The 144,179-nt window shown below is 31.3% G+C and overlaps 2 protein-coding genes across 2 annotated transcripts; one reads left to right on the top strand and one right to left on the bottom strand.

The window, feature by feature from the left end:
- Positions 1–38,049: 38,049 nt before the first annotated feature.
- On the bottom strand, positions 38,050–136,815 carry LOC115883339. The gene is made up of 4 exons (XM_030901692.1): positions 136,754–136,815; positions 124,382–124,617; positions 110,734–110,867; positions 38,050–38,717 (listed from the first exon to the last, which is right to left on the bottom strand). The coding sequence occupies exons 1-4, from the start codon at positions 136,813–136,815 to the stop codon at positions 38,364–38,366; spliced, it is 786 nt and encodes a 261-aa protein (XP_030757552.1). The 3' UTR covers positions 38,050–38,363.
- A 1,063-nt stretch (positions 136,816–137,878) lies between these two features.
- On the top strand, positions 137,879–138,406 carry LOC115883338. Its single transcript, XM_030901691.1, has one exon. The coding sequence runs from the start codon at positions 137,879–137,881 to the stop codon at positions 138,404–138,406; it is 528 nt and encodes a 175-aa protein (XP_030757551.1).
- The last annotated feature ends 5,773 nt before the right edge of the window (positions 138,407–144,179 follow it).

Genomic DNA, 144,179 nt, shown 5'->3' with positions numbered 1-144,179 from the left:
GTTAACCCAAATAAAAACTACTTATCAGAAGTTAGGTTTACAGATATACAAATTTGTCTAACGAGCAAAAAAATGCTTAACGTTTCTGAAAGTTTATCTCTTTCCGTCGTCGGAAGCAAAAAATTTCAAAGAATAAAAAAAAACTATTTAAAATATTTAAATTCAACTATTCGAGAACACTTTAGTTTTTAAAACAGATACGTCTACAAAAACCGTTGACGTTCTGTAAAAATGACATTATATCAACTTCAAAATTAATAATTACTATACCTGATAACAATTACTTAATAAGGTAAAACCAAAAAGCCCCAAACTATTTTATGATTATTTTTAATTTTTACGTATGTTATGTTTATTTATGTTATGTTCTTTAAAATCAAAGAAGCGATTGCCATACATTACTAACATCTACAGATGCATGAGCAATACATTTATTTTTAATAGATTATCTTAAAAAAGCCTCTTTTATTTTTCTTTTAGAGGGTATCGCTTTTTTCATTATAATTTTGGCGTTATTAAAATTTATTCTGTGCCCCGTGTCCCATGAATGTTGATAAATCTTAGATTTGTGAAAATCTCCCTTTCTTAAATAATCTTTATGTTCTTTAATTCGAACATTTAAGGGTCTAGATGTTTCACCAATGTAAAATTTATCACATTCACATGGTATTTTGTATATTACATATTTTGTTTGTTATTCTGTATTTATTGGTTTAGTATATGATAAAATGGATCTAAGTGTATTTTGTGTTTTGAAAGATGTTCGTATGTTATATTGTTTTCCTATCCTTCTTATTTTTTCCGAAACGCCTCGTATATATGGAATTGTAAGTTGTATATATTGTGTATTGTTATCATTGTGTCTATGATTTGGGGTTTGTATTTGTTTTTTTTTTTGTAATGATAGAAGAGAGAAGAATCCGCCACATAGTAGGTATAGACATTTTTTACGTTTTATATTGTCAATCACGTCGCAAAAATTAATACTGTTGTGACGTTTGAAAAAAAAATATTTTTATTGAATTCTATTTCTATATTATTGTTCACTCTGAGTAGGAGTTCGAGCCTTTCCTCTAGATTTACGACGATGATCACGTACGGTAAAAAAATATTCTATTTCATCGCGATTTAATAAAGCCTAAAATATTGGCTTTATTTATCTCTCTATCAAAATAAATTATTTACACGTTCGTTGATATACGACACAAATTGATACGGATAGTTGTTGAAGGCGCACGAGAAATTGCCAACGCTTTTCTTTTCGAACAGATGCGGAACATGTGTTTCCAGTAATAGAATACGATGTAATTTTTATAAGTAATTTTTCCGTAGAGTGCTTATTCCTTTGCTTACTTTATACAGGGTTTTAATTTATTCAAGTACTTTATTTTTCACAGTTCCATGCATCAATTGATACATTTGAACTTGATTTGAAAGGGTATAGCCGGATTAATATGGGAAACCTGCCCCCGCGGCTTTTTTAACTCGCACTCAAGGGATCGATTTGGTGTCGAATCAAAATAATTCACCTAAATTTTTAGCTCTTTAATTTAAACGGTTTTCGAGATTTTCTCAATCAATTTTATTTTTATTTTTATAGTAAAATTCAAAATTAATTAATGATGATTTTTTTTCTAACTCTTAGAAGTCTAAGACATGAAAATATGATCATGATTCTGATGAAATGAAATAATATGATCATGATTCTTAAGCAAAAAGCCGATTTTTAGCGGATGAAAGAAAATTAAAATCTTCATTTTTTTAACCTTCGTGAAATATGTCACTCACTATAAATCGTCAGAAAATGTCTTTTATACTCCTTTACACTCAGGTATTTTTTAGAATTTTTTGAAGTGGTCGAACAATATGAAAAAAATGAAAAACTATTTTTTTAAACATTCTGTTTAACTAACTTATATTTTTGTTTAGTTTAAAAAAGTGAGCAAAAATTTATTTTTATTAAAAATACAGCCTTATAGCAAAATAAACATAAAGATTATTATAAAAAAATCAGTCCGAGAAGATTTTAGAAAAAAATGAGTTTTTAATTTTTTTCATATTGTTCCACCACTTCAAAAAATTCTAAAAAATTCCTGAGTGTAAAGAAGTATAAAAGACATTTCCTGACGATTTATAGTGAGTGACATATTTGACGAAGGTTAAAAAAATGAAGATTTTAATTTCCTTTCCTCCCCTAAAAATCGGCTTTTCGCTTAAGAATCATGATCATATTATTTTTTCAATTTTCTTCAAGGCTTCTAAGAACTAGAAAAAAATCATCATTAATTAATTTTGAATTGTACTACTAACTGTTTTAGAAGAGCTAAACGGCACCAAATCGATCCGCTGAGTGCGAGTCAAAAAAGTCGTGGGGCATATTTCCCATATTAATCCGGCTATACCCTTTGCGGTTTTGTTAGTCTTTTTGAGCTTATTTTATGTTATGATCTATTCTACAATACTTATTGGTTTTGTTTATAGGCACTAAGTCTAGAAGGATATTGTGTCAGAACTTGAATTAACAGTGATATTATTGCCAATTAGACAAAAAGATTGAAAATAGTTGTGCAGCGTGCCATCGCAGTTGAAAATCGAGAGAACTTTTCACCAGTTATTAACTATACAGTAAAGCTTCATTCAGAACCTCGTAACTCGTGGAATAAATTAGTGGTTTCAATTAGCATAGAAGTATGTTCCTTTAATTTCAATGTAAGCATTCAGAACGTCAAAATTAGCGGTAGACATTTTCAATTAGTAGAAAAAGTTTTCAAACTTTTCACTTTTCCACTAATTATACTTCTCATTTTCCGAGAAATGTCACTTTGGCCTTTGATTATCTTCCGTTAAGAGAAATTAATTAATAAAGACTTTTTGATTTGATTTGAAATTGTGGTCAGAAATCAAAAGTTGATTGTTTTAACAAGTTAAATATTAGGTTTTCTCTATTGATACAACGCAACTACATAGGATATTCTATTAATTTTAATTGTTTTTTTTTAAATATTGTGAGTGATCGTAAATCAAAAAGTATTGCCGCGACTTTTTAAACGGTTAGAAAAAATTATGTAAAAAGGATGTTAAAAAAATAAAAATAAAACCGCAGCGTACAGCTGCTCTTCGTCTGGTGAACAATAGGTGTAGGTTCATTTAATTATTTTTGCATATTGTTGGGCACCACTTAATTTAAGCCAAGTTAAGGTGATATTTAAAAAATTAAGAAAATTACCACAGGCTAAAGATGTTCAGTAATAATATATCTCAAATTAAAACAGCAAAATTTAATAAAAAACTATGTACATTTATGAATAATTAAATAACTCCAGTTTGAAAAGTGAATAAAAAAAGGTTATTAAAAAAATACAATAAATTAATGTTATCTTGATATATCGAAACTTAAATTAAATATTACTAAATATAAATTACTAAACGTAATCGTTTGTTTAAGTTTCATTCAAAAGGTTTCAATATAAAGTAAGTTTCAGTAGAAAGTTAAAAAAAGGCAAAAAGATTCTAAAGCAAAACGTAAATGAGTACTTAGCTTTTGCTCTGAAGCTGTAGTCAATCAGTGTTGATTTCGTATCGCACTTGGGCCCATATATATATATATATATATATATATATATATATATATATATATATATATATATATATATATATATATATAACTGCTGCTATCTATATATATACATATAATACCTTTAAATTGGTAAGGGACACACTCGCAGGGCTATTCTCCGCCACAAACGATGTACAAAAAAACTTTTCTGGGAAGGTGAAAACCACCCTGGGTTGAAATGGAAGTGTCGAAAAATCTCAATAAAACGTTAAAATTCTGCCAGAGATTATCTTTTGAAGACAAAAAATTAACACACACCAAACTGTGCTCGAAATAAGGAAAGTTCAGGAAAGTTATTAATAACAATTAAAGAATAATTCTAACGATTAAAATAAATGGCAACCCTGCGCCACCACATCGAACGGCATTCACGGTACTACCAAAATTGCAGCGGTACAAATTAGGGATGGGTATTATTTGCTTAAATTCTGCTAGAGATGTAGCGTAAAAATAAGAAATTATTTTAGGCTGCTACAGTATAAAGTGTAATTGAAACCACTAATTTATTTCAGTAATTGCAAGGTTCTGAATGAAGCTTTAAGGTTACGTGGAGCCAGCCAATCAATTATGAAATTCACTTAGAAGTAAGTAATTGACATTTTTTTCTTGCATTTTTGCATTTATTTACTTCTTGTGAAAAGTAATTAAGATACGTGAATTTGATTTAGGTGTTTCAGAACAAAATTGCTTAAGGTTTTACGAGGTATAATTTATCCCGTTGTAAGAAGAAGAAAAATACAAAGAACAAAGGAAAAAAATTGTGTGCGCAATATATGCGCATATTTGACATGCAACTTCTTACTAACAGCTATAAAATTGGAGGATTTGAAGGATACGTTTGAAAAAAGTGACATTTATTGCTGTTTTAATATAAATGTTATTTTCAATTTATTTCTGTAATCTGTATATTTTTCTGTTTCCTCAATAGCCTGCAAATTTTGTGGAATACCACCCAAAATACACACTTTTATGCAAATGCCTAATAATGTTAACGCTTAAATTTGTTTAAGAAGAAACAATTTTTTGAACCTAACCAACAATTTGTATTTATAGTTTGAAATTTATAGGTTTGAAATAAATATGACGATGTCCTCCAATAAAAATGCGAGTTGCTTAACTTTAATAATTCTAATTCTGAGTTAGAAAATGAGCTAAATGTTTTACCTAGACCGTTATTCAGAAGTTACAAACCTATCGATAAAAATATGTATGAAAATTTACTTCCTAGCACACAACCAGAGGATATTGGTACCAAGGTACAGTATCAAGTTTATTATAATGCTTTTCTTAGCTTTAAATCAAATTATTTTTTGGTGTTTGCGCGATCCTTACCACTTTTTTCTCGCTGGCTTGTGCGTCATAGCACGGTCAAGGTCATGTCGTGTAAAGGCCATGGTGTGTCAAGGCCTTGAACTTTTACTCCCATCGCGCGTAATAAGTTTCGCTTCAAAAATATTTAAAATATCAACTATTCAAGAACTACAATTTTTGTTATTTCTAAACATTAAACATTAAACATATCTTCTTGCAGTATCAGCTCACCGAAATCAAATTGAATAAAATGTTAAATCATATTTACCGAATCACAATTTGAACAAACCGATTCTGTAAATAATAGTGGCACATGGAGCGTTCTAACGGATTGTTTTTGTTCGGTTTAGAGAGTTGTTTTATGAAGTTGCAATTTGTTTCGAACCATTGTGGACGGAGCATTGTCGTTTACTGCGAACACAATGGCCGTTTTCCAATTATAAATAACGTAAATAGCCCAAATATAGCCGGTATATTTATTAATGCATTATTGATCGCGAAACGATTTAAGTACCTTTTGCAAAATTTACAGTTTAATCTAAAATAAACTCGTTACCTTACAGAGACACAAAACAATATATTTAGAATTTATATATAAATTACTGAATATATTGTAGATTGTCAACAGGTGGACTACATAAATTACAGCATGGTACCCACGAGGAATTAAGAGACCTAGAAGAAGACCAAACCTGAGATGGGACCATGATATTAGGAAATTAGCATTTAGGAATTTAGCATAGATAACTTGGGCCCGCATAGGCAACAATAGACGACAATGGACTCAACTACAAAGAGTATGTAAGGGATGTATATGTAGTTATCTATAGAAGAAAACATTCGACTAATGTGTACTACCAGTCATGGACCTATGCATGCGAAACCTGGACACTTAAAACGAACATTAGAAGGAAACTGCAAGTCGCACAACGCTAAATGGAACAACAGCATGGAACCTACAAGGAATTAAGGGACCTAGAGGAAGACCAAACCTGAGGTGGAACCATGATATTAGGAAATTAGCAGATATAACTTGGGCCCGCATAGCCAACAGTAGACCAAACCCAACCTAACCTAACCCAACTACAAAGAAAGTATGTAAAGGTAATATGTAGTTAACGAAAGAAGAAAATATTCAACCAATGTGTACTACCCGTCATGATCTATGCATGCGAAACCTGGACACTTAAAACGGACATTATAAGGAAACTGCAGGTCGCAAAATGCTCAATGGAACGAAATATGCTGGAAATAGCGAAGAAAAACCGTAATAGAATAGAGTGGATACGTCGAAATATCCCTGGGAATCAAATTCCTCAATTGGTAATGAGCAGGACACCTGGCAAAAAGGACGCACACGAAATTACAGCATGGTACCCACGAGGAATTAAGGGACCTAAAGGAAGACCAAATATGACGTGGGACCATGACATTAGGAAATCAGCAGAGATAACTTGGGCCTGCATAGCCAACAATAGACAACAATGGGTCCAACTACAAAGAGAGTATCTTAATATGTGACGGAGGCTACAACATAATTGGAAATGGTTGAATAAGCTATGTATACTGGAAATGGTTGAATAACATGATGAGGACGATGATGATTATTGTAGTTTGTATGGGATGGGGGAAGTTAACATCAGCGAACTTATTTGTGTTCCCGTTTCCCCTTTCTTGATACAGTCCCCATCATAGAGCTTCCCATTCTACAATTAGAGGGCTTTGACAGAAGCCGGTATCTGAGACAGTTTCACAGAGGTTAGTTCTCCATCTCCGATATCAGTCGTACCGAACTTCATGGCACGAATGGTTGTCGTCTCGACGCATTCAGTAATTAGGTGTTCTGGTGTTTTGCCATATTTTCCACATAATCTCACATAATCTGCATTTGCCGTTGTTTCTGAGCTTCAATTTACTGAGGAATTCGAAGATTGTTCTTACTTCAATCTTCTTCTTCTTATTCTAGTGCAGATCGATTCTTCTAGTGCAGCTAAGATATTTTCTTCCTACCGATACCCCTCCGGCCTTCGATCTTGCCTTCGATCAACAAATGCAAGAATTGATATTTGGGGTTTCGCATTATGTGCCCCAGGTATGCGGTTTTTTTCTTTTTAATCAATTCAAATAATTCACTCTCTTTGTCAACGCGTCTGAGAACTTCCTCATTTGTCACTCTAGCCGTCCAAGGTATCTTCAGGATTCTGCGATATAGCCACATCTCAAAAGCCTCCAATTTGTTGATGGCAGCTGCTTTCAATGTCCAACCTTCCATACCATAAAGGAGCACCGACCACACATAAGACTTTACGAATCTTAATCTAAGGCTAAGGTCAAAATCAGAACAGACAAGTACTTTTCGAAACCTCAAGAATGCCTCCCGAGCCTGCTCGATGCGACATTTAATTTCCTTGTCTGATGTCCAATCTTCGGAGAGCCAGATGCCCAAGTACTTAAATTTATCTACTCTTTCTATAGGCCTTGAGTTAAATGTTAGGATGGAGTTTATAAACACATCTGGGTTTCGGGATATAGTCATAAATTTCGTTTTCTTGATGTTGATATTTAAACCCATTGTTTTGCTCTGTTCTCCTACCTTGTTGTAGATCCAGTTGTTGTAGGTCGTGTATATTGTCTGCAATTAAGACCCTATCGTCGGCATAGCGGATATTATTATTATTATTTTTTTATTATTTTTATTTTTTATTCTGCTTCTTGAAGTGGCATGAGGATAGTATGCTTGCTTTTTGTAACTCAATATAGAGATTGTGCTGAAGTTTTAATTCCTTTAGTGATTGAAGCAGTTTTGTGGGGATTATCCCAGTTGAGGATAATAAAATTGGGACGGTGTATACATGTTTTTGTTTCCAAATACGTTTAATTTCAGAGGAGAGATCAACATATTTTTGAATTTTTGTGCTGTGTGATGATGAAAGGTTTTTTCTACCTTGTAGGTTGATATCAATAAGGTAAGTAATTTGTTCTTTTTTGAAGGTAAGTATTATATCCGGCCTATTGTGTGGTATTGTTTTGTCCGTTATGATACTTTTGTGTATTATTATTACAATCGACTTACTTCAATCAATCTTACTTTAATCTTTGATTTTTCTTGGTCATAAATTCTGAGAAATTTCTTCGAGTGCCTTAAACCGTTGAAGGATTTCCTTTCCTTGTTACGGATAGAGTCGTCCAGGGGCTTGAGTTCCGCTTTAATTTGGTTTTCATTTGGGAAGCAGAACGGTTCTGATCTAGTCAATGGAGTGTTCATTGGTTGATATCATTGGTGTTTATGAAGATATCGTATCTCTAATCTAATCTAAGTGTTAATAAAATTAAATTCACTCCAGGTTTTAATCAGTTATATGAAAAAAAAACAGGTGGTCACGGTATAAATAAACTAAAACCAAAACACTTGCAGATTTTTAACAGCTACATCTATTTAATATTTATTGCTGAGTGCATATTGTTGTATATAAAAATGTAAATTAATATAATCCAACTTTGTACTTGGTAAAATAGCCGCGAAATAACCTAATTCGTAATTATTTGCGAATTAGAACGGAATAAATAACATGAAAATACGGGCCGAGCACATAAGCACCAGCCCATAAATATACAAAAAGATGAAAGATGGCCTTTGTTGCGAGAATAAGCATTTGTTCGCACAAAATAACTGTCCATTTGCGCGACGAGATAAAAAGCAGCGCAAATATAAACAGTTGTCGTGTTGTGTATCGGCGACCCAAAAACAAACTTAATAGAATAACAATTGAAAATGGAGAGATTTATGAAGGAAAACGTCCAGATTTATAGGTTCCTTTCCATTTGCTCCACGGTGTGGAGAGTTTAGAAAAAGGAATGGGTACATGTGCTGTTCTAGCTTGTAAGTTTAACCGGAATCTTTCAATTTATTCATATATCCTGTTGTTGCTTAAGTTCAGTATTAAAAGGCATTATATTTTATTTACAACTTGAGTTTCTTTATGCTACAGTATGTCCCCGGATTGTCTTTACAAGAGGAAAAGGCTTTTTTATTATTGCCATTTTGAGAAAAATCCATTTTTCCAGTGGAGGTGTTTTATCTTTAGGATTACCTAATAGTTGCTGTAATTTATTATTAGCACTATACACAAGTTTATAACTGACATTCTCGAATATTCTTTTTATACCACGGGATAACTCTCTATCAAACGGTATTGAAATATATTTCAAAGTATCTTTCTCCTCTTGGAAAAGTTAAATTTGCAGAAATCGCAAACTTATACCTATGTTTTCTGATTATTTTATCAACTAATGAAGGAGAGTATACATTACACTCAGCTATATTTCTAATGTAATTTCTTCTTTTTTTTTGGCTATTTTTTGTTGGTAAGTGGAAAACTAAGTAGTCTACGAAGTAAAGAATTTAAACTAGCCATCTTATGTTCAATACTATGATAAAATTCAGTAGGAATATATCTATGCGTAGTGGTATTTTAACATTAACATTTTTAACATTGAAAAGTTTCTGTTATCCTATATAAGGGAGCCCAAATCGAATTAAAATGCTACATTTGCCACACCATGACGTCATATATACAAGGGTATAGGAAATCTCGGCGCAACGGCGGCAGTCGGCCAGCACGCGCAAAAACCATTACATCGCTAATTGTTTATTGATATATCTTTAATAGTTTAAAAGCAAAAAATATGGGGTTTGCTTTGATACCTTGTCAAGACATAAGCGAAACTTTTAAATTGTTTCTTTTTTTCATTTAGGCCTTCGTTTTTCGTTAAATGAAAGTTATATTAAAAAAATCTATTTTTAAACCAAATTTTCGCATGATTGAAATGATTATTCATGTTTAAAGTTTTTTTTGGTCATAAGCGCTAATGGAAATGTTTTTTTGTAAATAATTATAAAAAATTACTCCCTACGAAGACTTCAAAAAATAAGTATTTGTTTTCTCTATACGGTGGTATTAATATATCGATTTTTGATGATAGTGCCCTTTTACCCGGTCTAATTTTGTACTACTTTCGGAATAAGGGTCCCCATATCATGTACTGTACATCCATCCCTGAAAAATTCAGCTTGTGACACCGAAGTGAGAGGTAACGTCAAAATAAGCTTTAATCTACCTACATCATAGGTAGGTGTAGGTACTCTAGGTATATTTTACCTAGACAGTAGCTGAACTAGCTGACAGTAGTAATTAATTTGTTATCCGATAAGTAGTTGTCATTATATAAGTTTAATCATCTTATACCTCCTATAACGGTAGGTTTTGGATTTTTCCTGATTGGTTTGTTAAACAGAAATATACTGGGCATATAAATGTCTGTTACAGGTTAATTCGTTAAAGAAATATGTTACACACATATTATTTTAATAATAATAGTATAATAGTAATGGCTATATTATGTTATAACACATGCATATGCATTGAATGTACTTATTTTAACCAATGCATTGTTTTGTTTTTTTAATCTCACAAATAAGAAATGTTTTATAGTTTTTATTATTATGTCTACTATCGGGTATTTGGTTGTGATAAATGTGTTTTATACAGAGCGATCTGCAAGGAAATACGTACGTGCTCGTAGTAAAGTGTAATGTCCAAAAACAATTAAAAACAATAGTTAATATGTGTTATTGTGTTGTCCAGTTTAACAAATTTTAACTCTGTAAGAATCTACGTTCAAGAGGCTTGAAAAAGACATATACTGTCGAAACGTCGTCACAAAATAAAAAAAATAATGAACAAAATCTAGAAACATCTTTGCAACCCCAACGTCGCGAGAAAAAGCTAGTAATTTATTAAATTATTTTATTTAACTCATTAATTTTCATTGAAAAGGAATTTTTGTAATTCGCCACTATATTAGTTAAAAACTAAGAAACTCATATCAAATTTAAATTTTGCGATTTTGACTTATACTTTTTACAAAATCTGAACACATTTTAAAAGAAAAAAAGTTTTTGATAATATTTGTGTAGATTGACTACAAGTTGTATAACATAAATTTCTACTACCGGTCTACCTAGTGGTTTGCAGCATCGCCTTGTTGTGCAAACGTGGGCCTGTTAATCTGTGACGTGACGCACAACAGCCAAAAAAAACAGAAGCGTGGCTAAGAATTTAGTAATTTAAAAAAAGTCTTTTAGATACAGTAGTAGGTATTAAAAAGTTTTGTGTTTAAATGGGGTTTGCCTTTAACAGTTAAAAAATTCAAATCATGTTAACCTGATGTTTTGTATGTTATTCTGTTTTTTTCGAGGTTTTTTTGTTTGCCTGTTTTACGGATAGGTGCGATCGCATAATTATTATTGATAATGTGTTATTTAATGTTAACACTACTACTTTTTCAGTGAATCTTTAAATCTGTTGTTTTTTGTTAAGTTCGTTATTTAAACATATGTATGTAATACACTCATATTAACACTAATCATATTTTTACGTTTTTATTCATCATTTTCAATGCCCCCCGGTTGCATCTTTGTAAAGGACTGTGAATTTTTTCTATAGTTATCTAATTCCAGGTAGATTTTGGTATTTCCAATAACTAATAACTAATGAAAAATTGGAATCGCTAAGCACATTAATAAAGTTAAAAAATAAATTCACTGCAGGTATTAGTCATTTATTTATTGCTGAGTGCACATTGTTGTATTTAAATATGTAACATAATATAAATTATTATAATCCAACTTTATAATTGGTAAAATAGCCACAAAATAATCTAATTCGTAATTATTTGCGAATTAGAACGGAATAAATAACATGAAAATACGGACCACGCACATAAGCACCAGCCCATAAATATAAAAAAAGATGAAAGATGGCCTTTGTTGCGAGAATAAGCATTTGTTTGCACAAAATAACTGTCCATTTGCGCGACGAGATAAAAAGCAGCGCAAATATAAAGAGTTGTCGTGTTGTGTATCGGCGACCCAAGAACAAACTTAATAGAATAACAATTGAAAATGGAGAGATTTATGAAGGAAAACGTCCAGATTTATAGGTTCCTTTCCATTTGCTCCACGGTGTGGAGAGTTTAGAAAAAGGAATGGGTACATGTGGTGTGCTAGCTTGTAAGTTTAACCGGAATCTTTCAATGTATTCATATATTCTGCTGCTGCTTAAGTTCAATATTAAAAGGCATTATTGTGTTTACAACTTGAGTTTCTTTATACACTATCTACAGTATGTCCCCCGATGATCTTTACAAGAGGATTTTTTTTTATAATTGACATTTTGAAAAAAAAATATTTTTGCTTGTTTTAAAATGGTTAATCCGGTTTATATATTTCCAAATTTTCATACCCTTTTAGAGAGAATTAAAGAAAAATATGAAAATATAGTTGGTTTTTTTCTTAGTCTTAAAAAAAATCTTAAAAAATCAAGTCGCTTTCCTATGGTAATATAATTTCGTTTTCATTATTTGATTGATTGTTATTGATAGAATTTTAATCAACGTAATATCTTTTTCTGTTTTAAAAAGTCTAAGAAGCACAAAATTTATTTAGTTCAATGGGCCTGATGAATAAAGAGAAGCAATTGCTTTTTCTATAGAAGTATCTTTGTTGGTTGTTTACAAATTGTATAAGTCTATTTCAAGAAATTTAAGTAAAAGCATTTGCTTAACTTTTATTCATAAGACCCAATGCTATGGAAAGGATTATAATATTTATCAAAAACTGTGATACTTTAACAACAGCAAAAAATATGACTTCAATCAAAATTAATAATAACCAGCTATCAAAGAATGAAATCTAAGTTATATTACCACAGAAAAGCCTTTTGATTTTTAGGACTTAGGAAAAACTTCAGCCATATGCATCTTTTTTTTTATTTTTCTTTAAAACGGTATGGAAATTTGGAAATGTATATTATTTACTTTTTTTATTATTTGGAAATGTATAATATAGTATTTAATATTTAATATTTTAAAACTCTTAAAATTATATCTATTTACTGCTTACTGTTCTGCAATATATGTTCTTTTTGTAATTTTAATGACCTATTTTTTTTGAATTGTATGATTTGTATTGTGTATTTTTGTTGTTTGTATATTTTTTGTGCTTTTGTTTGTTTTGTGAGTGCTTTGTCGATGAAGCTGTTTTGGCTTTTTGCACAATAAAGCGTTGTTCGTTTTGCTGTTGTTGTTGTTTGTATAAACGGGATTAATCATTTTTAAGAATATTGCATTTTATCAAAATGTCAATAATAAAAAAGTCTAATAAAATAAACATAAATAAAAATAACTAAACCCAATCCGGGAACATAATGTAGAGTTCAAAAAAAAAATCGAAAATTGATGCACCTTGATGATACAAACAGGCTGTCAAAAAATTTAGCTACAAATTGCTTATAAGAAATATATTTGGCTATTTTTTTTTTTAATTTTAATTTTCCGACAATTTAGTTCATAGACAAGAAGAAAACCAGAAACAACAAAACAAAAAGGAAAAAAAAACAAGTGTTTCTACTAGGTACCTTATGAATGTTATTATTATTAGTAGTATATTCCGAGTTTTAATGAAAATAGAAAAACAAATTGAAAGAGATAACACAATGAAGAGAGATATTGCAGAAACATGTAGCCAAAGCAGGGTAACAAATTTATATCCATCAAGCATGATATTTAAAATATTAATCAAATTATTTCTAAAAACAATCAATATCAATAATTTATGAAAGTGATGCATTCCTGCCAAAAAATCTTTTATTATATTATTGGCTCTGCAAATGCAATAATATTGAAAATATTTAAAAATAGTTTATACTGGTACATGACATTATACACAAAGTGTCTTGAGAATTTCATGTAGAATTCGAAAACCAAAAAAATATAAAAAATGTCTATACCTATGTGGCGGATTCATCTCTCCAAAAATTTTTATTGTTATAAAACTAGAAAAAAGTATATGGCGTAATACGAATCCTAAATAATGATTGATGGTCGCAGGGGTGAGCAAAAAAGGCTCATAAACAACGGGAATTCTTGAACAGGGTAAATAGAAAATACATGCAGCCTTGTCACATATTCTGCATTTCATTGTTTGAATATGTCCTGTATTTACTCTTATTAAACTCTATCAGCAATTGCGCTTAGAAGTACTTTATAATTACAGTTGGGGTTGAAACCTTTGGTGCTACATAGCAAAATAAAGCATAATAAACCAAAACATCAGAAGATAATCAAGACTAAACTGCATCAAGACTAAACTGCAGTGTAAAGTACTGTTAATATTTTATACGTTATACAAGCTCCTGTGGAATTTAATATACGGATCTAATATTTAATTAGCATACATTTATAAAAAGCTAAAATTACTTACGCCATTACTTACATGAGTGCATGGTTTGATAGTCCTGGAACCTCGATCTTTACGTTTATGAGCAAAATTTTAGTATTTAACTTCACAAATTCAGTTGTCATTTCTTTAAAATATGAAGTTACCAGCAGTGTGATTGCACAAAGTTTGCATCGACAATAAACTAGAAGACGTGCAACAATTTCAGGGTTGTATCATGCCCATGAATAATTTAGGCTCCCGCTAAGCTCGATGCCTCGAGACACGGCCTCCGGCTCAGTGGATTCATAATTTTAAAATTTAATGAACGCTTGTTATATTTTTTGTGGGAAATTGATATTAAAACACGTTCTTGAATGCCTTTGTTTCATCTCGAATCGTTTTCGTATCTTATTAATTATTTAGTCACTTTATTAGGTTATTCCCTTGGTAGTTCGGTTGATAGGACCTTCGAATAGATTTCGCGAATTTATATCCTTGGACTAAAACAAAAAGAACAAAGAAGAAATACAAGATGAGAAGGAATAAATTATACAAGGATATTTTTAGGAAAAACCGTTATATGAAAATGTAGAATATAAAGGATGTCTTTGATAAGGAACTTCAAATTTTAAATTGGAGCTTTTTAGCACATTTATAGTTTATAGTGAGGACTCAAATATTTATATTAAAGTCATTTTTGATAGTGGATATGATATTGCCTGCATCTTCATAAACTAGGTCTCAATATATTGTGCAGTTTTATAGTATTTAATTAACAAACATTCATTAAGCTTACGAATAAGGAGTCAGAATTACTTACATACAAATTACTTACATTACTAGCATGTGTGCATAGTTTCATAGTCCCAAAACCTTTCTACGTTTATGAGCACAGTTTTAATATTTAACTTGACAAAGTGGGTTGTTATATCGTTCCGGTCGAGTCACTTCATATTTCACCGACAGTTTGATTCTAAAAAGTTTGCAACATCGACAATAAACTAGAAGACGTGCAACAATTTCAGGGTTGTATCAAGTCCATGAATAATTTAGAGTCCAGCTCCGCTCGATGCCTCGAGACACGACCTCTTGCTCTAGGGAATCATAATTTTAAAATTTTAATGAACGCTTGTTATATTTTTTGTCGGAAATATATATTAAAACACGTTTTTGAACGCATTTGTTCCATCTCGAACCGTTTTCGTTTCTTATTAATAATTTAGTTACTTTATTAGGTTACTCCCATGGTAGTTCGGCTGATAAGATATTTGAATAGGATTCGTGAATTTATATCCTTCGACTAAAATGAAAAAGAACGAAGAAGAAATGCAAATAGAGAAGGAATAAATATAGACAGACATTTTTAGGAAAAATAGTTTTATGAAGATGTAGAATACAGAGGATGTATTTGTTAAGTAACTTGAATTTTTATATTTGGTGCTTTTTGGTACGTTAATAGTTTATAGTGAGAACTGAAATATTTATTTTAAAGTCATTTTTGGCAGTACAAGAACGTCAAGCGGTTTTAAATAAGCAAGCTACAAGCACGGATATAATATTGCTTGCATCTTATAAATTAAGTCATCTTCATGCAGCCTTATAGTATTTAATTAACAAATATTCATTTTAAGTTCACAAATAAGGAGTCAAAATTGCTTACATTACTAGCATGTGTGCAAGGTTTTATAGTCCCAAAACCTTTCGACGTTTATGAGCAAAGTTTTAATATTTAAAGACAAAGTTGGTTGTCATTTCGTTCCGGTCGAGTCACTTCATATTTCACCTACAGTTTGACTCTAAAAAGTTTGCAACAGCGACAATAAACTAGAAGACGTGCAACAATTTCAGGGTTGTATCAAGTCCATGAATAATTTAGACTCCAGCTCCGCTCGATGCCTTGAGACACGGCCTCACGCGCTGGGGAATCATAATTTTAAAATTTTAATGAAGGCTTGTTACATTTTTTGTCGGAAATTTATATTAAAACACGTTTTCGAACGCCTTTGTTCCATCTCGAACCGTTTTCGTTTCTTATTAATAATTTAGTCACTTTATTAGGTTATTCCCATGGTAGTTCGGCTGATAGGATCTTTGAATAGGATTCGTGAATTTATATCTTTCGACTAAAATGAAAAAGAACAAAGAAAAAATGCAAGTAGAGAACGAATAAATATTCAAGGACATTTTTAGGAAAAATAGTTCTATGAAGATGTAGAATACAGAGGATGTATTTGTTAAGTAACTTGAATTTTTATATTTGATGCTTTTTGGTACGTTAATAGTTTATAGTGAGAACTCAAATATTTATTTTAAAGTCATTTTTGGCAGTACAAGAACGTCAAGCGGTTTTAAATAAGCAAGCTACAAGCACGGATATAATATTGCTTGCATCTTATAAATTAAGTCATCTTCATGCAGCCTTATAGTATTTAATTAACAAATATTCATTTTAAGTTCACAAATAAGGAGTCAAAATTGCTTACATTACTAGCATGTGTGCAAGGTTTATAGTCCCAAAACCTTTCGACGTTTATGAGCAAAGTTTTAATATTTAAAGACAAAGTTGGTTGTCATTTCGTTCCGGTCGAGTCACTTCATATTTCACCGACAGTTTGACTCTAAAAAGTTTGCAACAGCGACAATAAACTAGAAGACGTGCAACAATTTCAGGGTTGTATCAAGTCCATGAATAATTTAGACTCCAGCTCCGCTCGATGCCTTGAGACACGGCCTCACGCGCTGGGGAATCATAATTTTAAAATTTTAATGAAGGCTTGTTACATTTTTTGTCGGAAATTTATATTAAAACACGTTTTCGAACATCTTTGTTCCATCTCGAACCGTTTTCGTTTCTTATTAATAATTTAGTCACTTTATTAGGTTATTCCCATGGTAGTTCGGCTGATAGGATCTTTGAATAGGATTCGTGAATTTATATCTTTCGACTAAAATGAAAAGAACAAAGAAAAATGCAAGTAGAGAACGAATAAATATTCAAGAACATTTTTAGGAAAAATAGTTTTATGAAGATGTAGAATACAGAGGATGTATTTGTTAAGTAACTTGAATTTTTATATTTGATGCTTTTGGTACGTTAATAGTTTATAGTGAGAACTGAAATATTTATTTTAAAGTCATTTTGGCAGTACAAGAACGTCAAGCGGTTTTAAATAAGCAAGCTACAAGCACGGATATAATATTGCTTGCATCTTATAAATTAAGTCATCTTCATGCAGCCTTATAGTATTTAATTAACAAATATTCATTTTAAGTTCACAAATAAGGAGTCAAAATTGCTTACATTACTAGCATGTGTGCAAGGTTTTATAGTCCCAAAACCTTTCGACGTTTATGAGCAAAGTTTTAATATTTAACGACAAAGTTGGTTGTCATTTCGTTCCGGTCGAGTCACTTCATATTTCACCGACAGTTTGACTCTAAAAAGTTTGCAACAGCGACAATAAACTAGAAGACGTGCAACAATTTCAGGGTTGTATCAAGTCCATGAATAATTTAGACTCCAGCTCCGCTCGATGCCTTGAGACACGGCCTCACGCGCTGGGGAATCATAATTTTAAAATTTTAATGAAGGCTTGTTACATTTTTTGTCGGAAATTTATATTAAAACACGTTTTCGAACATCTTTGTTCCATCTCGAACCGTTTTCGTTTCTTATTAATAATTTAGTCACTTTATTAGGTTATTCCCATGGTAGTTCGGCTGATAGGATCTTTGAATAGGATTCGTGAATTTATATCTTTCGACTAAAATGAAAAAGAACAAAGAAAAAATGCAAGTAGAGAACGAATAAATATTCAAGAACATTTTTAGGAAAAATAGTTTTATGAAGATGTAGAATACAGAGGATGTATTTGTTAAGTAACTTGAATTTTTATATTTGATGCTTTTTGGTACGTTAATAGTTTATAGTGAGAACTGAAATATTTATTTTAAAGTCATTTTTGGCAGTACAAGAACGTCAAGCGGTTTTAAATAAGCAAGCTACAAGCACGGATATAATATTGCTTGCATCTTATAAATTAAGTCATCTTCATGCAGCCTTATAGTATTTAATTAACAAATATTCATTTTAAGTTCACAAATAAGGAGTCAAAATTGCTTACATTACTAGCATGTGTGCAAGGTTTCATAGTCCCAAAACCTTTCCACGTTTATGAGCAAAGTTTTAATATTTAACGACAAAGTTGGTTGTCATTTCGTTCCGGTCGAGTCACTTCATATTTCACCGACAGTTTGACTCTAAAAAGTTTGCAACAGCGACAATAAACTAGAAGACGTGCAACAATTTCAGGGTTGTATCAAGTCCATGAATAATTTAGATTCCAGCTCCGCTCGATGCCTTGAGACACGGCCTCACGCGCTGGGGAATCAAAAATTTTAATGAAGGCTTGTTACATTTTTTGTCGGAAATTTATATTAAAACACGTTTTCGAACGCCTTTGTTCCATCTCGAACCGTTTTCGTTTCTTATTAATAATTTAGTCACTTTATTAGGGTTATTCCCATGGTAGTTCGGCTGATAGGATCTTTGAATAGGATTCGTGAATTTATATCTTTCGACTAAAATGAAAAAGAACAAAGAAAAAATGCAAGTAGAGAACGAATAAATATTCAAGGACATTTTTAGGAAAAATAGTTTTATGAAGATGTAGAATACAGAGGATGTATTTGTTAAGTAACTTGAATTTTTATATTTGGTACTTTTTGGTACGTTAATAGTTTATAGTGAGAACTCAAATATTTATTTTAAAGTCATTTTTGGCAGTACAAGAACGTCAAGCGGTTTTAAATAAGCAAGCTACAAACACGGATGTAATATTGCTTGCATCTTTATAAGCTATGTCATCTTTATGCAGCTTTATAGTATTTAATTAACAAATATTCATTTTAAGCTCACAAATAAGGAGTCAAAATTACTTACATTACTAGCATGTGTGTATGGTTTCATAGTCCCGAAACCTCTCAACGTTTATGAGCAAAGTTTTAATATTTAACTTGACAAAATTGGTTGTCATTTTGTTCCGGTCGAGTCACTCCATATTTTACCGACAATTTGACTGTAAAAAGTTTGCAACAGCGACAATAAACTAGAAGACGTGCAACAATTTCAGGGTTGTATCAAGTATGTCTATGAATAATTTAGGCTCCCGCTCCGCTTGATGCCTCGAGACACGGCCTCACGCGCTGGGGAATCATAACTTTAAAATTTTAATGAACCCTTGTAACATTATTTTGTCGGAAATTTATATTAAAACACGTTCTTGAACGCCTTTGTTCCATCTCAAACAAAAAAAAAATCTGTATCTTATTACTAATTTAGTCACTTTATTGGGTTATTCCCATTGTAGTTCGGCTGATAAGATCTTTGAATAGGATTTGTGAATTTATATCCTTCGCCTAAAATGAAAAAGAACGTAGAAGAAATCCAAGTAGAGAAGAAATAAATATACAAGGACATTTTTAGGAAAAATAGATTTATGAAAATGTAGAATATAGACGAGGATTTTGGTAAGAAACTTCAATTTTTAAATTGAAGCTTTTTACCATATTTATAGTTTATAGTGAGCCGAATATTTATTTTAAAGTCATATTTGATATTACAAAAATATCCAGAGATTCTAAATTTGATAACTACGAAAACACACGTAATATTGCTTGCATCTTTATAAACCAGGTCAATATATTGTGCACCTTTAGAGTATTCAATAATTAAACATTTATTTTAAGCTCACACATAAGGAGTCAAAATTACGAAGATTTAGAATACAGAGGATATATTTGTTAAGTAACTTGAATTTTTAAATTTGGTACTTTTTGGCACATTAATAGTTTATAGTGAGAACTCAAGTATTTATTTTAAAGTCATTTTTGGCAGTATAAGAACGTCAAGCGGTTTTAAATAAGTAAGCTACAAACACGGATGTAATATTGCTTGCAACTTTACAAGCTAGGTTATCTTCATGCAGCTTTATAGTATTTAATTAACAAATATTCATTTTAAGCTCACAAATAAGGAGTCAAAATTACTTACATTACTAGCATGTGTGCAAGGTTTCATAGTCCCGAAACCTTTCCTCGTTTATGAGCAAAGTTTTAATATTTAACTTGACAAAGTTGGTTGTCATTTCGTTCCGGTCGAGTCACTTCATATTTTACCGACAGTTTGACTCTAAAAAGAAGCGACAGTAAACTAGAAGACGTGCAACAATTTCAGGGTTGTATCATGAATAATTTAGGCTCCCGCTCCGCTCAATACCTTGAGACACGGCCTCCGGCTCTGGGGAATCATAATTTTAAAATTCTAATGAACGCTTGTTATATTATTTTCTCCGGAAATTTATATTAAAACAGGTTTTTGAAAGCCTTTGTTCCATCTCGAACCGTTTTGTATCTTATTAATAATTTAGTCACTTTATTAGGTTATTCCCATGGTAGTTCGGCTGATAGGATCTTCGAATAAGATTTACCAATTTATATTCTTGCATTAAAAGAAACGGATGAAGAAGAAACGCAGATAGGTAAGCAATAATATATCAATATTTAAAAAAAATAGACTTATGATAATGTTGTATATGTAGGATGTATTTTGTGCTTAGAATATCTAAGAAGTTTCTATAGAGTTTCTATAGTTTTTAAATTTTAGGTTTTTAGGCATAAGTGTCTGACTATGTTAAAGTCATAGTACACGATAGATTGGTTAGAAAATTAATAAACATGAATTCGTAAAAAAATAACCTATATTTGAAAAATAAACGTGTCTCATAATTTATATAATTATATAATTTAATATAATATTATTTGGGGCATCAACTAAGACCGTAAATGGATAGAGGATAATTTATTATTCTCTAAAAAATTAAGAAATACTTAAGTTTTCACACTAAACTAAATATCTGGATATTTTATGAGACTATTAATGGAAAAATTATTCTGTATATATTCAAACATTTCAAGTATACAGTCGTTTTTTCTTGACCTTTTTTGCGGAAGCAGTTCTAACGAGAACTTTATTTCTGCAAACTTACAGCAGCGAGAATCTCGGAAGTACGAAAAGTATCCTCCATTTTGATAAGCGTAGTTTAATCGAGGGAAAATAGCTAACTACTTTTTGAAAAGGTCCGGAGGACAAAAATAAAATCCATGATAATGCTCTTATTATTTTATTTAGAGATTAAATTTTGATTTTCATACTTTTAATAGATAAATAATGTTTAATATTTATTTCTGGAGACTAGTATTATAGAATTATTTAGTATAACACGGTATTTTTTTCATTAAATGAGATGCAATTTTTGGTTACAAAAAATGTAATACCAAATTTATGAAATTGAAAATTGTATAATCTATTTTTAGACAATCTGATTTATATAGTTTTATATTAGTTATTTTGAAAAAAAATATTATATTTTCTAAATAAGCATTACCTATTCAAAATTATTTCGGAAGTGACTCTTCACAATAGAAATCAATATTCTAAGAAGCGTAAAAAATATCCAATTTTTAAATATAGTAATCATAAATATACGTATATATGGTTATTTTCTATCATTTGTTTTACATTTTTGTATTTGAAACTATTAAAAATATGCTAATTACTACTGAAAAGGTACTTTATTAGAGGAAAAGTTTATAAATATTTTATAAAAAGGTCTGGAGGATGAAAATAATACACACAATAATATTCTTAAACATTTTATTTTTAATTTATACATACATCACAATTAGAATTAAATTTTCATTACATCCTTTTATTAATTTTTAAACGATCTCAAAGAAATAGTCAAAAAGTTTTAAATTACGTTTAACATTTAATTGTGCAAGTCAGATTTCTTTTAAATTGTTTATTTATTATATATAATTTTATTATAAAAATATTATGACATAACAAAACCAAAATTATTTATGGATTGTACTTCATAAATTTAAATAATAAATGGTATCTAACTTTATGCTCATACTTTTTAAGTTAAGGAATATATATTTCTTAAATCAGCTTCATAAATAATATTTCTTTTTATCTTTCATATTTTCTTAGCTTCTATTTATTTGTTTAATATAAAATAATTTATAAAATAATTCTAGATCGAAAAAAACAAATAACTGTGTATCATGTTTCCCAGGATTGTGTATACTTGACATAATTCTGAAACACAATATGTTCCAGGACTGACATTGTGGCTTTAAATTTGATTTTATACAATGTTTCGGTCTGATGTATTTTTTATATAGTGACATACTCTATAGAGAGCGTAGCCTACCTCTTGAATGTACTTGTGATTGTGTTATCAGCGTTTCACAAGTACACGGAACTTACAGTTTATATTTGGGAGACAGCTAGAAAAATATACTCAAGGTGGTTTGCCACTGCCTTCCTTGAGGTGGCGGTTTACTGATCGCTCTATTTAGATAAATACATATTTTTATTTAAATAAATAAAGATATGTTACTGACACTTTAGTACGGTGATTAGATCACACTTGATAACGGTCATTGATACTTTGCCGACTGAAAAGTTATGTGCAATTTCAAAATTAAAAAACAATCTCAGCCCAAGACGATAATATAACTTTATTTAGAACAATACATAATTATATAAATCTGCTTATATTATAAAATTTAATTGGTATACGTTTGACTTGCACTTAGTTTTGAGCTAAATTGTCTTTTTTTTGATAAATTTAGTGCTGTACAGAATGTATGTGCAAAAATAATTTTGTAACCAACCTAACTGGCCCAAAGCATTTCATACCATACTTTCTTTACTTTTCTTGGTTTTAATTTGTGTTTATATTTAGTTTTAATGATATTAGTCATTTATTTATACACAGAAATAAACATTCAATTTATTTAGTGCTTTTCTACATGAAGCGGACCTTTCGTTGATTGAACAAGAACCGTAAGTTTATATGAATATTTTTATATGGGCGCGCATGATCCGTCTGTTCAATTTAAAAAAAGTCCTAACACATACCTACTATAGGTTGGCAGTTATACAAAATTCGGAAGTTTTTATTATAGGAGTTACAGATGCCCGACGCACTGTTGCAGCGTCCGTAGGAAAAACTTTGAACCGTCGCGTCGTCGTAGCAACCCCTACTTGCGGCAAGTTTTTGATAGACACCCTTATAGCATCAGGCACAGAACAAAAATAGCTTTAATATTTTACATATATATTATCAAAAAATTTTATGAGTGTAATGTTGTTTCCAAAATTAGTTATTATTATTAATTAAACATAGTGGCGGTAATTTTTTGATAGGCACACTTTTAAAAGTGTATTCTCCTATTTATAAATATACGTAAAAATTAGGTTTTGATTAAACATACGATAACCGTAATAATTATGCAGCAGCCGGATCTGAGAGTATATGTATATATAAAGGATATTAAATTACAGAAGTAAAATACAAAATTCAAAGACTCTTTGAAGCATTGTCGGTACGTAAGCCACCCACGTTGAAACAAAATCCTCAAGATTTCAACTGTATGGTTTTCCCTTAAGAAAAAACTGTCAGAGAATTAGCTTCATTTGAATGACGTAATTCGCCGAATCAATGTATGTAGCTTACCGATTGTATTTATATCAAGCAGTTATATCAAGCAAGTAGCTTACCGATTCTATTTATATCAAGTTATTTTTAGTCTTTTAATTAAATAAATATCATAAAAAATTGCATACAGGTACATTTTATATTATCTCTTAACAATTTGAACTATTTTATGGTTGTAATTTAAAATTATAATGTTTTTGGTCGGAATAATTTTCGAAAATTTAAATTAATTGTAATTCATTCCGTATTTTATATTAGTATGAGCAATTTTCGCGATAAATATTAAATACAGCTGCAACAAATGCATTCCGACCGTGAAATAGACATAATAAACCTTTCCAAATATATTTAATTTTACCATTTTAATACGTACATAGGGTTATTTTATGTTCAATACCGAAATATATAAAATATAACACAGATAAAAATTTGCGAATATCGTTATACCGTATCAATACGAGCCAGTTTTATGTATAAGTGGATTGCTTTTTGAAGTTTAGTTTCATAGACAGGGTGCAGTAGATTAAATTTAGAGAAATGAAAAAATCCAGAGGTGCGGTAATGTAAGCTCGCAATATGAAATTTCACTCTAGTGACCCACTATTCTTATGATATTTTTAGGATGTATAATATAATTTTCCTCGATTTACGAAATTGGCCGACTGATATTTTCATTCCAGCCAATCAAAACCTTTTTCGAAATTTATTCGGAAACTATCATGAACCTGAATGCGGTGTTCGGTCAGACTCGGCAAGAAAGATGTAAAAAGGCCTATAGTGAGAGTAAAATTTAAAAATTACTTTTTTGAATATGAGAAATAATATGTCGATATATCGACATATTATTTCTGTCATTTTAATATATCGATACATATACAGGGTGTCCGAAGCTGAGCGTGCATTAGAAGTTTCTAGAGAACCACAATGTCTAGATCGGAGATTCTTTGCACATCATTGTTTTACAACTAGATCTATCGATTAAAAATATTTTTAATATGGCGGCACTTCCGGAAATACTGGAAGTTGACAGCAACTATATTATTTTAAATGGGTGCCCCCATTTTTTATTATATACTTAAATTCTTTGTTAAATTTTATGAATTTTGATATTAAACACTTTATACCTAACACTGACCGTTTTTGAAAAAAAAAATATTTAAAAGTTTTGAACAAAAAAAACTGCCTGCAAATAAATCGTTTTTAAGTTAATTAAGATTTAATTTGAAAACGCTTTTTTTTTAATTTTATCTAGCTTCCTTTGACATTATGTGTCAAACGGTCAGACAATTTATTATCTCTCAGAAAACGAATGATTTGAATTTCCTATATTATAAATACTGTACGTCTGTCCGTTCTGTAGCTCCGGGGTATCCGTGAGAGGGGAAACGATATTTTCTCGATGTTTTTCGTAAAAAATTAGACGACGCGTTTCATCAATAAAAATTCGACAAATTTGCAAGTAGCCAATAAAGTGAGTGGGAGGAGCGATTTGCGGTGACGCACTCGTCAAATCGACGTATAAAATATATTGCTGTTTATTTAAATGTTTTTTGCCCGCATTCCTTTCATAGACACAGATCCAGCAGATGTACTGTACTGCCTGCGCTCTTAAGAGTTTAAAAAGTGTATTTATAAAAATATATCTCGTATTCTCGCTCTTTAGTGAATCTAATAGTTAATATTAATAATATTCCGTATGATCGAAAAAAAACAGCGCAAAGTTGGCTCGGAAATGATGCTGCTTTTGAACAAAGCGTCACAATATGACATGGCCAGATCTATAGTTTTACATCACTTTACGTTTAAAGTCATAGGCGAGGGGTGTCTCACTTGGGTAAAAAATGTACATGTACTGCCAAAATATGACTTTGCTGCCAAGAGACTGCCACTGACTGCGAAGAAGACTGCCTATGACTGCCATGTAATTATTATAGGTGACTGCCGTAAGACTGCCAATGACTGCCAAGAAAATGTACATGTAATTCCACTAGTGAGACACCCCTCGGTCATAGGCTACTGGTTAAAATCAAGAAAAATATATGCTTTAAAACTAAGTCTTAAATAACTTAAAAACGATTTATTTTAGTTATAGGAATATGTATGGTCAAAAAGTAGAGAAATGAAAAGCCTTTTCACTAGTGAAATAAAAAAAGTGGGTTTCCATTTGAAGAAAAATGATTCACGATAATTTTTTCATCGCTCAATTCTATGACAGCTGGGGCCATTATTATATGACATTCGAACAATTTAATTGTTGAAATAGATAGCCACATCTTTTTTCTCTTTATGGCACAGTGGCTGTGGTAATCACTAAATTTGACGTTTAGGCTATACAAATATTTTTGACAGGCAGTTTTTTTCGTTCAAGACTTTTAAATATTTTTTTTCTCAAAAACGGTCAGTGTTAGGTATAGAGTGTTTAATATCAAAATTCATAAAATTTTACAGAGAATTTAAGTATGTAATAAAAAATGAGGGTACCCATTTAAAATAAGAAAGTTGCTGTCAAGTGCCGCCATATTGAAAATATTTTTAATCGACAGATCTCATTGTGAAACTATGATGTGCAAAAAATCTCAAAGCTAGATGTTGTAGTTCTCTAGAAACTTCTAATGCACGCTCAGCCTGGGACACCTTGTATATATTATATATTATTTTTGGAGAGTTTTCCATATATCATCAATTTTTTTCATAGATTCATTAATATTCCTGGAATATGTACAATCAAAATAAAATGAGCGTAAATTATCTTGGGAATTGTCGATAACTTTCACAATATAATTTTACGTATAAAATATCATTCATCATTAATTTTAAAATACACCGTCTTTTCCCGATATGTATTTATCGACAAACATATACAGTACGATTAAAAAAAAACGGCGGCAGCAACGGCTTTGAAATGAAGATTGCCTTTTTATGTGTTTAACTGGATGACGTTTTTCGGTCATACGGTATTTTTTATGCAAAATATTGATGAGTATATCGATGAATTTTATAAAATATATCGATATTTTCTCACCATCTCTACATTCTTAATTTTATTTACAAATCTATGACTATGATTCAGAGCATAACCAAGGATCTCAATGTCAAAACAAATAAACTAGATTATATTTATAAATAAATTTAGATTGGAAAAGCCGTAAAAATATATAATTGTTTTGGGTCGCGACCGTTTTACGCGATCTGGCGCTGCTATAGCGGTTGCTAAGAACCGCAAACAATAACAGAAATAATTTTCTCTCGCCAAAGTCAGAATCTTCAAAAATTATAAAATCTTTCAAAATTTAAACCGCCCTCATTGAAAAAATACCGGAAAGTGTTTAAAGCGTCTATTCTTAAAGTAATTATTGCTATCTTGTGAGTTTAATTTAAATTTTACTTACTCAAACCCGTGATAATTGTGAAAAAGTGGCATTAAAAACTAAAAAACTGTGTTGTGAACTATGAACTGCAAAAACATCGTGGCATAACGTCGGTTTCCAATGTTTCATAGGTATTTCACATACGTGTCTTTATATAAAATAAAGTTTCTTGTGTATGCAACATACTGTATTTTATCTATAAAATTAAAAGAAAATAATAATAAATTTGAATAAATAATATTTGGCGACATAATTTTTGAAAAAGCCGAACCTATCCGAAATTATCAAAAGGTTTGGGTCGCGACCGTTGCAAGAATAGCGCCAAATAGTGTTAACATTGCCCTTATGGGCACTTTCCAATCTAAACTTGTTTATATTTTTGGCATCTGTAATATGATTGTGGTATGATTATAGACTAAATATTTTTGCGAAGAGAGCCGAATAAGTCTGAGTCATTAGCAAGAAATTTCTTTGGACAGCTGACAGAATCGCACAGCAGTAGTTTTCAAAATTTAAGAATTTTTATTATAAATTAACTTTTTCCCATTTAATTCTTAAAATGTCAAGATATTTTTATCTCAACTTCAAGTCATATCAACAACTTCTTTTTCCATCCCCAAGCCATTCAAAAAAAGTCTTGTTTGTTATCATTCTGACGGATTCTTTTTCTGATGTTTCGCTAAAGTTTTTGTTTTATTGCTTTGTTTAGTATCTTATCCCTGCGATGAGGGTTTCTTAAGCCACTGCTTTATATAAACGACGGACATATTTTATTATAACACTTCGGTAACTTCAATGATCCCAAAATTTCAGTGAAATTAAATATTTTTTAAATATTTTCCGAAGTATAAGATAATTGGCAAATTTTTTGTTATCTTCAATTCATCTAACGTGGATAGGACAAAAAATCCATGTAATAGATGTCATCTACAGAACCAAATCCTTCAATTGGCAACGGGCAAGGAGATACCTGGACACCTGGCAAGGAGTACCCACGAAGAATTAAGGGACCTAGAGGAAGACCAAACCTGAGGTGGGACCATGACATGAGGAAATTAGCTAGGATAACTTGGGCCCGCACAGCCAACAATAGACAACAATGGGCCCAAATAGAAAGAGAGTATTTGGGGGAGCCTACACCATAGTTAGGAATGGTTGAATAAGTTGAAAATGATGATGATTCCAAAATTACAATTGGTAACAAGAAAATAATTTGGATGACAATTTAAGGTATGTTAGTATTTGCCTCGTTTTGCATTGTTACTGTTCAGTTTCAGTTTAAAAATAGATGCAGTTGTTCTTAAATTAGTTAAAATCAACTTGTCCAAAATTGTTTAAATTTGGCACGTGCATTTAACATAGGCAGACTTTTAAAAAACCAATGTACGCCTTCGCTGTAAAATCAACAGGAGGCCAATATTTGGACAGTTCAAAATTTGTATTGGATTTCCTATGTTTACAGCGACGATGGCCACTCATATACAGTCGTTACATGAAGTAAATTGACTTTGCATCGTGTAATCGTTTTTTTTTCGGAACCTAAATAATAAAAAATCCCATATATCGTAAAACTTTTGCCATTAACTCTATAATCTTACTGAATATAACTTACATTTTACCTGTTATCTTTAAAGTGTCGGTAAACAACAATTTGAAATCATTCGAGAGTAACTTAAACACGGCCCGTATCTATTTTCTATTTAAACAGTATTGTAAGCTCTTCGGCTAATATATTATTCATGCAAGTACGTACTTGCCGTCAGAAACTTTTAACGAGCCAACTGGCTTGAATAAACCAGAATAGAGACCTTGCTGTTCGAACGACAGTGAAAAAATATCGCGTCGTGGCGAAATTGACAAGTCTATTTTTGCGACCTCATTAAAAAAGGGTTCTTGGAATAAATTATTGAGATCGGGATTAGAATATACATAATTCAGTAAAAGTTTATGTAAATAACTGGTATTTTACCGGGCGATTTTCCAAAAGTGATACACTCCTATATTTTTTTCAGATAAAAGAAACGACATTTAGTATCTTAGTATATGACATAAATCAGGATGGATTGATGTATTCAATTACTTTCGTTCACTTCCTGTTTCACCGGAAATGACTACAATATTTGAGTTTTAAATGGTACTTTTGATTTTTTTACTTTATTTGATAGAAAATTATATTTTGAATAGAATGACATATCATATGTCAAACTTTTTATATTTTTATTAGCATTTTTTGCATTACATTGTATATTATTGTCATTTTCTATCTGTATTAAAAATTATCTTTCTCTGTCTATAAAAAATTTCTACGTCTATTAAAAAAAATATGGTAGGTACGATTTAAAAATCAGTTGAAGTAATTTCCGGAGAAGCAAGAATCTAATTGAATACGTCAATCAATTCTGATTTATGTTGTATAGGGTGGTGACAATTTCGATGCACAACATTGGCATCTTAGAAACTACGAGAGATACGAATTCGGTTAAATGTGACAAAAGTTGCGTAATTAGAAGTCTGATAAACATCTATGAAGAAAACCCCGGTATCTTGATTAGTTTAGGATTTATGTCAGAAAAATTAAAATAATACGTTTATATTAAATGACAATATCTTCAGGACTATTGTATCCATTGGAACGTAAGTTGGTAGTTTTATATTTTTGACCTCGGCCAATTAAATTCCGTTTTCAGAAAATTTCTAAGCCTTTTAGATTTCGCACAACAACAGTCAAGTTTTTGTTTTCTTATGGCCGACATTTTGAATTTTTATCCTATTAGATAGAGCAAAAAATAATCTATACGGTGGTATCTAATTGTTATTCATTATTATGTAAATTCATTAAAAAAATAGATTTTTTAAAAATTCGCTCAAAAGATGAAGTCTGCCTTGGAAATCTAATTGACACTTTATATGACAGCAAGCTAATTTTTGTTTACTCTATTAAGTGTCAAATCTAGACACAAAAATTTATAGTAGATAGTGTAAAGTGTATTAACAGTCAACAATATGTTTACAAGTGAGGAAACACGAGATATGTATGATGTTTACTTAAAAAATAATAGAAATTCCGATATGGCATGCGCAAGTTATAGAACATAGTATCCTGAAAGGACACGCCTCATCGTACTATTTTCGCAAGGATTTCGAGAAATTTAGCAGTTGCTGCTAGCTTTATAAACACGAGAGTAATATTTTAAAAGGCTTAATCATATTAATGTGCCAGCTCAGACTGAAATTAATCCGGATACTTCTAGCCGTAAAATAAGTCGCGAGTGTTGTATAAGTGATTCTTATGTAGGGAAAATTATCAAAAAAACATAAATATCACAACTTTAAATTAAAATGTGTACCAAATTTACATTTTTTACATGCTGGTGATCAAGAGATTACAATGTTACAATGTTGCGTACAAATATTCTGTGAATGTGTTTTTGACAATAACATTTTAGGTTCTGTATTGACTCTAATATACAATTTTTGTGCGTCAGATTTGACATTTGATAGAATAAACAAAAAAATAACTTGCTGTCATATAAAGTGTCAATTGGATTTCCAAGGCAGACTTGATCTTTGGAGCCAATTTTTTAAAAAAAAATCTATTTTTTAGTGAATTTAGATAATAATGAATAATAACTAGATACCACCGTATAGATTATTTTTTGCTCTATCTAATACAATAAAAATTCAAAATGGTGGCTATAAGAAAGCAAAAACTTGACTGTTGTTTTGCGAAATCTAGAAGGTTTAGAAATTTTCTGAAAACGGTATTTGATTGGTAGAGGTCAAAAATATAAAACTACCAACTTACGTTGCAATAGATACAATAGTTCTGAAGATATTGTCATTTAAAGTAAACGTATTATTTTCATTTTTTTGACATAAATCCGAAACTAACCAGGATACCGGTCCAGGATACGTTTTCTTCATAGGTGTTTGTCAAAGTTCTAATTACGCAACTTTTGTCCCACTTAACCGAATTCGTAACTCTCGTAGTTTCTGAGATGCCAATGTTGAGCATCGAAATTGTCACCACCCTGTATACCAACATACCAAATTTGTTTTTTTTATCTGAAAAAATAAACAAGTTTGAGACTCGGTTTGAGATTACTCGCCTATTTAAAAAAAAATAATTCAGTTTTAAGACACTCTGTATACATAACTGGTTATTGGTTTTAAATTATTATTCACAAACTAAAGAGAGAGAAGTCAGACAAGGAACAGAGATGATAGGTGTTAGATAATAGCTTTGAGACTACCTATAGAGACGCATTGATGTTATTTTGGTTTGTAAAAGTCTTGGTCATTGTGACAAGGACTGTTATTGAAAGGTAAAGTAAATGTTTTCTCATTATTTAACTAGTGCAAACTAAAGCATATAGTTTATTTTCCTGTTGTAATATTCTATTCTAAAGCTTTTTCTTATTTATTTTATTTGAGAATTAAATTATATAACATGCGTATGTACTTAATGGAATCGATTTATGCTGTGAATAATTTCGGTTTAAAAATAATCAAAATACAATCGTTTACTGTCCATTCGTGCCGATGTTTTTGGTCCAGTGTGACAACAGGGACCTTGTTGAGTGTACTAATATTTTTCGACCGTGACTGGGCGAATATAGCAAACAAGTGAGCAATCAAAACTAAAGAATAGATTAACTCATAGTTTAAAAATATTTGCACCAAACCTTCAAACTTCGAGCCTCGAAACCAGAGACCTTAGTACCTGCGGGTGGGGACCTGCTAAACTAACAAAAACTCTTCAGTTTTGAATATAATAAGACTTAGCTGATTGTTTATACCTACTCTGTTTTCTGCTACCAACATTGTCTATTTTACAGTAAAAATAGAAGTGTAATTTTTTTATACACGTATAAAATATCGAGAATGACAATCAAATTTCCCAGGCCACAGTAACGACTCAAAACACATTACTCAATATTCGTATCTCTCAGGGTAATTCTGAATAACAACAAAACTGAACGAAATTGTATTATTAATGTCAATCCATGAACAAAATAAAAACACTAAATCACCACAATACACCAAAACACTTTTACATTTACACTGGACGCGCGTTTCGCTAACCATGTTAGCATCATCAGCAGATGATTATAATCAAGTTTATAATCATCTGCTGGTGATGCTAACATGGTTAGCGAAACGCGCGTCCAGTGTAAAAGTAACAGTGTTTTGGTGTATTGTGGTGATTTAGTGTTTTTATTTTGCTGTGTAACACCAAAGGTTCCAACTCTCAACTGTAATCAATCCATGACAAAATAAAAACAATACAGTGAAGCTTTATCCAAAACTCCTAAATTAGTGGAATAAATTAGTGGTTTCAATTGTACTTTATACTCAAAAATTTACGATCATTCACAATGTCTAAACATACAATTAAAATTAATAGAATATTCTAGCTTGCGGTCATCAGTTTTATCCATAGAGAAAGCTTAATAATTAACTTATAAAACAATACATTTTTTATTTCTAACCATAATTTCTCTTGACGGATAATAATAATCAAAAGTCAAAATGACATTATTCGCAAATTTTGAAGTATAGTTAGTGGCAAAAGATAAAAGTTTGTTAACTTTTTCTACTAATTGAAATTTATTATTACCACTAATTGTTACTCGATGCTCTAAATGAAGCTTTAAATCAAAATTAAAATTTGATTTAAAGCTAGTAAAAAAGTTATTATCTGCCTCTTAACCATATTTATTTATGATTATATATTATTATAAGTAATATAATATCATACGCCTAACATTGTGCCAATGTAACCCCTACAAAAAAGAGTCAAAACCTCTCGTAATAGGCATTCCAATACGCGTTTAGCCGCTCCCTTCAAAACATATATCCACAATAGTGCAGAAAAGGGCCGTTATTTCTGCTATGGGCCATTAAGTTCGTTATACATATCAAAATAGTTTACAATCTACATTTACATAAAATAACTACTTGGAATATTGTAGTCTCGGTATTATTGCCAACAGTAGTTGAAGTATATACATACACGTCTGAGCTATTTACATCGTTTAAAACATCTTCGGGAGTTTAATTTCTGTTAATTTCAATTCAAGTTCATAACAAAAATAGGATAACTATTTTAAAATCTATTTTACAGTAACAAACCTATATCCAGTTCTTACCAAACGTATTTCAAGATATAAATAAACAGCAGATAAAAAAAATCATATTAGAATTTTTGAAAATATTTTATATTGATAGATCAGTGCCCTTATGTAAAAAAAGTTAATTACAAGATAACTAAGATACAAAGGGCATTTTTTAGTAGAGTGTTGTGAAAACCGCAACTTTGTATCTCTACTCTTAAAAAAGAAACCTCATAAAACAGACCAAAATGGACACCCTGTACGATTCTTACGAAAATAAAAATATTGTAAATCCTATTTACTTTCTATTTAATTAACCTGAATAAGAAACTAAAATACACAATTTTCTCGTATATTAAATTTATTTTATACGATGAAAAATTCATTCCAGTGCCAGTGAATGCATCCTCCGACGCATCTTTAGAAAATGAAAGCTACATTTTATCCAATGCAATTCGTATAAATAGTCCTTATAACCTACTCTGTAATTTGGGCGCATACCCAAGTAATAGAATTCTTTTCACCGGATAACGGCACCAGAAAGAAAAGAATAGTGAGAGATTTTTTTTGCTCTTAAAAAAATGTTGTATTTTTCCACTTCATTACCGCCTTTCTCAAAAGAATTTATGATTAGAATTTTCTTTTATTTTTATGGTTGCGGATCTTTCTTCTCTCTTGATTACCGAACGAGCGAATCCTTTTATTTTATCTTTTTATATATAAAAGAAAGAAGAAATATGCTTTTTTTGTATTTTAGGAAAGAAATATTTTGGTCTCACATAACTTGATAGTGTCTGAGACGCATATTCTTATAAACTGGATATAGGTTTATATGCGATGTCATCCATAAGTTCTAGTCAAATAAATAAATCAGTTTTTTCTTGTCCAAATTAGTGTTAAAGCATTTATTTAAAAGAAATACAGGATCTTTTTACAAATATGTGCCATCTCTCATGGGGAGATTCCTCACGTAAAAATAAGATTTATGTCTTATATCAACATAGGTCTGATTTCGCTTTGTTTTGTACAGGATTAAAGCCTTATGTACGTCACTGGTAAATCTGTCGACACTCATTTGATACTAAAATATGTAATACATATTTTACCCTCAAAATATCATTCGAATCTAAAAGAAAATTATAATAAATCGAAAAAAATGAAGACTTTAACACCCTGTAGCTACGAAATAAGGCAGAATCGGGCTCTATGTTCATATAAGAAATAAATCTTATTTTTACGTGAGAAATATCTTTACGAGAGATGGCACATATTTTTTAAAACATTCTATACAGGGTATCCCAGAAATAAGCGCAAATATTTTAACTGATAGTATAGTTCAACCCCAAAAACACGCCTATAAGGTTTTTTTCGCGAAAAAAAAAATTGAAAATTCAAAATTTTTTGAAAAGTTTTTTGAATTTTTTTTTAGTTTTTAGTTAAAAAATATCATTTCTTGATAATATGGCAACATACGTACTAGATTAAATTTACAAGAAAGAAAATCCAGAAAAGATCCAATGGTTCTCAAATTTTAAGCAAAAAATAATTTTTTTTGGAAATTTTCAAAGTAAAATAACTCCGTTATTTGGGACTTTTTTGAAAAACGATAAAGAGAAAATATGTTTCTTTTATCGAGATCTACCACCCAAAATTTTGCACTTATTTCTGGGATACCCTGTATAGTATAGTTGTATGTAATGTAGTATAGTATTCCGTAAATATTTGGGCTCAGTACTTAATGGATGACATCAATGATAAACAATACAAAACTAAAATGCTTTATGATCTAGCCTGCTTTGGATGATAACCATAAATAAACCAAATTTATAGAGAATTGAATTAGATTTTTTAAATGTCAATTATCAGAGCCCGCTTGATCATATAACATTTTTATCATACTTTTACTGTAAAAACATAACATTTGGCACCAATCTAACCATAAAATATCTAACAACAAAATCAACCTCGATAAACTAAAACATTCAGTCTTGTTATACACGTATAAAAAAACAGAAAAATTATACACATTTATCACATATAAAACTTTTGGTCTAAATGTGTTCTAAGTAGGATACCGTGATATGATGTGTTAGTTAATTAACACTTCCTAATTAATAGTAAGTACATATTTTGCGAAAAAACTTGAGAATAATCGAGAGACAGCAAAATGCAGCCGTGCTTTTACCGTGTATAATTGCGTGTTCCGTATTTCATCATAAGCAAAAGGAAGTAGGTATAAAATATGAAAATTAATTTTAAAAAGATGACTTCCGTGTTACGTAGAAAAATATTTCATTTCTGTGTGTATGTTCAACATTATTAAATATGTTTTTATATTTCTCTCCACTACCACTTATTTTGATGTTCTGGATGTTGCATTGATATTAGGGAAACAAGCTTTTACGCTTATTGGGACTACTAATTTCAAGGTTTTAAAAAAGCAATTTATCATATTTTCAAACTTTTTATTTTTTTATAAAAAATATTTTTAACAAAAAAAATTGAAAAATACATTCACCAGCAACAAAAACCGGCCACTAAAAGTTTCACGGCCACTTCCTGTTTCCATATTCCAGGCATCCTGGACTGTTGTTCGAGGTATACCCAGGATATCGGACACATAACGTTGACTTCGGCCATCCTCAATTACGAGCAACATCCGTCACAGATAATGGCATTTTTTAATTTGACAACCGTTGTTGTGAGATTGCAAATGTTCGTCTATGTCGCCTTGATTATTTATAGATTAAACATTCTGCCTGCGAAGCATTTTTCCGAGACGTTCGTTTTAAAACCAAATACAAGCAGAGGTAATGTCTTGATTAAAAAAACAAAATGCTCACAAAAGATGAGGCTACGATGTGATTTGATTTAAGAATAGCTACTGCCACAAAACATCCCTCTTTAGAACTTCGTCTGTCATGTTAAGAAATGAAAGTAAATAATAAAGCGCCTCTCGTGTTTGTTCGCATACTAAAAATTTTAATTAATGCCTGTATATTATATTTTTATATTATTTTTTAAATTTATATTTTTTTAATTGTAAAGTAATATATTACATTTAAATGGAATATATTACATAAAAATTATGTCATTTACAGGATTACAAGCTTGTTTTTATTTTTAAATAAAGCGACTTACAAAATTTCAATATACTATGTATATTTTTAGTAGGTATGAAAAAAGTGAAATATATAATGGACAAACGCTTACTTACATTGCAATAAAACTTCCACTTTTACTTTTGCAATCCAAACGCAATATTTCTATTTCACAAATAAAAATATTCGACAACACTAAAATCACTGAAAGTTCCGCGGCTGACAACGAAAACTGAAAAATATAACGGTACTTTTTGTTTTGCACCTGCGTATCAACATTACGCTTTACCATTCCTTTTTTGTTTTTGAAATAATATAAAATATCTAATTATAATTTGTAAATTTTAATATTTTAAGATGATTTTAACTATTTCCGACAATAACTTTTTGTTATCAAGATGATATTTTAGAGGGCAAACGGCAACTGACATATACATATGTCATAAATTTGAATTTTAAATACGTATGTAATATAATTTAAATTTATATAATGCAACTTTATATTAAGAAAATATTTATACATTTACAAAACACAACACAGTCTAATAATATAGTTTGAAAACAATGAATATTGAATTAAAATTAAAAAAGTTAAGCGCGACCCCTTGTGTCAAAATTAGATTACTAAATTTTCGCAATTTTTAGCCATTTGATGACCGGTGGCGCCTCTAGTGTTTGTTCGGGCGGTTGGTCTTTTACTCCCGTTTATGGTTATTAAAGAAAAAGTTCTAAAGGGGGATGTTTTGTGGCTACTACAGCTGCTGCACCCTACAAGGTGTTACAAAGTTCGGGCAAAAAACTTCGTCTTATTGTTGTGCCCTGTATATGCTCAAAATAAATTCGGAATAGAAAATTCTGGCGGAGCATCCGTTAAGAAGGAATTAATTCACAATTTAAAAAAAAAATCATCAAAATCTAATGAGCGATTCGCGAGAAATCCAACTTTGAAATTGGGACTAGTTTTTAGTGGCCGTTTTTTTTTGCCAGTGTGTTTATAAACGGAATTAACCATTTTAAGGTGCGTATTCATTATCCGAACGAACGAACGAATGAAAGTGCGGTATATGTAGACGGGGACCGAACGTATGCGGCCGTTCGTTCGTTCGTTCGCTCGACCATCCGTTTCGAGTAGGTACATCAAAGGCGTTCGCGTCCGGACTTCTCGTGCGGTTCTATCGTACGGTCCCCGTCAATACCACTAGCGAACATTCGTTCGTTCATTCGTTCGGATAATGAATACGCACCTTTAGAAAGAGCTAAAACTTTTATCGAGAATGCGTTTTTATATCAAACCGTTTCTCCTCTTATAAACGGTCAGTCTTAAATAAGTGCAGATATTTTTAGTGATGATATATTTCGACCCCAGGAATACGTCTATGATTTTTTTTGCAAAATTTTTTTTAAAATTCTCAATTTTCTTTTAAATTTTCCTGTATATTTTAGAAAACTTTTTAGAACTGCCTGTTTACCGCACATTTTTTCCCGGTATAATTTTTTTTCTTAATCTCTGATATTTCCTTGGTTACGGCACTAAAAAGGACGAAAAAAAAAAAAAAATCGGTGGCTCTCAATTTTTTTTACATAAATGTATATTTTTTTTTAATTTTCAAACTTGAATAATTGGGTTATTTTTTACTTATTTGAAAAACGGCATAGAGAAAATTTGTTGCTTTTATCGAGATCTACCAGCCCTGAAAATATTTGCACTTTTCCAAGACTCACCCTGTATAGACGATCCGGTGACAACTGTAAATAGCCGACGCACTTTGCAGGACCGTGTATTTGGGTATAAACAAATTTAATGAGAATGAAATACGGAACAGGCATTAACAGATTCACTTCAAGGAATTTTTACTCACATATTTGTACTAACAGTAAAATATAATTGAAATATTCACTTATAACACCGCAACATCTGACGGTCTATTGACTTTATACATTCGTATTCACATATACCACAATTGCGATCACTCCAAACTCAATTTTCTTGCTAGAATCCTTACTGCAACCTGACGTAATTGAGGATCCTGTAGACGAACGCCACGAAAAACAGCGTCAAGTAGCGATTCTGATGATTCGTCGAGGAGATCGACTCGGCCCAGCTGAATTTCTGATTGTTGACGATCTGGTTCTGGTCGAATATAGAGAACTTGTGCACGGTGCGTAGAGATGGCGCCATGGACAAGCCGATACCGTCGGTAGACGAGACGCACGATATTTCGTTGGGGCCGTTGATGTTGATGTCCTGGTTGAGTTTGAGACGGACGTGGATGATGGTGTTGTTGATCAGGTAGGAATCATCGTCGATAAGGTAGGAAGTGGGTGGGAGTTTTTCAATTTGATCGGAGGAGACCTGTAACAAAGTAAAACAGAATTAGTTCGCATATTTTTATAAATCTTCTTCTTTCAGTGTCATGCTCTATACAGAGCATTGGCTCTCGCATGTAGATACTTTTGATGTATGGCCATCAGTATTCACAAGTACTGGGGACCTACAGTTTATAGCCGAATACAAAGAGCTCTATTGAGGTGCTGTACTAGACAAATATCCCAAGTAGCAGTTTTAGACACGAAATCGAAACAAAATCTCTGCTGAGAAACATTACAAAACAATTTCGTCACATTTTTGATACATGTGTTTCGTCACATAAATGGCTTTTTGTTTCGAAACATTTTACCAAAATATGGTTTCCCTACATAAGCTATAACAGTAAATATATTGGTGTCACATTTTTTCGAAACTTTTAAGAAACAGATGTGGTTCACATTTACAAAGATTTCGTTTTTTGCTTGAAAATTTTCCGTAATTTATTTGATATTCTGTCAAATATGAGAATATAACCTTACTTTATTGTTTGGATTTTGTTCTGCAGTTTTTTTATTAAAGCATTCTTCAAGTTTTTATAGTACTATAATTAAAAAAGCAGAAGAAAGGACATATGGTGAGTATAAATACAGATATTTTTCTTATTCGATTTTATATAAGTATTTATTATACGCATTACAGAGATGATTTGTTTTAGGAATTTTAGGAGGTTACCAGCAATCAACTTTTGCACACGTGATGCACGTTGGGGAAAAATCCCTAACCGTGCATCTCCTTTATAAATCCCTAACTTCGGTAAACCATTCCACAGAGTGTTTAAAAAATTCACCAATATAAGATTTTGCTTTTCCACTTATAAAAGAAGCTAAAAAGTCAAATAATATAAATTGCTTATAAAATATTCAAAATCGGCCCACTCAAACAAAATATAACACACTTTAAAATGACTGTATTTCGTACCGATCAGTGTAAATTGAGAAACAAATAATACCGAGATATGTAACTTAAATACATTAATTTAAATAGAATTTGATTGATTAACTTAATTGCAGCAGTTAAATCGCACATAATACCTAATAGTATTTAATTTACTAAACTGGTTGGCGTTCAATTCCTGAAATTTCGGAATATAATGCACGGGGCAAACATTAATATTTACACTCAGCAACCGGACACATATAACGCACTCTCATTACGAAATTGAAACAGAGTCAGCGAGAAGTTGATGAACACGGTAATGGTAAAAGCGACCGACGATGGCACGTGTTCGAATTAGTAGAAAATTAATTAACAGTAGCTAATATAGTTGATATCAATTAAACTTTTAGTTACGTAATCGAGGGCGCGATTTTTAAATTCATTGTTGCCAACCATGGATATATTCGACGCTGGGCTGACTAACTGGGATTTAAATTTTGCGCTAGGGATTCAGGTGGTAGCTCTGGTGTAAAAAATGTCAAATTGCCGCATTTATTTATTTATTTCCTGATACTGTCATTCGTTTTGACACTTTTGTTTTGTATTACGAGTTTTTGGTTTAAATAAATAGTGGCAAATAATACTTTAAGCTTAAGAATGTTTACTAGCAGAGCTTGCAGTCGAATATTGTTCTTTTTAGAACTTCTCTTAGTGCGAAGTGTACAAGATAACTTTATAGCCGTAAAAAACCCACCGCACTTTATTAGAATATTTTGAACTGGAAAGCAGTAGTAATGGCCCTTTATGTCCCTTAAGTGCTGTTAAGAAGGTGAGTTTTGTTGATGTAAATAATATATGTTTATATATTTATAATTAATTTATTTTTGGTTCCTAAAATACTTTGATAAAAGAAAATATATAAAAGTGGGCAACGCTGTGCCGGTCATGCTTAATCACGTGACTAAAGTTTATTTGGAATGATCTGTAGATATAAATTTATTTGCCGTGCTATAACTGAGGAACAATGTATGTAACATTATTCAGAGAGTTCTAAGGGATGTAGGGATGGAAGGTTACGAGTTTATTAGGAAATTTATTAGGAAAGTTGAGGTAAAATAATATGAGGGCTTTAATAATGTATAAGAGGCAATGATTAAGGATGTGCTGTGAGATGGGAAAGATAGTTTAGAGATTACTAGAATTGTTTTGACAATAATTTTTGTTTGTGTTTCCCGAATAATCAAGGTGAGATATAAAGAGAAAATTCAAATATAATAGAGGACTTGACTTACTGTACTGTGCTGACTGATATTTTTAATAGATGCAATTTTAAAATTAAATAACTATATACTCCCCATTTCCAGTGTAAATTACTTTACGTTTATTAAAAATGTTTTATATAATATTTTTTTATTCACAATATACCACGAGAATGAGTTTTAATAATAAAATACAAATGAGTTAATATATGGAAAGTATTTTTTTAATATGTTTTATTAAAATCTGACATGAACTTTATTGGGTCCAAAAATATTTTTCGAGCATATTTCAGACTTATTCCAATAATTTAGCATATTAAAAAGCCATTCTGGTTTTAAGACCTCTTAAAAAACGTATTTTCGTTAAATTAAAATATTGTCTCAAAAATGTTTTATCAAGACAATTTAAGAGGGTCTCAGTGTGACTAAAAATGTGCTTGTATACTGTGCAATAGGGTGCACCAAAAAAAGTATATATTTTTTTAGTTACCATACCAGTTCATTCAGGATGCTGAAAAAAAATCTGTTAAAGTTTGAGCCTTAAATATTAATATTAAGTTATATGTATTATTCTGTTTCCCATTTAAATAACATGGGGAAACAATTTTATTTTAATTTTATTGCGTTCTAACAAATTAGCGTTTTGTAAAAATCAATACATATTCTTGTAGTAAATTGAACGGTCTTCAAAAAAGGTCTGATATGATTTTTCATGTAACCGACTTGTTTGAAAGTTATTGAAGGTTAAAGTTCAACTTCAAATCCTATACAGGGTGCGTCTCGGAAGTGGCTCACCCCTATAACTTTTTTATTTTTTCACAAAAAAAAAGAAATTTGGTATGTTAGTATATGACATAAATTAGGATTGATTGCCGTATTCATTTGTTTTCTGCCACTTCCTGTTTCACCGAAAATGACTACAACTTTTGATTTTTAAACTGCACCCTCGGTATTTTTTTACTTTATTAGATAGAAAATGACACTCTGAATCGAATGACATATAATATGTCAACTTTTGACATATTCGCTCAAGAACAAATTATATTTTAAATTTCATTCAATTTCAATCTATGTGCCATGGCTGTGTTAAAAACACTAATTTTTAATCAAGGAGCCTTGGAAAATTAGATTTGATCGTCTAATGTTTTTAGTGTCTTGTCCTGGCCGGTTAAAAGATGCCCCAATCGTATTTTTAATCATATCTCAATTTTTTCATATGGAACGAGGGTGGCTTGTTAGCATATTTGGAAAAAGCACTTTCTTACAAATAATTTAATACTACACACTTGGTATTTCGAGTCAAATTATCGTTATGAACTGCATGTTACAATTTAAAATAAACCATACGAGCCCTAACAACTATATGTTGGGACAAGGTCTTTTTTTGCAATAAAAATAGTAATTTGTTAAAACGACTCAATTTATTTTGTTTATTATTCTAAATTCAAACATTACAATATGATCTAGATAATTTTACTATATTTTTATAACTTTGCAAACAAATCACTTTAGATAATAGCTTATTTTGCCAAAATCAAGCCAAATTTGCTGACAACTATATATTGGGACAGCACAACAAGAAATTTGTTTAATACGGAGTTACATCACCTTTCGCCTTAACAACTGTCTGAACTCTTAATGGCATTGTATTTACCAAAGATTGGCACATTTGAGGAGAAAAATTATCCCGAATTTCCTGCAGTTTTGTCCGCAAATCAAAAATTGTTCGTTGAGGGTGGTTTCTTAAATATTGCTTAATTTTATGTCACACAGTTTCTACAACATTGAGGTCCGGACTACTTGCAGGATGGGATAGAACTTTTATATTATTATTACCGAACCAATTTTTAGTTGATTTTGCTGAATGGCACGATGCTCCATCTTATTGGAAAATATAGTCTTCGTTTGGAAATAATTCTTGAGCACTAGGAAAAAGTGAGGTCTCAAGTATATGTTGATATTTTTGGGCGTTAACAGTGCCATCTATAAAATTCAATTTGCTCAAACCTCTTGCTGACATGCAACCCCAAACCATAATCCCATTAGGAAATTTAACAACCCTCTTTAAGCAATCTTTATGAAAGGCTTCTGCTTTATTTCGTATTATTCGTTTTCGATGATCTCCAACGCAAACATCAAATTTAGACTCATCGCTAAATATGACCTTATTCCAATCATTTTGTGTCCACGATAATTTAGATTTTGCCCAATTGTAGCGATTTTTCGTATGAATTTCTGTCAGTAGCGGTTTTTCTTTGGCCTAAATAAGAATTTGTATCAATAATCTTCAGGTAATTGATTATCCACACAAAATAAAGTTTACCTTGTAAAACCCCAGACCGCATTTATGGATATATTTTTGGCAATATTCTCTTGATATATTTAAACCAGTTACAGTATTCCATTTAACTGTTACTTCGCGAAGAGTACTTCTTCTCGCAGACTTGCGCAAATTTTCACTAAATTTCGTAAATCTCTCTGAGATACAACTTTTGGCCTTCCCGAACTTTTACCTCTAACGTCTAAATTGGCAGATTCGCCGTATTTTTTTTTATTATATTAAAGACCGTGGTTTTTGGAATACTTAAATCATCAGAAATTTTTCGAATTGTTTTTCCCGTACTGTATTGACAAATGATAATTTCGCGTAGTTTTTGATTTGTAGCTTTTCCACGGACCATTACTTTGAATTAAATTAACAAAATTGAAAATTAAAAAAAATAAAATTGCTTACAGTAAATTTCACTACTCAAAGTATCGAGTCACTAAGAAGCTGTCAATGCTGAAGTAAACAGTTTGCGACATTTGTGACGTTTATAGCAAAGATGATGTTTATAGCTATGATGATATTAATTATTTAAAAATACTTGTCCCAACATTTAGTTGTCAGCAAATTTGTCCTTTTATGAACAAAATCCGCTACTGTAAATATGGATTGATTTACAAATTCATAAAAATATTGTCAAGTTGTTTAGGATATATGGCTATGTTTATATTTAAAAAATTAAACATATATTTTTCAGTTATTTTGAAAAACCAGGGCAATAATTCCAAAATATGACCTTGTCCCAACATATAGTTGTTAGGGCTCGTATTATGCGAAAATGTCAAATGTTGACATATGATATGCCATTCTATTCAGAGTGGCATTTTCTATCTCAAGAAATTATGTTTTTAACTAAAAACTAAGAAAATTTCAAAAAAAAAATTAAAAAATTACAAATTTGTATTTTTTTTTCATAAAAAGAACTTATAATAGTGTTTCTCTAATTGAAATATACTACTCCTAAAAATACTTGGACTTATTTAAGACTCACCCTGTATATAAACCGACGGAATTATTCAAATATTGAAATAAGAACATTATAGTTTCATTTCCTTAATTTGTAATATTTTTTTAAAGTAACTATAGCAATTGTGAGGCTATTTTTAGCATCGCTTAAGAGTAAATCCCGCTTCTTTCAGAGTCTATTTAGATTTACTTGTTAAATCTTAAACAGCCACATTAGTGCCCATTCTAACTACTAAATAGACGAGGCCTGGTTCAACAAAGGCATTGTATTATACGGTATTGTTCTACTGTAACACGATATTATGCAAATTCTGGACCGCTACTTTATTTAAAATTGCTTCCTAGCCTTTTTAGACGCAATTGTCACACATTTCTCGCTGTTAATTTTATTGCGTAGTCAGTCAACTAAAGGGAAACTATTCAATTTTTTAACAATTATAGCATATTTTTTAGACGTTTAATAAAATGTGTTTTTCTAAAAAAAAATATTTCTATTGGCACAGAAAAAAGTAAATTTAGAGTAAAGCAAAATTAAAAAAAATAATAATAAATATTTAAATTATCAGGTCCGCTAATGCCGAGGGGCAAACCGCTGGTAGTATTTATTGTACAAGCACTTGGTAATACTGGTATTTTTTGGTACTAATTTGGTATTATTCGGTAATAAACTGGTATTATTTGATAATAAACTGGTTCTATTTGGTTTTAAACTGGTATTAAACAGGTATTTTGTTGGACATCTGGCAACGCTGGATTAGACGCACGTGGCGACGACGGCCGGGAAGCTGATTGCATAATTTCTAGCCCATTTGCATCTAAAGCTAATACTGAAAAATATCTATATTTCTAACCTCAAGTACATCTAAAGCTAATACTGAAAAATATCTGGAATCTAAAGGTGCTTTGACAAAATCCTTTAGTTGTGGAAGTCTTTCAGAAGATACCACTCTACATATTTTGGAAACTGATTATACCCAAGAAAATAATATAGTTTCTAAAATACTAAAGCAATGGTTAAAGTCAAAAATTGGTGATGAAATCTGTAGCACTCTAAACTAGAATTTTACTTCTAAATTCTACTGCAAACTTCGAGGCAAACTCGATCGGGATCGACTTTAATATGCAAAATAACCTGCTTTTGTAAAAAGCAAGTAACTTTACAAATAAAATATCATCCTTTTACCAAAACCACAAAAACAAGAGTTACAAAGGTAAGCTCAAATTCTCAAACACACTTGATAAAGTATTTTGATATAACAAATAAATTATTTATACCAAAAATTAGTAATAATCGCAGTGTTAAATCTGATGTTAAATCAGAGGTAAGCAATAATTCTTCATATACCTCTGAGGCACAACCAAAAAGCAGAAGCATTCAAACCCTCATGTAGCAAAATTGTATCCCCTAATCTAATATGTGAAGTGTTCCTGTAATGTTATCTGAAAGTATTCCTGTAATCAAAAAAATCCTAATGTAAAAATACTAGACTGCGTAATTATTCCCCCAACTAAACGAGCCTCGGAACTACCCTTATAAGCCGCCACTTTAGCCATACCATCCACAAGCAATAATAATTATCTCCCCGATGTTACCCCTTTACTACCATTATCAGCTGCCGCTTCAACCTTACCGTCAACAAGCAATAATTCAATTTTGAAGTCTACAAAATACAGCCGCTCGCAAAGGAATAAAAGAAAAATTAAAAAGTTTGAGTATAATCAACCTCTTATAACCAACATTATTTCGATATTAGAGAAAATAAATTCTACTCTTAAGGAAAATGGAGAAATATCGAAAGCTCTTAAGGAAACGATGATGGTTTGTCTAAATGAACCCGAGAATGAACCTGATGAGAATAAGCCAGAATCGAGGCCAAAATCAATACCAGCAAACAAATTTTTAAACATGTTGCTTCAGACAGACTTTGGTACTAATTTGGTATTATTGGTTCTAATTTGGTATCTTAAAAAATTGTTTTTTAAGTTTGTTACAATTGAATAAAACGAGTTACAAAATAATTTTAAACCCCAGTTTTCAATGGAATCTGAAATATGATTTTTATTCGTTTTATTGAGGAATATTTTAAAAAATCCAAATAGTTATTTAAAACAATCACTATTAACTTTGAAAAATATGCTCTAAACAAAGATTTAGAAAACTGTAGAATTTTTTAAAGTAAACAAAATAAATTGAAAATATTTAATTTTTTTGTATCGTATCTTAATTATTATGGAAGCTATCTGAAAACTTAAATCTATTATTAATTGATAATTGGTTATTGATAATAAACCAGTTGTTTATCCAGTGGCGTCGTAAGTAATTAAAAAAAAATAAAAATAAAAATGTCGTATTTTAATGACGCACCCTGTATCAATATTTATAAAAATTAGAACTTAAGTATCTTAGGTAAGGAGGATTCAATATACTTTATCAGATTTGAAATAAATACTGTCCTAAGGGTAGTTTACACTTGACTCGAAAAATATCAAACCCCATTAAAACGTACGTCTATGAGGTATAACATTTCTTATCCTGAGCAAAATGTACGTCTTATAGCCATACAGCCTCCTGCCAAAAATGAAAAAGATCGCTACAGGGTGTCAAAAAATTAAAAAGTTTCGAAAATGACACCTCTCAGCTTCGATATAAGTTTTTATTGTTAATCTAAGGTTATAAGATAGCAAGATATGAGAGGAGTCGAAAAATCGAACAATTTCAACTTCACCCTGTTTTTCAGGAGCTAAGAAGTTTATGACAAATCTGTGTGTAGCATCTCTACTTTCATAAAAAAATTGCACAGTAATGTGAAGATCGTATCTTTGTATCTCTAATCATAAACGAGAAACCCTGTAAAATGCATAAAAATGGTACACCCTGTAACTATGTTCGTATTAATAATAAAGAACCAAAAACTAACATTGTCTTGCAGTTCGCTGCTGGTATATAAATAAAAGTGAGCTGCGAAATGAAGTTGTGAATTGGCCACATTTTCCAGCCAAATTCCGCAACTGGCTCTAACGAGCCTTTGATGTAGTGGCGCAAGAAAATATTCATTTATGTCACGTCATGATTATGTGCGCCCTTTACGTTCTTTAACTCGGATATATAATGTACGTATGTGGCGTATGATTTCAAATGCAGTTGGCCCGGCGGTAAAAATAGAAACTAGAGTGGTTCGTTTCGTTATAAAAGCCGTTGTTACGTTTGAGGTACAGTTAAGTTTATTTAGAATAATTTTGAAGATATGAAGAATAGTATAACAGAATTATTAGAAGCATCACAGCAAAATAAAATACTAATTTACCACAATACACCAAAACACTGAACGCGCATTTCGCTAACTATAGTTCATATTAAATGAACTTTTAGTCGCGTGATTAAACTTGACCCGCACAGTATTGCCCACTTTTACATATTTTCTTTTAATCAAAATATTTTAAGAAATAAAAATAAATTAATTATAAATATATATAAACAGTTATTATTTACATCAACAAAACTCACCTTCTTAACAGCACTTAAGGGACATAAAAGGCCATTACTGCTGCTTTCCCGTTCAAAACATTCTAATAAAGTTGCGATGAATTTTTTACGGCTATTAAGCTCTCTTGTACACTTTGCACTAAAAGAGGTTCTAAAAAGAACAATTTTCGACTGCAAGGTCTGCTAGTAAACATTTTGAAGCGTAAATGTATAACAACAATATTTAAACCAAAAACTTGTAATAAAAAACTAAAGTGTCAGAACGAATGACAATGTCAGAAAATAAATAAATAAATATGGCAACTTGACGTTTTTTACAGCAGAGCTATCACCTGAATCCCCAGCGGGAAAAAAGCGGGAATCCCCAGCGAACACGGCACCGAATATATCCGTGGTTGGCAACCATGAATTTAAAAATCGCGCCCTCGATTACTTTACTAAAAGTATAATTGTTATCGAATATGCCGGGTGGATCACAAAAGTAGATCAGTCCTATAACTTTTTTATTTTTTCAGATAAAAAAAACGAGATTTGGTATGTTAGTATACGACATAAATTAGGATTGATTGACACATTCAATTGTTTTTTGGTTACTTCCTGTTTCACCGGAAATGACTACAACTTTTGATTTTTAAATGGCACCCTTGGTATTTTTATTCGATACAAAATAACACTCTGAATAGAATGACATATCATATGTCAACTTTTGACATTTTCGCATATGGTTTATTTGAAATTATAACTTACGGTTCGTAACGAAAATTTGACTCGAAATACCAAGTGTGTGGTATCAAATTATTCGTATAAAGATGATTTTTCCAAATATGCTAATGAACCACCCTCGTTCCATTTGAAAAAATTGAGATATGATTAAAAATACGATTTGAGCATTTTCTAACTGGCCAGGACAAGACACTAAAAACATTAGACGATGAAATCTATTTTTCCAAGCCTTCTTGATTAAGAATTAGTGTTTTTAACATAGCCATGGCACTCTAGTTTGAATTTTAAAATACGATTTTTTATTAAGCGAGAATGTCAAAAGTTGACATATGATATGTTATTCTATTCAGAATGTCATTTTCTATCGAATAAAGTAAAAAAATACCGAGGGTGCTATTTAAAAATCAAAAGTTGTAGTCATTTCCGGTGAAACAGGAAGTGACCAAAAACAACTGAATACAAACAACTGAATACGTCAATCAATCCTAATTTATGAAATATACTAACATACCAAATGTCTTTTTTTATCTGAAAAAAAAAGTTATAGGGGTGAGCCACTTTTGAGACGCACCCGGTATATTAGCATCATCAGCAGACGTCTGGAATTGAAGAACCCCATTATATTCTGTGCCCATACCCTCCTCGAGTCACTACACTTCAATGTGGGATGTTACTCTTTTGAGGACCTCAAAAAAAAATAATTAAAAAACTTTAATTAGACTTTTATATCTAGGTAGTATAGAATTAGAAATTACAAAGGAGAGACATGTACTGTGACGTATCAAGCAACTGACAGAGCTGCGCCAGGCCAGGATAAATACATGACAGATATATTGCAAAATAAATTACTTATAAATTAGAAATTGGTGCGTCATCACTATTATTAGCTACATCAAGTAAAGCAGAAACATGAACATCGCGATAAAGCCAGATATGTATTTATTTATTTCTACTTCATATTTCGTTGGTAAGTTGAAAACTAAGTTGTCTATGAACTAAGAAATGTAGGGTCCAGATGAAAAACATGGTAAGCACCATTTTACTAATTTTACAGGAGAGCTGGTAGTTATCAGGTTCTTTCCGTGTATTCTATATTTTTACTATAGGCATATATCATAAGATTCAAAAATTTATTGCCCTGCAGAGTTTATACAATTTGTAGGGACCAGTTAGATTTATTATAATATTGTAAAATCCTAAAATTAGGAAATTGGCGCTTATCAAGTTATTCCCTTGGACCCTTCAAATGTATACTAGCCAACTTATATTCAACACTATGGTTAGACTCATTAAAATATACATTCACCCGCACAAAAAACGGATACCTTAACATTTTCATCTATTTAAAAGTTTTATATATTGTGTTCTAGTGAATCAATTTTGATGATTAATTAATCTGTAGCTAAATTATTTGACTTTTTAGTATCTCTTTCTAAAGAAGGAAGTTGCCATTTGTCAATTATACGAGCAAAATAAAATGACGATCTTTCAGTGAACATTTGAAACACCCTGTGGAGTGTTTAACCCCCAAAGCAAGGAATTTAAAAATTTCATCAACTATGTAGGTATATCTTTTGTCATTTTATCATCTATAAGTATACCTTTTCTCGGCAATTTGTTTTTTGATTTATCTCAATAACTTTTTTTTTTGGTGATATTCGCTTTTGAAGAAGACACCAATATTTTTTCGTATTTTCACATGAAAATCATGCCTTTGCTTTTGGTACGAGTCAACAGACCTATAAAATAGTGTTTATGATTTATGTAATGTCTTTGAAAAATTATATTATTATTGTCTATTGGGCAGTTACTTTAGCTGATATGGTTTTAAGTCCAAATGGTTTTAAGTACAATTAAAGCAGCAATAGCCAATACTTCAGAACTAAAAACCATCTCTATTGTTAGAAAACAATTTTTATTTTAATTCCATTGTTCAAAATACGTTGCGCCATCTATATGAGAAATGTTAAAGGTTATATGTAGAGTGACAGTTCATTGTAAGAAAATATATATAACCTATGTTTCATTAGTTTTTTTAGTTTGTTTTTATTCATCTTTTACTTTGTTTAAATAAATAGTTAAAGCAAAAACTCCAGATTTAGTTTCCACACCCAATATCTATACTAGAGTAAACGTCGATAAACAATAATAATATGATTTTTCAATGACAGTGACATTACAAAAACAATAAGCACTATTTTATAAGTGTGTTGACGAGCACCCAAAATCAATGCAAAAATTGTTGTATTTCATTACAGTCTTAAGCTTGATTTTCATGCGTCCGTTATCCGTTGATACGACGCCGACGCGCGACGGTCCGCTATTAATTTTATTGGTTGACTTTAAAGACTTCAATTCGTTAGAAACGGGTAACCAATCGAAGTCTTTAAATTTAATCAATAAAATTAATATCGTGTCATCGTATCGTCGGACAAGGGATGCATGAAAATCAAGCTTTATTCAAAAGCGAATATCTCCAACAAAAACAAAGGTATTGAGATGAATCAAAAAACAAACTATCGAGAAAAGACTACCCTAGATGATAAAATAATTTTGAAGTTCCTTGCTTTGTTAACATATTCCACAGGGTGTTTCTAACTTTCACCAAAATATCAACATTTTGTTTTCCCTCGTATAATTGACAGATGGAAACTTTTATTTTTAATTTAGAAGGAGATGCTGAAAAGTCAAATAATTTATCTACCAATTGCTTAAAAAATCATCAAAATCGGCCCATTAGAACAAAATATATTAAACTTTAACATACACCCAGATGCAAAAAAACGCAACAGAGAAATTTTTGGTCAATTTTAAAGTGTTAGATTTTGGTAATTTTTAGCCCTATTTTCATGAATTTTTTAGAAAACTGTGTATAATTATATCAACTATAATTCGTAAACTCAGTTTTTTATAAACTTTAGTATTTGGCATATTATATAGGGTTAATCGAGGGGTTGTTTTTTTACCTTAACTTTAAAACACCCTGTGCAATAATTTCGTGTCTAAATTTTCTTAAAATATAATTACGGGATTTTTTCTAGCATCATAGCCAATTCATAAAAAATAAAAAAAATAGTTTAATAATTGACTAATCAAAATATCTTTTAAATAACTAATTTCATCACATCGTACTTTAAAACCATTTTCCCATATTTTTATGTATTGAAAGTATACAGTATACTCCCAAAATATATAACTTCCGAAACAAAAATATCGTTCATACGGCAGGATACAACGTCTCAAGAACTTTATATTGGGTAATATATTATTAAAGTAGTTGATAAACAGCTTTTTCGGTGCGCGCTGTATTAAAGTTTTTAAATGCTTTTAATTATGGATGCTCGTTAGGAACTTAAAAGGAACGCTGTTTAACATCAATTTTCCTAAGACACAAAACACGAAAAATAGGAAACTTCTCAGACGCTGCTTGATATATTTTGAACGATAAAAATATATTTTTTATAAAGTATAATTAAAAAGTCCATGTAAAACCACTATTTTAGAGTATTGAAAGTTAAAATGTTGTTTGTTATATCTTGTCAATATGGTCTACTTGCTATTCTTTATTTGTTGAATTTATTTAGGATTTTTTTGAGCAACCACATTCGTACCTAGCCTGTCGACTTAAGGTTCGTTTGCATTTCTCACTTATAACGATTATCTTGGAGGAATCATCCAAAGTGATAAGTGTTGATTTCCACTGATTTTTGCTTCATCCATAGTGTACAAGATAAAGGATGGCACAATTTGACCACAGATCAATTTTTAAATTCGGCCATCTTCAACAAGATCAATGACTTTTGTACAATCTTCGATACGAACAACCATATTCAATCATACACAGCAATAGTCACCAAAGCCACCTCGTGATTATGAAGAATAACATCAAAAAGTAACGATAATTGAAAAAATTGCAAAATGTTTGTGGGAAATGCATTTTGCTCTTAAAAATTAACCAAGGCATGTGTTGACATGAGTCAAAAAAGAATTGGAACATATGGTTCTGACAGAAAAATATTGTTTTAGTAAAACTTCCTGGCTAAATTATTGCAGAGAGTGTTTTAAAAATAAAAAGAGAACTTGATTAACGCTGTATAATTAGTCAAATACTAAGGTTTATAATAAACTGAGTTTGCGAATTAAAGTTGATATATTTATACAGGGTTGTTCATCACATACGACACGGAGTATTGTAGCTAAACGATTAGATTTTTGCAAATTGTAAGTTTTGGGTTCATTGAAGGACTATTAGAGCTTACAATTTAAAAATATTTTTACAATATACAGAGTGTCCCAAATAAGTAAAAAATATCAAAGTTGTATTTTTAAATGGAACACTGTATATTATTACATTTTTAGTTTCTACGATTAAAATAAAGCTAAATTTGATTAGGGTTTATTACACTTAAACCTTACCGTTTTTGCAATATTTTCAATTTTGTGAAATTGCAGTAAAAATTTTAAGGCTTCATTTCTCCGAGGGTAACAAAGTTTTTTTTACTAAATATTTACTGAAGTTTATTTATTGATCAGTTATTGTGTTGCAACAATAAAAATAATACTACCTCATACAGAGTGTCTAAAAATGTATTAACTAACACAATTTACATACCTTATTGTGTTAGTTAATTAATACTTGGGCGGAAATAATGATGGTATATTTATTTAATGGTGTACTCTTTTATAAATATTTAAATAGTTTTCTTTTTATATAAAAATGGACTAGTAGTATTATTGTTTTTAGCACCTGTACATTTTGTATATTTGTTGCTTTAAAATCAATCTAATATGTCAATATTCCATGGGTATATTGATAAATTAGGTTTAAATTCAGCAAAAATGTATTTTTTACGAATGAAGGGATAGGTAAAAATTGTATAACACAATTTGATAGACAATTAAATGGTGCATCTGACTATCCTAAAATATACGGGGTGCAGCCATTTAAATTAAACAAGTTACTGCCGTTTAAAGCTAGAAATTATTTAAAATAAATTTTTAGACACTCTGTATGAGGTAGTATTATTTTTATTATTGCAACACAATAACTGATCAATAAGTAATCTTCAGTAAATATTTAGTATTAAAAAAATTGATACCCTTGGAGAAATGAAGCCTTAAAATTTTTACTGCCATTTCACAAAATTGAAAATATTTCAAAAACAGTAAGGTTTAAGTGTGAAAAACCTTAATCAAATTTACCTTTATTTTAATCGTAGAACCTAAAAATGTAATAATATACAGGGTGTTTGGTTTGATTTTACTTGGGACACTCTGTATCTTGTAAACATTATTTTTAAATTGTAGCTCTAATAATCCTTTAACGAACCCTATATTTAACAATTTGTAAAAATCTAATCGTTTAGCTACAATACTCCGTGTCGTATGTGCTGAACAACGCTGTATACAGTTTACTAAAAAAGTCTAGGAAATAGGGCTTAAAATAAGAAAATGACGAAAAAATTTTCCGTTCCGTTTTTTGCATCTGAGTGTATTTGGAGAGAAAATATAACTACTAAACAATAAATAACTAGAAAATAACGTAATAAACTTGTCCGAAACAAATATTTTTCGTATTTCCGTTCTGTTTAACGCCCATAATTCATAGAATTCCGTCTCAAGCTCGGGGATAACAGTTAAACGGGTTTTTTAATCGGTGACAAATCTCAAACGCACGTGTTACTGTATTTTTATCAAAAACTCGAACTGAAATCGGCTAATCGATTTTACAGAGCCATTTCTCGACAGTAACGTTTATCTTGCTTCAATATGACAAGAACTAATGACATTTCACTTTCACTGCTGGCCCTGGCGTTGGAGGTGACATTATTATAGAAAACAGATAAAAATGTTTAAAACTTAAATGCCCCATACTCACACTTCGTCACTTCGTCCCTTCGCTTCGTCACTTCACTTCGTTCCTTCGTACATTCGATGCTTGGAAATTCGTCCACCACATAACATTTTTAATATGGCAGATATATGTTTATTTCGAAATATCTAGTAACCTCTAAAATTTTTCAAAAATCTGAAAGGCGCATAATTTTTATTTTATAACACTGTAATTCTTTATCCTGTCAAAAATAAAGATTGAATTTTAATAATATAAATTATTTTTTTTTAATAAAGCCGAATATAGATCAGTATGAATGTACAAGGCGAGTCAACAATAAAGTAAGGTTTATTATGTCATTTATATCGAAACTATGAAATATGACAGACTAAACGTTGATGTCAATCGCCATTTCTTCATATGTTTTTATAAAGGCATCATGCACACTATTTCTATTTTTTTATTTTTGTCGCTACGATTACATACTACGAACATGGACATGTATTTCTTCACAAATATGAAGACAATATCGTCTTTTCCTTCTATTTTTAAGACTATTGTGTGTGATATCTATTTTTATATTGACTGACGATTGCTAGATGTACAGGGTGTCCCATTTTTGTGTCTTTTATGACGTTTCTGGTTTATGAGTAGAGATATAAAGATGCCGTTTTCACATCACTGCTCGACTTATTATGAAACTAAACAAGCTATACACATATTACTATTAGCTTTAAGCTACTATACGCTATTAGCTACTATACGCAACTGCTATTAGCTTTAAGGATGCCCTTGTAATCGTTGAAACGTTAACTAAAACTCTATCGAAAGCTACTGAGTTCAAAAAATCAATGAGTGGCGCCAATATTTAATTCGGCAATTTTTCTCCTGATGAAGCTCTGGCTATATTAACGGATTTGAAATTAACACAAGCTCAATACCAACTTCTTAGGAATGCGTTAAAATTAAAAAGTCTTAAAGATGCGTTTCCCAGCTAATACAAGCATATTTTGGCAAAGAAAATTTTGTAAAAAGGCGCCAACACAAATTGTTATCTAAATAGCATGACAATTACGGAGGAGATTTCAGCGATTAATCTTCAATCATTACTAAGTCCTACCTCAAGAAGATTGAGAGTCTCAAAAAGAGGTATTATCTTCTTTTGCATCAAATGACGATGATTCTCCTATCAAACATAACCTGTATGATAAATGGGGTGCTTATAGTAGTGATGGTAAAATTATTTTAAGTAACATTTTGAGTTTCAAGTTTTTGATGATACATATATATTAATAATTTGCATTGTTCCATTACCTACGTCTAACTTTTGATAAAAATGAACAGTTTTCTTTAAAAATCCATGAATGTCATCTACTAAATATAACTATAGGGTTGTTATATATTAGACCATTTGCTACCTTCTCAGATTTTATTTAAGTCCCAAACATTGTCTCTGAGGTTTTGTCCCCTTAGAATTACCATTCGCCGTACTGTCCCAAGTAATATTTTAAGTTCCTTTAGGTTATATATCCTCAAGGTTAGTTATATAAAGGTTTAATAAATGTCTCATTGGTATCTTACAGTGTTTTGATTTATATAAGTGTAGCGTTGGTCACTTATCACTAATAGTAACCTTAAAAAGTTGTTTATCACTTTCCTTATAAAACTAGAGGTTCTTGTTACTAAAGGTTTTATAGTAAGGTTTTATAAAGGTGTTCACATCTATTTTATATAACTTCTGGTATTAGGTGTTAGAAAGGTACGCAAGATATACACTATATAATTAAAGGTGTTATTAAGAACCATTATGTAACCAATAACACTACAAGTTATATAATTGTTCTCTCAGATCGTTTTTTTTTGCACCTTTCAAATGGTTGCATGCTTTATATAACCTGTAGTTGCCGAATATCAAACCTAATGACATAACCTCAAATTTTTAATATAATCAAAACAAATAATATATTAGCAAGCAAAGCAATTCGGTATTATGATAAATAATAAAAAAATAATCTGGACAAAACACAAAAATACATCTACGTTCAAAAGGAAGGTTCTTCAGAGTTTAAAAAAAAATAGGAATAATCCAAACCTCATTCAAACTACATCTACCAATATTGAAAGCCAACATGTAAATTTAGCATCTACAAGCAGAGATCAGGACCAACCTGAGATATTTCCAACAGAAAGTTGCCAAAACGATCAGGAACAGGAAGATGCCTGGTTAAGGCATTAAAGAATGCATAACATAAGAGAATGAGCTTTGCGCTTTAACATTACACATTCTGCACTTAAAGAGTTTTTTTCTATAGTCAATTTTTAATCATAACTGTTCTACCAAAGTACCAAAGGACCCTAGAACTCTTTTGAAAACTCCTACCACTTTAAATATAGATCAAATTGAACCAAAACAGTATTATTTCAATTTTATGAGGTTATGTTTGTTTACTGCATATTTTCTGTCAAATTGCTGTAATGTCAAACATTGTTCGCAGGGAGTCGCTACAGTCGACACCTCGGGTTACATAAAGGTTTTATGGTGACTAAAAGTAGCCATAAACACCCCGTCATTTATAATGGTGATTTGTATCACCTTTAGTTGTATAAAACATTAAAATTGGTGTTTTAAATAACCCAAACTCATTTACGCAACCTTAAGTAACCAAATTTTAAATGAATGATACTAAAAACTTACTAAATACTAAAGTAATATATAGCACTTTAAATATAATGGACGCCATTATTATTGATGTCTTCATTTTTGGCTACAATGAGTATTTCTAAGATAACGTTGAAAACTGGTATAAAACTATATTTTGGCCAGTTGCCAGTTATTTCTATGTATTAAAAAAGTTGTATGTTCTATTATTTATATTAATAAATTTGACTTTCATTACAAAAATTTTACCATATTTTTTTGTTTATAAAAAAATCTATTAAATAATTCTGCTTTTGGGGGCGTATGTGTTTTTTGGAGGTAAAATTGATTTTCACACAGTAAATTTAATATCGCATATGTATTTAGTACTATGGATAGGCGCAATAGATGTTATTAAGCCAGTAATTTCTATAAAGTCATTTGCATAATGCAAACGCTTTTGTAGGCTATAACAGGGATGGCGTCATTTTGTCTCTTTTGTTTCTGGTCTGGATTATCTGCGTAGGACAACTTGGAACAATAAGATCATATCTGCTTTTTATGTTAAAATAAGAGGCAAATATTAAAGTAGTTAGTCAGAAAGAAACAAGTATATTTTCAAAAAACGCACATGCGCGATATTTCTATGGAGGTAGTATCTGCGAAACTTCTCACCACCACTATATAACTATTATATACCCTTTTTCAGTTTTATAGCGGTAACTCGATAGGATATATAAAGGTGTTGTGAAAGTTTTCAGGACTTTGGTTGCACACCTTGAGTGTTAAGGGTTACCATAGGAACAGTTATAAAATGGACCGTTTAGGGCATATAAGTGTTATATAATGGTTACCAATAACTCACGACAACCATTCTAGATGCGTTTAGGTTGTATAATATGGTGTAGGGAAGTTTCCTAACACACTTATAAAACAAAAAATGCTTCTTGGGGTGCAGCGATTACTAATTCTGGCGAATCAACAATAAAATTTACTTTAGAAGTAGGGACAGGTAATTATTCGCTATTTCTCTCTAACTGACAAACGAAGCATTTTTGTATAGAGATAGATTGTGTCCAAAGAACTTACTTTGATTCCAAAAATACGTAGTAGTTCTATGTCCACGGAATAATGTGACAATTAGAGATTGAGGACACCCTGTATAAGAATATTTCAATGCTTTCTTCTAACCTACTTTATTACAACCGAGTAGAATGATTATTATCTAGAAATTCAAAGCAACTCCCGGAACGGGAACCTTATTAATCATACAGCATTCGTCCCTCAATGACGTCCTAAACGACGGTGGCAACGCGAAAATAGACCCACGCAAACCGATTAGGTATCAATTCATTCAATTTATGGGAGGAAAATTTGCATCCCCAGCTGTAACCTCCGTATAATCTGCCGGGTGCTAAAAACAAATGTATCGGAATAAATACTTCATAAAATGGGAAAAGTTTCCGATAAAAAAAGAAAAAAAAATGGTGTCGCTGAATATTTTTTCGCATTTCTGTTGTCGTAGAAAGTAAGGATAAAGAAAGATAAACATAAAGATATATGTAGATACACTCTACAGTTCTACAGTGCTAAAAAACTTAAAAATTTTCAGCTTATTCAACCATTTCCAATTAAGGTGTAGTCTCGTTCTTATATATTTAGATACTCTCTTTGTAGTTGGGCCTATTGTTGTCTATTGTTGTGTTAATTGTTATACAGGGTGACAATTTGAAAACGAACAGTATTTAATATTACCTCTACCGATGATAGTATGAAAATTTGGCGAAATACGTCAATTTACATATCAAGGGGGAAAATTTTTGAGGCATTTATTGTCGTGTTACTTTCAACCCTTTAACCCCCAGGGCACCTACCCCTAAAATTTTAAATCACAACCCCTATGTCTTTTTACCGTAACACATCATCAAAGATGTGTTACGGTCTCACAACCGTGCAAGTCAAGGAACTTGCCTACCAGTATGCAAAGGCTCAGGGAATTTTACCGGAACCTTGGAAAGAAAAGGATATGACATCAAAAGTCTGGCTACTTGGTTTTATAAAAAGAGATTCACCATTAAATTTAAGAAAACCAGAAAACACTTCTCTCCCTAGAGCGACTTCATTCAATCCAACGAACATGTTGGAGCGAGTTCTGGAAAAACGCAAAAGGAATTTCCAATCCAAGTGGTTGGATGACGGAAGAAGGATTTTTGGATGTGAATTACCGGAAGAAACTTAACGATAGTGAACAGTCCAGTAAGAAAGTTTCTCTATGCCAATTTATACCAAAAGAAAACAGAGAACCCAACACTCAACCTAACGAAAACAATAACGTAGTAAATTAAGATAATTGTGTCTGTTGCAAGGAAGCGTATCAATATAGCAAGACAGACTGGTTAAAGTGTTTCTTATGTTCTTCTTGGGCACATGAAACATGTGGTATTCAGGGTATTCGAAATTTTTATTGTAATAACTGCTCTTAAGATATAATTTGTTCAAATTAAAGTTATTTTTGAAGCAATTAATGTCTTTTAACATAAATGTCCTTTTCATAACCACTACTGTCCATTCCAATATATCGATGTTTTGAAATGGACAAATGCAACTTTTTTCAAACTTAGATATTACTCCCAATTACAATATTTCCAAAATAAATTGAGTAATATATTTTAAAAGCATATTGATGAAGCTTTCAACCTCTATGTAGTTTTTAATTCATTTCATTATCGATTAATAATTAATATAACTCCTTTTAATAATATGTCCACTTCATAGCGGTTTTCCCCTACATTTTTCTTAATTTTAACCAGTACCCGATGACTTTAAACGTCAAGTGATGAAAAACAATAGATCTAGCTATGTCATATTGTGACATTTTATTAAGAAAGCAGTATGTCATTGATCATCATTTCCAAGCCAACTTTTCGCCGTTTTTTCGATCATACGGTATATTGTTAATAATTAGATATCACTAAAGAGCGAAAATATGAGATGTAATATGAGATTTTTATAAATACATTTTTTAAACTCTTAAGCAGCAGTATTTATAATATAGAAAATTTAAATAATTAGTTTTGTGACAGATGGAAATAAATTGTCTGATTTTTTGACACTTAATGCCAAAGAAAGCTAGATAAAGTCAAGAACGTTTTAAAACTAAATCTTAAATAACTTAAAAATGACTTATTTTATGTATAAGAACATGTATAGTTAAAAAGTAACGAATTGAAAAACCTTTTTACTATTGAAATAAAAAAAGGAGAAAAATTACTAAATTAAAAAAAATGATTTATGATAATTTTTTAATAGCTCAATTCTATGACCGTATTATTATATGACATTAGAACAATTTAATTTTTGAAATAGATAGTTACATGACATGTCTTCTCTTTATGTCACAGTGGCTGTGGTAATCACTAAATTTGACGTTTAGGCTATATAATTTTTTGTGACAGGCAGTTTTTTTCGTTCAATAGTTTTAAATATTTTTTTTTTCTCAAAAACGGTTAATGTTAGGTATAGAGTGTTTAATATCAATATTCATAAAATTTTACAGAGAATAAAAAATGGGGGTAATACCCATTTAAAATAAGAAAGTTGTTGTCAATTTCCGGTATGTCCGGAAGTGCCGCCATATTGAAAACATTTTTAATGGATAGATCTCGTTGTAACAATGATGTGCAAAAAAATCTCCGATCTAGATATTGTAGTTCTCTAGAAAGTTCTAATGTACGCTCAGCCTGGGACACCATGTAGAGGGTGCTACAAATTCGAGGTATGAGCATTGGTATCTCAGAAACCGTAATAGATACAAACATGGTTAAATTGGGGCAAAGTTAGGCTTTGGGATGTTCACCAAGATGCCATCAAAAAAGTTTTAAAAATTTCAAGGATTGCTGAGTTTTTTGGAAAAAACGGATTTTTTTGAAAATTAATTTTATTTTTCCCTGCCGTTACTTTTAAGAAAATCAAAGAACTAATTGCACATTCTCATAGCCACTTTATAAGGGCTATCTGATGGTATTTTTAGATTTTTAAATTAGCTGATAATTTGTAAGATACAGAGGCCAACTTAATTTTTTTAAATTCGAACCTGCATTTTTTATTTCAGATTTTGAAAGAACTCGGTCTCGTGAGTACAATGATGCAACACTTAATATTTTTTTTGTTTCGGACCTTTGAACAAGTCCGGCTCTGTTTTTTTTAATATTTAATCTATTCATCGTTACAATATTGATAAGCTGTCAAATTCAACAATGACGTGGGGTAAAACATTGAATATGGAAAATCAAATGCAATAAAATAATAAAAAATAATATACAAATGAATACATTACTTCACGTCATTTGTAAAAGTGAAGTCAATACATCTCAACATTTACAATAAAGAGTACAAAATGCTTTCGGAAGTATAAGAAGAAAGTTCAAAGAGCTATAAAATAAAATTGAACGAAAAATAAATTTGTGCACTAGGAAGGGTGGTAACCCTTTCGACCATGTAGAGCATTAGAAACTAGTTTGTAGAAGTTGATTTATTGATAATAATTACGATTTATTAATAATAATTAAGCATATTATTAGATCGCAGACCGAGATTTCAAATTCACAATAAAAAAAGTTCAAAATAATTGCTGACCTGGATATAATTTATTTGAATCTTCCAATTGGCTGGAATTTCCCTATTCAGTGTTAATTAGCGCTGATCAATATTGTTGTGATGAATAAAATCAGATTAAATAATTAAAAAAAAACAGAGTCGGACTTGAAATTATTTTAAATATTAATTAAATAGATTTTTGTTGTTAAGGTACCCGAAACAAAAAAAAAGTACAAAAAAAAATTACTGGCATATCATTGTACTCAGGGGATCGAGTTCTTTCAAAAACGGAAATAAAAAATGCAGGTCCGTATTTAAAAAAAATAAGTTGGCCTCTGTATCTCACAAATTGTTAGCTAATTTGAAAATCTAAAAATACTATCAGATAGCCCTAATAAAGTGGCTATGAGAATGTGTTATTAGTGTTTTGATTTTCTTAAAAGTAACGACAGGAAAAAATAAAATTAATTTTCAAAAAATCCGTTTTTTCCAAAAAACTCAGCAATCCTTAAAATTTTTAAACTTTTTTGATGGCATCTTGGTGAACATCCCAAAACGCAACTTTGCCCCAATTTAACCATGTTCGTATCTATTACGGTTACCGAGATACTAATGCTCGTACCTGGAATTTGTAGCACCCTGTGTGTGTGTGTATACCTTATTTACAATTTATATATAAATTAATCGACAAAAAAACATGTTTAATAAACATTATCATTATAGTTATTCTAACTAATAAGTACTTCGATTTTTATAGCATAAAGTATAAATTTTATATCATATCTATCCACGTTTAATATTTCCAACTGAAAACGGTTCGGCCCCAATCGCAAGTGTTCAATTTACAAATTTATAAATTGCAAAACTCGATAATATTCCATAATATATCGTTCCAATTCGGTTTGATGAATTGGGCGCGATCAACCGCACGAGATAAGATTGAAACTGAGCTCCGTAATTTATGATACTTTTTAAAATGTTACATGTCATATCGGCAAATTGCGAAAGCAAGAAACGAAAGGGTCAGCTTTTGAACTGAAGCGTGGGATGTTCGGTTTATAATATTGTTCGTCACGCGTTGATTTTACAAGTGACATTTGTTCAAATCTCAATGATTTTTAATATGAATATGTATCAAATAAGATTATCTATTGTTACTTTGGTTAGGTTAGATCATTTCTAGTTTCAGTATTGAAACTAGAAAAAACTAGATTAACACAACGTTTCAGTCAGAAGGATCACTGACCGTTATCATATACAGGGTGTCCCAGAAATAAGTGCAATTATTTTAAAGGGTGGTAGATCTCGATGAAAAAAAACATATTTTCTCTTTATCGTTTTTCAAATAAGTCCAAAATAACGGAGTTACTTTACTTTGAAAATTTCCAAAAAAATATTTTTTTTCTAAAATTTTGAGAACCACTGAATCTTTTCTGGATTTTTTTTCTTATAAATTTAATCTAATACCTATGTTGCCATATTATCAAGAAATTACGTTTTTTCACTAAAAAATAAAAAAATTTCCAAAATTTTTTTTATTTTTTATTTTCCAAAAAACTTTTCAAAAAATTTCGAATTTTCAAAATTATTTTATTTGCGAAAAAAATCTCATAGGCGTGTTTCTGGGGTTGAACTACACAACCAGTTAAAATACTTGGTCTTATTTCTAGTGCACCCTTTATAAGTGTAGACTAATCTAATTCATAGAACTACTGAGCTTACTTATAAAATATATAGAGTTCCAATATTAATCAAAATAAGTTAATTGTACACAATTTACCTCTATCAAACAGTGCCAGTGCTTCGTTTGTCCTTTTAAGGGCACAAATAAAAAATAAGGCCATATTATATAAAAAATAAAGACCAACTTTAATTAATTTAAAATTTATGAAGCTTATTGTCAAATATCATTTTTGATACTAACATAACATCAATATGAGGAGCAGACTTACTAAATGTATTTTGTCCATTTTTAATGGTTTCAACCATAGGTGCCATAGCAAACTTATACACATAAAAAATATTACGTCAGAAATGAAGTTCTTAATGCGTTTTTTCCTATTCGAATTAAATGACGAAAATATCTGAGACTTTCTATATGCTGTATGTCCATCGACGGTATGCAAACAAACAGTAAGATGCTGCGAACATACTGCTATTTGTTTGTGATTGCCAGATGAAGAGTTTTTTTGTACTACAACTTCTCTATTTTTTTGAATAATACTACTTAAAATAAAGAATGGAACTATGACTGGGAACTATGTAGTTTAGAATACGGATAGTGATAGCAGAAAAATAAAGAGAAATTTCACGTCTAAAAGACAGTCAACAGTTCTTTTCATTTTTTTTTCAGATATCATCAAAACTAGATTTTTCACATGTAGGTGCACTATTTTTATAATTTTTTTTTATCCATTTTGAAAGTCTACTAGTTTTTCGGTAAGTTTCCTGCAAAAAACGTAGCAGTTTTTCTTTGTTTGCCACAATTTGAAAAAATGGACAAAATACATCTTGAAAGTCTGCTCCTCATATATGTTCGCCACCTAATTCATTATAGTGCATACCTATTAGATTTTATGCGCCTACATAGCTTGATGTGCCAAGATTTTTTTTAATTCAGCTTCGGAAAGACATTTTTCTTCTTAAAATGTATGCGCGATGGCGGTTTTTTTACAAGAGGTACAAAATGGAGTAAATATTAGAAGGACCATTTTACAATAAAAAAATCAGTTGTTGACAGAGTTGGAAAAAATTTCTACTAAAATGTATGTAGAGGTGATGGGGGTAGGTTTCACCTTTCCTGTACTTTTTATTTTTTTAAAAAAATCAAATGTTAAAACGCTTAGCAAAACATAGGCACCCCAAATATCATGCAAATAGGAATATCGGTTCTTCTTTATATTTTAAAAGTGTGTTTATTTTTTTAAAGTTTGATGCTCAAGAGATAGCAGTCTACACAGATGCTTCCGTAACTTCAAGAAGCACAGTTATAGGCATCTTCTCAGAGGAACTAGACATCCGACGATCTTTAAGGCTATCGAATGCCTGTAATGTTCTACAAGCAGATGTTTACGCTATAAAGGAAGCGGCCTGTACAAGGCAAAATCGATGATAGACCAATAGGAGATATCGTGATATACTCTGACAACTTGGGCGCTTTAAGGAGCATGCAATCAGTGAGGTCGAAAACTGGGATGGACTGCCAAGAAACACTGTTCTGGCTACGTCAAGGCGGGGCTACTTTGTGCTGTGTACCAGGCCATAGCAATGTGGTGGGCAACCAAGTTGTGATGATGAACACACTGAAGGAAGCTTCCGTAGCTATAGGAACTACCATCAAGGCCAAACAGCAAGAGATGTGACAATACCGTGAGGATTGCTCTACAGCTCGAAGACTGTGGCCAGTGGTAGATAGCAAAAAGACAAAACAACTACTAGAGCTCAAAAAGAACCTAGTACGCATAATTGTAGGTGTCTTCACTAGAAACTGCTCCAGGGGGGTAAACCTCGTGAGATGGAAGATTTCCAAAGACGACTATTGCAGAGAATGCGGAGAGGAAGAAGAAAACATAGAGCATCTACTGTGTGACTGTCCGGCACTGGAATACCGACGCTTTAAAACTTCAGGCAAGATTTTTTAGAGGAACTAGAGGAATCAGTAAAAGCCAACATCAGCGGCATCGGGAATTTGGTAAAGAGCTGGAAGTGCTTTAACGCAAAGAAGGAATGAGAGGAAGGTTTGGTACAATAATACATGGGCATCGCAATGGGCCTAAGGCCTTCGAGTGAAGGATCTGACAGGATCCCAAACCCCAGTAACCTGACGTAAAGTTTGATACCTACCCTTTAACAGATAAAGAAAGCATGTTTATCTAGAGGTTGATTGTGTCCAATGAACTTATTTTCATTCCAAAAATACGTAGTAGTTGAATATTTGGACACCCTGTATACTATTACCAGAAAATAATTTTCGTAATATATACTCTATGTCAAAATTCTAACATGTGCTTTATGACAAAAATACGGCCACAATTTTTGGTCTGATTTGGGTTTGGATATAAATATGTTCTCAAAATGAATTTACAAAAGCCAATTTATTGTTACCACATTTCTGTTTAAGTATGGCGGCGATTTATTTGCAGGATTGCAAAGTTCAAACTTATCCTAGCAGCACATGCTAGTTTATTATGTAGATCCACTTGCGGTAATGACATGTTTTAATCACATTACAGTGAATGCAACAGAAAACTACTTAACATGAAACCGAACGGACTGTACGAAGCTTTTAGGGTAATTTCCTCTGGACAACTCCATCTTCAAATAGTGCTTTCTAGCAATATAATTAAAATATTGCTGATCTACGTACCCTTGTTTACAATGTAAAGGGTAAATATTTTGTCAAATTGGAGAACGTGATAGCTAGTTGCATCTAAAATTAAATGGAATAAGAAAAATAATAAATGTTCATTAGTAGTGAAACATCAATAAAAATATAAATAAATATTTGTCCTGTGACTGTTTATGTCGATCACATTAAAATAATATTAAAATCGTGTCTTTGTCATAATATTTAAGTATTTGATTTTTTACTAGTGCAGTTATTGAAACTATAAAACACTCAGGTACGAGGTTTGTGTGATGTAACGCTGTTTCGGGTAGTAAAAAATAAGTGGAAAAGAACCCGAACTAGGCGCCGTGTTGTGGTTGTGACAATTTCGAATGTTAATAGAATAGCCGAAAAAATGTTAACGCATAAAGGAGAGCATAATTAAGGCGTTGTTGGGTGCAATAACATTCAATAACTCAACTTTTCCGGATACTGAACTGTTCCGAAACAACATTTTATAGCTTCACAGTTTCTCACACCGATTTGATCAAAAGTAAAAATGGATTCAGGCAGTTCCACTACAAGTGAGTAAATAAAGTGTTCATTACATTAATCAAAAAATTAAATAGGCATATAGTATGAGAGGATAAAATATAATTTGCAATATTAATGGTATACTTTTTTAAATCAACTAGTGATAAAATTATAATTATGCACCTTTAAAAAATTTCGTTATAGCCGAAATAGCCCTAATTATACCCCATTAGCTAAACCGGTGTTTAAAACTATGCTTGCTACCGTAGTTGAACTCATCTAAAATGTTTTTTAGCTAGAATAATAAATTATAATACAAGTTAGACCTTCTAAAGATATCAAAATATTTACTTCTTTATTTTTAGAATTTTTATAAATTATACCTTCCAACACTTTTAGAATAATTATATAATAAATTTTTCGTATACTCGTTATTTGAACGTGTATTTGTATATACTAGTTGTTTATGATATCCTCCGACGGTGGCAGCACCGGCGGAGAATGTACCAAGCCTATAGAGGTAAATTGTGTCCAATGACCTTATTTTGATGCCAAAAATAAATAGTAGTTCTATGTCCACGGAATATTGGGATATATGTATATTAATAAATTTCCGAAAGCTTGGCGTATGTAAAAAATTGTTTAATTTTGTTGCCTTCAGACCGCTATCCCCAAGAATTTTCTTCTAAGTTTTTGTTATAATTGATCGGTCAAGACTTCCTCTTTGTTTAATAAATGTATGTATATTAATAAATAATATGGTAAACTAAATAATTTTGAGATTAGCTTTCTGAAAAGTCATTAATTATTCTTAAATACACCTTTTAGGCACTGGTCTCACTCTCTATGAGGAATTTTATTACTTATCAAGTTATGTCATTATCTAAAAATTAGTTGACTTCCAAATTTACACATTAACTTTTTTGATTTAAAACAACCGTCGAACGTGAAAACTTTGATAACGGAAGTTAGAAATGTCGGATTTTCTCGAAAAACCTACTTTCTCAAATTTTATTACGGGCATAGTTGTATTAGGTTTACTTGTCTCAGAGATTTCAATCTCTGGAGAATAACCGAGCTGTATCGGGTAGTTGAGTAAACTTTGTTGCCTCCACTGCTCGAGCAACTTATACATTTACCATTTCCCTATACGACCATTATATCTTATTAATGTGTAAATTTAGTAAATGTTAAATATGCTCTGGATGCTTTCAAAACAACTAGAATATATAGTTGAGTTTACGTTTTTTTTAAACGTGGTTGAAAAGAATTGTAATCATTTAAAATAATTAATATTATAAGATTACTAGCGTGTACCAGCGACTTCGTTCGCGTCGAATTAATAATTTGTAATGGTGATGATAAAGCAAAGCAAGAATTTCCATTAACATAAAAACTGGATAACATTTTTTCACATTTATGTCAGCATGAGAAGAAACAATATGGCGATATTATTATATAATTTGGTAATATTTGAGAGGTAGTTTCATCTCGTTGGAATTTGACTTTCCAAAAATCCGTTTGCCAAAAATAAGAATTTTACGTCAAGCGGTTTAATCAGAATCGTGGTTAAGAAATTACTCAACTTTTTGGAACACCCTGTATGATTTTTTAAAAAAATTCAAAATTTGTAAAAAAACAAATAAATTATGCTTGTCCAAGCATTTTCCCGAAAGACTAACCGTTTTTTAAATAACAAATATTGTAATATTTGAGGGGCGTTTTCACCCTCTTGGAATTTGAGATTTGAGAAACCCCTCCTTATCGAACCTCTACACCCCACAGTCAATCCCTTAGCCAAAAATCAGCTTTAAACGTCAAGCAGTTTAAGCAGAATCGTGATTACTCAATGGTCATATTTTATGAAACACCCTGCATAAATTTATAAAAAATCTTAAAATATGTAAAACAACAAAATAAAATATACGTGTTTAAGAGTTTTTCCGAAAAACTCACCGGTTTTTAAATAAAAAATTTGAGGGACAGTTTCACCCCCTTAGAATTCGAGTTTCGAAAAATCCCTTCTTATCGAACCTTTATACCCTAAAGTCAATCTGTTTTCCAAAAATCAGCTTTTTACGTCAAGTGCTTTAAGCAGGATCGTGATTAATCAATGACCAGATTTTTCGAAACACCCTGTATACATTTTTAAAAAATCTTAAAATATGTAAAAAAACAAAATAAAATATACGTGTTTAAGCGTTTTTTCGGAAACTTGACCGTTTTTAAATAAAAAATATTGTAATATTTGACGGGTGGTTTCACCCCCTTGGAACTGGAATTTCGAAAAATCCCTTCTTATCGAACCTCTACACCCTAGAATCAACCTGTATGCCAAAATTGAGCTTCTTACGTTGAGTGGTTTGAGCAGGATCGTGATTAATCAGTATGTCAGTCACTTAAGGATTTTATATATTAGTATAGATGTGGGGATTATTTAATAGAGTTTAATATAAGTACGTTGGTAGAACTTGAAAAATCCTAGCAAAAATATTGAAAAATATACACCAGCTGCTAAGGAGTAAACACATTTCTCAAGAGTGGAATGGCTCCAACATAATCTTAATTCAAAAGAAAGGTAGCAAGGAAGATATCAGAAACTATAGACCAATGCCTATTACCAGTAACATAGAAGATATTCACAAAAATAATAAACAACAAAAAACAAAATATATTAGAAACGACACATCCATGAGAATAATCATGTTTTAGAAGCGGTTTCAGCAGAATTGACTACATTCATAAACTAAGAGAAACGGTTAGCCGAACAAAAGAATCTTTTGCTAATATATACAACGAATCAAAAGCAAGGGTAATGATATGTAAAAAAAACTCTAGAGTTCCAAACTGGCAAAGGAGTATGACAAGTTTATGTAAAACTGGATAGATATCATTACACAAATGAAGAAGGAAATTAAAGATAAAGGATTATACTATATCCGTATTCTAGCACATTTTTAGACAACTTCTTTATTTTTAAGATTTTGATGATCAAACATCAACAAAATATTCCTTATGTTTGGACTAAATTTTCTCGAAAATAAAGATATAATTTAAAATCCTGTTACAATACGGAAATAGCTTGAAGTTTTGTGATTAGAGTGATATATAATTTATATGGTTTTGTAACAAATAATTTGCTATTTATATGCTGAAGCTCTGCAAACCTTAATCAAGCCTCAATCAGGGCACGTGTGTTTGGAATTTTGGATGTGGCTTAATACGACAGGATCGGGCCAAGCCTTAGGCAGATTTCTAAAATATAATATATATTTTTTTCGGCCACATACCCGCTTTACCCGACACCTGAGAGCGATCCGAACAGTACAGCGTAATAGACTTTTAAAACCGATATCATAAGGAAACTGCAGGTCACACAACGCTCTATTTACGAAATATGTTAGGAATAACAAAAAAGGCGGTAAAAACAGAGTGGACCATGGAAAAATAGAATAGACCCCCCAAGTAGCATTTTCACGACTTGCGACCACATGTTTACTAAACACAACGTTGGATTAGTTACAAAAAATAGTTAGTTTCGTACCTTGGGTATTAAAATAAATGTAAACGTTGTTGTAACATTGTGCCGACGTTGAACTAGTACTACAACAAAGTAAACGCTTCGTCGAATAAACGTTGTCTTGTAACTTTTTTGTTTAAGTGATCTTTAGGTGATTCGGACAACGTAGTTACAATATTAGGCAAAAAAAAGAGAGAAAAAAAAAAGAGTTTTCCGACGTCACTTTCAGGACCTATTCCAACGTTATGCAAACGTCGTCTTTTTTACTAATTCCAACGTTGTTTAGATTTCCTTATTCTTACGTTGGTAGGACGTCGAGCCACTACCTTTTTGCAACTGTATTGAACCATAACCTTAAATATTAAATTTTTACTTCATTGTTCTGTTCAGTCAGACAGTTCGGTGCTGTTTTTGTTTTTATAAAAAAAACTTCATTAAAATGGGACGTAAGAAAGGCACATATAAAACTAAATTTAAATATACATCGACATATTACCGATACTTTATCCACTCCCTCGTTTATTTAGAATATAGAGGGCGGCGCAAGCTAGACTCTAGGATGACTATTAGGCAATCTTTCGACTAGTATACTACCTGTTAAGACTGAACTCCAATTTTATTACTCGAGTATGCGACTACTCGAACTACTCCATCTCAATCTCCAAAACAACAAAGTGAAAGCCGCCATGTTGTTGAATAAGAACCCTAAATTAATAAATTAAAATAAATTTGACCCTAAACAACACACGCGGAAACAATTTTTGTACCGACTGCGAATAAAATTATTTTCGTTATAAAAAAAAAAGTCAAAATTTTTTTTAAAACTTCTTTAATTCTAAGGCCCATTAGTATTTTTCAAAGTAGAAACAATACATTTATCAATAAAGTTGTTTGCGTTTAACTTTTTTGCCTTGGGTAACGAGTTACAGAGTTGGTTAAAGTGTTTCAATAATTATGATCTTCAAACATCCTCCACACTTAAATACTTTTGTTTTGTTTTCCTTTACTGCCCATCTGGCATATGTCTCTAACTAAATCATAAAAATAATATTTTTACTATAATTATCCCAATTAAGGATAAAACGCGACTTAGACGTCATATTATTATAGTTTTGCATTTCTGTGAATTAGGATTTTAAACAACGTTGCAGTTTGTACTAAATTAGGCTGCTAGCCAACATCGGTATCCAACGTCGTTTCGACCCAAAAATGATTCTCCAAACTAGTGCAGACTAGGGTTGGCACGAGGTTGTGCCGACGTTGCGCCCCGACGTTTGGTTGCGAGACACAACGTTGTCCCGACGTCCAAATGCTGCTTGGGCCACATAATAGAGGTATCAAATCCATCCACAGAATCAAATCCCTCAAGTGGCAATGGGCAGGACACAAGGCAAAATGGACGGACAACAAATGCACCACAAAAAATACAGCATTGTACCCACAAGGTAGAAGAAGACAAACCCTGAGATGGGACCATGATTTAAGAAAATTAACAGGGACAACTTGGGCCCGCATAGCCAACAATAGATAACAATGGGCCCAATTACAAAGAGATTATCTGAGTATGCCAGGGAGGCTACACCATAATTGGAAATAGTTGAATAAGTTCAAAATGATGATGATGATGATTCTAGATCATGTTTTTGTCAATTTTACACCTATTTTAGTTTTTATCTCGAAAACTATTAGAGATAGGTATAGGTTAGTATAATAGAAAAACTATGAGATATGAAAATATTTAAAAAAATGTAATAATATAGCTGGTGTTCCATTTAAAACACTTTTAGTATGAAACGACAACACTGTAACGCTGAAAATAATTTATACAGATGGAGTAGGTCCCTTTACGCAAAAATCCAAATTTTAATAAAGGCCCCTATCACCGGTTCTCCATAAACTTCTGACTTACCATGGCAGCCAATCACTCTGTATACTATTTAGGGATCTTTACCAAATGACCTAAATGGTTTTTCCCTTATGGCGTGAGTTTTATTTAATATTTTAAACTTAAAATTTAATAATAATAATAGTAGCTCCCGTATATAGCGTTTAACGCCTTGAGAGCAGCAAGGTACAGCTTGCCATGCTAGAGCCGTTCGGTACACAATGAAGGTAATGTGGCTAGCACTACGCTTCAACCGCCTCTTATTACTTAGTATTGTGAATCCCAAATACTCATTTAAGGCTGAGTGGACCTAGGTACTTAAACTATTTTTATTTTATTAAAAATAGTAGGCTGATGAAATACCAGCTGCAGGATTGGAACACACAACCTTTAGATTGGTAGACGAGAGCTGTGACCTCTACGCCACCGGGCACCATAAAACGAATCGAAATTAAAATCTAAATTGCGAATACTTAAAAATTAATAGATCCCACTCCTATCAAAATACACTAAATTATTCGATAATCACGCTACGATAAACACGATATTTGTCCTATAGTATACATTAGTCCTCTCATTTGGATGCTTATAAACCAATTCCGCATTTCGAGCCGACTGTTTAGTCCGAAGTCCCGACAACACGACTTTTAAATTATGCGCTATTTCGCCGAACATCAAAACTACATTTTCACAGTAGCTAGTAAATGTCTTTTATACGGGTAAATTTGTCAGTCAGCATTTGCATTGTCTTTTATAATACAGACTTTGTACATTTACATTTTGCAAATACGAGTAAATAAAGGAAGATAATAAAGGGTATAAATTGATTTGATTTATTATATTAATTTTTTTTTGATACGGAATATAGATTTAAATGTAAGGAGGAAGAATCATCATCATTTTCTGCTTATTCAACCATTTCCAATTATGATGTAGTCTGCCTCATATATATTTAGTTACTCCATTTGTAGTTGGGCCCATTGTTGTCTATTGTTAGCTATGCAGGTCCAAGCTAATTTTTTAATATTATGGTCCCATCTCAAGTTTGGTATTCTTCTACGTCTCTTAATTCCTCGTGTGTACAGGGTGGGTCAAATTCAACGCTTTTAAATGAAAACACCCTTTTCTATAGGAAATAGACGAAAACTAATATCGGTGTCTGGAGCTCAATTTTCATCAAAAACATGATGGTGAAAACCGCACATCAATATCTGTTACCGTTTCGGAGTTTCGGGGTGTTTTTCAAAAATGTGCATTTTTAATAAATCGCTGTAACTTTTTTGCTATGGAAAATTTTGTATTTCTATGAAAACATTTCCAAAGCACCTTTTTACGTAGAATTTAATGGTTTAAGTATAATTTTTTTAAAATTAATAATTTAAGAGTTATCAACAGAAAAATTGATTTTTTATTTGGGACACCCTCTATATTTTTAATTAACTGAAAAGAATTTAAAATTACCTTTCCAAAAATATAGCACACTTGATATTTTGTTATAATCCCCTTCGAAATACAGAATTTTTAAAAGTTCGCCACTTTTAACTAGTAGGCTTTGGACCCCTTATTGATGATATGCCCTTAATGGAACTCAAAAACATATTTTTTCAGCAAGACGACGCGCGACGCACCGCCTCTGAACGCTGAAGTTATCAGCAAATTTTTGCAGCCAATTTTAAGAATAATTGAATAGCTAACCAAGATACCAGCCGTTGGCCGTCGAGACCGCCTAACTTAGTGCCGATGAATCTAATACTATAGATATATTTGCGGAAGAATAAAGGCCGGTTTTCATATACGCTTCGCCGCGCTTCACTGTACTTGACTTGGCTTCGCGACAAAGCGTCAATTTACCGAGATGAATTTACATATAAGCTTCAAAACCGGAGCGACGGAGCGTCAGTTCACGTGAAACCAGCAGTGTGGCTACGAAGACGACCTGAATTGAAATGTTTAGTATGAGCAGTTCTGACGGTTCTTCATCAGATGGAGCATTTCACCAGTGTGTGATTACGAACAACGGAAAAAAAAGAAAACGCTGTAAATATTGGGTACATGATATTTTCCAAGCTAGACTGTCAGAAGTGGAATTTCACACGCTTTTTAAACGACCGATAGAAGACGCAAACAAATTTTATAAATATTTTAGAATGTCTCCAGGGAAATTTAATTTGTTATTGGGATTAGCAGCAGAGAAATCCACAAAACAAAATAGCAGATTCCGACCTTGTATAGGACCTCAAAAACGTTAAACACGCTTGATCGAGCAACGCTGCACTTCAAATGCGTGAAAGAAAGCTCACCGACAATTGGAGGCGTCAAGTCAGTTGAAGTCAAGCGAGGCGCAGCGTAAATGAGAACTGCTACGTAAGAAAACACAAAGACTTTTTAACGCGACATTTTGACGCTCGATGAAGTCAAGCGTAGTAAAGCACGATAAAGCGTATATGAGAACCGGCCTTAAAGGTTCCTTATTCTTCCGTATAATCTAGACAAGAATTAGAAATACTTAGCAGTTTTGAGAGGGTATCTTTCACCCCCACTGAGTTAATGAATTCCGCGAGAAATGTTCAAAACAGAATCTGTCCATAACAGAAGACGGTCGATATGTCGAAAACCTGTAGCAAAATCTCATATCTTGGTTTGCTGTTTATTTGTATTGTTACTAGATATAGTTTAAATATGTTGATGTTGGCTAAATATATTTTAAATTGTTATAAAATTCTGCATCTCTCATAGCAAATATAATTTTCGTTTTAATTGATACTCACAGCTAGAATTTTTTTGCATTACGGCCGTTGCCATTCAAAGCCTCCTTATTTAAAGCGGGCGAATTTTCATATACTCTATATCTCGAAGAGGAATCGACCAAAATATCAAGTGTGTTATATTCTTGGAAAGGTAATTTTAAATTATTTTCAATAAATTAAAAATATACAGGGTGTCCCATATAAAAAATCAAATTTTCTATTGATAATTCATAATTTATTAATTTAAAACAAATATACTTAAACCATTAAATTCTACGTAAAAAGGTGCTTTGGAAATGTTTTCATAAAAATACAAAATTTTCTATAGCAAAAAAGTTACAGCGATTTGTTAAAAATGCATATTTTTGAAAAACACCCCGTAACTCCGAAACGATAACAGATATCGATATGCGGTTTTCACCATCGTATTTTTGACAAAAATTGAGCTCCAGACACCAATATTAGTTTTTGTCTAGCTCCTATAGAAAAGGGTGTTTCCATTTAAAAGCGTCGAATTGGATCCACCCTGTACAGTGCTGTAATTTTATGGTCAATCTATTTTCCGTTCTTCTTGCCAGGTGTCCTGCCCATTGCCACTTGAGGCATTTGATTCTGTGGATGACATCTATTTCTGTTTTTTTGCCGTATCCACTCTATTCTATTATGGTATTTCTTGGTTATACCCATGTATATATATTTTTAAAGTAGATCAACCTAAGACGTTTATGGACTAAGACTACTAGATGGCAGGACCGGTTTCCCTACAGAAAAATATTTTTTGTTACTCTGAATTTTGAAGCTAACAATAAAAACAGAGAAAATAAAAATCGATAATTTTCGGACTGTGCCAATTGGTTACTAATCGATCAGATACTTTTTATCTATTAGATATGCTATAAAAGCTGGTAATTATGCAATTCGACCATTGTAAAAACCCGACAAATTCCGCAAGGCCGATGCTTTTCACTGATAAGAAAAAAAAATGTTTGTTTAGATAATTTTCAGGATATTTTTTCTTTCTGAATGCACATTTTTAAAGTATTTTATATTCTTTGTCCGCTTGATCTTGTCTATTATACTGGTCACACGTATCGAAGTTCTGTTTCTTCTAGTTTTAAAAAAAATTTCTTATTTCTTTATAGTTGTTGTGGTTGTAGTGTAAAATTAGATTAATTTTATTAAGTTTAATTATAATGTTTAGTGTAGAATACCAGAAATAGTTTAGTAGTGTTTTTATAGTTTATTTATTTTGTAGTTAAGTAGTAGGTGAAGGGATAATTTGGTTATTTTCTCTTTTTGTTTGGTTAATTAGTAAGTTTATAATTTTTTCAGTGTAAAATACAAGAAGTAGTTGTGTAGTGTTTTTATAAGAGATTATATTCGTTTATTTTGTAGATGAGTAATAGGTGAAGGTATTTGGGTATTTTTTCTTTTTGTTTTTCTTCTAATTGTAGTAATTCTATTAAGTATTGTGATAGATACGCTATATATTCCTTCAACTTCGTTGAAAAGTGCGTTATCATATTATTTTGGTTTTCTGGTAGAAGAATATACGAAAAAAAAATCTGATCAAATTTATTTTAAATTAAATTAATCGAGTCTTATTAATCACATTAATCTAGTCAAATAAAAATAATAGTTAGTTTCTAAATACTATACAGGATGAGTTTCCTACAATGTTCTCTATGGGTATCTGGGAAACTACTAGAGATAGAGAGTCGGTTAAATGGGGAAAGAATTGCAGTTTTGTGGGGTCATAAATATGCGCCTTTCGGATTTTTCGGAGAAGTTCAAGGCTTACTAGATATTTCGAAAAACACAAATTTTGGCTATTTTAAAACTTGTCTCTAATTCCATTATAATCTACCGTATGATCGAATAAAAACGGAGTCAACGATGGCTATGAAATGAAGATCGTTGTCATTCTATATGTAAAATTATATGGGAAATATCATCGATCGTCATTTCATAGCCAACGCTGACGCCGTTTTTATTCGATCATATGGTATTTTAGACAAAAAGTTTTCAGATAAAAGTTGTAGATAATCACATACCTAATGAATTTGTGTTTTCTGTTTTTTTTTCTAAAGCCTGTCATTTTTGACATATGACACAAACATTAAGTTTTTTTTAAATGGAAATCCTAGTTGGCCATGTCAGCGATATAGGTATAATATGTTTTCTTTCGAACAATTACAAGTTATAGCCAATTCTTTTCTTTCTTGGCTAATTTCCATACCAATAATACCATGCCAATTAGTTGGCATCAAAAATGTAAAAAGTTTTATGTTTTCAAAAAAAAAATATCCTAAAATTCGTAAGCACTCAATTTAGAATAAAGTAATCTAAGAATGAAATGATTCTTTTATAAACCTGCATTAAATCAAATTAAAATATGTATGTAACTTTTTTTTAAATATTAATTAACAACAATTAGCATCATCATAAATGTACCAACATATCGAAATAATAATTTCTTTGTTAATACGGTTTAGAATTCTTAAAATAACAGGCAAAAATAATCCACAATTTACAATAAAATAAAAGTTTCGTTTAAATTTCTTAATCAGCTGATCATTATTAAAGTTCGCAGAAACCCGGGGCTATATTATTACATTACTCTGAGGAAAATAACAAAAATAATCGATATTTTTGACTCCGCCCCGAAACGTTCACGATTTGTCCTCCAGTTGGCAGCACATTTTGTCTGGTCGGTTGAACAACTTTAAGAATATATAAACAAGGGTTATACCCAGCATTCAGCGTTGTGCAACCTGCAGTTTCCTTATAATGTCCGTTTTAAGTATGCAAGTTCAGCATGCATAGGTCATGACTTGTAGCACATATTGGTCGAATGTTTTCTATACAGATTGTTAACTGGACGGCTACTTATTGGGGAACAGAATGGCAACACTCCCTACATTCTAAAAAAAAACTGCCGACTTGTTACGTCGCGTCGTCTCTCGACGAGCGGGCCGAGGTTGCCATATTTCAACCATAAAGCTCTTGCCGCGAGTACTAAACAAATTAACAACCTGTATATATTTCTATAAAAAAGAAGAATGAAATTATTGGGCAAACCTACAGTAAGATTAGCCATGAAACATGGCTAAAATACCACTACCCGTAGACACTTAAAGGGAGGTACTGCGGAGGTACTTTAACATAGCCATCATATTTTAGCCATGTTTCATGGCTAATCTTACTGTAGGTTTGCCCAGTAATTTCATTCTTCTTTTTTATTATAGTCCCCACGTTAACATCTTTTGTTTATTGTTTTCTCTGGGCCAAGGTGATAGTAGCAAGGTATGTTGAAGTACCTCCGCAGCGGTTTTTTGGTAGTAACGCTTGCGAATTGTAAGCTACTGCTTAATCAGGTTGCAAATGGTGCCTAGTGCCTCGTTTGCTTCCCCTTTTTCTTTTTTCAGGATCGGTAGTTCATCGTTGCTGATTCCTCCCGTATTGATGAAGCCGGAAGGCAGAAACACTAAGTGTCTACGGGTAGTCGTATTTTAGCCATGTGTCATGGCTAATCTTACTCTAGGTTTGCCCAATAATTTCATTCTTCTTTTTTATTACAGTCCCCACGATAACATCTTTTGTTTATATTTCTATATATATATTCTTCTACTATTTCCAGTATTGTTACTGTTATTTATTAGAGTGTTTTCTCTACCTACTAGTTCATTGTACATTACTTTAGTTTTTGGTAAATTTATTTTGAGGCCTACTTTATGGCTGGCTGTATTTAGTTCGTTAATTTGTGCTTGTAGTCCTTCAGTTGACTATTGGCAATTAGGACTATGTCATCAGTTAGACTGTTATCTGTCATCAGGAGGAAGAATATTTGGTATTTTATAATAAATCTTATATCTTTTTTTTACGCATTGTTAACATCAAGGAAGTGTGTATCAGGCAGTAGCAAATTGTGAATAAAAATAATTGAGAAATTTTAAATAATTTTTTTCCAAAACATGTAGAAAATATAGAATATTTATACCACGTGGTTTTAAAAAGTAGCTCACCCCTATAATTTTTTAAAAATTTTTCAGACAAAAAATCTTTTTTTTGTGAATATAAGGACTATATCATTTCTTTAACGCAATTAGATACAATACTAAATGTTTGCCAAATGTAGTTTGCCAAATATAACATGCCTAATAAATAAAATGCATTAAATTTTAAAAAGATACCGTATGATCGAAAAAAAAAACGGCGTCAGCGATGGCTATGAAATGAAGATCGCTGTCATTTTATATGTAAATTTATATGGGAAATGTCATCAATCGTCATTTCCCAACCAACTGGACACCGTTTTTTCGATCAGACGGTATATTATAAGGTTTTTTAGTTATTGAGGAAATTTTTACGCACCAATAAAGGAAATTTAGTACTAAATAACATTTTTAAATATTTAAAACAAAAAGTTTTGTAAAACAGATGAAACTAACTATCGAAAACAATAAATTTCTTTAAAATAGTGCTTTATTAGAAAAGTAAATAAAACTCTATAAAGAATATATGTTTTGATGAACCTGTATTTGTTTTTGTATCTTTGGGAAAGTTCCAGCATTTTTCCATTTTACGTATTTTCTTTCGTGTCTTCTTTTCTCTAGAGATTTGAATTTTAAATTAGAATATTCAACAATATTTTATAAATCTCTACATATACCTATAGATTTTATTAAAACAAATCTTCATACCAACATTATACATATTGTTTGGTTCTTATATGCAAACAAGTCTCTTCAGTAATGATAAGAAAATTATACAGGGTACAAAAAAACATTGTACCATACTTATCTAATATATAATATTCTCTTGTCACAGTTTTAGTGACCATAGCCCTCGCCTCCAAAACCGCTTAGCCGATTTTGATGAAATTTTATGTGTATATTCAGTAGATATGAGAACAGGTTGTTATCTATTTTTTTGTACCCCCAAGTGACAAGGGTGGGCCAACCCAAACTAAATTGTTAACCAAATTTTTTTTTATTTTTTTTAGTAGGTACTATATGAAAGAAAAAGTTTCTATATACATATGCCCTAAAATGGCTTCATGAAGAACCCTGTCACAACCTTGGGAAGCTTTTCCAGTTCTTACAGTCCTGACTTAGGCGAATATATCTTGTAAATTTTTAGAAGATATCTGGTATACAGATAATTTTTTTAAGACACTACATTCAAATTCGGGAGGAGATATATCTCCTGAAACGTTAAGCATTTTTTATCCATTAGGCAAATTTTTTTACTAGTAAAAAACCACTGACAAGCTGGTTTCCGTTTAGATTCAACGCAATCGTGTTTATAATAAATAATTATTTTATTTTATAGATTTTCTTCTAGTCGGCGAAAAACGCAAAATTATTTTCAAGAAATGAACACGCCACAAATGTATAGATATTATTTTTATATGTTTCTTGTCTTATTTTTAATGATCTAAATTCTCTAAAATATTCCTTCACTATTTTTCATCTTTTTATCTGTATTTAGAGCAGTCAGGTAAGAAAGTCAACGTTATTACTTTTTCGCTACACAATATTTTTCATATTTTTCCAAACAAATACTATTGTCACCTTCGTCATAATTTAATCACAACAAAAGAGCTCCCCTGAAAATAGAATCGAAATTAGAACAGCGTAATTGAATTTCTTTCTTTGCATAAAAAAAATTCGTCGAATTCGAGACTATTCGAGGAAAAATTGCCCGAGGGATCGTATTTACGAAAATACGCCGTATAAACAGTGAGCAGAGGTCGAAAGGCGAAATTTGGAATTGAGGGCGGCAAGCATTATGGCCTTTAAGGCGGATCCGAGGCCAGACCAAAGGGCTTCGGCCGATATTAAAAGTATTTGTTAAGAGTTTACGACAAAAGGGAGGGCCTAGAGTGAGCGAAACGCATCTGGAAGTCTTTGGACGGAGATTATTAAAGTTGGCAGGAATTGGATGACTCCAAATTAACTATATTATTTTAGTAAATTTGGTTTTTAAATTTATGGCATAGACACACTGACAATTTATGAAACAGCATTCCGGACTATACAGGGTGGCGCCTCTCATACGACGCAGAGGCTCCAAGGAGAACGGTAGTTTATAGCAAAATGAAATTTTGGGAGTATATGTAGCTTAACTGAAAGTATCTTTAAAAAATAAAGAGAGTTCTACAGGGTGACCTCAAAAAAAGTTAAACATCAAAGTTGTGTTTTTTATAATGGAACACCCTATATATTAACTGACTTTCGGATTATAGGAAAAAAATAAAGGCGAGTTTCATTACAGAAGTGTATGACTAAAATGTAAGGTTTTTGACATATTTAACATTTTCTAAAAATGAAGAATAAATTTTAAATTTCAATAAAGGTTACCTAAATTGGAATTTATCCGGTATAGCCCAATATGTAGTTAAGATTACTATTGTACTTTAAATCAAATTAAAACTTGACCCAAAAAGTTATACAAGGTGAGAGAAAATTAATTTTGAACTTTGGCCATCAAGCAAGTTACTCTTTTATTTTATAAGAAAAACCCAGTATATTATTCTATAGAGAATTCATGACTCTTCAAAATATTATTAAGGTTGCCTACCTCTCAAGCAAATATTTTCCGAGATATATTCATTTTCAAGATTAAGTGTCAATAGTGCAACGGCCTATCTACGTCGAAACACCGGTTCCCATTAGAACACCGAAGTTAAGCGACGTAAGGCGATACTAGTGGATGGACGGGTGACCGGTTCGAAACTCTGTATTGTGCTGTTGTCCAATAAAGGCAAAAGTGTAAAATCTATTGACACACACTGTTATCGGTCCGGCATCGAAAGGACCGAGAGGAACTAGAGGAACTAAATAAAAGACTAGTTCACGGACGGATCGGCCAGCGCGATTGTAGACCGATGCTAAGCAGGAATGGGGAGAACCAGTCGTATGTTAGGACCGAGGGGAACTAGAGGTAAGAAACAAAAAAATTAAAGGACTAGTTCACGGAAATCTATTCGGTCAAAAAAAGAAATTTTTAATTAAGAGAAAACTTTAGTTTCTGGTTATTATTTAGCTTTTTTAATTAAGAGAAAACGTTATTTTCTGTTTATCATTTAGCTTCACCAACATGTGTTAGTATTAATAATTTTATTAACTAAACGTTCTCCAACCCAATGTGAGTAAATATCAATGTAAAACCTCTGACGAGGGGTAGGGGACTCAAAAAACTCACAATTTTTTACAGTATAGAGAGGTTTACAGGGTATACAGAGATTTTACATTAATACTTTTATTATTTGCTTCAATTGATTTGTGATATCGTTTTCTAAACTCTGATTTGAGTTTCTTTTTAATGTTTTATTCTTATCTGCAATATAAAACTTACCTTTATGTTTTCAATATATGCAATATATAAATATAATATATATATACACGTCTCGTAATATTTCGTAAATTATAAAAATTAGACAAATCATACTATGAATAGTTCTGACTTCTAACAAAAGTTTTCTTATTCTGATTTATAACGAAATGTTAGTCTACATAGAACTAGAATTCCCACCTCTACTTGCCAATTCTTTTAGTATTGTTACATTATCGTTGAGAAATTAACTAAATCTCGAGATTGTAATGAATTTTTTCTCGAGATGGAGATTTTTTATTTATTTTATTTTAATTATTTCTTCTGAGTTAATATAAGCTTATATCGTCTTAGTTACGTTAACCATAAATGAAGTCATAACTCCCTTGGGATATTATTAATGGGACTTTTAAGATGCTATAATTTCCTCTAACTTTTATAGGTCACAACCATGAAATACAATAGGGATTTTGAGTAATAATATAAAATGAAAATATATACTCATCTAACTACACTAATAAAATTTATTTATCATTATTGTCACATATAATAAATTCCCAAGAGGTAGAGAGTAGAGGGGTTGTTCCATCACCTTCTACAATATTTTTCTGTCAAAACAATAGTGTTTAAAAGTTTCTGTAAAAATCTACTGTTTTTTCTACTTCTATATGCAAAATATAAAAGACAGCCCTTGTATAGTATCTAATCCTCTTTATCCGAGTCTTTATCACTAAAAATTAAGATTCTTGCTTTATCCACAATGAAGATACAGAGGAGTCAAAAGTGCTCTGAATTGATTCGAGAAAAAAGTTGGATAAGATCAAGGACTGTATATATTCTAAAGGACTGTTCGATCGCGTCAAATCGCCGCTGTCGAGTCACCGTGGGATGCTACGTCACGCGCTGACCAGCGCTACTCAGTGCGGCGGATGATATTCTAGCGGGACAAAATCTCAAGAGCAATGTTTGGGACTTAAAATCTAAGAACGTAGCAAATGATCTAATATATAGCAACTATATGGTTAAATTTATTTATTTATTAACAACATAACTTATTAATAAATAAAACAAGATAATAAAACTATGATATTATTCGTACATGACACACAAAAACCGTATTGTAAACTATTGCCAAATACATAAAATTATGATATCAAAAAACTCTTTAGCAGTTTTTTTTAATTAATTTGTAATCTTGTGACACCCTCTATAATTTATTTTAAAAAAATATATTTTATTTTGAATATAATAAATAAGATAGATATTTTAATTTTAATTTTAACACTCGGTAATTGTAAATTCATATATAGTAAGTATCTAAGACAATTTTTTAAACTCAGTGCCTGTTGATGGAGTTGTTTTGTTTTTATACTATCCGATTGAAATGAATCTTTTTGGGCATTCACCTGTTAAGCTTGAACTCCCTGTGACTGTAACTACCTGTGTTGGTAACTATTGGTAACTCAAAAGATCTACATCATTCAATATATCGATATTTGAAAAAAAAGTGAAATTTTGATATCTGCAGAAGAAAGGCACGAAGGATTTTAACAAATAATATACGTACAGTAGAAAAGTACATACCTTTGGCAATCTTCAACATAATTTGGCTTTCTAATAAAATGTATAAGCACTTGTAAATATTTTGTTTTCGTATGATCTCTGCCTTGCTGAGCAGAAAACGACCAAATTTGGTTGATAAAAATGTATCGAAATACAAAGAATATTCATGCATTTTTGTATCAATTGGAATGTCTACTATTTATTCTTATCAGTACACATTTTTTGGCTTATTTCTAACCAATCGCTTTTGTCCCGCTAAATTTATCTTCCAACGCACTGTGCGCTCGTCCGTCAAATGCAAAAATAACTGTCACTGTCTAAAATCTTTAACGCCAACTTCAACTCGGTCAGTAGATGACGTAAAAAAACTGACAGTGCAGGAAGATAGGAATCGAACTATCCCTATCTCTATAGTATCCTTGGGATAAGATAATGCAACACTTTCAAAATTTTAAAAAGTCAGTACCTGATATTACCATTATGTGATTCTGCATAAAGGTTGATATCTCACTATACCTTCCGTTTGCAGTCCATATCCGTCCGTATTTTTTTATTGTATTGACGCTATACGTAAGCTTCCGTTCCATATCAGTTTCATACTTTTTATTTGTATAATTTATATGTATATACATAATATATATGTATATTTTATATCATTACGAAAGTTTTATTTTAAAAATTTGTATCTTTTGAAGAAAGTAATAGATTTAATTAAAAGGTGAAAGAATAAATAAACATCAGGAAAATGTTAACAGAGCTGGTACAAATGTAAGAACTTGACAACGCTGTTCTCGATGCGCTTCAGTCCGTCCGCCAAAAAAATGTATGGAAGGAAAGGATATGGAACGGAAGGGAAACGGAACGGATAGTGTGCATTGTCCTATTCATTTACGTGATATAATATTTTATGTATCGGTGGGGAAACGGAAGGCAGCTGATACGGAAGGTATAGTGATAATCAACCTTTAATAGGTAGTTTTGTAGCTCCGAGTAGATAGTATTTTTGGCCCATTTAACAAAAATCACCTTTACAATACTGTATAAAACTAAATGTTTCTCTAAATTCCTCAAAATGCGTATTTAAATAAAACTGGATTTGACGAAACAGCGATAGCTGATCAGTGCGCTAAATGCACCGAAAACAATTTAAGCTATTTCAATTTGTGTCGGTATTGTTCGGCAAAATTAAAATGGATTTGAGCCGAAAACAAAATATTTTTATATTTTTACGCCGATACGGCGATGCGTGCATGACCGTTTCAATTATTAATGGAGATATTGTGTACTAAATAAACAAAACTAGTTTTAGGAGCTTCTCAATTACAGGGAATCGACAGCACGTAAATTTGTTTTGCATTAATCGCGTGATGGTATTAACAAGCAACAACTCATTTAAAATTTTAATTGTTGGTTTTCGATTAGTTCTTACAACATTAGAAAAATGGATAGTAGGTATTTGTTTTTCGGAAATTAAATCAAAACAATTCAATCACTATTGTCTTTTTGAAGATATGCTGTATAACCACGCATTTTTTTGTCTTTACAAGAGGAAACACTTTTTTATTATTAATATTTTAAAAAATGCTTGTTCTAAAATGGTTAGTTTTGTTTATTTAATTTATATATTTTTTTATAACTTTTGGTTCTTTTTTCAAACTTTTTTTCTCGGGGTAGTAAAATATTTAATTGTTTTTAATTTAGAATTACACATCAATAAGTCAATATTATTATTTTTTTAAATTAAAAAAGCCTGTATTTTTAGCATTTTTAAAAATCATCCTTGGTATTTAGTACAAGCTACAAATTAAATTTTATTTTTGTTTGGACCTTAAAATCTTATTTTTAGGACATGTTTATATCCTTGGAGCACATTATGAAAAAGGAAATTTTATTTTCATTTAGATATGTTTATCCCTTCAAAGAGTAAAAATCCTTTATTTGAAAATATTAGGACAAAAAGTTCTTGTTTTAATATATTTAATAAAAATGTTATAGTACGTTTTAAGAGTAATGTAATTCAGGTGTTATAAAAACTTAATAATGTGTTATTCAGTTATATATAGGTAGATATAATACTTCAAAGAGAGAAGATACTTCTTCTTCCATTCCCTTTGATTTTGATTCTGCTTTACAGCCTCATTAAGGGTTGTTCTTGTTTAACTAGACGTAATGAAGCTAAAATTTACCTTAATTTAATGAACTTTGTATTTGGATACGTCAGAGCGCATCCGTTTTTAATTCTAATAACGTAAAATCGACGTCATATTATTTGATATTTAATGTGTGCATCTACTGGTGTTCTGTAAATGCGGTGAGTCGTGTTCTGGAAAGATAAAACCTACTCTACATGTATGATTTAATTAGCATAGAAAAAAGAACGAAGATGTAGAAAGAAGAAAAAATATGATGAATGATAAATTACATATTTTACCTAATTTATTATTAAATATTATTACGATTAGTTATTATTACTATTAGCCCAAGGCGATAAGCGCTGATTAACCAGCTTTCTTTGTGTGCGTACCCTTTGGCTGTGAAGATTATTCTTGATTTACGTAAGAACAATCTTCGGATTATCACGGGGTTTTAAACAGAACAAGCAACGGCCCAGCTATATGTCGAAACACCGGATCCCATTAGAACACCGAAGTTAAGCGACATAAGGCGATACTGGTGGATGGACGGTTGACCGGTTCGAAACTCTGTATCGTGCTGTTGTTCAAGGGAAAAGTGTAAAATCTATTGATACACACTGCTTATTCACGCCGGTTCGAGGCCGAATGAGATCGGATATCTCGTAAGTAAGAGTTGATTTAGACACTTCCTAAGTTGGTAGGCCATGATATGGCCGAGGACCGCGGTTCGGATTCCGCGTAAACAAAGTAGGTCCCGTCCAGATTAGCCCTGGCAGCAAAAAGGAGACGTTAACTGAAATCTTTACTTTACTCTTTTAGTTGTATGCAATGCATTTGTTTTTTTTTTATTCTTGTAAATTCATATATATTTTTTAATCGTTAGCGTTATATATTTTTAGTGTACGTTACTTGTATGTATAGTATTAGTTTTTTATTATATTTCAAACACTGATATCTATTTATTTCAAACATTTATTTATTTAAAACTAAGATAAGTCTACGGACTTTTGGGGTTTTTCAATTTGTTTCTTGAGTTGGAATTTAATTAGCAGGATTTTAAATATAAATGTTGGAGGCAGATGCCGAATTCCGCCTATATCCGAAATAATTAGACATATGGCGATTATGAAAAAGTATATTATATATATATAATATATATATATATATATATATATATATATATATATATATATATATACATATAATAATAATATATATACATATATATATATATATATATATATATATATATATATATATATATATATATATATATATATATATATTATTATATATATATATATATATATATATATATATATATATATATATATATATATATATATATATATATATATATATATATATATATATATATATATATATATATATATATATATATATATATATATATATATATATATATATATATATATATATATATATATATATATTATATATATGTATATTTTATTATTATATATGTTTTTTTTTATTCTTTTCTTTGACCTCTCAATATATATTTTGTTTTTTCTTGGCTTTAGGTAAGGTAAACAATGAGAAAAACGGCTTTTTTATATTAAAAATTTCATTGACGTTTCGACCTGGTAGGGTCTTTATCAAAATTTATTACTAAAAAAAAATAAAGTCACATTATGAACGTCCATTTAACCACAATAAAAATTCTATTTTGTTACCTTAAACGTAGATTTCGGCCGTTTTGTTTTAGTTTTTATTTTAATTTTTATTGTTTTCTTTTTACAATTTTATCATTTTCATTCTGAAATCTATTTTTATAAGGTGGCGTGAGAGAAAAAAAATATAAAAAGCCTACCTTAGCGAAGAAAATAATCCAATATCCAACATTGGATATTGGATTATTAATTTTATATACATTACCAATTGTGGATTGCTGGAAGTCTTGAATGTTACCAGAGGCGGTGGAGTTTTGCTGGCAGTCCGAAGTTATCTCAATTCGACCGTATTGGACCTGTCCATTTTTGAAGATGCGCTGCCGGCTCTCGACATTGTTGGGGTGAGTGTTGCGGGTGATGGGGGTGTTCTGTATATGTTTGCAGTTTACTTTCAGCCTAACACTTCAGTTGAGCATTTTCGTGTATTTTTTGATGTTTTTGAGTCCTTAACATTTCTCTATGGACGCGACATAATCTTATTAGGCGATTTCAATATTCATTTTTCAGATTCACCTACTGAAACTTGTCAAAAACTTCAGATTTTAAACGATTTTCTCGCTTTTTTTGATTTTAAGCAATGTAATAGAATTCAAAATCAAAACAATACTATTCTTGACCTAGTTATTACTAACTTGCCTTCAGAAGTCCTTACCACTTTTCCATTTGTCAAGGAAGATGGTTATCATCCAACACTACTAATAATTCCTGATTTGCCGATGAAACCCCATTCAAACTTTCCCTCTACTGTTCCGACAAAAAACTATAACTTCAGTAAAGCCAACTACCCGCATCTTTATAATCTTATCCTTACCACTAACTGGGACTTTTTAGAAGGCATGGAAAACGTTAACGCAGCAGTCGAGGCTTTCTATAATAGACTGTATGAACTCTTTGACCAATCCATCCCACTCTACAAACAGTATAAAAATAACAAAAAGTGTTCCTACCCATCATGGTATACATCCGAAATCATCAGTAACATTAAGGAGAAATCTAGAATCTTTAAGAGATGGAAAATCAATCGATCTCCGGAATCCTATGGGGCTTTTAAAACTCTTAGAGCAGTGATTAAGCAACAACTTGATAGTGCTTATAAAACGTATATAATCGCTGCTCAGGACTCACTACGAGCTGAACCCAGAGAATTTTGGAAACATATTCAGCAGAAACAATAGATCTCGTATTCCTGGCACTCTTAGAAACAGTGATAATAGTCCTCTTGACAATCCCACTGACGTTGTAAATTCTTTTGACAATTTTTTCCAAGGTGTTTATATTGTTTCAAGCCCTAGCAATGTCTCGTATGAATGTGGTAAAAGTATTTCTTTGGAGACATTTGACACCGAAGATGTGCTGAAGGCCTTAAAGTTCACTAAAAACAAAAAAACGGCTGGCCCAGATAAAATACCTTCCTTTCTTATAAGGGATTGCGCTTTTGTTCTGGCTGAACCATTAACTAAACTTTTTAACCATTCTATCTCAACACAAACATTTCCTAGTGTTTGGAAGCAAGCCAAGATTTGTCCAATTTTTAAAACGGGCAACAGAGATATCATTGAGAATTATCGTCCGGTTTCAGTTCTATCCAACATTGCAAAGGCCTTCGAGAGGTGTATACATAATAAACTATTTTTCAAAATTAAAAATTTGATAACACCATCTCAACATGGCTTTTTTCCAGGGCGATCAACTGTGACAAAGTTAACATGCTTTCTTGAATATACATATAACTCTATCGATGAAGGTTATCAGGTTGATGCTGTTTACACAGACTTCTCGAAGGCCTTTGATAAGATGAACCATGGGATTATGGCAGAGAAATTGTCACAAATGGGATTTGATAATAAATTAATAAAGTTCTTTTCCTCATATGTACATCAACGCAAGCAATATGTTGAATATAATGGTCACAGATCGTGTCCCTTTATAGCAACTAGCGGTGCACAGCAGGGTAGCTGTTTGGCACCACTGATATTTTCAATATACATAAACGATATAGTGACCCAATTAAAGAGCTGTTCGCTTTTATTTGCAGATGATCTGAAGATTTTTAGTGTCGTCCGGTGTAAGGATGATTGCATCCGTCTGCAGGCCGATCTTGATATTATCTCTAATTGGTGCGTGGAAAATCGACTTGCTTTAAACACCTCTAAATGTAAAAAAGTGTCCTATTCTCTGAAACGTATTGAACTTGACCACCCCTATACCATAAATAGCGCAATCCTGGAAAATTGTGAGCATGTTAAGGACTTAGCTGTTTACTTGGATAAGAAACTGACTTTTAACATACATATTGATGAAGTATTCCGTGGCGCTCTTAAATCTTTAGGATTTCTCCTGAGATCCACAGAAGGTTTCAATAGTCCATTATGTCTAACGGCATTATACATGAGCTTTGAAATCAAAATCAATTATGCCTCTCAAATTTGGTCACCAATTCACCAGGTCCATATACGGAGATTAGAAAACGTTCAGCGTAAATTCCTAAAATATCTCTCGTTCAAACTGGATGGTGTTTTCCCAGAGCGTGGTTATAACCACTTACAGCTGTTGCAAAGGTTTGATTTTTTATCTATTGAGCAAACTCATAGACTTCACTCTTAACTTTCCTTTATAAACTTTGTAACGGTCATGCTGACTGCGCTTCGTTATTAGCTCGGCTGAACTTTTCAGCTCCGCTCGTCCGTACTAGAAATCAAAACACGTTCTACCTGTCAAACGTCAGGACTTGTTTAGACGGTAAGGCACCCCTCTACCGGGCCTGTACTGATTTCAATGTTGTTGAGAGCCTGGCATCTGTTGATATATTTGGCGACTCGCTGCGTCAATTCAGGAATGTTTTGGTCTGGCAAATGAAGAATCCTAGCATTTTTTGAAATTTTTTATTGTAGTTTGTTAGAATTAGAGTTTTACTTTCACTTTTAAATTTATACTAGGTGTTTTTTTTAAGATTACATATAGATTATTATTTTTTGCATTGTACTTTTATTGTTGATTTGTGCTTATGTTAGCTTCATTTAATATGAATGTTGTGAATTTTTTAGTGTACACAATTGTCTTTAATTTGGGATTTCCTGTTAGACAATAAACTATTATTTATTTATTTATTTATTTATTTATTTAATGGTTTCAACTTCTATGCGGAGGGTGTTAATCTTTTGTTGTTATATTATACCAAAAAAATATCCCCCTCCGTAAAGAAGTTATATAAAGACCACGAAGTTGCACGCATCTGGCAAGTTTAGTATGGACAAATCGCCATATGTCTAATTATTTCAGACATAGGCCGAATTCGGCATCTGCCTCCAACATAAATATTGTTTAGGATGAATAGGTATATTTATTTGTTGTGAATTTAAAAAAAAAATCTGTAAGAAACAAATGAAAATATACACCTTTGCTTTTTTTATTATTAATTAACTACTTTGTTTATGCTGTCCTAGAATTGGAAAAAAATCGCAGCCACTGCAGAATTCAAACTGGCAGTTTATAAATATTTGTATTAATTGGGTTAGTTATATATTATTTAATATAATGAGTATAAAAATGTTGTATGACTTGGGAAATAAAGATTACTATTATTATTTTACTCATGAAGGGGGGTTACAGTAGATATACAAGGTTGTTCACCACATACGACACGGAGTGTTGTAGCAAAACGATTAGATCTTTGCAAATTGTAAGTTTTGGGTTTGTGGAAGGACTATTAGAGCTACAATTTAAAAATATGTTTACAAGATAGAGAGTGTCCCAAATATATAAAAAATATCAAAGTTGTATTTTTTTAAATGGAACACCCTGTATATTATTACATTTTTAGCTTCTACGATCAAGATAAAAGTAAATTTGATTAAGGTTTACCGCATTTTAATCTTATGGTTTTTGAAATATTTAGGTTTTTGTCAAAATACAGTAATAATTCTAATGTTTCAATTCTCTAGACGTGTTTAAGTTTTTAAAACCAAATGTTGTACTGAAGTATTTCTATTTACTAAATTTTGTGTTACAGCAATAAAAATTAAACTATCTTATACAGAGTGCCCAAAAATGTATTTTAAATAATTACTACCTTAAAACGGCAAGAAATTGTTTAATTTAAAGGGAACATTCTGTATATTTTATGAGAATCAGATGCACAATTTGATTGTCTATCAAATTGTATAATACCGTTTTTTATCTGTCTCTTCAAGTTTTCATAGAAAATGCATTTTCTTATCATTTAGATCTTATTTATCAATATACCCATGGAATATTTTCATTTTAGGTTATTTTTAAAGATGTAACAAATTTTTAAAGAGTAAAGATACTAATATTGTCAATATAGTTCGTATCTTTCATTAGAAAATTAAAAAAACTGTTTAAAATATTTGTTAAAGAGGACCGATTCCAGTACTAAAACTACCTTAATGGACTGTTCGCGTTGATTAATAATAATTGCTCCAAATACTAAAAAACTGAATTTTGTATGTGAATTAGAGAGTGTGGTAAAAAGTTAACATCTAAAAAATTATTTCATTTTTTGACGAATGCTTATTTATAGCAACAGAGACATTTATTTTTATAACTTATTATTATATTGATTTCTGATTCAAATTCACATTTATTTAGAATAATTTATTAACTAACGCAATTATGTATGTAATTAATTAATATTTGGGCGGAAATAATGGTGGTGTATTTTTAATTAATGGTAAACTCTTTTATAAAAATTTAAATAGTGTTCTTTTTTGTTTTGTATGGAAATGGGCTAGTAATATTATCGTTTTTAGCACCTGTACATTTTGTACATTTGTTGCTTTAAAAACAATCTAAAATGTCAATATTCCATGGGTATAGTGATAAATAACGTCTAAATGATAAAAAATGCATTTTCTACGAAAAATTGAAAGGACAGGTGAAAACTGGTATAATACAATTTGATAGACAATTAAATTTTGCATCTGATTCTCCTAAAATATATAGGATGTTCCATTTAAATTAAACAAGTTATTGCCGTTTAAAGCTAGAAATTATTTAAAATAAATTTTTAGACACTCTGTATGAGGTAGTATTATTTTTATTATTGCAAGACAATAACTGATCAATAAATAAACTTCAGTAAATATTTAGTATTAAACACTTTGATACCCTTGGAGAAATGAAACTTTAAAATTTTTACTGCAATTTCACAAAATTGAAAATATTTCAAAAACGGTAAGGTTTAAGTGTGATAAACCTTAATAAAATTTACCTTTATTTTAATCGTAGAAACTAAAAATGTAATAATATACAGGGTATTCCATTTAAAAAAATACAACTTTGATATTTTTATTTATTTGTGACACTCTGTATGTTGTAAAAATATTTTTAAATTGTAGCTCTAATAGTCCTTCAACTAACTCAAAACTTACAATGTGTAAAAATCTAATCGTTTAGCTACGATATTCCGTGTCGTATGTGGTGAACAACCCTGTATAAGGTCACGGAGACTAATCCCACCCTCATACGTTCTACATTCTAGCCATCCTAGGCTCCCTTAATATTAAAGAAATGCATATTATGAGCCATAAGCAATATAAAGTACGCTAGCTATATCGGCGCTAAATATAATAAAATTTTAGTTCGCTACATTTGGACGGTATAACGCTGTCATGCGTGCTATTTTTCAACTTTTTAGTATTTAACGGAAAGTTTATAGGTTATAATATATGGATATTTTATATCGGAGATATTTCATCTTTTATTGGAACCTATATACGGCAGCATATATGTCTCTGGTGCCTTATTTTATTACGAAATATTCAATTTCCTCTATGCATCTCGCTGCCAATAAAATGACATTATTGGATACGTGTATCTACCGAACCTAGAGTCGAAGTCTATATCACTTCTTATATGCGAAAGCAATTATAAAGTAGATATTAAAATATATGTTATAATTTGATTTCTATTTTATAAATATTTTACTATACTGTAAAGATCAGACGAATAGCCAAGTTGTAGAACACTGAGATTGTTTTTAAGTCTGGTATACTCTGTTTTATAACTCAGGTAAGATTTCGACAGACGATGGCAGAAAAAAATCAGAAGACGTCCATACCAATCTATTTATCTCACCAAAAAAGTTTCTAATATTTTTTAAGTTACTTGTGGATGGGTTTATATATAAATCTGTGGTGCGTCGTCTCTTGTTGTTTTTAACCAGTTTTATTGGTTTATTTCATAGACTTAAAATTAAATATAGACTACACTATTTACATCTAAACGCGGTCAAACAATCTTTTTTGTACACATGTTTACTTCTGGGTACACTCGACCGAGCCTTCCTCATCCAGCCTATGTTGTCACGTCTTTAATATTATCAATATTTGTTTTCTTATTATACACATATATTGAGATATTAATACTACATTTTAATAAAGTAGGTTTTAATATTCCATAGATGTATTAAATAGTCCTTATACTACTAAATTATAAGTCGGATACTATTTAAAAAGGATAAGTTCTTTACAATATGGCAACACCGATTAGAGGCGAGGTCGCCTATTCATTCATTTATTACCTTGTAGTACGCGTCGCACGTGTGCGGTAAAGCTTTGTTGCCGCTATGTCCCCGGCTGTATTAACGCATTTTCTTAGCTTGTAGTCCTTAAGTGTTTATTTTATTTACTTTTTCTGTTCAAGAACTATAAAATATGGTTCGCCAGTGCCAAATTTGCAAGAAATTTGACTTAAATAATCCATTTAAGTCTTAAAGCGACTTTCGACCGGTAGGAAACTCTCAATTTACCCATTGGGAGTCAGTGGTGTTGTTGTAGAAAGGCACTTATTTAGATAATATTTTAGTAAAATGTAAAATCTGAATTTTTTTCTCTTACATTACATTATTTACTTACTTACATTGTAACAAAATAAATCATAATTATAACCCTGTTAATAATTTATAATGTTTTTATTAAAAATATATTCCGGTTTATTCTAAAATTATCTTCAGAATCTAAAATAACATACAAGAATTTTAAAATGATATTACATTATGAAACAATATTTTTTAATATACCGGGTTCGTCTCAAAAGTGGCTAACCCCTCATAACTCTTTTATTTTTCCAGATAAAAAAAACAGATTTGTATGTTAGTAGGTATATGACATAAATTAGGATTGATTGGACGTATTCAATTGTTTTTGGTCTCTTCCTGTTTCACCGGAAATGATTACATCTTTTGATTTTTAAAGGCACCCTCGGTATATTGCTACTTTATTCGATAAAAAATGACACTCTGAATAGAATGACATATCATATGTCAACTTTTGACATTGTCGCTTAAAAACAAATCGTGTTTTAAATTTCAATCCAGGGTGCCATGGTGTTGTTAAAACACTAAGTTTTAGTCAAGGAGCCTTTGAAAAATAGTTTTGATCGTCTAATGGGTTTCGTGTCTTTTTATCAATTTTTTCAAATGGAACAAGAGAGACTCATTAGCATATTTGGAAAAAGCATTTTTTTATGAATATATTGATACCACACACTTGGTATTTCGAGTCAAATTGTCGTTATGAACCGCGTGTTACAATTACAATTAAACCATATGCGAAAATGTCAAAAGTTGACAAATGATATGTCATTCTATTCAGAGTGTCATTTTCTATCGAATAAAGTAGAAATATACCGAGGGTGCCGTTTAAAAATTAAAAGTTATAGTCATTTCCGGTGAAACAGGAAGTGACCATAAACAATTGAATGCGTCAATCAATCCTAATTTATGTCATATACTAACATACTAAATCTTGTTTTTTTATTTAAAAATATAAAAAAATTATGGGGATGAGCCACTTTTGGGACGCACCCGGCATAATAAAGACAGTACCGAGTTAAATAAATGTAGTTTTCATTTTATCCACTTCCTATCACCTTCCTTGCTTTAATGGAACAGATTTATGTTTTCTCTAATTTACATAAGACATCACTTAACCAGAAAAAAAGTACAACAATCATATTTTTCTTTCTCTCCCTGTCGCCGATTCTATTATATCTGTGGAATAGATCCTGTTTTGATTAATATTAGGGGTTGTAAATGTTTGACTAAAATTAATAATTTATTATTAATATCAAAAATTGCGTAATTTCGATTATAAAATTTCTTCTATAACATGTATTTTATTATTTTTATCCTTTTTGGACTCTAAGACGTTTTTTCTAAACTTTTATTTAAAAAAAAAACCTGTCCTAAATCTTAATAAAATATAAAAAAGTTTAAATACGATATATTTCTAATTTAATTATAGCTTCATTAAAATAAAAAAAAAATACCCGGCTATGATACGGAGAGTTCAGGTGTACTTGAGAAACGAAAGACAGCATAAAGACAGTGTTGCGTTTCTCGTCAGAGTCGTCAGGGAACGACCGTTACGACAGAGACAACCTATCTATCGCTCGTGTCGCACTCGTTATAACCTTTGTCTAACACAGAGATATGAAAGTGGGAGAATGAGCTTCGACGAGTGCGCATCCAAATTTTTGTCGACGGCAAGATGGCAGACATCTTCCAGGTCTCGCTGTCACTTCCCCTCTTTAATTAACATCTGTTTGTTTTTTTTTTTCGTTTGTGTTGTTATCTAGTTAAAATTTATTATTATCTTAATTATTCTAAACACTAACTCAAAAAGGCTTGTTGTATATTGTCATAGTCATTCTAAGAATGCTAATACGCCGGGAAAAATGATTAGTTTTCATGTGTAAGTTTATACAACATAATCGTGTTTACAGATGATCCAAAACTGTTTATTTTTAGTTTTCCTAAAGGCGATTTGTAAAAATCGTGATTGTAATTGGGAATGGTCAAAAATAAGTGTATGATGTTTTTATTACGTCTGGAGAAAGAAGATACTTCAATGTTTGTGCTTCTGTAAAACAGTGCACTCTTATAGTGTCCATGAAAGCACAAGTTCAAGTGTACCAGAAATATGTCAAATAAGATTGGTCCTTACTTGACAAGAAGATTATTTGGAGGAAAAGAAAACATAAGATAGGGTATTTTAATCGAAGAGCGAAAATTTAACATTTTTATTGTAAAGTTTGTTGTAGGTAGTTGTAGTTTTGTGCTAAATATTTCTAACATTAGCAGCAACAGTGTTCAGAGTGTCAAGAGGAGGAGAATTCAGTTAATTAGATTTATGCACAGTTACAGGTATGAAGGCTTTTTCAAACATAGTATCGAGTTCTATAGTCAACATTTTTAGTATTCCTACAACTGTAAAAACAAGGAACATTGGACTGAAAAAATGGCAAGATTTATATAGGAAGAAAGGATTAGAAGAAAGAATTATGTCAATAAGAAAATTAAATCTGTAGGCAGAAGTTTCTTATTTAAAAGCTGTTATGGGGCATATATTAATTTGTATCTGTGCCACAAATCACTGAGAAAAATCATATAATAGTCATAATTGTTAACGAGATGATATTTAAAAAGTGTTAAAAATGAGACTATTAGTCATGAAGCTTACAATGTTACTTTGTTTCAATATTACACTTTTATTCTTGTGAAATCTATGATGAAGTTCAAAAGCATTTTGCAATGGCCTTAAATTGTGAGTTGTGAGCCAGGATTTATAGTAAAGGTATTTGATGCAATGAAACTTAATCGGTACCTTCCAGTATGTATTTTAGTAAGGGGATTGTCAATCCCATGTTTTTAAATAGATAAAATACAGGCCAAAGTTGACAATATTACAGTTGAGAAGAAACTATTTTATCTTAAAAAAAAATTTCTTAAAATTCTGAGATCATATAATCTAATTTTCTTAATAATAAATTAGGTATATGTACATACAGAATTTTGTTATGGACAAATAAGGATCGACAAGCTTCTTTTGTGCAAAAAATAAATGATTTTTTCTAGTATTACGACAAACCATAATGTGTTTTACAAACTTACCGGTAACAGTTTTTGTTTATAATAAAATATTTAGGAATAATTTGGGTTGTTTATCAATATATTAATGACTTGAATTTTGACAAATCGAATTTGTATCAAAATAATTTTACGAAATATAAAATTGATGTTCTATTACAAGATTGAGTTTTTATTGTCGACAAAAACCAGGATAAATACTAATAATAATACCCTTAATAAAATCAATGATGTTTATGTATTATGAAAATATTTGTTAGAGGACATGTTATGTAACAGTTTTTGAAACATAATTTGAAGGGACGAATAAAAAAAATAAAACAAAAACATATTTTTTCTAGGTTTATATTAAAAATACAAGGTAGGTAATCATCAAAAATAATTATGAACCAAATGTTTTTTATGAATATACAACTTGAACAAAAAGTTGTTTAGAACAATTTTTACCAAATTTGCAAAAATTTTAAATTGAAACGCGTAATTCAGTACAAGTAAACATGAAATATTGTAAATACTTATTTAATATCATTTCGAGTGTTTTACGACGAAAAGGTCATCTGTCCGTAGCGTCTTTTGTCAGAATATTCGTATATTTAGTGTATTATATACCAATATTGTACGCAGTTTTGAAACTGATAATTAAATAAATCATATTAATGTTAACTAACCATAATGAATGATAGAATTTCACTAAATTTAAATTGCCCCCCGTATGGTTGAAAACAGCAAATTGATATTTGATTACTTATAGATTACCACCTATATACAAAATGACACGAAGACCTGGAATATGGCGTCCAACTTGATTAGACCTTCTGCGCATGTTGACGCTCATTCTCTATCCCTTCTATTTCTCTGGTCTAACAGCATGTTCCAGCTATTTATGAATGAGATATTCCTTAGACAAGGAAAGAGAGGGGACAGCTAACATGCATATTCGCCAGTGAAAAATTTTTGAGGCCAAAATTTGATCGGCGGCCATACTTTGGTGACAAGATTTCGAGGTGACCCCAAGCGAATTTTTAAGTTTTTTGTGAATACTGTTTTGTTTTAAATTTATAAACTGTGTTGTTTAGTATGGTGAGATGTTCGGCGTATGGCTGCAAAGGCCGAAGCGAGAAAAAAATTACTGGAATTACATTTTAAAGGTAAAAGTTGATACACAACTTGTGCTATGTAGTCATAAAATGTACATTTTTTTCATTATAGCAGTAAAAATATGTAAAATGCTTTTAATATGTTTTGTACCACATCCAAACAAAACTATTTTTAGTAATTTCAAGTAGTATTTTCAATATCCTGTATTATAATTAATGTTTGAAACTATAAATAATGCTACTCAGCATGGATTTCTCCAGTGGCGTAGGAAATTATAATCAGAGAAATACAATTTCTGCAATAAACATTTTTCTATTTTTTTGGCATGTAAAAAAATGTATAAAGTATTGTTATCAAATATGTAAAATAATAACTATAAAAAAACATGAAAAATTTTGGATATAAAAATCTATATGTATAGTTGTTCCATAAAACTTAAATTTGCCTGCCAAGATTTGCTGGGGGTGGACAAACTTGTGGTGGGGTACTTGTTACAATATTTTTTTAAATATCCTTTCAAAAAAATTGCTAGATTAGGTGTATAATAATAGTTTCAGTGAGTAATTAATAAAAATTTAAAAATAAATAAATAAAATAACACAAAGGTTTTAGAATTGTTTTTTTTTGCGAAAAATTCGGATATTCTTATGATTGAATCATAAGAATATCAAAAATGATTGAATCATAAGAAATATTAAAAATTACATTATTTATTGAATCCGTAGGCAAGTGTGAAGGCTATTGCCTAGATTCATTATTATACCGTATGATCGAAAAAAAACGGCGTCCAGTTGGCTTGTAAATGACTGTCGATGACATTCCTCCCAGTCTTTTTTCGATATCATTTTATATGTCATTTTATATAGTTTTTATGTCATTTTATATGTATGGGGAATGTCATTATCGATCGTCATTTCCAAACAAACAGGATGCCGTTATTTTCAATCATACGGTATATATGTATATACACGTTAAAAACATATATATTTACATTATTTTTTATTTAATTATACATTATACACACGTTAATAAATAAATAATTGTCTTGATGATCACTTCAATGTGACTGTTAAATAAATTTTGCATTATCGGCTTAGATATTCTAATATTATAAAGGTGAGACTATAAAATTCAAAATTGTATATGCATTACTCAAAGATAAACGATATATTAGTTAACGTTTTAATAAATATTTTTTATCGTCTAGGTACAAGCTAATTCCTTATGCTACGCCATTGGAAACTTTCGACTGGTGACAAATGGCCTCACTTTTAGCTGCCGTGTTACCTGTCCCCTCTCTTTCCTTATCTAAGAGATGTTCAGTCTATATTTTATTTTAAGTCTATGGTTTATTTCAAAAATGACAGATCATATATATTTTAGTATTATTGGAGTGACACCAATGCACGGACACAGATGCGTATAAACTCGACTTATGATTTTTAAGGCTTGTGAAACTCTTGTCAAATGATAGGTTATAATTTGTGGCAAATTATGTCAAATAACCTGCGTTTTAGAAGATGATAAACATTTCGTTTTTTTTTAGAAAATGATAAACATTTTTTTTTTCGAATTGCTTATGAATTTTGGTTCATGTTATTAATTCCGTTTTGTGTTATTTGAAGTTAAGTGGAAAAAAAACGAGGGAGAATTAACTGTAGACCCAGAGCACAGTTTATAGTTAATATTCGGTGTCCAGACAGAGAGTTTTATTAGCCACCAATAAAGTTGTATACTATATCACAAATGTCAGTAAAAATTGAACTAGCTGTATAATAACATCACACGATAGGAAAATAATAGATTTCAAAAAAGTTTATCTCAAAAAGTACGCACGGTCGCGTTCAAAAGAGACAAAAAATGTAGTAAATACTAGAGTGACCATTTTACGAAAAGAAAAGCGGCCGTTGGTGGAGTTGGAAAATAATTATACTAAAATTTATATAGGTGTGAACGTAATTTTCACCCTTTCCGTACTTTTTCTTGAATTTTGTGAAAGTCAAATGTTAGAGCACTTAGCAAAACATAGACACCCAAAATCTCATTCAAATCGGATAACGGTTCTTGAAATATCTAAAAAAATGTGTTTATTTGTTTAAAGTTTGATGCGGACAAGCCAAGCACTTTTGTATAGAGAGAAATTGTGTCCAGCGAATTTATTTTGATTCGAAAAATACGTAGTAGTTTTATGTTCACGGAAAATATTGGGACACCCTATAATATTGTAATTGATCATGGTAGAGATTAACCTTTGGACTTAAACACATATCTGCTAGAGTAACTGCCCTACAGACAACAGTAATATGATTTTTCAAAGAGAGTGACATTACACAAATTATAAACACTATTTTGTAGGTCTGTTGACTAGGACCAAAAGCAAAGGCATAGTTTTGTTTTAATGTTAAAAATAAGAAAAAATGTTAGTGTCTTCTTCAAAAGCGAATATCTCCAAAAAAATAAAGCTACTGAGGTGAATCAAAAAACAAATTATCGAGAAAAGATACACCTAGATGATAAAATGATTTTTAAATTCCTTGCTTTGTTAACGTAGGCCATAGGGTGTTTCAAACTTTCACCAAAATATCAACATTTTGTTTTCCCTCGTATAATTTACAGATGGCAACTTTCATTTTCAATTTAGAAAGAGGTACTAAAAAGTCAAATAATTTAGCTACAAATTGCTTAAAAAATTATAAAAATTGGTCCACAAGAAGGGTACGAACATAGTGGAGGCAGGTTTCTGCTTTCCGGCAACCAGCGCCGTCTCTGGGGACCTATTCTTGACCACATATCGCTCACATCTCGCATCTCCGAAAAAGCCATATAACAATACACGTGATGCGTAACTTTGCGTATATGCCGTGTATTGTTATATGGCTTTTTCGGAGATGCGAGCAGGGTTCGGAAGTAGTTAATTAAGAGGAAATTTACCTGATTAACTAACCTAACCTAACCTAACCATATCCAAACGCCGCTCCCGCCGCGCCGGCCCCACATAGGGGTATTTGGTCTATAAACCTGGCCAAAAGTGAAATATTTTTATTTTCATTTTTTATCTTAACTGAATACAAATCTATAAATACTAAATGTAAGCGCGTTTATTAGCTTTTTTTAAGTCGTAAGTTGACTATCAAATAAATAATATATTTCAATTATAAGTATGAATTATCTTGAGTGTATTCTGAAAATTTCTAAGATAATAAAATAGTGGAATTGTTTGTAGTGCTTTTTTTGCAAATTGTTTATAATAACTGTCACGATGGATACAGAGCCAGCTGGCAAGTCCTGTTTTATGTCATATTTTTATTTTGAAACGTTTCCTTCTATTCTATTTCTTTATAATGTTTTATATTTAAAAAATCAGAGGCATTTTTATAAGGTGTAAGACTATTCGGCAATATTCCGCATGGAAATTAATATCCGTTCAGTGCTTAAAGTCTCCAGCTTTGGAATATGTACAAAAATCTTGCCAATATTTGCCACTGCCAAAAAAAAACGTTGATTTAAATAGATTCTTAAAGGAAATAGTCTTTGCCCTATTAACACCCATCCTCGCTCAAATATCGTCTATAATATACAAATTACTTTCTTGTTCTAGCATCCTCATCCAATTGCTTGGTTTTGCACACAGAATGGCCCTATTTGATCGGTGGAAAGGGTTTCAGAGTAGAGGAAAAAATATTGTGTAGGAAAAACAAAATGGGGTTCCATATTAGCAACCTCTCCTCTAATTAATAATTAATATTACTAGCAAAAAAGCAAAAAAACCATAAAACATAATTTTGGCCAACTTTTAGTTCTTAATACCCCCTGTGCGCCGTCGGCGCGTGCAAAAGCAGAAATAAATAAATTTTCGTTCCGGTAAAAGCGAGAACGCCGATGAACGCTGGTTGACGGTGCCTGCCTGCTTCCACTGTGAACTAGCCGATTTGATAACACGCTTTAATTTTTCAAGGTTATAAGCGGGAGGCGGCGCGGCGCGGCGCTACTATGTAACCATATACAGGGTGTCCCAGAAATAAGTGTAAGTATTTTAACTTAACTGGTAGTATAGTTCAACCCCAGAAACACACCTATGAGGTTTTTTTCTAAATAAATTTTTTTTTGAAAATTCGGAATTTTTTTGCACTTTTTTTTAGTTTTTATTTAAAAAAAATAGTTTCTTGATAATATGGCAACATAGGTAGTAGATTAAATTTACAAGAAAGAAAATCCAGAAAAGATCCAGTGGTTCTCAAACAAATCTCGAAGTATTGGAAAGAATGTGTAAGAACTAAGAACTATTGACTGTAATAAAACGACGGAAAGCAGCATATTTTGGTCATATTTTTCGAAATAACAAATATAGTTTCCTACAGCTGATCGTTGAGGGAAAGATTGAAGGACGACGAGGCATCGGGCGTAAACGGATTTCCTGGTTGCGGAATTTGCGCCAGTGGTTTAATATAGGAGAGGCCAGTGCAATTATCCGTTTGGCTCAAGACAGGGAGGAATTCCAATTGATGGTCGCCAACCTCCGATGAGGAGAAGGCACATGAAGAAGAAGGTTCTCAAAATTTTATATATAAAGGTTTTTTTGGAAATTTTCAAAGTAAAATAACTCCATTATTTTGGACTTATTTGAAAAACGATAAAGAGAAAATATGTTTCTTTTATCGAGATCTACCACTCTTTAAAATACTTGCACTTATTTCTGGGATACCCTGTTTATAACAATACACGTGATGCGTATACGCAAAGTTGCGAACGATGTCAAGAATAGGTGCCCAGATTGGCGCTGACTACCAGTAAGCGGCAAACCTGCTTGCACTGTGTTCGCACACGAACACAATATATAAATCTTTAAAATAAATAAAAATTTTAAGCCCGTTTTTCCTGCCGGTTAGTGTATAAGGGTGATATTTTTTTCCCATCATTATATTTAAATCAAAACCAGCTAATGTTACACAAAACTCAAATCCAGTTTTCGCACAGAATGTTTTTTGTTGTTTTGTCCTACTAACAGCCCGTCTTAAAGTATTTAAGAAGTTTGATACGGAAAGAAGCCCGACGTGAAACTCAAAACGCCTTTAAGGAGGTAAAAGTTTAACGTTTACAAATATAATTGGAAAGGAAAAGTGTCTTTTTCACAAAACCGTCGAAATCTGGAGAGAAAGAAACAAAAGTTTTACATCTTAATTCGCAAAGAAGCAGACAAATTTAATATAAACCCGGTTTAATGTAGGGGACGGTGTTAGAGTCGAATGACGAATTTCACTCGACTGTATCAAATTTTTTATTTAAATATTGAGTGTCACCGTTTTTACCGGGTGCGTCTCAAAAGTGGCTTACCCCTATAACTTTTTTATTTTTTGAAATAAAATATCAAGACTTGGTACGTTAGTATATGACATAAATCCGGATTGATTGATGTTTTCAATTGTTTTTGGTCACTTCCTGTTTCACCGGAAATGACTACAACTTTTGATTTTTAAATAGCACCCTGGGTATTTTTTTACTTTATTCGATAGAAAATGACATTCTGAATAGAATGACATATTATATGTCAACTTTTGACATTCTCGCTTAATAAAAAATTGTATTTTAAATTTCAATCTACAGTGCCATGGCTATGTTAAACACACTAATTTTTAATCAAGGAGGCTTGGAAAAATAGATTGGATCGTCTAATGTCTTTAGTGTCTTGTCCTGGCCAGTTAGAAAATGCTCAAATCGTATTTTTAATCATATCTCAATTTTTTCAAATAGAACGAGGGTGGCTCATTAGCATATTTGGAAAAGGCATATTTTTACGAATAATTTGATGCCACACACTTGATATTTCGAATCAAATTTTCGTTACAAACCGCAAGTTATAATTTCAAATAAACCATATGCGAAAATGACAAAAGTTGACATATGATATATGTCATTCTATTCAGAGTGTTATTTTCTATGGAATAAAATTTTCTTCATTTGAAAAATTCATAATTACAATTTTTGTTTATTTTAATTTACAAAGTTTGGACGTGACAGCTTCACATTTATGTGAGCAAAGACGATTGAACTTTTGTTTTCATGGCTAACTAAGTGAAATTGTCTAAAAATGATAAGAATTGGCTATAACTCAGTAATTTTTCGAAGAAAAGATATTATAGCTTATATCATCAAAAAGCTTAAAAAATGGCGCTTTTTTATGAAGTCATGGCCAACTATGCCAACATTCAACATATGCCAAACATTCAAAAAACATATGTTTGTATCATATGTCAAAAATGACAGGCTTTAGAAAAAAACGGAGGACACAGTCTCATTAAGGATGTCATTATCTACAACTTTTATCTGAAAACTTTTTATCTAAAATAGCTTATAATGGAATTAGGGACAATTTTTAAAAAGCCGAAATTTGTTTTTTTTTAAATATCTAGTAAGCCATGACCTTTTTCAAAAATCTGAAGGGCGCATATTTATGACCCCACAAAACTGCAATTCTTTCCCCATTTAACCGACTCTCTATCTCCAGTAGTTTCCGAGATACCCATAGAGAACATCGTAGGAAACTTACCCTGTATAACTCTAATTGGTATTATATTTTTAATCAATTGAATGTAGCTTTACAAATTTCCTTTTTTTTGGTCATATTTCTTCTTTGTTTTTTTTCTTATTTTTGTAAAAGTGTGTGTTTGTAACTAACTATCTAATGTACCTCACATGTATTTATTATCAATCAAAAATGCCTAGTACAGCGACCGATGAAAGCGCGATGCTACGTACTTACTAGTTCCAGTTACTACTGTTCGCGACCGACAAACACTCCAGCAGTCACGCGACTACTGGCACTGGAGCGAAATACGTAACGATATAGGTCGTTACCAGTTACAGTTCCTGTTCCAGTTAGATATCTGCGCGACAGACGAAGCGGTTGAGAGACGCTATGTACTTACCAGTTCCAGTTACTACTGTTCGCGACCGACGAAGTCGCGACCCTAGGAGCGCGACGGTTTGAGCGAAACATGACGCTATGCCGTTATTGCGGTTCAAGCTCCAAGAGCGATTATAAATAATTTATTTGCAAATTATAAATCGTCGTTCTTCAGTAACTGGTTCCTGATTCGTTGTGGAGCGCGTCATGATGTTACAAAAAATACCGCTCCAAAATCGCGTTACTCAAATACCGACACATCACTAGTGTGTACTATTTGCGCATATTTGAAGTGGAACTTCGTACTAAGTATTTGAAGGACATGTTTGAAAAAGGAATAATGGACATGTTTGAAAAAGGACATGTTTGAAAAAGGTTTCTTACACGTCAAAACTAACTGTCACAATGACACGGGTTGGTCGGTCACATGGTTAAGTTGGCCTTGGTCCAGTCTATCGACATACCAAATTTCATTTAAATCGGACGATTTTTTCTAAGCTGTAGGCTATCCTTGCCATTTTTCCTCTCGGGTGTCATGTCGCGGCCTTGAATTTTTACTCCCAGCCCGCGTAAAGAAGTTTCACTTCAAAAACTCACACAAAAACTTTTTACACATGTTCCTCGGATCCAAATATACCACTTCTAAAAATATGTACACTTATTTAAGACTCCTTCTGTATATTCTTAAATTCTAATATATTATTTAAAACGAGAAGTCGCAAAAAAATTCAGTTTATTTTCTTTTTTTTTGTTCAGTCCCTTTTGTCAATGGCTCCGAAACCCACCCAAAACCTAACAATAGCTGGCCGTTTTTACATTCTCTGAATTCTGATTTTTTTTTCCGGGCGGCATTTATATTATCTCTTTTGAATCCGACGGTCGCGTCCTCTTACGTATACATATGGCGATATTCGGCGACGCAAATGTCTCGTTTTATGTCACCCACGCAGTTAAAAATGGAAATATTTTTGGAAAAAATATCTTGATATTATATTCTTTAGGGCACTTAATTAAAGTCGTAAAATAAAGTCAATAAAGTTATTATTTAAAAAATGATGATATACAGGGTGGTCCGAACTGTATTCCGGAAACTTCGGCAGATAAAAAAAAGTAAAAAATTTCGTATAAATGTATGTCCTAAAATGCTTAGTTTCAGAGATACAGGCTGTAGAAGTTTCATTTTTATTTGGATTTTTTCTAAATAATTTCTGAAATAACGTTAGTATTTGGATGAAAATTGGTGTCTGGGAGTTTTTTGGCATGAAAAATGTGATTTTGATGTCAATATGACTCTTACTAGTAGAAGGCGCGACCTACGTGTGTTTTAACTGTTTTGAAGCGTAATAACTTTTTGTTCGTACCTGTATAAAACTACCGAGCAAAAAAATATAGATCTCTATGATTTTTTACGTAAAAAAATATCTTTTTGTAAAAAAGTTAGATAGTTATTTCACTAAGTTAATAAGTTAGACAGTTATTTCACTGAAATAAATAAATTTGGGAAATTTTTATTTTTTTAACTTAATCATATATTTTTCTGCAAAAAATGATGATAAAACAGTTTCTGTTAAACATTTGGCACAAAACATTTCAAATTTATGATTTGAGTCTAATAACTATTTAGTCAACATATTTAATTTATGTCAATGATGACAGGTATTGATAATTTCTATTCCAAATATCTCGAAAACCATTACTCGTAGAGGTTTTTACCAAGAGACCTTTTTCACGAGAAAAACGTCGTAATATATTTTTTTACTCAGTAGTTTTATACAGGTACTGGCAAAAAGTTATTACTCTTCAAACCAGTTAAAAAATATGTAGGTGGCGCCCTCTGCTAGTAGGAGTCATATTGACATCAAAATCAATTTCCTCATGTCAAACAACTTCCAGACACCAATTTTCATCGAAATATTGACGTTACTTCAGAAATTATTTGGAAAAAATCGAAATAGAAATGAAACTTCTACACCCTGTATCTCTGAAACTAAGCATTTTAGGATATACATTTATACGAACTTTTTTACTTATTTTTATCTGCAGAATATGTTGCCAAAGTTTCCGGAATACAGTTCGGACCACCCTGTATACGGGGTTTTTCAAATGTGGCTCACTCAATAACTTTTTTATTTTTTCAGATAATAAAACCATTTAGTATATTAGCAAACGACGTAAATCAGGACTAACTGATCTATTCAATTAGGTTCAGTCACTTCCTGTTTCACCGGAAATGACGACAAGTTTTGGTTTTTAAATAGTACCCTCGATATTTTCTTACTATATTTGATCGAAAACGACATTCTGAATAGAATGACATATCATAATATGTCAATTTTTAACATTTTTACTTAAAAAAATAGTATTCTAAATTTCAGTCTCGAAAGTCGCTGTATTAAAACCATTTTTAAGCAAACAGCAAAAAAAGAAAGGGAAACATAAGTTTGATAGTCTAATATTTTTCGCGAAGTTTGCCCCCAATAGATCCCCCAATCGAATATTTAATCATAACTCAATTTTTCCAAATAGACCGCGGGTAGTTTATTAGCATATTTTGCACATTTGGCGGTAGCTTATTAGCATACATTTGATACTTGTCAAAAGTCAAAGTAAAAACAGAAAACGTGGCAACATTGTCACTTGCATTGGTCAAATATTTTGATGATGTGAGAGTATCTTCAGAAGAGTGTCTTAGATGAATTAAAGTTCGAATGTTTTCTTCGTTTGTTAAAAGATACCTATATCGTATTTTTATTAACTCCATTTTTTCAAATGGAACGAAGGTTATTAGCATATTTGGTAAAAGGCGTAAATTATTTGGTACCACATACTTTCGAGTCATATACTTTCGGTATTACATACTTCTGAGTTTCATAATTTCGAGTCAAAATGTCGTTACATTTATGGCCATCGTACTCTAGATTGAAATTTAAATTGCTATTATTTAATAAAACATTTAGTATATTAGCAGCTTAGCTTAGAACGCCAAATCTCTTACCCTTTGTGTACAATTATGTATTATAATGCATTTTTACGCAGTAAATAATTTTTATTTATTTACTTATTTAATTGAAAATAATGTGAAAATTTGACATTTTGAACTTTAGTCATTTATTATACTCAACATACCAAAAGTCATTTTTTTATATAAAAAAATTAAAAAGTTATTTGGATGGGCCACTTTTTAAAAACACCCGGTATACTCTGGGTTTCTTTCGGTAAGTTCAAGGCGATGATATTCAATGGATAGCAAAGATACTCCGCCCGAGTAAGTAGTATACAGGGTTGTTCACCACATACGACACGGAGTATTGTAGCTAAACGATTAGAATTTTACAAATTGTAAGTTTTGAGTTCGTTGAAGGACTATTAAAGCTACAATTTAAACTTATTTTTACAAGATACAGAGTGTCCCAAATATGTAAACAATATTATAGTTGATTTTTTTTAAATGGAATACCCTGTATATTATTCTATTTTTAGATTCAAACAATCTTCAGTAAATATGTAGTATTAAAAACTTTGACACCCTTGGAGAAATGAAGCCTTAAATTTTTTACTGCAATTTCACAAAATTGAAAATATTTCAAAAATGGTAAGGTTTAAATGTGATATACCTTAATCAAATTTACCTTTATTTCAATCGTAGAATCTAAAAATAGAATAATATACAAGGTGTTACATTTAAAAAAATACAACTATAATATTTTTTACTTATTTGGGACACTCTGTATCGTATAAAAATATTTTTAAATTGTAGCTTTAATAAACCTTCAACGAACCCAAGACTTACAATTTGTAAAAATCTAATCGTTTAGCTACAACACTCCGTGTCGTATGTGATGAAAAACCCTGTATACAAGGTGAGTTTCCTATGATGTTCTCTATGAGTATCTAGGAAACTACTGGATATAGAGAGTCGGTTAAAAGGGGAAAGACTTTCAATTTTGTGGGGTCATAAATATGCGCCTTTCAGATTTTTGAAAAGTATATGGCTTACTAGATATTTTGAAAAAAAAATTTGCCTATTTTAAAAATTGTCCGTAATTCCATTATGATCTATTTTAGACAAAAAGATTTCAGATAAAAGTTGTAGATTATCACATCCCTAATGAGTTTGTGTTTTCCGATTGTTTCTAAAACATGTCATTTTTGACATGTGACACAAACATATGTTTTTTTTTTAAATGGAAACCATATAGTTAGCCATATCTAATATGTTATTTTCGAAAAGTTACTCAGTTATAGCCAATAATTGTTATATCATATAATAGAGAACATCGTAGGAGATTCACTCTGTATACATGGTGGTTCGAACTGTATTCCGGAAACTTTGACAGCATATTCTGCAGATAAAAATAAGTTAAAAAGTTAATATAAATGTATGTCCTAAAATGCTTAGTTTGGGAGATACAGGGTGTAGAAGTATCATTTTTATTTTGATTTTCTTCAAATAATTTCTGAAGTAACGTCAATATTTGGATGAAAATAGGTATCTGGGAGTTTTTTGTCATGGCAAATTTGATTTTGATGTCAATATGAGTTCTCTTTGTAGAGGGCGCCACCTACCTGTGCTGTAACTGTTTTGAAAAGTAATAACTGTTCGTCCGTACCTGTATAAAACGACTGAGTGGAAAAATATACAGTTTCGTGATTTTTTATGTAAAAAACATCTCTTGATAAAAATCTTTACGAGCAACCGTTCTCAAGATATTTAGAATGGAAATAGTCAATACATGCCATTATTGACAAAAAATAAACATATGTTGAGTAGATAGTTATTTGACTGAAATGATAAATTTGTCAACTTTTTATTTTTTTAAATTAATCATAAATTTTTCTTCAAAAAAATGATGATAAAACAGTTTCTCTTGAACTTTGGACACAAAAACATTTCAAATTTATAATTTCAGTCTAATAGCTATTTAGTCAACATGTTTAATTTATGTCAATGATGACAGGTAATGATAATTTCGATTCCAAATATCTTGAGAACCATGACTCGTAGCGATTTTTACCAAGATACCTTTTTTACGTAAAAAATGTTGCAAAAGTATATTTTTTACTCAGCAGTTTTATGCAGGTACGGACGAAAAGTTATTACTCTTCAAACCAGTTAAAAAATATGCAGGTGGCGCCCTCTACAAGTTGGAGTCATTTTGACATCAAAATCAAATTTCTCATTCATCGAAAAACTCCTAGAAACTAATTTTCATCCAAATATTGCGGTTACTTCAGAAATGATTTAGAAAAAATAGAAATAAAAATTAAACTTCTACACTGTGTATCTCCGAGACTAAGCATTTTAGGACATACATTTGTACGAACTTTTTTCCTTATTTTTATCTGCAGAATATGTTGCCAAAGTTTTCGGAATACAGTTCGGACCACCTGTATACATATATGATTTTTATTTAGAGTTTGGAAAAGCATTTTATTTTTATTTACAAACATAAGAACTTAGGGTGTGTGTTTTTAGAAAATTGAGCCACTCTGTACAATCTTACTAAACGAACATTACACGTTCCTTGAGCAAGAAAAATGTACGACGAGTCCCAAACGAGAACTATTTCTACAAAGCTTAAATATTTCGATTGGTTATTCGACGCGTATCGTCGTGAGCTGTTTTCCAATAGTCCAGCTCAAAAGTAGAGCGTAATAAACAATCTTACCGGCATCTTGTTTAAGTAAATGGTGAGATTGGGTTCGGGATCGCCGAAATCCGAGCTGCAGGTCGCTTCCAGCGTGTCGCCCAAGGCGTAGAACTTGTTCACGCCCCTCAGCACCGGAGGCTTCTCGGGTATAGCTGGAAAAACAGACAAAGCGAAATTAAACGATGATTCGAAATATACAGAGTTATTCTCCTCATTCGATAAGGGGTATTTTAGCCAAACGATTCGATCTTTACAAGTTGTAAGTTTTGGGTTCGTGGTAGGACTCAACGGCCGTGCACCATTATTAGATCGTGGACTATTAGGTCGTCTCCAACTTGAAGCGGAAGCGTAAGCGTTTCGAACTTGGAAGGAAAAAATCTTCCTCTACTCTACTACCTACGTAAATAATAGTAGGTCCACGTACGGGTCGTTTGGCGGTGGATGCGAAGTCGAGGTGATTGTTACTATTATTTACCTATACGAAGATAGAGTAGAGGGAGATTCGCTCGGAGTTCGAGACGCTTCCGCTTCGAAAGCCAGGCGACTCATGTGGTTTGGACGCTCTTAAAATCTTAGTTAGTTAGTTACAATTTAAAATGATTTGCAAAATGTACAGAGCGTCCCAAATAAATAAAAAATATCAAAGTTTTATTTTTTTTAAATGGAACACCCTGTATATTACTACATTTTTAGTTTCTACGATGAAAATGAAGGTAAATTTGATTAAGGTTTACCGGACTTTGATCTTATCGTTTTTGAAATATTTACGATTTTGTGAAAATGCAGTACCAATTTTAATGCTTTATTTCCCTAGGCGTACTTAGAGCTTTCAAACCAAATATTGTACTGAAGATTTTCTATTTTCTATGTTTTGTGTAATAATAAAAATAATACTACCTTATACAGAGCGTCTACAATTTCATTTTAAATAATTACTAGCTTTAAACAGCAATAACTTATTAAATTTAAATGGAATACTGTGTATATTTTCGTTAACCAGATACACAATTTAATTATCTATCAAATTGTATTATACCATTTTTTACCTATATCCTCAAGTTTTCGCAAAAAGTGTATTTTCCTATAATTTTGACCTCATTTATCTATATACCCATGGAATATTGACATTTTATATAATTTTTAAAGATGTAGGAAATTTTCTAAAGATAAAGATACTAATATTGTCGATATAGTTCGCATATTTCCTTAAAAAATAAAAATTATTTAAATAGTTGTAAAAGAAGACCAAATAATATGATCCCAGCATTCAAACTACATTAATTGACTATTTGCGGTGATTAATAATTGCTTCAAAGACTAAAAAAATGAATTTTGTATGTGTATTAGACGATATGGTAAATAGGAACACCTTCTAAATTTTATGTAATTTTTTGACGAATGCTTATTTATAACAACAGAGATGTTCAGATTCGTAACTAATTAACATATTGATGTCTCATTCATATCCATAACTATTATTTAGAATAATTTATAACTAACGCAAATTAGTCTGTAATTAATTAATATTTGGGCGGAAATAATGATGGAACATTTAATTAATGGTATACTCCTTTACAAAGATTTAAATAGTTTTCTTTTTGTAAAAACGGGCTAGCAATATTATCGTTTCTAGCATCTGTAGGTACATATTGTAAATTTGTCACTTTTAAGAAAAAATTCTCAAATGTCATTATTGCATGGGTATATTGATAAATGAGGTCTAAATTATAAGAAAATACATTCGAAGAGACAGTTAAAAATGGTATAATACAATTTGATAGACAATTAAATTGTACATCTGATTCACGTAAAATATGCAGGGTATTCCATTTAAATTGAAGAAGTTATTGCTGTTTAAAGGTAGAAATTATTTAAAATATATGTTAGACACTCTGAATAAAGTAGTATTATTTTTATTATTGTAACACAAAAAAGAATTTTTTTAGAAAACAGAAAAACTTCACTACAATATTTGATTTTAAAAACTAAAATACGCCTAGTGAAATGAAGCATTAAAATTGTTACTGCATTTTGACAAAATAGTGAATATTTCAAAAATGGTAAGATTTAAGTGCGATAAACCTTAATCAAATTTATCTTTATTTTAATCGTAAAAATTAAAAATATAATAATATCTATTTATAATTAATATCTAATTAAACATGTAATAATCTATTTAAAAAAATACAACTTTAATATTTTTTATTTATTTGGGATACTCTGTATCTTAAAAATATTTTTAAATTGAAGCTCTAATAGTCCTTCAAGGAAGCCAAAACTTACAATTTGTGAAAATTTAATTGTTTGGCTACAATACTCGGTGTCGAATGAGGTGAATAACCCAGTATAAAAAAAAAAGATTTTAATGATTGATTCTTCGGTGTCACACAGTATATTTTTGATCAAATTTCTGCAAAATCCCAAATCGCGTGCTAAAACCTTTCTTCTGCCTCTAGTTCAATTAATTAAAATATTAGAAAAAATAATGTACCTAACATGGCAATTTTGTAGCCCTAAATATCCTTTATGAACACCCCTGTCAGATATTTGATCAATGACCCATCCCTTGCGGGTATTAGGTGGTAAATAACCCTAAATTTTACTCGCCGAATAGCCAGTTAATTTTATCTTTCGGAGCAAAATCCTCTTATCAGGTCGTTGTGTATTTTAACGACTATTTCCAAAGCTCTATATAGGAGATATATAAGACAATGGGAAATAATAGGATATATTCTGGGCTGGAACTATGCTCTAGCTGATTGATATTTGCTCACAATGACTCCCTCGAGAGTATTGTCTAAATGTTTAGTGCTGTGTGCTTCGTTAATATTCTAATGGCTATTGAACTAAACATGTCTATGGAAAACTAATCTTGACTTTACCATTTCTCTTTAAGAATGTATCTGTTTGAGTGGTCACAGTGTTTCAGTTTTAGTGCGTATTGTAGTTGATTTGTCACGGTCTTTGAAAAGAAGAACATATATATATATATATATATATATATATATATATATATATATATATATATATATATATATATATATATATATATATATATATATATAATAGTCTCCCGTATATAGCGTTCAACGCCTTGGGAGTAGCAAGGTACAGCTTGCCATACTAGAACCGTTCGGTATACAAGGAAGGTAATGTGGCTAGCACTACGCTTCAACCGCCTATTTAGAAGAACATACAGGGTGTAAATGAATAAGTATGAAAAATTGTAGGAATTGAATAAAAAGGTTAAGGAAGGAGCATATTTTATCAAAAAAGCTCAAGTGCGATGCGGACCAAAAAATGGCCGACTTAAATTCCGATTTATCAGTGCCGTTCTAATTTTATTCAAAACGTGTACAAATATTATATAGGGTAAACTCAATAATTTCTTGTTTTATTTTACGTTGTCAATGTTGGTAGTTATTAAATTTGTTATTCATATACAGGGTGGTCCGAACTGTATTCCGGAAACTTCGGCAGCATATTCTGCAGATAAACATAACTAAAAAAGTTCGTATAAATGTATGTTCTAAAATGCTTAGTTTCGAAGATACAGGGTGTAGAAGTTTTATTTTTATTTCGATTTTTTCCAAATAATTTCTAAAGTAACGTCAATATTTCGATGAATATTGGTGTTTTTGAGTTTTGTGACACGAGAAATTTGATTTTGATGTCAAAATGACTCCTATTTGTAGGGGGCGCCACCTACATGTATTTGAACCCTTGATTTTAACTGTTTTGAAGAGTAATAATTTTTCGTCCGTACCTGTATAAAACTACTGACTGCAAAAATATACATTTCCATGACTTTTTACGAGCAACCGTTCTCAAGATATGTAGAATGGAAATAGTCAATACATGTCATTATTGACAAAAATAAGCACACGTGTTGAGTATAGCTATTTGACTGAAATAATAAATTTATATTTTTTTAAATTAATCATAATTTTTTCTGCGAAAAAATGATGATTAAACAATTTCTGTTGAACTTTTGGCAACAAATTCATGATTTCAGTTTAATAACTATTTAGTCAACGTGTTTAATTATGTCAGTGATGACAGGTATTGATAATTTCGATTCCAAATATCTCGAGAACCATTACTCTTAGCGATTTTTACCAAGAGACCTTTTTTATGTAAAAAAAATCGAGGATGTATATTTTTTTACTCAGTAGTTTTATACAGGTATGGACGAAAAGTTATTACTCTTCAAACCAGTTAAAAAATATGTAGGTGGCGCCCTCTACAAGTAGGAGTCATATTGACATGAAAATCGAATTTCTCATGTCAAAAAACTCCCAGACACCAATTTTCATCCAAATATTGACGTTACTTCATAAATTATTTGGAAAAAATCGAAATAAAAATGAAAGTTCTACACCCTGTATCTACGAAACTAGGCATTTTAGGACATACATTTAAACGAACTTTTTTACTTATTTTTATCTGCAGAATATGCTGCCGAAGTTTCCGGAATACAGTTGGGACCACCCTGTATACAGGGTTGTTCACCACAGACGACACGGAGTATTGTAGCTAAACGATTAGACTTTTACAAATTGTAAATTTTAGGTTCGTTGAAGGGCTATTAGAGCTACAATTTAAAAATATTTTTAGAATTTAGTGTCCCAAATAAGTAAAAAATGTTATAGTTGTATTTTTTTAAATGGAACACTATGTATTTTATTTTATTTTTAGATTCTACGAGTGAAATAAAGGTAAATTTGATTAAGGCTTATCACACTTTTCCATTTTTGAAATATTTTCAATTATGTGAAATTGCAGTAACAAATTTAAGGCTTTATTTCTCCAAGGGTATTAAAGTTTTTAATACTAAATATTTACTGAAGATTACTTATTGATCAGATATTGTGTTGCAATAATAAAAATTATTTCACCTTATACAGAGTGTCAAAAAATTTATTTTAAATAATTACTAGCTTTAAACGGCAATAACTTGTTTAATTTAAATAGAACGCCCTGTATATTTTACGAGAATCAGATGCACAATTTAATTTTCTATCAAATTGTTTTATACTATTTTTTACCTATCTCTTCAAGTTTTCCTAGAAAATGCATTTTCTTATAATTTAGACCTCATTTATCACTATACCCATGGAATATTGACATTTTAGATTTTTTTAAAGCAACATAATATGTAGAAAATGTACTGGTAGTAAAAATAATAATATTGCAAGCCCATTTGTTTACAAAAAGAAAACTATTTAAATCTTTATAATAGAGTATACCGATTATTACTAATTATTAATATACCATCATTATTTCCGCCAAAAAATTAGTTAATTACATACCTAATTGTTTAAATTAATAAATTATTATAAATAAATGTGGATTTGACTCAGAAATCAGTACCATGATAAATTATGAAAATGAATGCCTCTGTTCTTATAAATAAGCATTCGTCAAAAAATGAAATAAAATGTATAAGGTGTTACTTTTTACCACACTGTCTAATACACATACAAAATTCAGTTGTTTAGTATTTGGAGCAATTACTATTAATCAATGTAAACAGTCAATTCATGTAGTTTGAATACTGGGATCATATTAATTATTAGTCCTCTTTAACAACAAATATTTAAACTGCTTTTTATGTTTTAATAAAATAAGCAAACTATATCCACAATATTCGTATCTGTACTCTTTGAAAATTTGTTACATTATTAAAAAAAATCTAAAATGTCAATATTCCATGGGCACACCATGGGCATAGTGATAAATGAGGTCTAAATTATAAGAAAATGCATTTTCTACGAAAACTTGAAGAGATAGGTAAAGAACGATATAATTCAATTTGATAGACAATTAAATTGTACATCTGATTCTCGTAAAATATACATGATGTTCAATTTAAAATAAACAATTTATTGCCGTTTAAAGCTAGTAATTATTTAAAATAAATTTTTAGACACGCTGTATAAGATAGTATTTTGTTTTGGTTAAACTTCAGTAAATATTTAGTATGATAGACTTCGATACCGTTGGAGAAATGAAGCCTTAAAATTTTTACTGCAATTTCATAAAATTGAAAATATATTTGAAAAACGGTAAGGTTTAAATGTGATAATCGTTAATCAAATTTACCTTTATTTCAATCGTAGAATCCAAAAATTGAATAATATACAGGGTGTTCCATTTAAAAAATACAACTATAACATTTTTTACTTATTTGGGACACTCTCCCAAGTAACACAACTTGCTTTTTAAAAGCTGAGAGAACTACTACATTACTAAATTATCCAGCTTAATGATTTATTATTTGTACTATACAACGTTCTGTCAGACCTAACATAGTGCTTATATACCCAAAATAGGCACACTTTATAAAGCTACTTTAATAAAGATTTTATTTTACCCTTAAACAGAATCTGGTGTAAATTGGTAGTTTTATAATCGACTATAAAGTACATTATAAAGCATATATAAATCAAATATAAAGCTTTTTCCCGCGGTTTTTAAGCTTTATAATTTTCCATTATAAATCAGGTATATTATGGTATGTAATTCCGCAACTATAAAACCGATATATAAGTACTTTATAAATACTCTAATAATGTCACTAGATTGCTGTATACTCAACTAAAAAGCTTTTCAGTCGTAGGTATATAGAGTAAACGTAGAAAAATTTTGATTTTTAATTGGTATTTTATGGATGTCGCTCTCGCTGATTCTTTTCATATAACCTACTAAATAATTATATTAAACATGAGTGTTGTATCACGACCTCTGTAGTATATGCTTCCATGACAGCTGGAATGCTGGAAAAGAAACATCTTTTGGTAGGGCTATATTATAATACTTATTTTAAAGGTGTGCAGAATATAAAATTTACTTGCGACGGAAATGTGTCTGATAAAGTTTATAGTTTTAGCTCTAAATTCATCAATGCGCCTTGAAAATAATCAAAAAATAAATAATTTTATTAAAAATATTTTTTTGACGAAAATTGGAAATTTTCATTTTTTAGTTTGTAAGGTGTTCCTAGATGTTAAACTCTTATTCCTTAATCCAGAAAGTTATGAAAACACATACCAATTACGCACGAAACGGAATAATAAGTAATTTAATTGCGTTATGTAACAATGGCGGCACTAATCATCTTGAGAATATTAAATGGCGACGTACAAGCCATTCAAAATTGAAATGGTTGCGAAATAGTCTATTAAACGGTCCTTACATAGTCATTTTTTCAAGGTTTGATTTATAACTGCTTTATTTGTGCTTTATAAAAGGACAGCGAGCCTCTAGAGCTTCATACAATGATGTACAGAGGGCGCTAATGGCATTGTTATGTCACTTTTGGCTTTATGGGTGCAACAACACACTATTTTAACACTATCACGTTAACAACAGGTAGTGGCTATTTACCCGTTTGATGTAAAAATATCTAATTCTTTTAATTTAAGTATTTCTGTAATATGCTTTTATTGTTCTGGCTTATGTGTTTTAAAATATTTATTCATTATTCTTTTTATTTACTGGCAGCTGCGCTGTACATATAGCACTTTTATTGTCAAAAACGTCATGCGAATTGGGACCTCATCACCGACACGTCGGACGTGTATTCAGTAACTTCCGGAAAAGAATGTAAACAAAAAGTGACCCTGACCGCTGGCAACTGGCTTTTTCTTTTAAATGTGTGATTTTATTATTGTTTTGGATGGTGAATTGATAATAAAAAGGTAGGATATGGAATAGACTAAGTATTTACTAGTAAATACTTAATTTCCGGGCACTTATTTATGAAGCTGAGTCTTTTTTTATGATTTGTAGCATGTTCAAAATAGTGCAAACTGTAGAAAGGGGGTAAAAGCGGTTGTGCTCCATTCCCGAAAAATGGGAAAATGCGGGATTTCTATACTGGCCCAAATCAAAAGCAGACAAATTTATTATAGAAGGTAGCTCGGCCCCTTCAAGCGATTGGCTTGAGATGAATTGCGTTTTAAAGAGGAATATTGCGGCAAAAAAGAAAAAAAAACAAAAGTGCTGCTTCCTAAAGCATCCCGAGTAGAAACTTAAACAATCAAGTCCAGTTTTTTTACAAGAATACAAACAAAATTGGGCCACAAATCAAAAAATTTAAAATGTAAACAACAAGTCTATATACACAGATAATGATGTTATATATGTGCTATATTTATACTTAAGCATCGAAAGCCCACGACAAAATGGCTGCATGCCAATATAGATATCCCTGTTTTAGGGTAATATTATTGCGTTACTGACTACTTTAAAAAACCTTTTACATAACTACTATATCCCAGTAATACAGCGTATTTTCTTAATAAGTTATCAAATGAAAGACATATTAATAAAGCCTTTATAAAGACTCGCTATAATGGCGTTAGATAGAAGCATATTGAGCTAAAAATACCCAAATTACTCCATAATGGCTTTATAAAAGAGTTTAATTTAATAATAAAAAAAGGGTTTAGTGGCTTTATTTGTGCATTATATAGTCGCCTATAAACCAATTATGCAGGCAAAATGCAAAAAATTCTCTAACAGCTGTGGATGTCACTTTTATAAAGGCTTATTGGAGCAAATATATAGAAGATATATTATTTAGCTCTAAGACGGTTCTAACAGCTATATTAAAAAGTTCTATTGCTTAAAAAACTATTTAGTGTGGACTAACACTTTTATAAAGTTATTAAAGTCCCTCAGACTCCTTTATAAAACAATTATAAAGATTAAAGCGATATGAAAGAGCACTTTTGTGTTACTTGGGCTGTATCTAAAGTAAAAATAATTTTAAATTGTAGCTCTAATATAGCCCTTCAACGAACCTAAAATTTACAATTTGTAAAAATCTAATCGTTTAGCTACAATACTCCGTGTCTTATGTGGTGAACAACCCTGTATAATATAATTTTAATAAAAATATAAGTTATAACAGTTATTTAATATCAATTCGTATGATAATCAAATTGATCTACCTATCTAAATTCTTTGACAAGTAGTAAATAAAAGTATACAGGATGTCAAAAACTAGTGTATCTGACTAGTGTGTGTTTGGTGGGTGTGTAGAATCACCCACTAAAAATCACCACCGATAAAAATAGAACAAAAAGTTTCTTAGAAAAATATATGCCTTAAAATACTTCCCGAAGAAGTTACAGCTCTTGAAAGGTTTAATAAAACTAATATATTTTGTTTATTTTGAAGAACATTGGTAAACCGTTTTTCCTAAAGTTTGGTATTTTTATACACATTTTAATGCCAAAGCGAATGACAATTGTAAAACATTCCTTTTTAATAACGACTCTGAAAGGGTACTCTCCATTAGGGTAGAGATTACTAAAGGTGGTACTTCTTTTATCATTATAGTAATTTCAATAAATAATATGAAAAGTAAAACAGGTGCTCTTCATTTAGTACGAAAAGGTAAACGGTTTTCAAGATATTTGCGTTTAAAGATTACAATGCATCGATTTTAGTATTAGGGAAATGATAAAATATAAAGAAATTTTAAATAAATTAATCTCCGGATTTCGTTAATGCTAAAATCGATGCATCGGAACATTTAAACGCGAATATCTTGGAAACCGTTCACTGTTTCGAACTAAACGAAGAGCACATTTTTTACATAAAAATTCGTAGCTTTAATTTTATATATATAAATGAATATTATAGTCACTTACTAGTGAAAAGTTATTCCATTTTCCCCCGATTTTTGACCGAGATCTACCGCACGCTACACAACCATCTATTTTACAGTCTTTTTCGATAAATTGCAATAGTGTCACTGTTAATTTAAGTTCTGCCATAATTTCCTTCTAGATTTACTACCTCTCTTGCTAAATACAAGTTGTAGAATAAATAATATATAACATAAAATAAGCTCAGTAAAGACTAACAAATCCACAAAAATTTCAAATCAAATTCAAATGCGTCAAATGAATCGTCAAATAGAGAGACTCAGAACCGCCTTCGCACATTTCTTATATTTCCAAACCAAATATTTTCAAAATTTCGGGAACTTTTAAAAACGTTACTTTCTTTCCATAAATTGATCTTTCAGTATGTTTCTAAAATATGAAAGGATTTTAGAAAGACTGGAAATATTTATTCCGTTATACACAAGTCAATTTCTGGAAAGTAAAATTCAGTAAAATAATGTTTCCAAAGTAGTATATTATTGTCTTTATGGAAATGCATTTAAGGGATGTGACGAAGGGTTTAGGAATGTGACGAACGAACACATATATCGGGTGCGTCTCAAAAGTGGCTCACCCCTATAACTTTTTTATTTTTTTCAGATAAAACAACGAGATTTGGTATGTTAGTATATGACATAAATTGGGATTGATTGACGTATTCAATTGTTTTTGGTCACTCCCTGTTTCATCGGAAATAACTACAACTTTTGATTTTTAAATGGCACCCTCGGTATTTTTTTACTTTATTCGATAGAAAATGATATTCTGAATACAGGGTTGTTCACCACATAAGACACGGAGTATTGTAGCTAAACGATTAGATTTTTACAAATTGTAAGTTTTGGCTTCGTTGCAGGACTATTAGAGCTACAATTTAAAAATATTTTTACAAGACACAGAGTGTCCCAAATAATTAAAAAATATTATAGTTGTATTTTTTTTAAATGGTACACCGTGTATATTATTCTATTTTTGGATTCTACGATCGAAATAAAGGTAAATTTGATTAAGGGTTTTCCCACTTAAACCTTACCGTTTTTGAAATATTTTCAATTTTATGAAATTGCAGTAAAAATTTTGAGGCTTCATTTCTCCAAGGGTATCAAAGTTTTTAATACTAAATATTTACTGAAGATTATTTATTGATCAGATATTATGTAGCAATAATAAAATTTTTACTACCTTATACAGAGTGTCCAAAAATTTATATTAGGTAATTACTAGCTTTAAACGACAATAATTTGTTTAATTTAAATGGAACACCCTATATATTTTAGGAGAATTACATGTACAATTTAATTGTCTATCAAATTATATTATACCATTTTTTACCTATCTCATCAGGTTTTCTTAGAAAATGCATTTTCTTATAATTTAGACCTCATTTATCACTATACCCATGGAATATTGACATTTCAGATTTTTTTTAAAGCAACATATATGTACAAAATATACAGGTGGTAAATATTGCAAGCCTATTATTGGTATACAAAAAGCTATTTAAATCTTTTTAAAAGAGTATACCAATTAAATATACCACCATTATTTCCCACCAAAAATTATTATTTCCCACCATTAATTACATACTTTTAAATTGTTTTAATTAATAAAGTATTCTAAATAAATGTTGATTTGGCTCAGAAATCAATATTATAATAAGTTTTGGAAATGAACGTCTCTGTTTTTATAAATTAGCATTCGTCAAAAAATAAAATAAAATTTTTAAGTAAAATAAAATGTCTTACTTGTTACCACAGTGTCTAATACACACACAAAATTCAGTTTTTCAGTTCTGGAGCAATTATTATTAATCAACGTAAACAGTCAATTAATGTAGTTTGAATACTGGGATTATATTAATTGGTCCTCTTTAACAAAAAATATTTAAACAGCTTTTTATTTTATTTTTTAATAAAATAAGCCAACTATATCGACAATATTAGTGTCTGTACTCTTTGAAAATTTGTTACATCTTTAAAAATAATATAAAATGTCAATATTCCATAGGTATAGTGATTAATGAGGTCTAAATTATAAAAAAATGCATTTTCTACGAAAACTTGAAGAGATGGGTAAAAAATGGTATAATGCAATTTGATAGACAATTAAATTGTGCATATGATTCACGTAAAATATACAGGGTGTTCCATTTAAATTAAACAAGTTATTGCTGTTTAAAGCTAGTAATTACTTAATATAAATTTTTGGACACTCTGTATAAGGTAGTAGAATTTTTATTATTGCAACACAATATCTCATCAATAAATAATCTTCAGTAAATATTTAGTATTAAAAACTTTGATACTCTTGGAGAAATGAAGCCTTAAAATGTTTACTGCAATTTCATAAAATTCAAAATATTTCAAAAACGGTAAGGTTTAAGTGTGATAAACCTTAATCAAATTTACCTTTATTTTAATCGTAGAATCTAAAAATAGAATAATATACAGGGTGTTCCATTTAAAAAAATACAACTATAATATTTTTTACTTATTTGGGACACTTTGTACCTTGTAAAGATATTTTCAAATTGTAGCTCTAATAGTCCTCCAACGAACCCAAAACTTACAATTTGTAAAAATCTAATCGTTTAGCTACAATACTCCGTGTCGTATGTGGTGAACAACCCTGTATAATGACATCATATGTCAACTTTTGACATTCTCCCTTAATAAAAAAATAGCACTTTAAATTTCAATCTATAGTGCCATCGCTATGTTAAAAACACTAATTCTTAATCAAGGAGCCTTGGAAAAATAGATTTGATCGTCTAATCTTTTTAGTGTCTTATCCTGGCCGGTTAAAAGATGCCCAAATCGTATTTATAATCATATCTCAATTTTTTCAAATGGAACGAGGGTGGCTCATTAGCATATTTGAAAAAAGCATTTTTTACGAATAATTTGATACCACACCTTGGTATTTTGAGTCAAATTTTCGTTACGAACCGCAAGTTATAAATTCAAATAAAAAATGTCAAAATTTGACATATGATATGTCATTCTATTGAGAGTGTTATTTTCTATCGAATAAAGTAAAAAAATACCTAGGGTGTCATTTAAAAATCAAAAGTTGTAGTCATTTCCGATGAAACAGCAAATGACGGAAAACAATTGAATACGTCAATCAATCCTAATTTATGTCATATACTGACATACCAAATCTCGTTTTTTTAACTGAAAAAAAAATTATAGGGGTGAGCCACTTTTGAGACGCACCCGGTATTTATATAAGACACATATAGTGTAGTCCTGAGGTGGACGAAATATTTGTCGAAATGTCGTCGACCAATCACAAAAAAATAAACATGAGATCTATTTTGATCGATATCGACCAAATATAAACAATTTTAACTATTTTGAGGGCATTAAAACAACGAAATATTAATCTAAATGAGGAACAGACTTTCTAGATGCATTCTGTCCATGATTTCGAATTTTACGAAACTTACAGAAAAACTAGTTATACTTTAAAAATGGATAAAAAATCATAAAAATAGTACACCTACATGTGAAAAATATAGTTTTCATGATATCTGAAAAAAATTAAAAAAAAATTGTTGACTGTCATTTAGACGTGAAATTTCTCTTCATTTTTCTTCTACCATGGTCTGTATCCCCAACTACATGGTTCCCAGTCATAGTACCATTCATTATTTTAAGTAGTATTATTCAAAAAATAGAAAAAAATTAGTACATAAAAAACTATTCATCTAGCAATGACAAATAAACAGCAGTATGTCCACAACACACAAGGACATACTTCTGTTTGTCTACCGCCAATGGACATACAGCACATAGAAAGTCTAAGGTACTTTCCCCATTTAATTCGAATGGGATAAAATGTATTTAACACGTCGTTTCTGGCATCGTATTGTAACTCTGTGTATGTAGTTTGCAATGCCAACTTTGGTTGAAAATCTTAAAAAATGGATAAAATGCATTTAGTAAGTCTGCTCCTCAAATATATTTAGTTATTCTTACCAACTATTGTGACGTTGTGCGTTTTCGAAACCAAATTAAAAGTCGGTGCTTCGCTGCTGATTTCACATCGGTAAGCGCCAGAGCTTTCAGGTCTTCTGAGCTTTGTCAACACCAAATTACAGATTTGTGCGTCGCAACTCGTATCGTCTGAATCCACATTGATGCCGCTCAGAGGAAACTGGACTATCTGGCGGCCTGTTGGTGAGTACCTGTAGAACTCTTGGTCATCTTTGTACCTGAAATCAAGGAAAAGAGAATGTAACTATAGGTAGCATTGTAATGTCGGTATTTTTCAGAGATATAGAGGTAAAAAAAATAAGCAAGAAGATGCGTAGAAATCCTTATGATATTGGCTGATATTGGCTAGCTTAAGGAGGCGTCCATAAACTCCGTGAGGCGTTGAAGACCTCCTTTCACCCACTGGTCAGATTTCGTGAGATGTATCTTGACGTCCTCCCCCTCCCTAAAAACATGTTTTACTTTAAATTGATCTAATTTCCTCACATGTTTATACTATTTTTTTTACAAAAAATTATGTGTTATTTGCCGAAAATGCCTCTCTTCCTCACGTGAGATTTAGTGAGATTCGGCTTGATTCCCTTCCCCCTTTGGTTACCTCACGTAACTAATAGACTAAGTCTACAGGCGGAAGTCAAAAATTAATAGTAATTAAAGTTTTTATAAGTGATCTTGCGATCTTCTTTAGGAAATCTTGAAAAAATTTTGCATAATATTCATTACTTTGAGACAGTAATATAACATATACAATATAAATTACAAATAACTGGTGATCTCTGTTTAGTAAAATACCGTATGATCGAATTAAAACGGCGTCAGCGATGGCTATGAAATGACGATTAATGACATTTCCCATATAATTTTATATATAAAATGACAGCAATCTTCATTTCATAGCCATCGCTGATGCCGTTTTTATTCGATCATACGGTAGTAGTAAAGAAACTGTAAATGTTAGAAATGGACAATATAAAATGCGCTATATAAAAAAGTTTGAGTAAAACTATATTAAAAAATTATTTTTAATTTTATTTCGCTAGGAGTTTTTTTTTAAAACAAAATTATTAAAAATTTTTTTTAATATTTTCATATCGATATATTTTTTAATTATTTTTAGCTTTAACGAGCTCATAACCTTTACTCGAAAGGTTATGAGCACAGCTTTGAAATAAAATTTAAAATATTTAATTACATACACCATTATTATTTGAAATAAAGTATTTAATTTTAGACCTTACTCTTTTAAATAATATAGCCCACATCTATACGAATCATCGATTATTAAATGTTGTATTTTCTGATATGTTTTGCAATTATTTTTTCTTCGATTTTGTATTTTATATAGTTTTAATTTGATAATTAAATTATACCTGCACAATTTGCATAAAAAACAAAATTGAATTGGTACAAAAAAAGAAGATAATATAAAATAAAGACCTGAGACGAAATGGAATGACTAGCTGATACTAAATAATCTGTATTGATTTCGATCTGTACAAAAAATATTTTGCTTACTGACAATATCTGGACGGTAAATTTTATAATTATTATCTTCATATTGTTGGGGACCCATGTGGACTCGGCTAACTCTAAGTAACTAATATGCCCCGCCCCCATATGACCTTAATATCGTATTAAAGAATAGACACCGTAATGATTCATTCGAACGTTCGAGAACAATCGAGTTCCACTGGAATGGAGGAGTACATACGAGAACATTCTAAACCTTCTCTCTATGCACCTAATGATCTAACGTCTAACGGACTATTCGAGAACTGTTTAGCTGTGGGTATATAAGCCGATGCCTGAGGCCTGAGGGGAGGACAGAAACAAATAAACGAGTACAGTTGCCGCGCTAAATTCAAAATAAATTCTTTCTAGATAAATAGTTATAAATAGTTTGTAAATAGTTCTTTAAAGTATTTTATCGTTATTTTTTTGTTGTTACTTTGTGTAGAATAAATTGTGTTTAAATAACTTGTGACTTTCTATCCACACGGAACCGACGAAAAACGTAACAATGTATATTATTTCGAACGCCTGAGTACTACCAATCTAATAAAATATTTTAGCAGGCTTTATGAACAGTATCACATCACGTCTTGAGCTATTGGTAAACTGCCGATAGGCACATGCCATTAACTCAATTATCATAAAACGTCTTTGTTATAGCTTCGATAAAACTATAAAATATTTCCAGCGGCTGCTCACGCTTTTCTAGGTAGATAGTAGATATTTCTAGATTTCCAGGTAGGTTTTTATGGTTCTACTGTAAGTCTACTACCGTTTTAATCAATCATTCTACTAAAAAATCAGACGATGCGTCCGTCAATAAAAATTTGAAAAACTTGCAAACAGTCAATGTAATGAGGGGGCGTAGTGGGTTTTGTGGTATCAGACTCGTCAAGTCCACGTTCTGCCGCATATGTAGGTACAGGTAGCGATCAATATAATATATTGCTGCTTGGCTTTAGGTTGTTGGGGTTGCAAAGATGTTACTAGATTTTGTTCATTATTTTATTTTTATGACGACGTTTCGACAGTATATTTATGTCTTTTTCTAGTCTCTTGAACGTAGATTCCTACAGAATTAAAATTGTTAAAACTGGACAACAGCACAATAACACATATTAAAACTATTATTTTAATTGTTTCGGGACACCACACTTTAGTATAGTGTAGTATGTATTTTCGACCTGTTTTGTATAAAACATAATTATCGTTTCAATAGCCGATGTCTACTCAATTAAAATAATAGTTTTAATATGTGTTACTGTGTTTTAGTCCAGTTTTTAACAATTTTAATTCTGTAGGAATCTACGTTCAAGAGACTTGAAAAAGAGATATACTGTCGAAACGTCGCGTCGCGGCGTCGCGCGTCGTCATAAAAAAAAATAATGAACAAAATCTAGTAACATCTTTGCGACCCCAACGACCTAAAGCCAAGAATTAAAAGAAAAAAAAATTGATAGTATATTGATAGAGGTACGACTTTATATTAGACCGTTGGATAATTCCTATTCCAGGTTACAGATGGAGTCTTCCAGGTTCTTGAGTTCTGCTTTAAGTTGATTTCCCACCTTTTCTAGCTAGAGGAGGACTTTTTTTCTAGGTAAGTTTGTATGAGTGTAGTTCCTAGTATTTTTTAAATTATTAGGTATATTAGTTAAACAAAAAACGCAAATTATAACGAAGTAACACCGAAAAATAATTTCAGTGCGCTACTGACCGACCTGACCCGACCCACGTCACAATTTGATTTCGCACTATTCTGATGCAAAATACATATTTTAAATGCATAACACATAGCCGGCACCCATTTAAATTTATTTCGCGGGTATCGGATTAACAATTCCGCAGAAATGTAGTCGGCCGGGGTAAATTACCTCTAAATACTGTAGCATTAGGAATACTCTTTTGGTAAAGAAATTGAAATAATCTGTGTAAACGGTTCGGCCTCAAAACGTTTTTTCGGAAAGAGGTGTTTGGTAAATTTTCTCTTAATTAGTTCGAAATGAGAATGCTTAGTCAACTGGAAACCATTAATACTTGAAAATACCGGAGGAAATATTTTTGAGCTGGAAATCGGTAGTAAAGCATCTGTTAATACACAGAGAAATTTAATTAACAACTGTGTAGGTGTTGTAAGGTGTAATTAGTTTGGATTTCAGTAGGGGTTTTAGTATTGAAAATACTTCTGGCCGCGTTTATATGGGACCCATCTTTAAAAAAACGACATACTAGAAACAACATGGGTTCAATAACCTGCCTGTCAACACGTTCTTAAGTTGATAGAGCCGGCGTTGATGAGCGAATAGGGCAAGATCGAGTCTGGACCGGCGCGGCGGATAAAGTAAGCGATATTATTTTAAAAGAAAATATGTCAAGGCATGGGTTGTTAGGTACAGTTTGGCTATTTTAATCTAACTATTTCCGTATGAGAAACAAGGAGCAAATTATACGAGAAAGAGCAGAATCACATATCACACATATATGATTATTATTTTTTTAATTATCAACTTAGGACAATAATTAATATAATTAGTGCTAACTTATCAAAATTCACAACACGGCGAAATTTCAACAAAATCGGCCAACGGATCTTTGAAATATTAATAAAAAAATGTCTATTAGGACTTGACACCCTGTATCTTTAAAATTATGCATTTCCGGACACATGTTTATATTTTTACCTTTGAGTAACTGAGATAGAAACTTTTTACCTTAAAAACACAAAGAATCACCTTCTGAAGTTGGCCAGATACTTAATTAACAGCCCGTATTTAAGAAAATGGCTAGCTAGTAATTTTGAAGTAAAACTATGTTTATTTTAATAGAAAAAAAATACATTTCATAAAAAATAAACAAACCCATAATTCACCATTATACACTAATTAATTAATTTTAAATGTATCTAAATAGGTACGTTAATAATTGAAAATGACATGAGCACTTCATAGAGTATACCAAATATGTAAAAAAAATTCCAATAACAAAACCACAAATGGCACATTAAAATCTGCGTTATCTTGAAATCAAACTATAGGTACCTAAACGGCCAATCAGCCAGACAACAGTCACAAGACGCCGACATCGATAACGCGATGAGCAGTTTAATAATTCTGAGTTAATACTTCTGTAGCATTCCTTCAAATAAATTTTAATTTAAGTATTGTTAATACATAGTCATATTAATGATTATAGCCTGTATGATTTCTAAAATAAAAAATCCAGTGTGTTTTTATCAGAATAACTATTAAATGATTAACTAGAAATAGTTAATATTTATTAACTTCGTAGTGTTATTTTTTAATATAATTATGAATTTAATAATTAAATAATTATCTTAAGTTTAAATTGTGGTAAACTTGTTATGAATTTCAATCATTTATATTTAAAATCTTAATGGAAGCAATATAAATTTTAGGCAGAAGAACTCAATGGGAAGGACTGTGTAATTAGTAATTAAAATTGTACATTTTTTACTTGCCATTTTTCTTCACACACAATCTGAATTTCGGATATGATGCAGAACTGATAAATTAGACCAAATATATTAATTGCAAGGTATGCAAAGAAATATTTTTGTTAACTTTGCAAATACTTAAGGCATGCAATAATTTTAAAAAAAATTTGTCTTGGTCTTGGGTGATAAAGATTTGAATTATTATGGGTCTGTTTTGTTTAAGAAGCTAACAAATAATTTCAAAAACTCAACTATCAAAATATAATGGTAGAAAATGTTTAAAAGCATGTATAGGTATAATATTCCTTATTAATTGGACATACTGAATGTAAACTAGGAATACATAGTTGCTGCAGTCGATAATATATTTTGCTGCTTATTTTCCTCATAACAAAAACTGTCAATACCGCTACTCAGCATTATGGGCACCTTTTATACTTAAATCTCTTAATGATGTTTAAAATACACATGTAGGTACATACTATAAGTAGTGGTTGTCACGGTTTTTATTATAGTCTAAGGACTGGCTACATAAAAAACCTTATCATCGTTCTGCTTTGGCTAATTTTGTGTGAAGTATCCTTTTGTGTAGCCATTATGAAATAGTCATGTGTGCCAGCGCGATCCGGGGCTTAAAGCGGGGGCGGCCAATCGAAAGGGTGAAATTTTGACACTAAAAATATTATAAGATACATGAGTTATAATTGCGAAAATAGCTTTTATTTATTATTAGGAAACGTGGAAAATTGTTGGCAGACATTTTTCTAGTCGCTAAAATGCCGACAGACAACGCGAAAGAGGCATGAAATTTTAAAAATTATTAAAAAATAAGTATCGATAAATCGTAGGTATAATATACGATTATATTATAAATATATTTTTTTATTATTTCAATAACGATTTTTTTGTCTGCCCTTTTGCTTACAGCTTTTTAAATTAATTAACAATAAACATGAGATTCCACCAACCGACATGCATGTATGCGATGATTTTCTTTTGTCAAAATTCTATGCCTCTTTCGCGTTGTCTGCCGGCATTTCAGCCACGAGAAAATTGTCTGTCAACAATTTTACACGTTTCCTAATAATAAATAAAAGCTATTTGGCAATTATAACTCGTGTACCATATAATATTTTTAGTATCAAAATTTCACCCTTTCGATTGGCCGCCCCCGCTTTAAGCCCCAAGGATACTTCACACAAAAAATTAGCCATGTAACGATGATAAGGTTTTTTATGTAGCCAGCTCTCGGTCTATTAGGTATGATGAAAAGAAGCTGCAAACTAAATTATCGGTGGGGCCAATTATATTTTAATTTATTTTTATCTGAGATTTATCTCTATTTTTATTTGAGATTTTTGAATGTCTGGAGTGCGGTAGACCGATAACATCACGTATCGGGCTTTTCAGTCACAGAAAAGCTCATGAAAGAAAACACCTTGCGTGACCATCTTCTGATGCGTGTCAAATACTCGTCAGCGAGTAATGGCGGTATGTATGTATGTTATATCCGCAACACTTTTTTGAATTACCCTGTATACTCTATAGTAATGTTAAAATGTGCTTCTTAACCTAACCAATAACTTTTTTATTTAACATTTGTTCTGAAAAACGTTAAAAAACGTGCATTATGTAAAAACGTCGTGTAAGGGATAAAGAAAAACAGCCCAAAGGGGAAAAACCGACGATGAATACCATGTTAAAGACCGAATATCATATTAAAGATACAAAAATTTATTACTGTATGCGTTATTATTTGGCCATCGTTTGTTATATTCAATAGCAATTTAATATACGTTTGGCTTTCTTTCACTATGAACCCACTCGGCTTGTCTCGTGGCAGGTTGGCGTAAAAAATGGATAGAAAATGTCTCGCTCTCGTCTCGCTCTTGTCTTGCTCTCGTCTCGCACTCGGCTCGTCAGGTCTGGACGCATGTTAGACTGCCGGAGTGGTGACGTCACGAATGTCAAATTGCTTTCCAAACAAGGTTTAGTTCTTTATATTTCTATTGAGCTCTTCCAAATGACGTCACAAATTAATATAAAATGTAAAAAAACAGGTGATTGCCGACAACCGCCGACTTGTATCTGGTGTTTTCAATACGCCTATGATGGTTGCGCATGTTACAAAATCTGTGAATTTTTTTTATATTATTTGCTTGGATTTCAGTAGTTTTATATTTCCTTAATTATACAAAGTGTTCCAATATTCCGTGGGCGTACGGAGCGATTAACAATGATAGAAATAGTTCGCAATACTGTGTAAAAAGCTAGAACTTGCCAACCCTGAATACAATATTGACAGGTCATTATTAAAGGCCTCTTTTACATCTTTGTTTGTAATATGCAGGGTCCGGCAATAACGAGTCGGGCATCTGTAGCTCCTAGAATAAAAAACTTGGGAATTTTGTTTAAGTGCAAGCCTAAAGTGTATACTAAGATGTATATCAGGAAAATGTCTTAACTTCCATAGGGTGACCCAAAAAAAGTGTGAGTAGGTCGGAATGATATTTTAAATGGAACACCCTGTATGGGATTGCATTTTTCTTGGTTGTAAGTCCTGAGAAATGTCTTCGAGTGTCTTAGACTGTTGGAGAATTTTTATATTCCAGGTTCCGGATGAAGTTTTCCAGGTTCTTCAGTTCTGTTTTAAGTTGGTTTCCACTTGGGAATGGAGTAAAGTGTTCGCTTCTTTTCTAGCTAGTGGAGGACATTTTTACTAGGTAAGATTGTATGAGTGGAGTACTTTGTCTTTTTAAATTATTAGGCACATTAGTTACAAAAAAAATGTAAATTATAGCGAAGTAACACCGAAAAATAATTTCAATGCGCTACTGACCGGCCTTACCCGACCTACGCCACAATTTGATTTCGCACTATTCTGATGCAAAATACATATTTTAAATGCATAACACATAGCCGGCGCCCATTTAAATTTATTTCATGGGTATCAGATTAACAATTTCGCAGAAATGTAGTCGGTCGGGGTAAATTACCTCTAAATACTGTAGCATTAGGAATACTCTTTGCCAGCGAAATTGAAATAATCTACGTGTAAAACGGTTCGGGCTCAAAACCTATTCTCGGAAAGAGGTGTTTGGTAAATTTTCTCTTAATTAGTTCGAAATGAGAATGCTTAGTCAACTGGAAACCATTAATACTTGAAAATACCGGAGGAAATATTTTTGAGCTGGAAATCGGTAGCAAAGCGTCTGTTAATACACAGAGAAATTTAATTAACAGGAATGTAGGTGTTTTAAGGTGTAATTAGTTTGGATTTCAGTAGGGTTTTTTTGTATTATTTGCTTGGATTTCAGTAGTTTTATATTTCCTTAATTATACAAAGTGTTTTAATATTCCGTAGGCATACGGAGCGATTAACAATGATTGAAAGAGTTCGCAATACTGTGTAAAAAGCTAGAACTTGCCAACTCTGAATACAATATTGACCGGTTTGTTTGCAATATGCAGGGTCCGGTAATAATGAGTCGGGCATCTGTAGCTCCTAGAATAAAAAACTTGGGAATTTTGTTTAAGTGCAAGCCTAAAGTGTATACTAGGATGTATATCGGAAAATATCTTAACTTCTATAGGGTGACCCAAAAAAAGTGTGAGTAGATCGGAGTGATATTTTAAATGGAACACCCTGTATGGTATTGCATTTTTCTTGGTTGTAAGTCCTGAGAAATATCTTCGAGTGTCTTATGGTACGTTTAGACCTGAGCGCGCACGACATTCGTTCGCGCTCTCGGCTCCGTTCAAATTAAAAACTTATTTTTCGACGAATGAAGTGATCCATTTGTGCGCGCACAGCAGAGTTGTGTTGGCGAAAATAATGGACGACCAAGAAATAGTCGAGGCTGCAGTCATTAACAGCTTAATTATTAAAAAGAACAAAAATCGAAAACATCGTCGCTGGTGGCAAACCCAAATTTTTAGAAATCGATATAATTTACTGCAACAACTTAGTGTCTGAGGAGGGCTATTATCAGTTCAAAAACTTTACAAGAATGACCAGGCCCGACTTTGAATATTTCCAAATTTAATAACACCAAAAATTACGAACAAAAGATACAAATTTTAGAATAGCAATTTCATTAATATCGACATATTCAATATTAATTTTATTTACAAGGTTTTGCCATGCGTTATATTTTTTTGATTTTTTAATAATACAAAGAATGTTTAGCATCCCATAATATAGGCAACTTTTCATATTTTTCAATTAATAATAACGAAGATTCATTGATCCACTCCATAATTTTAATAAAGAAAACGAAAAAAAATTATACACGCACGCACGAACGCAGACAAAACAAATTGCCGGTCCAAATTGAGCGTTCGCGCACACATAAAATCCCTTTGAGCACGGACCAAAAACCGACACCAGACGCGCACGAACAGATACAGAGTGAGCGTGCGCGCACAGCCGTTTACACTTGAGCATTCGCGGAGGATCAGTGCGTGCGTGCTCAAGTCTAAACGCACCATAAGACTGTTGGAGAATTTTTATGTTCCGGATGAAGTTTTCCAGGTTCTTGAGTTCTGTTTTAAGTTGGTTTCCACTTGGGAATGGAGTAAAGTGTTCACTTCTTTTTTAGCTAGTGGAGGACTTTTTTCCTAGGTAAGTTTGTATGAGTGGAGTACTTTGTCTTTTTAAATTATTAGGCACATTAGTTACAAAAAAAATGTAAATTATAGCGAAGTAACACCGAAAAATAATTTCAATGCGCTACTGACCTGCCTTACCCGACCTACGCCACAATTTGATTTCGCACTATTCTGATGCAAAATCCATATTTTAAATGCATAACACATAGCCGGCGCCCATTTAAATTTATTTCACGGGTATCGGATTAACAATTTCGCAGAAACGTAGTCGGCCGGGGTAAATTACCTCTAAATACTGTAGCATTAGGAATATTCTTTGGTAGCGAAATTGAAATAATCTACGTGTAAAACGGTTCGGGCTCAAAACGTTTTCTCGGAAAGAGGTGTTTGGTAAATTTTCTCTTAATTAGTTCGAAATGAGAATGCTTAGTCAACTGGAAACCATTAATACTTGAAAATACCGGAGGAAATATTTTTGAGCTGGAAATCGGTAGTAAATCATCTGTTAATACACAGAGAAATTTAATTAACAACTGTGTAGGTGTTTTAAGGTGTAATTAGTTTGGATTTCAGTAGGGTTTTTTTGTATTATTTGCTTGGATTTCAGAAGTTTTATATTTCCTTAATTATACAAAGTGTTTTAATATTCCGTAGGCATACGAAGCGATTAACAATGATTGAACTAGTTCGCAATACTGTGTAAAAAGCTAGAACTTGCCAACCCTGAATACAATATTGACCGGTTTGTTTGCAATATGCAGGGTCCGGTAATAATGAGTCGGGCATCTGTACCTTCTAGAATAAAAAGCTTGGGAATTTTGTTTAAGTGCAAGCCTAAAGTGTATACTAGGATGTATATCAGGAAAATATCTTAACTTCCATAGGGTGACCCAAAAAAAGTGTGAGTAGATCGGAGTGATATTTTAAATGGAATACCCTGTATGGTATTGTATTTTTCTTGGTTGTAAGTCCTGAGAAATGTCTTCGAGTGTCTTATGGTGCGTTTAGACTTGAGCGCACACGGCATTCCCCGGGTTGTTTTTATTTTTTTTCGGTTTTTTTTTTTTTTTAAAAATGTTTAAAACCTTATTTTTCGACGAATGAAGTGATCCGTTTATGCGCGCACAGCAGAGTTATGTGTTGGCGAAAATAATGGACGACCAAGAAATTGTCGAGGCTGCAGTCATTAACAGCTTAATATTAAAAAGAACAAAAATCGAAAAACATTCGCGCTTGTGGCAAGCCAAATTTTAGGAATCGATATAATTTACTGCAACAACTTTGTGTCTGAGGAGGGCTATAATCAGTTCAAAAACTTTCCAAGAATGTCCAGGCCCGACTTTGAATATTTACAAAATTTAATAACACCCAAAAAGTTTACGAACAAAATACAAATTTTGAATAGCAATTTCATTAATATCGACATAATCAATATTAATTTTATTTACAAGGTTTTGACATGCGTTGATATTTTTTTTGATTTTTTAATAATACTTATCTTGACAAAAGAAATATATTTTCTTACCGTTTTTCAAAATGAGTCCAAAATAATCGAGACATTTTACTTTAAAAATTTAAAAAGACATTTTTAGAAAGATTTATTTTTAAATAATTTTGTAGTCACCTATTTTTTTTTCTGTATTTGCATCCATTCTTCTAGTGTCGTAACCATAGAGTAACCAAGCCGTAAGCATGGTAGATTAAAAATTATACCGTTAATGGGTAAATTTGCGGCGAAGTTCTACAAAGTTTTCTAAAATATAAAGGAATTTTTTTAAAATGCACGATTTTCAAGGCGGGGGAGCGTTCCCCGAAAGCGCTAGAGTAATATCGCGCTTTGGATAACTGTCTGCTGCTGATTTAAAGAAACTTCTTTTTTGCCCAAATTTTTATATATTGGCTTTTAAAATGAAATGGGACATTCCACAAATGGGTATGCATGTGAGCCATATTTTTTCCAAAATTTCATGCCTCTTTCGCGTTGTCTGCTGGCATTTTAGCAACGAGAAAATGGGCCAATTTTCACCTTATTAGTAAATAAAAAGCTATTTCCGTCTGGCTGAGATACCGCAGTACAGACAGCATAGCTGCATCATGATCACCATGTTCATCTGTCCCTTCCTAAGTCTCTACGCATTATTGACATAACCGTTTCCCACTCTCCATTTCACACCTCATGCATAAGTGTTAAGAATTTTAATTTGTATTGAAGCGTCTTTTTAAAATCCTGATCTTCCTTTGTTAAATATTTTTAAGTTGCTTTCATTAACTTTTCTTTGGCTTCTTTCTCCTCTAACTTATTAATTGGTCCAAAAGTCAACTACAGACTTACGCCAAATAACTCATTAGTATTGGACCGTAATAGATTGGCGTGCCAGCTAATCATCCCCCTCACGATCAACAAGTTTATAAGTCTGGATTAGTTTCTTTTTTAGTTCATGAAAGAGAACCACATAGACGAGGACTGCATCCTGAAGTTATCCCACAAAGACAAGGAGGTCCCAGCACTATTTTGTCAGAACTATTTGTAAAGATGCTTGTAAACCACAACTTGTCAGTTAATCAACTTTTCTTTAACCCTAGCTATAAAATCATTTTGTAGAAAATAAAACTTATTTATAATATTGTGGAATAATGTTAGTAATTAGTTTATTTTTTGTTTAAGAAACCTAATTAATATATCAGATTTAAATGTATCTTCAGAAGAAGATATAATTAGTAAACATGCAGCTTTTTAGTTTTTCTGTGTTTTTTAACTTTTAGCGTGAACCACAGACCATTGAACTGCTATGATAAGAACTGTTATGCTGTGACTGCAGTGGGATGGCATTTGGGACATTGTTTCTTTATGGCTTATTAATCAAAGTCTTCAAGATGTACTTTAATAGAAACTTGTCTTGTTCCATCATTGTGTTTTCTGAGAACAAAGAAATAGAGTTTAAAAGAAATATTTAATTTTTTATTAATAAGTAATAAGGTAATAATAAAAATAAAGTTTTTTTTATAATATATAATTAAATGAATAAAAATAAAAAAAAAAAAAAAAAAAAAAAAAAAATAATATTAATCAATTTAAAAAAAAAACCAAAACATTTTTATAAAACAATTTTTTTTTTTTTTTTTTAATTATTTAAGCTTAAAAAGTTAATTAATGAAATGAACTGAACTCTAAATGTTAAATACTAAAGATTATACTAATTAAATTTTTTCTCACATATTTAACATTTTGATCACTAAATTTTTTACCACATGCTTATTTTTATAGTATTATTAATATTGGCATAATTGGCAAGGTTTTTGACATGTTTGGTATTAGTCAGAATATTATGAAAAGTTTCTAGAAAGTTAATAACTCTAAAACAACTTGATGTTATATATTCTACCATCAACTTTATTTTTAAATAGGTATTTGACTTTTATTTTATTCATTTTTTCTACAAAATGCCAGGGATCTTCATTTCTAAGCCATATCTAACGCTGTTTTTTCTTTCAATCTTGTACATTGATGGCACACTTGCCCAAATATTGTGTACAATCAGACTAAGAGCATTACCATATGGACGACTCTCCAAAGCAGGCTAAAGCGTTCCTTTAAAAAATCGCTCTTATTATTATTTTATGTAATATCCAGAATGGGCCCTTCTTTGTGGAACATAGAAGTACAAAACTGGAACAGAAAATTATTTTCAGGAGAAATATTTCTTGTTTTGTTGTTGGAGAGACTTTTTATTTTAACTGTGTTTTTTTTTTTTTTGTTATTATTTTAATATTCGAGGGATAATTTCATATAATAGTTCAGGAAATAAGTCTCGGCGTATACAGGGTGGTCCGAATTGTATTCCGGAAACTTCGACAGCATATTCTGCAGATAAAAATAAGTAAAAAAGTTCGTATGCCCTAAAATGCTTAGTTTCTTAGCTGTAGATGCAATCTACCGTTGCTCGAAATCAGGATGGATCACTGAAGATTTATTTCTGGAGTGGTTAAAGCATTTCGCTCAATATGTAAATGTCTCTACTGTAGATCCAGTGCTAGTAATTTTAGATAATCATGCCACACACTCTTCCTTGAAGTCTTATAAATTCTGTCGTGAAAACGGGATTGTTCTTGTTTCACTGCCCCCACACAATTCCCACCGGCTCCAGCCTCTGGACGTCACATTTTTCAGTTCACTAAAGACAGCATATAGTAAGGAATGCGATATTCATATTATGAAGACCCATCATTATAGCAAAATTAAAGTGACTGACATCGCAGAGCTCTTTGCCAAAGCTTATAATCGCATCACTTCTAAAGAAAAAGGTTTAAATGGGTTTAAAAATACGGGTATATTTCCGTTAGATAGAAACCTATTTGGTGAGGAAGAATTTACTGAAATGTCAGTAGAAGCAACAGTAGGAGCAAATTCCGACATCGAAGCCTGGAACTAGTACGGCTTCAGACTGACCATATGTACCAACCAAAAGCTACTATAAAAAATATATGCGTCAAACTACACCGCCACTGGAAACCTATAATACGAAGCCGCGTGCTAATTTAGAGAAAAAAAGGCGTCAGCGCAGGTCATCTTCCAGCGATAGCTTTTCAACAGACATTACAGAGGTCTCCGACGAAAACGCAACCGATGATGGAGACAAGACCGTTCTATTAAAGAGTACATCCTTTGAAGACTTTCATACCACACCCCGATTAATAGAAAAACCACTCTTTAAAAAAAGAAAACAAATGTCCCAAATACTAACATCCACTCCGCTGCAGGCATCTTTAGCCCTTAACTGGTCCGGCAATAGATATGTATCATAAACGGTCCGGCGTAGTCTGTAGGACTACGCCTTCTAAAAAGTTTAAAAAACACAGAAAAACTAAAAAATAACAAATTTTTATTTCATTATATATTCTATTATGTATTATTGAACTAATATAGACAAAAATGTGTTTAATTTGATATAAACTTTAAGAAGATATAGTACAAAATACAATAACATACATATAAATTAATTAGGTTTTTACTAAGCTCTAAAAAATAAAACCAAATTACTAACAGTCATTACAATATAGAAATAAGTTTTTAGTACTATATATAAAAAAAATAAGTTATAAAACTGGGGTTAAAGAAAAAGTTTTTAGTTACAGCATGAGGCAAAGTTTATTGGTTTCCTAAACATGTTTTACAAAATGGATTCGTACATTCTAGGCATTAAAAATAATTAACTAGGACATAACATTGTCTTTAACTAGGATAAAAACTCCAGGATAAGAATATCTAAGTGGGCGTGTTTTGGGTGTACAGGAATTGGAAGTATTCTACTGATTGTAAAGTGTATTTCTCGTGGAATATTTGACATTGTCAAAGGCATTTGTCTGGCAGATTGTCACATTGTTACTGCCACAGTCCTCATCATATCATTTTAATAGAGTTTCTTCATAACTAGAGTCTCCTAAACGCACTCTTTTCGAAGGCCCGGCTATATAGTACAAAAATTTGTTACACACAAAATCTTACGCAAACGGTCCGGCGTCGTCTGAGAGACTACGGGTTAAGTAACTTCTGCCAGAACTTCTAAAAAACTAATCCAGTTTGGGCATAAATATGGCTATCATTTGTTGATCGTGAGGGGGATGATTAGCTGGCACGCCAATCCTGTAGGCGGTCCCAGTAACTAATGAGAATGAGTTAATTATTTGGCGTAGTCTGTCAGACGACGCCGGACCAGTTAATGGTTAGAGGAGAAAGAAGCAAAGAGAGAGAAAAAGAAAGTTGACGAAGCAACAAAAAAAATATTTCAACAAGGAAGATCGGTGGGATTTAAAAAGACAGCAGCTAAAACACAAATTAAGGACAAGTCTAAACGTAAACAGCAACATAGAGAGTGTATGAAACATGTAAACATGAGAGTGTGTGAAACATGGAGAGTGTATGAGAACGATTTATGTCCAATATGCGTAGAGACTGGAAGGACAGATGAACTGTGGTGGCGGTGCAGATCATGTGGTACTTGGCTTCATGCTGTCTGTACTGCGGTATCTCAGCCAGACGGAAATAGCTTTTATTTATTATTAAGGAATGTGAAAAATTGTTGGCAGACATTTTCCTTGTCGCTAAGATGCCGACAGACAACGCGAAAGAGGCATGAAATTTTGGAAAAAAATATGGCTCACATGCATACCGATTTGTGGAATGTCACATTTATTCATTTTAAAAGCCGTATATAAAAGGGTAGACAAAAAGTTCGTGGCTAAATCAGCGGCAGACAGTTATCAAAAGCGCGATATTACTCTAGCGCTTTCAGGGAACGCTCCCCGCCTTGAAAATCGTGCATTTTTTAAAAAAATTCCTTTATATTTTAGAAAACTTTGTAGAACTGTCTGTTCGCCGCAAATTTACCCATTAACGGTATAATTTTTTAATCTACCATGCTTACGGCTTGGTTACTCTATGGTTACGACACTAAAAGAATGGATGCAAATACAGAAAAAAAAATAGGTGACTCACAAAATTATTTAAAAATAAATCTTTCTAAAAATGTCTTTTTAAATTTTTAAACTTCAACGGTTATTTTGGACTCATTTGAAAAACGGTAAAGAGAAAATATATTTCTTTTGTCGAGATACCAGCCCTGAACATATTTGCACTTATCCCAGACTCACCCTGTAGAGTAATATCGCTCTTTTGATAACAGTCTATCGCTGATGAGCCACGATTTTTTTGTCTGCCCTTTTGCATACGGCTTTTTAAATAAATAACTATGAGATTCCACCAATCGGCATACATGTATGCGGTTATTTATTTTGTCAAATTTCATGCCTCTTTCGCTTTGTCTGCCGGCATTTTATCCACAAGAAAAATATCTGCCAACAATTTTCCACGTTACTTAATAATAAATAAAAGCTATTTGGCAATTATAACGCGTGTACCTTATAATATTTTTAGTGTCAAAATTTCACCCTTTCGATTGGCCGCCCCTGCTTTAAGCCCCGGGATCGTGCTGGCAGACATGATTATTTCATAATGGCTACACACAAGGATACTTCGTACGATGATAAGGTTTTTTTATGTAGCCAGCTCTCTGTATATGGCCAGTCCGAGTCTGCTCGACAGAACTATAATTTGTCCTAATAAAAATTTAAAAATAAAAACGATATTAAAGGCTTTGTGATAAATGAATCACCCTGTATAAATTAACTACTTAATCGTAGCGTTCTAATCAACTTTTATTGGCACATCGTAGAAATAGACACACACACATGCAGCGTTTAATACATTTTTTCTTTAATTACACTCGTTAAGTTACACGAGGCAATTATATGTCGAAATGGTATTATGCGAGATTTGCGTGCTTTCGCACTAGCAATAATATTATTCGCCCACCGTGCCACCGTTAATTTCCTTTTTTATTTTTGGCGTTACGACCAACTTTGACGTTTGAACTTTATAAACGTTTGGTCCGCCGACGACGGCGACCTTGCTCTTACGCTGTAAAAGTCCCAATCTGGGGGAATGGTTTTATTTTATCGAGATCTTGACCCGATTTGGTACGCGGGTGACCTTTGCTGGTCACCAGGAACATGTATGTAAGAGGGTATGGGCGTCAGTTTAGTTGCTTTTGTTCGTTTGTCAATTTGATTAAGCAATTTTATGCAATTTGTCCGAAAAGGTAAGAATGAGTAATTTCGTTTATTTGTAATACTTTAAAAAATTTCGTTTTTTGGTAAAGTACTTTCCGTTTCTGTAGTAATTAAATCGAAAGTAACTAATAGCCACTGACATTTAATACTTATTTCTATATATCAAATAGCCTCCCCCATAAAAGAGAATATTTAGTCCGCGGACTTGGTATGCAAAAATCTTGTATTTTCGTCTGCGGACTTGGCCTGCCTTCTTTACCATAATCTATGTCTTCTAGTTAATATACAATATGATCGAAAAAAAAACGGCGTCAGCGATGGCTATGAAATGAAGATCGCTGCTGTCATTTTATATTTAAAATTACATGGGGAATGCCATCGATGTTCATTTCCAAGCCAACTGGACGCCGTATTTTTTCGATCATGCGCTAGAATAAAAATAGATAATTTTTATAATTTGAATCTAAAAAAGTGTACATATGAATATTTTTTTAATTAAATTCAAATGTTGCTATTAATTCATCTACTCTACAGAGTGTCCCAGAAATAAGTGCAAGTATTTTAAGGGGTGGTAGATCTCGATAAGAGAAACATATTTTCTCATTATCGTTTTTCAAATAAGTCTAAAATAACGGAGTTATTTTACTTTGAAAATTTCCAAAAAAAATATTGTTTGCTAAAATTTTGGGAACCACTAGATCTATTCTGGATTTTTTTTCTTGTAAATTTAATCTAATACCTATGTTGACATATTATCAAGAAATTATGTTTTTTAACTAAAAACTAAAAAAAATTCCAAAATATTTTTCAAAAAATTTCGAATTTTCAAAAAAAGTTTTTCGCGAAAAAAACCTCATAGGCGTGTTTCTGGGGTTGAACTGTACTACTAGTTAAAATACCTGCATTTATTTCTAGGACACCCTGTATAATAGACACTATAATATAGATATTAGAGGTGAGCAAAAATTGAACGAGTCGTTCATCTGAACGAGTATTAAAAATGAATCGTGTGATTCGATTCACTGCTTGCAATACGGTTTGTTCAATTGAATCGTGGCCAGCACGGATCCATAAGATTTGAACGATAAGCCGTTAAGAAGAATCGTGAGAATTGAATCGGATCACAATGCGATCGTTGGTTCAAAGAGTCGTGAGAATTGATTCATTGTTTACAATACGGTTCGTTCAATTGAATCGTGGCCAGTACGGATCCATAAGATTTGAACGATAAGCTGTAAAAAAGAGAATTGAATCGGATCACAATGCGATCGTTCGTTTCTACGGCCGGCTAGACTAAGTTTGAGGGAACGAGGCAGTTGAATTGGTTTCAAAAGAGGTAGCTGTGATAAAACTGTTGAGCGGGTGAAGCGGCTAAGCGACAAAAAGGAACAGTAATTCATTCCCGTAAAAGCAGGTAAAGCAGGTAAAGCAGTTTTAACTGGTTGAGGCTGTCTGACTGGTGCACTACGACCACGCGCATACTGTTGTTCCTCTATTTTTTACTGCTAATCTGCCACGATAAAGCGAGAAGCAGGAAGCCGGTGCACTATGGACGTACCCTAAAGCTGAACGCGTGCAGAAAGAGCAAAACAGTTTTAGTCAAAAACTTTTTTACCTTAACTATTGACACGTAAACTACCGAACAAGATTAGAATTTTCTAACGATTAACTGTGTCTAACGAGAAAGCATTTTGTAATGTTTACGCGTAACTAAGAACTAGGATTTTGCGCGAACTTGCGGCATAATAACGACTCGGAAATTCAGCCCGAAATGCCTTTTTCCCAGACCCTTAAAAGCAGAGTATGACGCTGAATAAATGTGTCCACTTGTAAATTTACAGAGACGAAAGCTGCAGCTGCAACGTAAAATTGAGCAGCCCGTTTACATATTGAGAAGGATCAAGTTGGAAAAACTTGATACTTGGAAAGGTTGTAAATTAAGTTTACTAGATATTTTTGTTCAAAAATAAATGAAAATTTTGTTAAATTACATTATTTTATCTACGTCAGTGAGTTAAGAAGCTCTTAACTCACGCATTTTGAGTGAGTTAAGAGCTTTTTAACTCACGCATTTTCATTACCGCACTCCTTGTTTAGATGACTACCAAAGAGAAAAAAATATTTTTTATAACATTTATTTTGCACTAAATTGTAAAAATATGTTATGAGTACCTTTTCATTTCCATAGTTGTGTACTTTTTTTGGGTGCACCATTTTTCATACTTAGAGTATGTATATTATGTATTCGTACTTCTGTTTCGATCTTGCTGGAAGCAATCCAGAAATGGCTCTGAATGCCTCTTCTTCAATGTCAGAGGGAATACTTTCCGAATGGCTCATTTTTTAAACTAGTGACATCAATATTATTTACTGTCATATTGACTGTAAATTGCTATTACTGACATTGCTATGCATGGTGTTATTTGAACAAATGTATTAAGGTAATTGATTTTTAGGAAAATCAATTACCTTCAATTCTTCTTAAATTCTTAAATTCAATTACCAAGGAAATTCATTGTCTGTTTTTATAGTTAGACTAGATAAAATATTGGACAATACACGACTAACTCCATTAAT

Source organism: Sitophilus oryzae, unplaced genomic scaffold (genome assembly GCF_002938485.1).
Source record: "Sitophilus oryzae breed Bouriz unplaced genomic scaffold, Soryzae_2.0 scaffold_186_pilon_pilon, whole genome shotgun sequence".
Lineage (NCBI taxonomy): Eukaryota > Metazoa > Arthropoda > Insecta > Coleoptera > Curculionidae > Sitophilus > Sitophilus oryzae.
Note: the sequence above shows the minus strand (reverse complement) of the source record. Positions and strands in the feature narration are given on the sequence as shown.

Excerpts from the sequence above, each read along its gene's own strand:
- LOC115883338 (XM_030901691.1), top strand. The coding sequence starts at position 137,879 with ATGCTTAGTTTCTTAGCTGTAGATGCAATCTACCGTTGCTCGAAATCA.
- LOC115883339 (XM_030901692.1), bottom strand. The coding sequence starts at position 136,815 with ATGTCCCAAATGCCATCCCACTGCAGTCACAGCATAACAGTTCTTATC. Across the intron at positions 110,868-124,381 it reads GCACAACGTCACAATAGTTG|CTATACCCGAGAAGCCTCCG; the intron begins GTAAGAATAACT and ends CTGTTTTTCCAG. Across the intron at positions 38,718-110,733 it reads TTTACTTAAACAAGATGCCG|GTCTCCTCCGATCAAATTGA; the intron begins GTAAGATTGTTT and ends ACTTTGTTACAG.